Genomic DNA, 142,466 nt, shown 5'->3' with positions numbered 1-142,466 from the left:
AACCTCTCCTCCTTTAAATTGTGGGTATCAGGTATTTTGTCCCACTGATGAGATGAGTGCCTAAGATAGCCCCCCAGCCTGTGGCACTGTTGGGAGGTGGTAGAACCTCCAGGAGGTAGAGCCTAATGAGAGGAAGTTAGATCACTGGGGTCATGTCCTTGGACGGGGTATTGGGACCCTGACCCTTCTTCTCTGCCTTTGCTTCTTGGCCACCATGGAGTAGACAGGCCTCCTTCACCATGCTCCCCACCCTGATGTTCTGTGTCATCACAGGCCCAAAGCAACCATGAGCTGAAGCCATGAATACATATAAACTTGTCTTCCTTTGAAACTGATTCTCTCAGGTATTTCCTTGCAGTGACAGAAAGCTGACCAACAGACCAAGCTGCATGGCTCCAGACCCCTAATGGGTGCCCAGAAATGCATTTCCTTCCATGCTTCTGTGCAGAGTGACCCACCTGTGTACACCAGGCTTCTCAGGGTCCTCAGGCCTGGAAGGGCAGAGTGAAACTCAAAGGGAAGAGCAGATGAGAGAAAGATACACACACACACACACACACACACACACACACACACACACACACACACCACCACCACCACCACCACCACCACCACCACCACCACCCCAAGTGCTGCCTAGAAGGGGCCTACTGTTTGTTACTTCTTGGAATCATGCAGTCACTAGGGAGAGGAGTTGGCTGGGAGTTTGTTTTGCTTTGTTGTTGTAACCTCTTGATGCTGTCCCAATCTAAATGACAAGGAAAATGGAGAAAATGGGACTTTCCAACCAGCTGGATTTCCATGTGGGTTTTTTTTTATCATGAACATGGAAGTGTCTGGGTTTGCCTTTGATAATAAATAAGAAGAATCTCTTCTGCTAGTAGCCAGGGCTGGACATATTGAAACCAGTCACAGCTCAGTGATGCTGGAGAACAGCAATTATGCTCTCTACAGAACCCTGCAGCAGAACCAGAGACCAAACAGGGAGTTAACAAGGAGATCTGAGCCCCATGGAAATCTAATTATGGCCCAAGCATCACCAGTTAGCGGTGATGCTGCTGTGGTGTCATGGCAATGCTTGCCAACCAGATCACAGAGACCTCATTGTGAGTTTGGCCAGGAACTTGCTTTCTAGGAGCTTGAGTGCAGGCAATTTGGGCTTAGGAGAATTTCATTTTCTCCCATCAGAGAGAAATATATATCCTCATTGACACATATTAAATTTCTGTTCAGCAATTCCTGAATCCAATTCATTAGAGTTAAAACACACAAGTATAGATCTCCATGATTATTGCCACTTGGGGATGGGGACACTGGCTTGAATCCAGCCCAGGCCCAGTGGAGACACCTAGCACCCTGTCAAGACATCTGCATTCCCACAGCCTTCTAGTCTCGTTGTTATACCTGGTGCCCAATGCCAGGTCGATCTAGTGATTCTCTCACCAAGCCACGAGAGCTTTCTTGCTCTGTGCAGGACACAGAGCACAGCATTTTCCTGCCCTTACAGCAAAGCAAAAAGCCCCAACATTTTCTGCATAAGCAGCAGTCTTCACCAAAGGCTACAGGAGATGGAACACAGAACAGCAAAAGCCAGGACTTGTCTTTTAGTCAAATCACTGATGAATCACTAAAAAGAATATCCCCTGGAATAAGAAATTATTATTCCCTGTTCCTGAAACAATAGGAAATACAGAAAACTTCTTTTAAAAACTTGCTAAGTGTGTGAATTACACATCAGCCAAAGCTTTGACACTAAGGGGTGAACAGCAAAGTGTTCGAAATCATTTCCAGAATGCAAATGACTTTTTAAAGTTATGTTGGAAGTTGTGCAGAGCTAAATTGATGGTTTTGAAAACAAAAGGCTTGTCCATAAATTCAGGAAGTTGAAGAAAAAGACAGCCCGAATTGTGAGCAGAGGCCCAGTTCATGGCCAAGGGCAGAATGATTCCCACCTGTATCACAGAAGGTCCCTCCTGGCATCACCTGCCCACCTGGATTTTCTCCTCTGACCTTTTTTATGCCAGTGTTTTCTCCTTAGGAAATTTTACCTGGCCAGAAATAAGGATCTGCTTGTGGAAGAACTTACCTGCCTTCATTATCATGTTGTGGGTAAGCAAATATTGTCTGAATTTGAACAGTCTTGCTCACAACATAAAACAAAATGTCCCATTAAAAAATGTGGCAAAATCTTTTTTTTTCCATTAAGTTTATTGGTACATTTCAGGTATAAAATACAGTTGCATTCATCATTGGGATCTTGTACCTTTACAGGAGTATCTTGGTCCTTATTTTTTTCCCCTTCCCCTGCCCTCCCTTCACCCCCTCCACCCTCCCCTTTTGCAAATTCTCTTTTTCCATTTTTTTCCTTTTCTCATATTTTTTCTTTTCCCTTCTTTCCTTTCCCCTACCCCTCCCACTTCCCCTACTCCTTTAGACCTTTTCTTCCTATTACACAATATCAATTCTACAATTTTAACTTACATTATCAAGATCTAGAAGACATTACCATAGATTTTACAGAATTTAAAAGGATTAGAAAGCATAATACAAAAATCTGTTTTGAAATAAATTTGACAACTTCTAAGAAGTACCTTGGAAGACAAATTAATGAAACTAACTCTGGATGAAATATAAAATTTGAATAGCACCTATTAAAGAAAGTATATTCCTAGCTTAAAAAAAACCTACCTATATGACAACAACAGGCTCATATACATTTTAACTGATAAATTATATCAAACAATTAAAGCAGAAAAAAGAAGGAACACTTCTCCCCTCATTTTAGGAAATCAATATTGTGGTAATACTGAAACTGGATAAAGATAATAAAAGAAAAAAGTATGAACATAGAAAAAAATTTGTTTAACAAAACAATCAGAAGTCAGATCTGGCAGTATGTAGAAAGTGGTTTTATTATAGGGATGGCAGTGTTGGTTCAGCATTGGAAGATCCACCCCAAAAGTCATCATTTTAACAGAGGAAAGGAAAAAGCCATATGATCCTGTCACTAGCTGGCAAAAAAGTACTGGACTAAATTCTACAGCTGTTCATGGTGAAAGCTATCAGGAAACTAGAAGTAGAACAGACCCTTCTCAACAGATTAAAGGCATGTACTCTATACTTCCAGGAAAACACCTTATATGAAATGCTTTGTCCTTAAGGTGGGGAACAAGGGCAGATATGCCTACTCTTCATCTGTTCATTAAACTTTGAAATATAGGCCCAAACCAAAATTCTCTGGCAATAAAATGACACGATTAGGATAAGATTGGCAAGGTAGAAGCAAAATCTTTATATGTAGATGAAATTATCATTGACAGAGAAATTACTAAGAAATCTCTAGGAGCCCCTAGAATTTGTATTTGAATTTAGCAGGATTAGAAAACACAAAGTATATATAAAAATTCAGGTCTATGTAATATTCATTTGCTATAAATGAATTGGATACTGAAATTTAAAAGTTATGTAGGAGTACAAAGGACCTAGAAAAGTAAAAAGAAAAAGCAAACAGTGTTGAAAGACATTTATTACCTAATTTTAAGACTTCCTCTAAAGCTACAGTGATAAAGGCAGTGTTGGTGTCAGGAAAGACATATAGATCATTGGAATAAAACAGAGAATCAAGAAATAGAACCACACATATATATGGTCCACTGAGTTTTGAAAGATTATTTAACATTAACATTTTATAGAACATAAACTCAATTTAAGAGCAGAGGAAAAGATAGTGTTTCAGCAAACGGCACTAGAACACCTGGTATCCGTATATAAAAAATTAACCTCAACGCTTTATTTCCATACATAAAAATAATTTGAAAGGATCTATGAACCTAAATATGAAAGACTAAAACTATAAAACTTTAAGAAGAAATTATAAAGGAAAATATTCATGAATTTAGGGCAGGCAAGAATTTCCGAGGATATGAAAAACATGATGTATAAAAGAAAAAAATTGAAAAATGAGATTCCATCAAAATTTAGAACTTTAAATGACATCATTAAGAAAATGAAAAGTAGCCCTTAAACAGATCATATTTATAATGGATATAACCTATGACCAGAATATATAAAGAACTCTTCCAGCTCATTAATAGACAACTCAATTAAAAAGTAGACACAAGAAGATGATAAATAGCCAGTACAGCACAAGGAAAGGTGTGCAATGCTAGAATCAGAAAAATACTAATCAGTACAATAAAAAGATTGAGTTATACACTCATTAGGGAGATTAAATTAAAGGTTTTAAAAGCCTTGTCATGACTTTTTCTTTTTGTTGGATTTTCCCCCTTTGCATTTAATTTGTCACACCCAACAGATTCATTCTTCTGGGCTTCCTGGGGTTTTGATCCTCATTGTCTTTTCCTAGGATATTGTCTAAAATTTTTTGGAGTGCTGGTTTGGTATTCACGAAGTTCCTAAGGTGCTCTTTATCATGAAAGTATCTTATTTCTCCATCAATTTCCTAAGGTGCTCTTTATCATGAAAGTATCTTATTTCTCCATCAATTTTGAAAGATAGTTTTGCAGGGTACATCAGTCTGAGTTGGAAGCTGTTTTCCTTTAGGGCTTGAAATACATCACTCCAAGCTCTGCTTGCCTTGAGGGTTTGCATTGAGAAGTCTGCTGTGATTCTGATGGGCTTTCCTTTGTATGTGATTTGTTTCTTTTCTCTCACTGCTTGTAGAATTTTGTTCTTTAGTTGGTTTTCTGGAATCCTAACTATTATATGCCTATGTATAGATTTTTTTTGATCGAGGCTAGTTGGACTCCTAGATGCCTCACTTATCTATATGTCAAGTTCTTTCCCCCTGCTTGGGAATTTTTCTGCTATCACTTCTGTGAACAGTTTTTTTATGTTATCTGTACTCTCTCCTGTTTCTTCATCGACTCCAATCAGTCTCATGTTATTCTTCGTTGCATCACCTAGCAGCTGCTGGATTGATTTCTTATGGTCCCCTACAATTTTAAAGTAATTTTTCTTTTCCTGGTCACTAATTGCAATCTTATCTTCTATATCTGAAATTCTGTCCTCACATTGGCTTATTCTGCTGCGTAGACTTTCAGTGGAATTTTTAAGCTCCTGGAAATCTGTTTGTATCTGTTTTATGGATTCCATTTGTTTCCTATGTTGGGATTCCATCATGTTCCTCAGCTCCTCGATTTTTTTTTATCTGTGTCCTCTCTAGATTTATTAATCATGTCTTGCACTATGAGCACAATCTCTGCTGTTATGTGAGAAATTATTTCTGATTTCATTTTTTCCAGATCCTCTTTTGTTGCCAGTTCAGGGAATCCAGGTGGTTGAATATCAGATTGTTCCATCTTGTTTCCCTTTGGGGTTGCTGTAGGTGATCTGGAAGTCTGTTTTTGTGGCTTGTTTATGTTTCTTCTCATTTCCATAGGGGTGGGGGGTGCTGCTGTCACCCACGCAGCCCAGGGAGCAGTGGAATGGCAGCTGAGCACAAAATCTTATATTCAGTCCCTTCTCATAGTAGAATCATGTCATTGCTAATGCAGAAATGTTCATTTATAAATAATAGAACTTTCATTGGTTACATCATTCACCCATTCTGGGATTTTTTTTCTAACTCAGCATGGGAGCTTCACTTTGTTGTCACGACAGTGTCCTTAGCCTGACCTAGTCTGGCAGGAAAGGATGGCCAGACACTTGCTGTACACTCAGGGTGAGCCTAACAAATGTATCAATGACCCCCTTTCCTCAGTGCCTGAGTGGACTGGAGCAGTGGCCACGTGGGCCCCTCCAAGGGAGCTCCTGCCTCTGGGGATATCCTGGGCAAGAGAGCGGGGCTAGGGTGCCAATCGCTAGTCCAGCCCAGACATAGGTCTGATTTCTCTAGCACCAAATTTAAAACTCAGATGTCCAGCTTCTCATGAAAGAATCCCAAGTCCTGGACACATGCTGGATAATAGCCAGAGCTGAGCACCTGCTGCATGGGACAGGTGCCTTCCTGCAGATGGGGAAAGGCTCACCTCTCTCAACAGCCCCTACCGGGTCAGACCAGGATGCTTGGGGCTTCTCTGGGCTGCAACACATATGAACATCACATACCTGGTCCATGGCACTTGGGTTTATGCCCCTACAAGGACCTAACACTGTAGACCAGGGAATCTCCTGGGTTCTAGTCCCAAAGAAGGAGCTGAAACTGTAAGCACAGATCTCTAAAGTGACTCAGAAATGCAATCAAGAGAGGGCAGTGAGGCCCAGGGTCCTGATGCCTTGAGCCTGGACCACTAACCACCTGACCCTGAGACTCTGGGCTGCTGCTGCCCAGCTCATAGTGCCACCCAGGGACAACAACATCAGGGCTCATCTAAACCCTCCACCCACACCCTGCTCCCTGCTCACTGCTATTCAGCCCCTAGGCCATCCTGACCTTAGCTCTGGGCTGGCCTGTCACCTAGGACTCTTCCTGCTCTGACTCTGGCTTCTGCAAAGGAATTGGTCCCCAGTCCCAGCTACCTACCTGGACCCAGGTTCTAGTTTTCCCATGGGAGGCCATTTTGGATCAAATTTTACTTTTTTCATTCTCTGACTCCCCACCTCCTCTAACTTTACTAGTATAATCACTAAGCTTTATAAATTTTTAGTAGGTAGTTACCTCAGTCTGTGTTATTACTGTTAATACTGTTCCATTATTAGTAGAGGTACAGTTGTTGCAGTTAGTGGATCTTTACTGTAGGTCAATATTTGGTTTGTCTTAGTGTTTATAGTATAAGTATAGATCTCTTTTCTATGCATAAGGTGGTATTTTACTGATTCTGGTATGCCAATATCCAGTTTGTCTTTGACACTACTGTTATTTCTGACTTTATTGCTACAGTCAAGGAGGCAAAGTTGTTGCTATTGATTGGTTTTCTCTGTATGCCAGTATCTGGATTGTCTTTGAGTCATTAACAATATTGCAGCCTATTTCCAGAGAACTTGGTGCCAAGCCAAATAGGCTACAGCTTCCCCACCTAAATAAACAGAGGTGGTTGGATCTTGAGACAGAGGCAAAAGCCTGTAGTTATCCATGCCCAGAGTGCATCACTGAAAAGTGGACACTGAAAAGCAGGTCTCCATAATAGCAACAAAGTCTTTCACTGTAATCAACCCACAAACCTCAACACACACACACACACACACACACACACACACACAAAACACACACACACACACAGAGAAATAAAAAGACAAGACAACAAAATGCTTTCAAAAACTCCCAAGTCCCCCAAAACTGATTCATGGAGCATTGAGGTGGAGGAAATCAAAAGCCACAAAGCCAAATTATTCAAAAGGATAACAGAGGAGATAAAAAGAAAACAGATCAATAAGGTGCTCAGTGAGCTCAAACAACATATTACTGAACAGATAATGGGCCTAATAAACAAAATGATCAGCAAATTTACAGAAGACACTAATAAAAAGCTAACTCCACTAAACAAAGCTATAAAACATGGATGACCAGTTTAGCATAGAACTAGAGTCCATGGGTACCAAATGGAAATTCAGGAGATTAAAAATTATGTTGAAAGTATGAGCAACAGAAGTGACCAGTGTGAGAACAGAGTGTCAGAACTAGAAGATAAGGCCAGGGTCAGTACCAAGCTAACAATGCCAACAGGCCTAATGGAATGAATTCAGCGGGCAGGGTAAACAGTTAAGTACTAAGAGAAATAAAATTCAACAGTATGCTGTATACAAGGAACACATTTCACCTCCCAAAACTTCATAGACTAAAAATCAAAGGTTGGAAAAACAATATTACATTGAATAGAAATCTGAAAATAACCAGAAGTAGCTATCCTAATATCAGGCAAACTGGACTTCAAGCCAAAACTGATGAGAAGAGGCAAAGAAGGTCACTCTATATGGGCTAACAACTCAACAAGAAGAGATAACAATTACAAACATATATGCACCAAACACTGGAGCACCCAACTTTGTAAAACAAATACTATAGGGCATAAAAGATCAGATAAACATCAACACAATTATAGTGGGAGACCTCAATACTCTATTGTCACAAATAGAGAAACTAAACAAAAAATCAACAAAGAAATATCAGGGTTGAACAAAACATTTAAACAAATGGTCTTAATAGACATCCACAGACTGTTTCACTCAACAATAACAGAATACACATTCTTCTCAGCAGCACATGTAACTTTCTCCAAAATAGACCATGTAGTAGCCAATAAAGCATGCTTAAGTAGAAGATTCACTGCCTCACAAGCACAAGGTCCCAAGTTCCATCCCCAGTACCAAAAAAAAGAATCAAATTTATCCTATGCATCTTGTCAGATTATAGAACAATGAAACTAGAAATTAATGGCAAAGTAACCACAAAAAGTATGCAAATGCATGGAAATTAAACAATACACTTTTGAGTAATCAATGGGTCATGGAATAAATAAGACAGTTTCTAGAATTAAACAATAATGCCAGCACAACAAACCAGAACTTATGGGACACAATGAAAGCATTCCTAAGGGAATTTTTTACCTGTGAATGCCCACATCAGAAAAACAGAGCAAGCTCCAATAAATAACCTAATAATGCACTCCAAGGTTCTAGAAAAACAACAACAATCCAAATCCAAAGCTAAGACAGTGAAGGAAATTATAAAGATCAGAGCAGCAATTAACAACATTGAGACTAAAAAATAAACAAAGAATTAATAAATTAAAAAGCTGGTTCCTTGAAAGAATAAATGAAATAGACAAACAGCCAATCTTACCCCAAAAAAGAAAGAAAAGATCCAAAGCAATGCAATTAGAAATGAAAAAGTAGCAAAACCAATGATGCCACCTGAACGGAGGAGCCGAAAGAAACCGGACAGGAGAGCTGGAGTGAGACCAAGCCTGAAGACCCAAATGAAGCCGGACCAGAGATCCAGAGCAGGGACAGGCGGGCCACCCCGAAAAGCTGCCCCTTCATCCCAGCGGACACCACTGGCCCAGCGGAACATGGCCACCGCTGCGCTCGCAGTGGTGGCGGCGAAGGCAGAGGAGGAGAAATGGCTCTGGCAGCAGCACCGCCTGACGCTGGAGGACAAACCAGCCGTGGAGCGGTATCTGGAGGAGCTGGTCTTCCGCGACGTAGAGACCGACGAGGACGCGCTGCTGCGGCGGCTGCAGGGTGCACGGGTTCAGGTACATGAAGACTCAGATGACTCAGAAATGGAAAATGAAGCAAAAGATAATTTTCCCCCTCAAAAGAAGCCAGTTTGGGTGGATGAGGAAGATGAAGATGAGGAAATGGTTGACATGAAGAACAACCGGTTTCAGAAAGATAAGATGAAAAATGCCAGTGAAAGTAAGCTTTCAAAAGAGAAACTTCAGGGGAGACTTAAAGAAGAATTCCAGCATGTCATGGGGGGAGTACCTGCCTGGACAGAGACGAGTAAGCGAAAAACATCTTCAGATGATAGCACTGAAGAGGATGAAGATGATTTGTTGCAAAGGACTGGGAATTTCTTGTCCACATCAGCTTCTCTTCCACGAGGAATCTTGAAGATGAAGAACTGCCAGCATGCCAATGCTGAGCAGCCGACCACTGCTCAGATCTCGTCGGTCCAGTTCCATCCCTGTGCCCAGGTTGTGATGGTTGCTGGCTTAGATAATGCCTTTTCACTGTTTCAGGTTGATGGCAAAACAAATCCTAAAATCCAGAGCATCTATTTGGAAAAGTTTCCAATCTTTAAGGCTTGTTTTAGTGTTAATGGGGAACAGGTTTTAGCTACAAGCACTCACAGCAAGGTTCTTTACATCTATGATATGCTAGCTGGGAAGTTAATTCCTGGGCATCAAGTGAGAGGTTTGAATGAAAGAATAGTGAGGAGCTTTGAACTCTCCCCAGATGGGTCCTTCTTGCTCATCAACAGCATTGCTGGCTATTCTCATTTGCTGTCAATGAAGACCAAAGAGCTGATTGGAAGCATGAAGAGTAATGGAAGGGTTTCATCATCCACATTCACTTCTGATAGCAAGAAAATATACACCTATTCCGGGGATGGGGAAGTTTGTGTTTGGGACGTGAACTCTAGGAAGTGCCTTAATGGATTTGTTGATGAAGGCAGTTTACATGGATTAAGCATTGCTGCATCAAGGAATGGACAGTATGTGGCATGTGGTTCTTGTTGTGGAGTGGTAAATATATACAATCAAGATTCTTGTTTCCAAGAAACAAACCCAAAGCCAATAAAAGCTATAATGAACTTGGTTACTGGTGTTACATCTCTGGCCTTCAATCCTACTACAGAAATATTGGCAGTGGCTTCAGAAAAAATAAAAGAAGCAGTCAGATTGGTTCATCTTCCATCCTGTACAGTATTTTCTAACTTTCCAGTTGTGAAAAAGAATATTTCTCATGTCCAGTCCATAGATTTTTCAACAGTGTTCAGTTTTAACAGTTTTGCAATCCCCAGTATCAAATAAATAAATAAATAAATAAATAAATAAATAAATGCAATAAAGATACTCACAATAAGCAATATTGAAGTATCAGCCCAGGAATTAAACCAAAAACAACACCAACAACAAAAATAGAAATTGAGAAGACACCTAAACAATGTGCAAACCCAGATTTCCAGCTCACCACAGGCAAATTCTGGTGGAAACGAAGTAGAAAAATCTGATAATCTACCACCTAGACACCCTGAACTGATAGCACGGGAAGTAACAAAACAGATGAACAAGGCTCTAGAAAAATTAAAAACAGAAATAATTTCCCAGATAACTACAGAGATGGTGAGCAGAAGGAAAGATATGATTAGAGACTATAGAACAGAAACAGAAAAAAATAGATGATTTCAGGACCATGATGGAAGCCATGAATCCCCAGCATAGGAAAGAAATGGAAACCATGAATGCCCAATATTGGAAAGAAATGAAATCCATGAAACAGATTCAAACAGATATCCAGGAGATTAAAATTCCATTGAAAGTATACGCAGCAGAATGAGCCAATGTGAAGATAGAATATCAGATATAGAAGATAGGATTGCAGTTAGTGACCATGAAAAAAGAGATTTCTTAAAAATAGTAAGGGACCATGAGACATTGATCCAGCAGCTGCTAGATGATGCAAAGAAGAATAATATAAGACTAATAGGACTCCATAAAAAAGCAGGAGAAAGTACAAATGACACAAATAAAAACTGTCCACAGAAATAATGGCAGAAAACTTCCCAAGCAGAGGAAAACATTTGACATACATATAAGTGGGGCATATAGGACTCCAACTAGCCATAATCAAAAAAAATCTATAGACATATAATAGTCAAGATGCCAGAAACCCAACAGAAGAACAAAATCCTAAAAGCCATTAGAGAAAAGAAACAAATCACATACAAAGGATCACATCAGAATCACAGCAAACTTTTCAGTACAAACCCTCAAGTCAAGGAGAGCCTGGAGTGAAATATTTCAAGCCCTAAAAGAAAATAACCTCCAACCTAGATTGTTGTATACTGCAAAATTATCTTGACATGACAAAGAACACTTGAGAAACTTCATGAATACCAAACCAGCACTCCAAACAATTCTAAATAATATCCTAGAAAAAGACAATGAGGGTTACAACTCCATGAGGCCCAACAGAGCGAAGCAATCAGGCAAGGAAAAAAATTAGAGGGAAAGGGGGAAAAATAAAAATAAAAGAGTCAACAACAGGAAAACATCATGACAAAGGTAAGTCAATATGTAGCAATTATAACAATCAATGTAAATGGCCTCAATTCACCAATCAAAAACAGAGACTGGAAGAATGGATTAAGAAGCAAAATCCAACAATATGCTGTATACAAGAAATACACTTACTTGAAAAAGAAATTCATAGTGTTCCAGAATCACAGAAAGAACTGCACAGAGGCACAGAATTTGGGTAAAATAACAAAGGTCTTTACTTGCTAGCAAGTCGGGATGCCAGAAACTAGTCTGGTCAGAGTTGCTGCCCTGCATTCTTTGTCCATCACCTTTTATACTTTTGTCAGTCATTATCTCATCCCTAGTGGTCTTTGTTAAGTAAATAAAGTTCCAATTCCTGTTCAATGGTTAGACACAAGTGGTTTCTGTCACTGATTGCAGTCTTGAACACATGACAGTTAAGGCACATACATCACAAGTTTGTTCAAGGATTCCCACTTTGTTCTTCAGAGCTAGGATGTTATCTATAGTGGAGCTACAGATCAAAGGAGCTATATAACCTTCACTTTAAACAACAAAAGCAATGGGCTAAGGCAAGCTTTTAAAGGGATACACTATCTATCTTGCTTTTACAACTACTTTAATAGCTAATCTACTAAACTTACTTTAAAACTTTTCCCTATCATTCCTCCCTTTGTCTACTTCATGATAAATCTTCTATCCATAATATGTTCTATCTAACTTATCTGTATTTCTTAATACTAGCATTTGATAGTGTTGAGTGGCAGATCATCTGGGAAAAAAATTAGCAATGAAATTCTAGAACTGAACCAAGCTATTGAACAAATGGACTTAATAGATGTTTATAGAGTGTTCCACCCCACAAAAACAGAATACACATTCTTTTCAGCTGCACATGGGTCATTCTCCAAAATAGATCACATGCTAGCTCATAGGGCAAATCTAAGTAAATGTAAAAGAATTCAAATTATCGCCTGTATATTATCAGACCATAGTGCAATAAAATTGGAGATCAATAACATAAGGAACGGCAAAACACCCACAAGAACATGGAAATTGAATAACACTCTATTGAACAGCCAATGGGTCACAGAGGAAATTAAAGAAGAAATTAGACAGTTTCTACAAGTAAATGATAATGCCAGTACAACATACAGGAATCTGTGGGACACAATGAAAGCAGTTCTTTGCAGGAAATTCATAGCAGTGAATGCCCATATTAGGAAAACAGAGAGAACTCAGTTCAATAACCTAATGCAGAACCTCAAGCTCCTAGAAAAAGAAGAGCATAACAAACCCAAAGCTTGTACAAGAAAGGAAATGATAAAGATCGGAGCAGAAATCAATGCAATGAAGACTAAGAGAATGATACAAAAAATCAATGAATCAAAGAGCTGGATTTTTTCTTTTTTTCTTTTTTTTTTTTTTTTTTTTTGGTACTGGAGATCGAACTTGGGTGCTTGGGCTTGCGAGGCAGGCACCAGAACCACAGAACTAAATCCCAGGCCCGTGAAGAGCTGGTTTTTTGAAAGAATAAATAAAATCAATAAACCTTTAGCCAACCTTGACAGAAAAAAGGAAAGAAAAGGCTCAAATCCATGCAATTAAGAATGAAAAAGGTGAAGCCACAACAGATCCAGCCTACATTCAGAGAATCATCAATACCTACTTTGAGAACCTGTACTCTAATAAAATGGAAAACACAGAAGAAATAGACAGACTCCTAGATACATACAAATTGCCAAAGTTGAAAGAAGAAGATATAGAAATTCTAAACACCCCAAAAACAACGAGTGAAATTGAAAATGTAATAAAAAATGTACCAACAAAGAAAAGCCCAGGTCCTGATGGCTTCACTGCTGAATTCTACAAGACATTTCAAGAAAAACTATTGCCATTACTCTTTAAATTCATCAAGGAAATTGAAAGGGAAGCAAGGCTTACAAATTCTTTCCTGGAAGCAAGTGTTACTCTGATTCCAAAACCAGGGAAAGACCCAGCCCAAAAAGAGAACTACAGACCAATCTCCCTAACAAACATAGGTTCAAAAATCCTCAACAAGGTACTGGCAAACAGAATACAGACGGTCATCAAGAAGATGATACTCCCTGACCAAGTTGGATTTATCCCAGGGATGCAAGGATGGTTCAATATAAGTAAATCAATAAATGTAATACACTATATTAACAGAGTCAAGGACAAAAACCATATCATCATCTCAATAGATGCAGAAAAGGCATTTGACAAAATCTAGCACCCATTCATGATAAAAATGCTACAGAAAATTGGAATAGAAGGTCTTTATCTCAACCTGATTAAGGCTATCAATGAAAAACCAACAGCCAACATCATACTAAATGGTCAAAAACTAAAAACTTTCAAGCTAAAACCAGGAACAAGACAAGGATGCCCACTATCACCACTCCTGTTCAATATTGTTCTGGAAACATTAGCCATAGCAATTAGACAAGAGAAAGAAATAAAAGGAATAAAGATAGGAAAGGAAGAAGTGAAATTGTCATTATTTGCTGATGATATGATACTTTACATAGAAGACCCCAAAAAATCGATCAAAAGCCTTCTAGACCTAATTGACAGATTCAGTAGAGTAGCTGGATATAAGATCAATACTCAAAAAACAATAGCCTTCTTATACACAAATAGCAGACCCATTGAGAGAGAAATTCGGGAAATAATTCCTTTTGCAATAGCATCTAAAAAAAATGAAATATCTAGGAATCAACCTAACAAAGGAAGCAAAAGAACTCTACACTGAAAACTACAGCACTCTGAAGAAGGAGATCGAAGAGGATATAAGAAAATGGATAGATGAGCTGGAGATTTAGCTCAGTGGTTTCGCCGCCTGCTCCGCAAGTACAAGGACCCGAGTTCAATCCCCGGTACCAAAAATAAAATAAAATAAAATAAAATAAAAAATAAAATGGAAAGATATCCCTTGTTCCTGGCTAGGAAGAATCGATATAGTGAAAATGTCCATACTTCCAAAACTACTATATAGATTTAATGCAATACCGATTGAAATTCCAGCAATATACTTCATGGACCTCGAGAAAACAATCCAAAAATTCATTTGGAAACAGAAGAAACCTAGAATAGCAAAAGCAATTCTGGGCAACAGAGACATGGCTGGGGGTATCACAATCCCCAACTTGAAACTATACTACAAAGCTATTGTGATTAAAAACAGCATGATACTGGCAAAGAAACTAACCCAAAGATCAGTGGAGTAGATGAGAAGATGCAGAAACAACTCCAGACATACTCAGCCACCTCATCTTTGACAAAGGAGCCAATCACCCTCATTGGAGAAAAGATAGCCTGTTCAATAAATGGTGTTGGAAAAACTGGATTTCAACCTGTCAAAGATTAAAACTAGACCCATACCTATCACCATGCACTAAACTAAGATCAAAATGGATTAAAAAGCTAAATATCAAGACAGAAACAATGAACTTGCTGGAAGATAAGTTAGGTAGAACTCTCAATGACATTGGCATAGGAAAAGACTTTATGAACAAAACTTCAGTAGCATGGGAGCTAACACAAAGAATCAACAACTGGGATCTCATCTTATTAAAAAGCTTCTGCACTACAAGAGAAACTACCAACAGAGCTAACAGACAACCTACAATATGGGAAGCAATTTTTAGCAGCTGTACCTCAGACAAAGGTCTACTATCTAGAATATACAAAGAACTGAAAAAAATCAAACCCCCCAAATTCAAAGACCCAATTCAAAAATGGGCATCCAAAATGAACAGGCATCTCTCAAAGAAGTAAAAATCACAAATAAATATATGAAAAAATGTTCAATATCACTGGTCATTCAAGAGATGCAGATGAAAACAACACTGAGATTCCACCTCACCCCACAAAGAATGGCTGCTATCAAGAAATCACCCAATAACAAATGCTGGTGGGGGTGTGTAGAGAAAGGAATCCTTCTCCACTGTTGGTGGGAGTGCAGACTGGTGCAACCACTGTGGAAATCCATATGGAGATACTTCAAAGAACTAGGACTAGAGGTCCCATTTGACCCAGCTATTCCCCTACTAGGTATCTTCCCCAAAGAATTAAAAGAATTATACCACAGTAATATATGTGCACCTATGTTTATAGTGGCACAGTTTGTAATACCTAAGGTTTAGAAACAGCCCAAGTGCCCATCAACTGGAAGCTGGATAAAGAAGATTTTTTTTATATAAAATGGAGTAGTACTCAGTCATAAAAAGGAGAAACTAGAGTCATTTATAGCTAAATGGATGCATACGGAGGCCATACTCTTAAGTGAAATAAATAGGACACAGGTGTAAATACAAAATAGCATCTCTAGTGTGAGAAACTGAAAGTGTAAATAAGGATGAAAATGATTAAAATGAATAATTGATAATTTGAAATAGGAAAAGATCCAAAGGTGGAGGGGTGGTGGGAGGTGAGGGGGAGGGGGAAGAAAGGAAAGGAAAAATTATGAGAAAGAAAAAAAATGGAAACAAAGTCCATGTGGATGGGGAGGGGGGTGGGGGTGAAGAGCACATAGGTAATGGGGAAAAAAAGGGAACTAAGATACATCATTTTCAGGTGCAAACACTCAATGGTGAATGTAAACGTATTGTTTACCTAAAATGTACCAATTAATATATAAATTTTTAAAAAGAAAGACATCAACCAATAACAAATGCTGGTGGAGTTGTGGGGAGAAAGGAACCCTTCTCCATTGTTGGTGGGACTGCAGACTGGTGCAACCACTGTGGCAATCAATATGGAGATACCTCAAAGAACTATCATTAGAGGTCCCATTTGACCCAGCTATTCCTCTGCTGAGTATCTTCCCAAAAGAATTTAAAAAATCAGAGAGGTGAACCATATCATCAGTAAGCATGTGCAGATCCTGGGGAGCAGCTGTGTGGACCAGAGCAAGAGTGGTGCAGCTGCAGGTGGATTCCAGCCAGGGCAGAGACATGGGTACACCTGCCCAAGCCAAAGGCCCACCCAGAAAAGAACTGCACAGGCACACAAGCTTTACCCAGAGGCCCACCATACCATCAGCCACACCCAAGGGTCTGCCTGGAAAAGAGCGACACAGCCACACCAGCAACAGCCAGGGGCTCACCCCCATACCATTGAAAAGTGCATGGAGACCCTAGCCAGAAGCTAACACAGACAACAGGAACTGAGGTGCACAGTCCCCAGCCAAAGGCTCTCCCACACAACAGCTACATTGGGGCCCCAGTGAGAGGTATGCCTAGATACCATCCCAAATGTGCACAGGCTCCACCCAGAAGCCCTCCCAGACAACAAGTCGGGTCAGGGATCCAGAAGCCACCACTCTGAACCCAGGAATTGGTGTACCGGTGAGCAGGAGAATAAGGCTGCTTGGTGGCTTGCTGAGAATTGAAGACCACTGAGTGAGCAAAAAGTCACCTCAACAAAGGCACAGTAGGCTGCATCTGTTGAAATAAGAAGACTCATAAATAAGTCTCAAAACCAGACTTCCAGATCATCTAAGGCAACACCAAAGGGCAATGAGATGGAACAATCTGACACTGAATGACCTGGACTCCCTGAACTGGCAACAAAAGAGGATCTGGAAAAAATGAAATCAGAAATAATTTCTCAGATGACAGCAGAGATTGTGCCCATAGTATAAAAAATGTTTAATAAATCCAGAGCAGCCACAGATTAAAAAACAGAGGAGCTGAGGAACATGATGGAATCCCAACATAGGAAACAAATGGAATCCATAAAAAAATGCAAACATATTTCCAGAAGATTAAAGACTCCATTGAAAGTTTACACAGCAGAATGAGCCAATGTGAGAACAGAATTTCAGATATAGAGGATAAGATTACAATTAGTGACCAGGAAAAGACAAATTGCTTTAAAATTGTAAGGGACCACAAGAAATCAATCCAGCAGCTGCTAGACAATGCAAAGAAGAATAACATAAGATTGATCAGAGTCATTGAGGAAACAGGAGACAGTGCAGACAACATTTAAAAAACTGTTCACAGAAGTAATGGCAGAAAACTTCTCAAATAGGGGGAAAGAACTTGACATACAGATAAGTGAGGCATATAGGACTCCAAATAACCATGATGAAAAAAAATCTGCACATGGGCATATAATAGTTAAGATTCCAGAAATCCAATAGCAGAACAAACTTCTACAAGCAATTAGAGAAAAGAAACAAATCACATACAAAGGAAAGACATTCAGAATCACAGCAGACTTCTCAACACAAACCCACAAAGGCAAGAAGACCTTGGACTGATGTATTTCAAATCCTAAAGGAAAACAACCTCCAATCCAGATTGAGGTACCCAGCAAAACTATCTTTCAAAATTTATGGAGAATAAGATACTGTCATGACAAATAGCACCTTAGAAACTTCATGAATACCAAACCAGCACTCCAAAAAAATTTTAAAAACAGTCTAGGAAAAGCCAACAAGGATCAAAACCCCAGGAAGCCCAGCAGAATGAATCCATCAGGCATGACAAGAAATTAATTGCACAGTGGGAGAATCCAACAAAAAGAAAAAGTCATAGCAAGGATAAGTCAATACATATCAGTCATACCATCGATGTTAATGGTCTCAATTCACCAATCAAAAGAAATAGGCTGGCAGAATGGGTCAAGAAGCAAGATCCAACAATATGCTGCATACAAGAAACACAATTCAAAAAGAAACTCATAGACTGAAAGTTAAAGGGTAGGAAACAATACTCCATGTGATAGGAACCAAAAAAAAAAAAAAAAAAGCAAGAGTAGCTATCCTCTTTGCAGATCAAGTGGAATTCAAACCCACACTGATTAAGAGAGACAAAGAAGGACACTACATCCTTGTAAAGGGAACAATCCCAGAGGAAGAGATGACAATCATAAATATCTATGCACCAAACACTAGTGCACTTAACTGTATAAAACAAATACTAATGGACATGAAAACCCATGCAAGCACTAATACAATAATATTGGGGAACCTCAATACCCCCCTGTCACAAATAGATAGATCAACTAGACAAAAAATAAACAACAAAATACTAGAACTCAATCAAACTCTTGAACAAATGAACTTAACAGATGTTTACAGAGTATTCCACCCCACAAAATCAGAATACACATGCGTTTCAGCTGCACATGGGTTGTTCTCCAAAATGGACCACATACTCACTCCTAGAACATGTTTAAGTAACTGCAAAGGAATTGAAGTCATCCCCTATATATAATCAGACCATAGTGCAATAAAATTTGGATCAATAGCAAAGTAAACCACAAGAATTTCATAAACACATGGAAATTGAACAACACACTTCTGAATAACCAATGGGTCCCAGAGGAAACTGAAGAAGAAATCAGAGAATTCCTACATTTAAATGACAATGCTAGTACAACATATCAGAATCTATGCGACACAATGAAAGCAGTCTTACAAGGGAAATTCATAGCAGTGAATACTTACATTAGGAAAACAGAGCAAGCTCAATTACACAATCTGATGCTGAACCTCAAGCTTCTAGAAAAAGAAGCACAGAGAAACCTAAAGCTCATACAAGGGAGGAAATTATAAAGATCAGAGCAGAAATCAATGCAATGGAGACTAAGAGAACAATACAAAAAATCAATGTAGCCAAAGTTGGTTCTTCAAAAGAATCAACAAAATTAAGTTAGCCAACCTTACTACAAAAAGGAAAGAAAAGGCCCAAATCCATGCAATTAGTAATGAAAATGGTGAAATTACAATGGACCCAGCAGAAATCCAGAGGATCATCAATAACTTCTTCGAGAATCTATATGCTAATGAGATGGAAAATACAAGAGAAATGGACAGATTCTAGATATGTGTGAATTACCAAAGTTGAACAAAGATGACCTAAAAATTCTAAATGACCCAATATCAATCAATTAATTGAAAATGTAATTAAAAACTTACCAACTAAGAAAAGCCTGGGTCCTAATGGCTTCACTGCTGAATTCTACAAGACATTTAGAGACGAACTACAGCCACTACTGTTTAAACTCTTCAATGAAATTGAAAGGGAAGCAATACTCCTGAATTCATTCCTGGAAGCAAGCATCACCTTGATCCCAAAAGCAGAGAAAAACCCATCCAAAAAAGAGAACTATAAGAAAATCCCAATAATGAACACAGATGCAAAAATCCTTAATAAATAGAATGTAGAAGATAATCAAGAAGATCATACACCCTGACCAAGTCGGATTCATCCCAGGCATGCAGGGATGGTTCAACATACACAAATCAATAAATGTGATGCAATATATTAATAGAACCAAGGAGAAAAACCATATGATCATGTCAGAAAAAGCATTTGACAAAACCCAACATGGATTTATGATAAAAGTTCTCCAAAAAATTGGAATAGATGATCTCTACCTCAGACTGATAAAAGCCATCTATGAAAACCCAACAGCCAATATCATACTAAATGGTCAAAAACTGAAATCCTTTACACTAAAATCAGGAACAAGACAAGGATGTCCATTATCACCACTCCTCCTCAATATAGTACTGGAAACATTAGCCACAGCAATTAGATAAGAGAAAGAAATAAAAGGAATAAAGATAGGAAATGAAGAAGTCAAATTGTCATTATTTGCAGATGACATGATACTCTATATAGAAGACCCCAAGAACTCCACCAAAAGTCTTCTAGACTTCTTTTTTATTTTTTGGTACGGGGGATCAAACTTGGGTCCTTGCGCTTGTGCAGCAGGCAGCTAAACCACTGAGCTAAATCCCCGGCCCAAGTTTTCTAGACTTAATAACCAAATTCACTAAAGTAGCTGGATACAAAGTCAACATACAAAAATCAATAGCTTTCCTCTACATGAAAAACAGACTCACTGAGACAGAAATAGGGCAATCAATTCCTTTCACAATAGCATTCAGAAAATTAAAATACCTAGGAATCAACCTAACAAAAGAAATCAAAGACCTCTACTCTGAAAACTGTAGCACTCTGAAAAAAGAGACTGAAGAGGATATCAGAAAATGGAAAGACATCCCTTACTCCTGGGTAGGAAGGATCAACATAGTGAAAATGGCCATACTTCCAGGAAAAGAAAGAAAGGAATGGAATTAATATGAGAAAAAGAAAAAAGGAACAAAGTCTTTGTAGATAGGGAGGGGTGGAGGGGTTGAAGGGAGGGCAGGGGAATGGGGAAAAAATAAGAACCAAGATAGATTATGCAAAGATGCAAATTTCCAATGATGAATGTCATTATATTGCATACCTTAAATGTACCAATAAAATTAATTTTTAAAAAAGAATTAAAAGAACCATACCACACCAATATATGTGCACCCATGTTTATAGCAGCACAGTTTGTAATAGCTAAAACTTGGAAACAGCCCAATTGCCCATCAACTGGAGACTGGATAAAGAAGATGTGGGTTTTTTTATTAAATGAAGTACTATTCAGTCAAAAGAATGAGAAACTAGAGACATTTATAGCTAAATGGGTGCACACTGAGGCCATACTCTTTTTTTTTTTTTTTTTTTTTTTTGGTACCGGGGATCAAACTCGGGTCCTTGCACTTGTGGAGCAGGCGGTGAAACCACTGAGCCAGATCCCTGGCCCTGCGGCCATACTCTTAAATGAAATAAATAGGACACACTTGTAAATACCAAATAGTTTCTCTGGTGTGAAAAACTAAAAGTATAAATAAGGATCAAAATGTATAATTGCTAATTTGAAATAGGAAGAAAAGACCTAAAGGAGTAGGGGAAGGAGGGTAGGGGAAAAGAAAGAGGGAAAATAAAAAATATGAGAAAAGGAAAAAAATGGAAACAAAGTCTTTGTAAATAGGGAAGGGTGGAAGGGGTGAAGGGAGGGCAGGGGAAGGGGTAAAAAATAAGAACCACGATACATTATGTAAAGGTACAAGATCCCAATGATGAATGTAACTGTACTGTATACCTAAAGTGTACCAATAAACTTAATGGAAAAAAAAAAGAAGTACAAATGGTCAATAAATACATGAAATAATGTTCATCTCTGGCCATTAGGGAAACTCAAATTAAAACAACATTGAGTTTTCATCTTAGTCCAGAAAGAATGGCCATCATCAAGAATTAAATAATAACAAATGCTGGTGAGGCTGTTGGGAAGAATGACTCCTTCTACACTGTTGGTGGGAATGTAAAATCAGTATGGAGATTCCTCAAAAAACTAAAAATAGATACTCCATTCAACCCAGCTATTCCTCCTCTAGGTATCTTCTGGAACGAGTTAAGAATATCCTATTACAGTGATATATGCATAACCATATTTATAACATAGCAGCAGACCTTAAGTTTATCTTTCTGTATGGCAGAGTAGTGCTCCATTGTGTGTAAATATATTTTCTTTATCCATTCATCTGTTGATGGACATGTAGGCTGCTTCCAGGATTTAGTTATTGTGAATTATAAGCATCCCACCAACAATGCAGAAAGGTTCCCTTTTCCCCACAGCCTCACCAGCATTTGTTACTATTTGATTTCTTGATGATGGTCAAATAAACGATAGATAATAGAAAGGAGACAGATCTTCTCAAATGGGAAGGGAATCAAGAGATAGGGTTATGGGGAGAGAGGAAAAGGGATGAACAAAGGAATTCAGACGTATTATGTACATGTACCAACTTCACACAAGAAATACAGAAACATATACTAATAAAAATAAAAAAGAGGGCCGGGGATTTAGCTCAGTGGTGCTGCTGCCTGCCTTACAAGCTCAAGGTCCTGAGTTTGATACCCGGTACCAAAAGATAAATACATAAATAAATAGATAAATAAGAAGAAATCCCAACAAGCACATGAAATAATACTCAACATCATTAGTGACTGGGGAAATGCAAATTAAAATCATAATGAGCCACAATGACACACCTACAAGGATGTATATAATCAAACAATGTGTCTCAGTTACTTTTCTTGTTGCTGAGACACTATACCCAACACCCAAAGTTAAAGGAGAAAATGTTCATTTTGGGGTCACAGTTTGTAGAGGTTTCAGTCCATAATCAGCTGGCTCCAAGGCAGTGTGGCATGCCAAAGAGGCATCACAGAAGAGAAATAATTCACGGCAGGGAAGGTAGCAAAAGCAGCAAGAGACAAGCCCTGATCACAGCAGCCCTTTCTGTCCCTTAGATTCTATCCGGGCTACATGCCCTTAGGGCAGGTAGCACTCACACCCAGGGTGGGCCTTTCATTATGTACACCCAGAACTGTGCCAAACCAATCAGTGGTCTAATTTAGTAATCACACATCCTTAATCCCAGCATCACACAATTACTCTCAGTCACATACTCAAGATCCAACTATCTCTTAAAAGCCCCATCTCTTACTGCAAGAGCCTTTGGGGGGCCATCTAGACAAAAGCCACAACACAATGGAAAATAACAATGTTGGTAAGTATGTAGAAAATTTAGAACCCACACACTGTGGTGGGGATATAAAATTGTCCCGTTTCTCACAGATGAGAAAAAGGAGCCCTCAAAGCCTCACCACCTCCAAGCAAAGTCCCGAGAAGGAGTAGTTCACTATTGGGGATATGCTCCAGGCCCCGGCAGCAGTACTGAAGCAGGACTTAATGAAAAACAAGTTTTTCTCACCATTGGGCAGTCCCCCCACCTTGGATCCACCCCTCACTGTCCCTGTAACTCCTCGTTCTGGTAATGTCATCCTATTCTCACAAAAATTCACAAGGTTCTCTTTTCTTTCCAGGCTGTTACAAGGCTGTTACCATGTGATATGTGCCTAACTGTCTTTGTCACACTTCTGTAACCTTGCTTCCCCATCACCACCCCCAGTGTCATGTCACTAGAAAGACCACCTCACTCTTTGACCAAATGTATAAAACTAAAACCTTATCTTTGTTCATCACTCTTCCTTTAGACAAGAGTCCCTTAAGCGGGTGTTCACCTTAAATAAATCCTCCTGATTCCCATTGGTCTCTCCTGTCTCTTAGAATTCTGCACCAGTATAAAGGAGGCACTGCAGGAACCAGGGGACACCTAGGCCACTCATCCTCCAGAGGGGACAGGCAGCTTCCCAGAAGAAGGTCCATGTGTGGAAGCAGGGGAGATGGAACAGTTAACATCAGTCCATCACATGAGACTATATCATTTGCCAACAAGCACAGGGGATTATGCTGGGCATAGATAGATCCAAAGCAACCTTCCAAATAAACCCCGGGGAAACAAAACCCTGTCCTGCCCTGTTCTACCACCATAATGGAAAGGACTCAGCCTCCCACACCTCTGCTGAGCTCTCCTCTTCCCACCTGCCTGGGACCCCAGCTCTCCACAGAAGTATTTCTTTTCTCCAGTTCTTCTCTTTTCCAAAACTAGGAAGCATTTTCTCTCCAAATCACAGAAATACAGATGACCCCTAGGATGCCCCATCTGAATTTCAGAATGTCTATTCAGAAACAGTTTGCAGTTCACAGCTGGAGAAGTATTCTTGGAGGGGTTTTAATCACATTGCAGAGTTTCACCCTGGGTGACTTCTCCTGCCTGGCTGTGAGTACTTTGTGGGTGGTATCTCCAGCAGCCAGAACATGGCTCAGTGCCTGGCATACAGAAGGCATGAGATAAATGTGTATGGAATGAGTAATTCACAAATAGACCAACGGTTGATTTTATGAGTGGATGTTTTGGAAACAAGCTGTCACTGACTTCCACATGTTCCACTGCCAAGCGACCTGCCCTCCCAAGCTGTGTCTCGTTTACAGTCTTGCAGCTGCCTGATTCAGACTTTTGCTCTGAGCTGGGGAAGAAGTGCAGACCTCTGGTGGCCCTACCGATCCAGGCAGGAAGACCCATCCAACAATGGGTAGAGCAGTGTCTGCTCATTGTTCCAGTGGTTTCTTTTATTGTCCACTGGTTTTGTTAAAATAGTGAAAAATGCTAACATGGAAACAAGAATGGTGCCATAGAAATGACAGTGTAGGTTGTCCAGTGTGCCCAGAGATACCCTTAAGCTGCCAATGTGCCTATGGGTCTTAAACCACTAGACTACATTCATGTGGGAAGATGGATGCAGGACAAGATAAGAACACTTATGTGACACAGGCAATATAGCCTTGAATGTCTCGTGTGGACTTGGAGAAGGAAGCTGAGGTGGCCCCATCTTTTCCCTGCCTCTCTGGGAAGGGATCTCCACCCCCATCCCAAGTCAATCTGCTTGGGCCCAGGACATGCCTCACTTGAGGCTGCTCCGTGGTGGTGGCACAGAAGTCCTGCTCTGAGTTGGAAACATTGAAAATGCCACTTTCCTAAGAGGCCGCCAAAGGTGACCTGGTGTGTTGTAGACATTCTTCAGCTACTGAATAAACCTTTTGTTTCTGGGGAGCAAAGGTCATTGGCAGCCCAGCCTCTGACATACAAGGAGAAGCAGGGCAAGGTCCAGTCAGGGCAGAGAATCCTGACCAGAGGGTCCAGCTTAGAGCCCTCACTCTGTCTTCTTAGGAACAAAGGGTCCCCAGCCTTTCAGTTCTCCAAAATTAGTTTTGCAGCCTAAAGAATGGGAACAAATATACCATCCCTTCCAGATGCCATAGAGTCAGATAGCACAACAGTTGTGAAAGTGCCTTGGATCCCATAGTCCTGAATCAGTATTGACTTATCATGCTGCTTTTGAGATTACTCTAAAATCACTCATCTCAGATTATGTTTATAGAGAATGAGTTTATGCCTCTATTAGGCCAGCTGCTTTCTACCATGGGAAGCCATAAGGATCTCAAAGGAGAAGGGCTGAGGATGTAGCTCAGTGGCACCACACCTGCCTGGCAAGTGCAAAGACCTGAGTTCAATCCCTACTACCAAAAAAAAAAAAAACCCAAGATCTCAAAGGAGAAAGATCTCATAGAAGAAAGAGATCAATAAAAAAGGCCTCAAGGAGAAAGATCTCACGGAGAAGTATCTCAAGGAGAAGGATCTCAAAGAAGGAAGATCTCAGGGAGAAAGATGTCAAACAGAAAGGTCTCAAGGGCGAAAGATTTCAAAGGAAAAAGACCTCCTTTGCCAGGGTTGATCTTACCCTACATGCCTGGCCTAGAGAACACCTGCTCTCCTACATTCTGGCCCCAGCCAGCTTTGTCCAAGGCTTTTCTCAGACTCATCAATGTGATTCGGATGTCCCTGCACCCCATGAGCATACTGGGACATGCACACCTGGTTTCTCCAAGCACTTGACCCCCTTATCCTTCAGTTATTCAACTGTTTATTGACACATCTGCACTGAGCACCTTCCAGATGCCAAGCACCAGGCTACTGGTGCCAGAGTCAGACTTTAATAACCACAAATATCCCAAGGGCTTCAAAGAAAAGAAGGGGTAATGTTGGGGGCAAGGGACGGGGACAGCATAGTCTTGGGTGTCTGTCAATTTCCTTCTGTTTGTCCTGCTTGGCATCCTGTGCATACCTTTACTCTAAATGTCTTAAACTCTAGAAAATTCTTGTCATTCCACCCCTCCTATTACCTGTCTACCATTCTCTCCATTCTTTTCTCCTCTGAAATACTAATAGTTAAACTCGATCTGTCATTTAAATCCATATTTTCATCATCTCTTTCTGCCTGTGAGTTGCTTTCTGTCTTCCAATTCACAAATAGTCTTTGCAATCTCATCTATTAATTATCACAGATTTTATGCCCATATTTCTAATCAGTTCTTTTCCAGAGCCAATGTGGTCTCGATTTGTATCTTACTGGGTTTCTTTAATCTCATATCATATTTTGTGAATGCTATTCTTTCCTCTTTGTGAGTCTTTAAATGTTTGACGTTTTTTATTTTCTGTTTTTAGTTCTGTTCTGTTTGGTTTTGGAGATGTTTTTATATTCCCACTCCCAGGCCGGAAATTTAACCCAATAGTTCTAGTGTCTGCCTTGCAAGTGCAAGGACCCAAGTTCAATCCCCAGCAATAACAACAACAACCAAATTTTAAATTAAAAATATTTAAAACTATATTTCCACTTCTTTGGCAGGGAATTCATCTCCTTATCATTGGTTTTATGCATTGCTTTCTTAGAATTGGTTTCTTCATATGCTTCACAATTTTTGTTCACAATAGGAATCCTGTTTGCTTTTTTGTTCTCCTGATGGCATCCACCTCCCTCCCCCACCTCACTCTCCTGGGATTCTGTCCTTGCTCCCATCTCTCCACCCATCCAGCCCAGACAGACTCACAGTGACAGCTCAGAGCTTCTGAGATGCCAGCTTGGAGGGTCCGTCAACCCGCCATTGGCTAGGGACTGGCCCAGGAGCTGCCCCTGAGGGATGCAGGTCTGCAAGCCTTAACCCTGGTGGCAGCTCCAGTCTCTCCTAGCGGCCCCTGCACCTGTCCTTTCAGTCCCCAGCACGGATGAGGTGCTGTGCTCCCAGCTCCCTTGCTCTGCCAGAACCAGAGCCAGCGGATCCTCAGCCTTGCTGTGTGATGGGAGCCCGGGACAGAACCACACACTGCCTTGGGGTACCAGGGGGGCTCAGCAAAACAGGTGAGGTACTTTAGAGGCCCTTGTGCTAAGCCAGGGCTAGTGTAAGGGGCCTCTGAGAAGCACAGCTGGGGAGAAGGGGTGCCAACCAGGAATGCTCTCAGGGCCTGGGCAGAGATGCAGCATGAGCTGTTTGTCTGTACAGATTGTGGAGACCGTGCAGGCCAGTAGGTCAGGTCACCTGGCCAAAGACAGCAAGACAAGAGACACCTGGAGCTGGAAAGGCCGGCCAGAGGCAGAGCAGCACCTCCATGAAGTCAAACCATATAACTGCTCGGAGAAGGCAGCCCTTCTGCCTGGACCGCTTCCCTTCATCTCATCACCTGGGCCCATCCAGCACCTCCAGCAGGCCTGAGTTCTGGCTGAGCAGTGGCATCTGGGTTAGTTGTCCAGGTCACTAAGGTCAGCAAATGTATCAGTGGACAAGTGTCATTTATACAAGCACTCTGTAATATTCACGGGCTGGTACTATTCATGATGGTTAAAGTGGGAACAGGGCTCTTGGGGTTTGAGAAGGAGCATTTCACCAGAAGAATGCTTTAAGGGCCGGGGATTTAGCTCAGTGGTTTTGCCACCTGCTGCACAAGCACAAGGACCCGAGTTCAATCCCCGGTACCAAAAAAGAAGAGTGCTTTAATGGAGTAGAAATAAATCATGGTGAAAACTATATTTTTATTAGTGCATGTTTGCGGTACACAATGGTTACATTCCTCATGGGGAACTGGTCCATGTACATAACACATCTTAATCGCTTCTTGGCCTTTTGGCTAAGATCAAGTGCACAACACATCTTAATTCTTATCTCCCTGTCCTCTCCCCTCCCCTCCTGCCTTCCTCCTTCGCTTGGTCTTCTTCCCACTTCCAAAAAACCTACCTCCCTGTTTCCTATTGTCCATCTTTTATTCTGCTGTTTATTTATACTCTGAATTTCTCATATAAGAGAAACTTACTTAAGTTTGTCCATCTGATTTATTTCACTCAATGTTATGGTCTCAAGGTTCATCCATTTTCCTACAAGTGACTCTTTTATCCTTCTTAATAGCAAAGTAGTGCTCCATTGTGTATAAATACTTCATTTTCTTTATTTATTCATCTGTTGATGGAAATATAGGCCACTTCCAAGATGTAGGTACCTCTTATGAGTTGTGCTGCTATAAACATGGGTATGCATGGATCGCTGTAATGCAATGTCTGACTCTTTTGAGATGATAACAAATAGGAGAAGAGCTGGGTTGAAATAAAACTAAGACAACTAGGGGAGGCCCTGGTGAGCCTCCTGCCTCTTCACCACTATTGCCTACCTGCTTCCAGCTCCAGCCCATTCAGTGGGTTCCTGAGTCCACCAAGTCCCCTCTGTGCTCCTCCCTCATAGCCTGAAGGACTCCCAGACACACTGCTCTGTGCTCAGACTCTCATGTGGGGTAGCAGCTGCTGCAGATGTGACCTGCATTCAGAGAGACCAAGGTCACATCCTGGTTCAGCCTCCAAGGAGCTGTGTGATCACAGTGAAGTGGCCACACTCTTCTGGAGCACCTTTTATACCCACAAGAGGTTTCCCATGGCTGCTTTAAGGATGCACACAATTGCTGCTGCAGAGCACTCAGGATTTGCTAAGAATCACTGAGATCTAGAAAATTTGGAGTCACAGCTATGGCATATGGCACAGGTTATGCTTCTCCTGTCCACCTGCGAGTCCCTCTGGGAGAGAAGCCATGTTTGATGCCTTCCAGCCCCTGGTGCAAGGCAAGCCTCAGACTGCAGGTTAACAGAGGTGTACATCATGAAAACATTCTGCTACACCTTCTGTCTGCTGGGCCTACTCCTCGGGGATGCTGGGTGCTAGATAGCGAGGGTGATTGGCCGTATGCCTAATGTCGGTTGCTTCCATCTGAGCTTTGGAGATGCTGGACCGGGAGGAAAGGTGAGCCCAGGCTTGACCATGGCCCTGGCCTTGTGGAGCCCACATTACCCTCAGACAAGGCCACTGCCATGGGTTCCTTTAGCTGGAACTGCTGGGAACCTTGGACATGAGCAGTGTGGGAATGGCCTGAAAGAGACAGCATCCTCACCTTTGAGAAGCTTGCAAGGAAGAACAGGTAAGTACTGGCCCATCTCTTGGAGCAAGGCCGGAGATGTGTACTGTGCATTCTGACAGCTAGAAGTTGAAGTTTTCACTGTAGAGAAATCATAGATGTTTAAGGAGTTAAATATGTTTGCCTGATTTAAATATTACATGCTGTACATATGTACTGGAATATCACACAGTAACACATTGGCATGTACAATTTTTATGTTTTTGTGTTGTATTAATCAGGGCTTTCTACAGGAACAGATTCAGTGTAAAATATATGTATGATTATAAAAAGTATTTATGAGGTGGGATTATAGGATCAAAATCAGAAGAGTCCTGGTGGCCATCTGTAGGATCAGAGGCAGAAAAACCCAAAATGGGGGCCAGGGATTTTGCTCAGTGGTTCCGCCGCCTGCCTCACAAGCAGAAGGACCCGAGTTCAATCCCCGGTACCCCCCCCCCCCAAAAATGGCCATCTATGTGCTGGAGGGCTGGCAAGATGGATGATCCAAGAACAGTCAAAGGTTGAAGGCCTAGAAGCTCATCAGTGTACAGTAGCCTTTGTGAGTCTGAGATGGAAGGCTGAACAGACTGGAGACAAATGTCCAAAGGCAATGGTAAAACCTGGAGCTCCTCCAAAGAAAAGCACAGATTTCCTTCTTCTTTCCCTTTTTATCCCGTCCAGGCTACCAGCCTATTGGTTAGTATCACTCACATTCCCGGTGTGTCTTCCCTTCTCATTTTGCAGCCTACATGGCAATCATCCAGAGGTACACCCAGAACATTACTAATCTGCTAGGTGGCTCTTACTCAACTGGACATATCACAGTTAATGATCACACATGTATCAGCTAGAAATAAATTTAAAAGAAAGAAAGATATGTCTTAAGCATGTGGAACCAAGGACTCAGAAGCCATGGGTTAGGGTTGGGATTAATTTCAGGATTAGAAGAGGGCTTGTCATGCTTCTTGGTTGTGCCCTTGCATCATGACAGCTGCAGGTCCCTGTCCATGACAGGGTGGGGCCCAGGTCTGCTGGTGCCAGGTTCTCACAATGCCAGAGAAGATGGATGGAGACTGTCTTACTGTCTTACCTGGGGACAGTCACACAAGCTCCCCCAGGCCAGACCTCCCCTGAGTTTCCAAGTCTGGAAGATGTGTGGGTAAAGGGCACCCACCATGGCCCCCAAAACATGCCACCACCCAGCAGGGAGGCCCAGGCCCACCTCCTAAGGCTACCACCTTCCAGGCTCCTGGCCAGACTGGAAATGAGGAGCTGGAGAAGCCAAGCTGGGGAGGTGAGGAAACCAGGGCAGCACTGGGGCACAGCAAAGCCATGATTAATCCCCTTTGTCTTTGAGATCAGAGCCTGTGGACCCAGTGATGTAGCCAGACAGAAGGGCCCCCACCCCAAGCCTGGAGACAGTCCCTTCCGTGCCAAAGTTTATCCAGGATTGGCTTTACCAGCATGGGCAGCACCAGCTCCTTGCCTGGCTGTCATGTTTCCCCAGGGCTTTTCCCTGTCCTTCCCATTCTCTACTCTGCCCGATAATACAAATGGTCCCAGAAGCTAGGTGTGGTAGCGCATACCTATAATCTCAGCTACTAGAGAATCTGAGGCAGAAGGATCACAAGGCCAGCCTGGACAACTTAGAAAGACTTGGTCTCAAACTGAAAAATAAAAGGGGCTGGGGATGTAGCTCAGTGGTAGAGCACTTCCCTAGCATGAACAAGGCCCTAGGTTTAATCTTCAGTATGTCAAGATTTTAAAAAGTTAAATGAGGCCATAAGGGCCCTACTGCAGTGAGATTGTGGCTTTACAAGAAGAAGAGGAAAGTCCTGAGCTGGGACAATCTCTTGTCAGGCGATGCCCTGCACTTCCGCAGGACCCAGCAGGAAGGAACTTCTCAGATGTGGCTGCCCAATCCTGAACTTCTCAGCCTTCAGAATTGTGAGCAACATAAACCTCTATTCTTTATAAATCACTCCATCTGTAGTATTCAGAAAACCAACTAATCTACTGCCACCCTGTGCCATTGCTGGGATGATTAAAGGGGATAAGAATAAAAGAACCCAGCATGTAACAAACACTCAATCCATGTTAGCTATGATGACAAAGACAGTCACTGTCACAGATCCTGAGCCACAAGGGGGAACATCTCCATTCAGGCTCTAGAACACCCACAGTCTCCCTACCCTGAGTTCTAGGGACTGCTCTGGGTGCCAGGAGTCCAGAATTGTTGTGTAGATCTAAAATGCACCCCAAAAGTCTTCTGTTCAGAAGCAGGGCTTTTAGAAGGTGACTAGATCAGGGGGACACTATGCTTCTGAGTGCATTTGTTCATTGATAAGTTAATGGTTGAGTGTGCTGTTCAGAGGCATGGCCTGGTTCGAAATGGGTCACTAAAGGTGTGACCTGGAAGGGTGTGTTCTTGTCCCCAGATCCTTCTGTCTTTGCCTCCTGGCCACAATGAGGTGAGCAGCTTTCTGTCCTCCATCAGGCCCTTCTGCCATGGATTTTTGCCTTGGAGCTGACCATGGACTGAACCCCTCAGAAACTGCGATCCAAATAAACCTCTCTTCCTTCAAGTTGCAAAGGGAAAGTAACTAATATAGGTAGGTCAAGTGTGCTCATTGTATTTTCAGTTTATGCTATTTCCACCAAATGATGGGTTTATCAGATCCTAACTCCATGATAAGTTGAGGAGCATTTGTGCTTTCAGACCTGATAAAACAGAAATGGACCAACTGAGACTTCATGTCTCTCAACCCCAAGCACAGAGGGCCAAGTTAAAGGCTCCTTCTAGGCTCAGCCACTGGGGGACCTGATATAAACACACACACACACACACACACACACACACACACACACACACACACACACACAATCCTCCCTGGCCCTGCCAGAACATCTGAGCAGGAGCCTGTCCACTCACACCTAACCTTCTCTTGCCCTCTTCCAGTGCCCATCAGGGGACAATTGACTAAGTTTATTGGAGTAAAGGATTTGGGCTCTTGTGGTTGCCCAAGTGAGGCCACCCATCTGGTGACTCCCCCCCCCCATCCAAGTCCCCCTCCAAAAAGCTGAGGAGGCCAAAGCCAAACCAGAAGCCATGGTCTCAGCCTAAGACCAGCCACAGATGTCCTGGTTTTGCCCATGGATGCCGTGATGTCCTGGGTGTTGCCAGGCAAACTGTGCTCAGCCTGGGCATTTCCTTCTGTACTGCAAAACACACCTACTCAACCTGTAGGGCCACCCTGAGAAGTACGGGACAGACAGGAATGAGCAGCTCTGTATCTCAGCATCACAGCCTCTGTAGTGCCAAGAAGGGTGGCACACTGGTTCAGAGCCAGGGCCTCACAGAGGAGGAGGCACACGAATCCCTGGGGTAAAAAATGCCTGTGACATATACTGAAAGAGCAATGTATTATTGGTGAACAAAGACCTCTAACCAATCAATAAAGAGGGAAGAAACCAGAGAAAATGGGAAGCCAATATAAACAGGCACATCATAAGCCAAGAAATCCAAAGGGTCGTGAACACCTCAAGTAATAATAGGTGTCAACACTGAGCCATTTTTGAGAGCCAAACCTGCTTTCAGTTCACACGTAGAAGCCATTAAGCCCTCAGACCCAACTAAGAAGGCAAAGACCATCCCTATGCTCATTTCCTCACAGATGAGGAAACATAGGCCCAGTGACATTTCAACTACTTAGCCAGCATCATACAGCTCGGTGCCAGAGGAGGGATTCTCTCAGGCCGTCAGGCAAAACACAGCCTTCATCAGAGCACAGCTCTGCAAACCAAAATACCATCTCTTCACCTATCAAACTAGCCAAAGCACAGTATTAAATTCTGATAACACTCAAATGCCGGTGTGGATGTAAGCAAACACACACTTTCGTGTAATGTTGGTGCAATCTTTTGGGGAAGTAGTTTTCCAATATCCGTGGACATCTTGCACGTATCACCTGATGAAAAGCTCACCCCATAGATATTCTCATGGCGCTATTTATTATTACGCAGTTCTTATCACAGCCAGGAAATGTGGGAACAGGGATCTGCCCTTCATTAGGAGGAAGGAAAACTTGTGCAGCTTCTTGGAGAGACAACTTTGAGTTTGGCAGCTTCTTGCAAAGCTAAACCTATCTTATCAAACAATCCAGCACTGCACTCCTAGATTCACCCAACTGAGCTAAACTTAGGTCCACATGAAAACCTGCCCACAAATGTTTACATACAGCTTTATTCTTCATAGCCCAAACTTGGAAGCAACTAAGATGACCTTTAGTAGCTGGATAGATAAACTCTGGTATAGCCATGCAATGAATGTTATTCAACAACAAAAAGAAATGAGTTATCAACCATGAAAAGACATGAGGAAGCTTTACTCCAGTCTGAAAAGACTCCATACTACATGATTCCAACACTACAACATTCTGCAAAGAACAAAGCTGCAGACACGGTAAGGTCATACAACCACTGTGGAAATCAGTATGGAGGTTCCTCAAAAAACCAAAGCTACAAAATCCATTCCACCCAGCTATTCCCCTTCTAGATAGCTTCCCCAAAGAGTTTAAAACATCATATTACAGGAACCCATGCACACCCATGTCTATAGCAGCCCAACTCATAATAGCTAAGTCTTAGAAAGAGCCTACATGTCCATCAACAGATAAATAAAGAAAATGTGGTAAATAAACTATGGAGTACTACTTTGCCATTAAAAAGGGTAAACTTGAGTCATTTGTAGGAAAATGGATGCACCTTGAGACCGTAATGTTAAGTGAAATAGACCAGACACACAGCGTAAATGTCACATAGTTTCTCTTATATGAGAAATCCAAAGTATAAATAAACAGCAAAATAAAAGACAGATAATAGGAAACAAGGACATAGATCTTTCACAAATAAGAAGGGGACCAAGAGATGAAGGGAAGGAAAAGAAAAATGAATTAAGATGTACGATGATGCACATGTACCAATTCCTCACAAGGAATGTAATCATTACACACGGTAAACATGGACTAATAAAAATAAAAATTTGAAAGAAAAAAGAGAAATGGTCAGGGGACCTGAGCTGGTACGGAGGGAGTTGGCAGGAGGTCACAGAAAAGATCGGCCAGCAGTAACCTGTGGAGCTTTTGAGGGAAGAGGGCCAGGCCTGTGCTTCACACAGTCCTCTATTTGCAGGTCTTACTGTGAACATGTACGATGTCTGAAAACAAAAAGTCAGGGCCAGCTGGCTTAAATTCTTATCACAAAATAATTGTGATTTTCACTTTTGAAAGATAAACCAAAAGCTAATCCTGGCATTTGAATTCCATCTCCTTCATCTCCTAGCTGTCCAACCTCAGCCTACAGGTGTGGCAGACCCAAGTGTCCACAGGGGACGAGGGACAAGGAGATGGGGTGGCCTTGGCAGAGGAGGAGGCCAGGTGGCAGCTAGGAACAACATGGAAAGACTTAAGAGAAGACTTAGTCATTAAGAGAAATGACATTTAATGCAATATTTTTAAAATCAAAATTAACAAAAAAATAAATGACAAAATGTCAACATTTCCAATAAAGCCGGGTCCCACTTCCTCCCTTACAGCCCTGCCCTTCTGCAAGTCTGGCAGTTTTCCGGGCCGACCCTATTCCACACCCCCTTGCTGACCCTTTGGCACCTGGGCTTCTATTCATGAGGCATACACGCATGGGTCCCCACAGAGCTCAAAGATCAAAGACTAGGGACATCTGAAGTTGGAACCTCAGCAGTGAGCCCTCTCCCTGCTCTGTGACTCCAGCTGGGTTTATGAGTGCCAGGCAGCTTGCCTAGACAAGGGTAGCATTGGCCACAGTCTTCCAGACCCTTGACTGCTAAAAATGAGAAGAGAAAGAGGGATGAGAGGCAGGAGGCTGCAGGTGAGGGACCAAGGGAGCAGGAGAGTGGAAGAGCCTGGGTGGGGGACAGTGCTACCTGTCCTGGTTTAGCTCTTCCCTGAGCCCTGCTCAGGCCCAGGAGGGAGCTGCATCCACTTGATGTCAGAGTAAGAATTCTCCTCCCTCAGTCCCAACCCAGGTGCACACAGGAGAGACACTCACAGATGGGACTGTGTGGCATGTCCCCAGGGAGGCTCAGGTCATGCCCCAACTCAGTTACAAACCACATGAGATTCTCAACACAAGAAAGAAAGATGGCCCACTGCCCTAGGCCAGCAGGTACACACCACCACCCAGCGAGGCCCCCCAGCAACTCTCCAGCAGCCCCCCAGAGAGGACTTAGGGCTCACAGTTCCCTTGCAGTCCGACCACTGACAACCAATCTCTCTCGACACCATGGATCCCTGGCAGGCGACCCCAGAGAGGTCCCTCCCCCTCTGAGGAGATGCTCAGGAGCCACCTGGGCATTCAGGTGGTTTAGTGTGCGTCCCATGAGAAAAGGGGCAGGTGGAGAGAAAGGTCACGGGCCCCTGAATATCAGGAATGCTGAAAGCCAGCCTGGCAGAGAAAATGTCCCCAACCATAGTAAAAGAGAGATGGATGTCTGGAGTGGCAGGGCTAAGGCAAGACAGGCCCCTGGCATAAGGGCAGAAGAGACAGGAGCAAGGACCTGGGATGGTGAAGAGACAGAGTCCTGGGGGACGAGAGGACCTGAGACAGGAAAGGAGGGAGACTAAAGAGGAGAAGGACAAGATGGGGGCACACAGAGCTGCTCACTGTCCCTGGCTGCACAAGCGATACCCCCAGTGGTCCCGGCGGTGTTCACAGAATGCAGAGAAGGCACCCTGTGTCTTTTTCAGGAAAGATGCTCCGAAATGAGAATTCCAAGGACAGGCAGACCTAGCCAGGCATCCGTGGGCACCTTCAAGTTGGACACATTCTCCAGTTCAAGCTGTGGATGCCAACTTCTATGTTCCCCAGGGGTTCACATCAGGGTAAATTTTAGGCTAACCCTGGCAGAGCTCAGGGTTGGGGCCCCAACCTTCCCTGCAGATTTACCACTCAAGAGAGCAAAGGCAGCGTGAACCTAGCTTTGGGACAGGAGAGTCTGACCGCACAGGTCTGCCCCGGGCCGTGCACCCATACCCCTTGGGAGTGGCTTGGGTTTCCTGGTTTATTATCCCTCTGTAACCACAGCAACAGAACTAGCCCTGTGTTTGAGACCCTCACCCAGCTTTTGGACTCCCACTCCCTGAAAATCTCCATGAGGGAGTTCTAGGGAGGAGCCCGACTCTCCACCCCTGGGTCACCTCCCAGGTAACTGCAGGGAGCCTGTCTGCTGGGTGCCTGAAGAGAGTAGGCAGAGACCGAGCAGGAGGGATTCAAGGGCAACGTGGCCCCAGGCCCCAGAAGGGGAACTAGGCAGTCTGAAGATGTTTGCTTACTGCCAATCTCAAACTTGTAGAAGAGTTTGTTCAACAGAAGTGGTCAAATCTGGAAAAGGAAGCAGCGATCACGCGATAGCTAGACCAATTGCGCAGAGGAGGACTGGAGTTAGGCCACACCTTCTTCCTGCCTTCCCTGGGGGACAGTCCTAGGACTAGGCTTTAGACAAGGACATTAAAGATTTGGATTTTAATAACTTTGCCCATGATGACCATGTAGATTTGGAGAGACCTGGAGACCCAGTGACATACTCTAAGCTTGGTGCAGGGCCTGCCCTCTCAACCAGCTGGAAGAAAGCTGATAAAGGGTTAGTCATAGCTGCAGATGTCAAAACTGGGCCAGGCCAGAATGACAAAGGAGAAGGAATTCAAATGGGTGAACGCCAAGCTCCACTTTTCCCTAACCAAGATCACTTGGCATGAACATGAATGAGACAGATTTGCTTCCGTGCAACGTGTGAAGCAAAGGGCTAGGTGAGGCCACAAGCTCCATATGCCTCCTGGGGATGGGCTGCCTGGGACGTGGGCATACCCTGGCTACCTGGGGCTCCTTCTACCAGCCTCCCTGACCACGTTCCCCTGGGACAAGGCAGACCTACATGGCCCTGCCACTTCCCAGCCTGTACATCAGAGAGCCAGAGTCCCTGGTGTGTCCCCCCTTCCTCGGGTGGCCTTTGCTCTGTGAGGCTGGGTTAGCCCTAATGTCAAGTTCTTGCCCAGCTTGGCTTTTCCCAGCTATTCCTCCCTACTCCTCCCCTGTGGGTCACCATGAGCTTGGGGAAGCCAGCCCCACAGGAGTGGTGAGGGCTGGGGTCTTCTGCCAGGCAGCCCTGGGAACTGTAGCATCCTGAGCAGGGTGCAGGGCTGAGGCGAAGGACCTGGGACAGCCCTGGAGAAGGAATGTTTAACCAAGTGGCCAGATCGCAGCCGAGCTGGCCAGGGAGAACCAGCCCTTCCTGCGGCTGAGGAACACCACCCGCTGCAACCAGCACATGTTCCGAGTGCTTCACATGGGACATCCTAGTCCATTCTCAAGACAGTCAAGGAAGGAGGCATTGTTACTGTCCCCACCTTACAGCTGAGGAAGCTTAGGATCCTTGAGGCTGTTGGTGTGGATCCAGGTTCAAATTCCAGCTGTGGACTCTAAGTGGTAGCCTCAAGTCCAAAGCATCAGGACCCCTTCCATCACTGTTAAGAGAATAAGCTAGCATGACCAGGGGACAGAGACCCATACCAGCAGACCCGGAAGTCACACCACGCAGAAGGGGCCACTTCCTGCTTTCCCACCATCCCCACACTGACACCCAGCCAGCAGGCCCCATGCACAGCTCCTCCCCATTTAGGTTTTGGTTCCTCGTGAGGCAACAGCAGCCTGGGGCCAAACAAGAGATGAATGTCTGTGTCCTGGCCAAGAGGGGAGAAGCCCCAGGAACCCAGGCTTCAGCTGTCAGGGACCCTGGCTATTGAACAGAGGACACTCCAGAGAAGACAGGATTCTTGTGGGGCAGGAGCCCTCGGACTTGGGTTTATGCTCCAGGGAACAGAATTTACCAGAACAAAATTACTAAGATCATCAGGATGCAAGCACCTTTCCTATGGGGTCCTGAGAAAGTGCTGACCTCTCAACTTGCATTTATTTAGGGTTTAAAAACAAACAAATATACGGACAATGAGATTCCACACCTCCCAGAACAGGACCTGAAAGGGACACGGCAAGTCTAGCCAGAAATCCAAAGTCCAAGGGCAGAGATTTGTAAGGACACCCTGAGCACTGCAGCATCAAGCCTGACCCACGAAGTGACAGCAAGGGGCCTTGTCAGTCTTTAGTCCCAATCAGAAATTCAGCTACAGTCACTCCAGGCAGCCCTGATGGCAAAGGCTGGGCAGCTCAATTAGCGGGTCAAGTGTGAGGGTTAACCAAGAAGGTATTTTGGGGACCCCAGCCAGGACCTAGGTTGGGCAGGACCCCAGCACCACCCTGCAGAGGTTTATCTCCATCACTATAGGAGGGTGGGTGTCTTGTCTGGCCTGTCCCACACTGGGCCCAGCCTGGGCGGCCACTCTGCTTCCAAGAACAGCAGGATGTGGCAGATTGGCACACATCTCAGGAGAGCCAAGCGTGACAAAGGGAAAGTCTCTGCACGGAGAGGGTTTCACTGCCACCAGCCACACCCTGTGGCGTGCAGCCCTTCCCTGGCCTCCTGAGCCTCCCACCTACCTCTCCTGTCCCCAGAGCAGCCTCACCCTCACCCCCACACACACCCTGAAGAACTCAGCCTCCCGGAACTCCTCCTCCCCAGATCTCCCACGCAGGAGTGGCCAGTGGTACCTGTCACTTGGGGCTCTCAATTTAATGTAAGAATTCATTCTTTCAGCAATGCTTTAAAATAAAACCACCAAGAGTCCTAGGGGAAATATGACACAGTTCTGAGGGCAGGCTGAACAGCAGGTCAAGTATTTTTACAGAAAATCAAGGATCTTCCTTATGCACGGGTGCAGAAACCCTGCTCAAAGCCCAGAGCCCAGAATACGCAGGTAGCCCTTGGGAATCAAGCCCTTGAAAACCAGCACAGTTATATGGAGCCAGAAGCCACAGGCTGCATTCTGTGGTCTACAGGCTGCCCATGTTCAGGGCAGAGATGCGCCCACCAGCCATGGGTTTGGGTGGTCCAGGGCCCTGCTGTCCCTGGCCCTGGCCTAGGGCCAAGACCACGGGATGGCCAGCTCCAGGGCCACAGCTCCTCATTCAGGGGCTGCACCGGAGCAGCCACAGCAGCTAGGGCACCGCAGGGACTGCATGACAGCGCGCAGGGGGCCCCTGCGTCCGTCGGTGGACAGACTGTCCTTGCTGGCCGGCACCAGATGCAACTGCTCCAACTGCATCTCCAGGTGCTTCTGGATGGCCACACCCAGCACTTCGGGATCCACTGAGGCTCCATACACCTCCCATGTCATGCCCTCAGCGTCCCACCGCACATCCCGCATGGGAGACAATGCTTCCTCCAGGCTGGGCCCCAGCGTAATCTCGGGGAACATGTGCAGGGCAGAGGCTGCCAGGGACGGACTGGTGGCCACTGCCTTGCAAACTGCCACTGGGGCTGCCTGAACGCCAGCATCCTGGGCCGAGGCCAGCGTAGGTGTCAGATCACTGGTGGAAGTCATGGTCCACACGTCCTTGGTCCTGCAGCCAGACTCTGTGGCCGGCCCTGTGGGGCCCCACGGGTGGGCACAGCAGTGAGCATGCCCTGGAAGCAGCCCGGGTGCCGTACAGTGAAACCTCACTCCATGCTGAGCCTGCAGCCCAGACTCACTCACCGATGCCACCAGTTTGGGAAAAGCCAGGATCCCTGTGGCAGGCAGGGCATGGCAGCAGCCACTAGTCACCACCTCCCTCATGCTGCAGAGCAGAGCAGCTGGGGGCAGTGCATGGCAGGAGGCAGTGGCTGGCTGTCCAGTGGCTTTGGGCTCAGCCTGGGGACTGCTGTTAATGGCAGCTGTGTCCCCCTGCTCTGGCGGTGGCTCCCACGCCTGACTGTCCCCCAGCATCCATGCTGAGTTAGAAGTCTCATCTTCTTGAGCCAGGTCCTGTTCCACAGCTGCAGGGGCTGGGCTACCCTGAGTAGAAACATCTCCAGGCTTCAGCTGAGCCTTGTGCACAGGGGAGCTGCCACTGAGGGCTGAGCAGCTGAGGCTGGCCTTCCGGGCACCACCGTACCCCTGTGTCTGGACACTGTGGGCCAGGTCCGAGTGGCTCCTCTGCACTGCAGCTGTGCCGGGGACCCTCAAGTGGCCAAGGTCCCCACTGCCCATCATGGACACGTTGCCCATAGTGCTGCTCCGCCAGCGGCCCGTGGCTCGAGGCCGGGGTTCGGGGGCCTGAGCCTGTGCAGCTGGACTCTTAGGCAGGTGCTCCTCTTCCTCCGGGGCTTGGGGGCCAGTGCTGGCCTCGCCCTGTTGGGCCGGCCACACAGTGCTGCTGGCACTCTTGCGAAGCTCTGCCCTCTGCCTGCGGCCTTCGCACAGCAAGGTGGAGGAGCTCTGGGACAGAGGCTGTGGACAAGGACTCCGGGGCGTCCCAGAATCTGGCTTGACGTGGCTGGAACTCATGGCTGCCTGCAGGAGAAAAAAGGAAGGATAGAAGTTGAGCTGGGAGTCGGATCTTCTGCCAGAGTTGGAGCTCACACAGTGCTGGGCACACTGGAGACACAGCTTCAGTGCCAGCCTGCCTGACTGGTCAGCGCTATTAGCAATCTACACACCCAGTTCAGGGCATCCACATTATACATGGGGACGACACTGTAAATACCCTATCAGCACCCCTGAGGCAGGGTCCTGGAGACCACCCACTGCACTGGCCACTGACTCTACTGTCTAGGTTACGGGAGAGGGGATGGGAGGCCCAGAAGAGAACCCAGGTCTCCCAGGGCTGAGACCGCAGCCCTGGGGCAGGGACTTTGGGACAGTGGCTCAGACAGTCAGCACTGAAGTGCTGCAGGACCTTAACAGTCAGGACAGCTGGGCTGGCCAACAGCAGCCTGGTCCTCCCAGGACTGGCAACATCGGTCTCACCATGCTGGGACCCTTGTGGGGACAGACCGGGGGCTCAGAAGTTTGTGAGATGAGATGGAGCACATGCTGAGAAACACCTCAGGTTGTCCCTAAGCCCCTCCGGCCTGGCCTGGCTACGCTGTCCAGCTCAGAGAGTCTTGGTATCGGTACAAGGGGACAAAGTTCCCTGAGGCCGCCTCTAGCTTCAGGCAGTGAGAGAAGCCCCACCCAACAGCTCTCATTCCTTCCACAGCCATCTTCTGAGCCCCCACCCTGCCCCGGCTGCCTCCTGAGCAGGCTCTGCAGCTGGCCCAGACAGGACCCACTTTCTGGCAGCAGTGAGCTCAGATGCCCACCCAACATTATTAGACATGTCCTCCACGACACTTCAACTCCCTCTTGCCCAGTATGCTATGTTCTCCCTGCCAAAGCCACCCAGAGCTCCCCGGAGGTGTGGTGTGCACTGACCCAGCAGAACCGAGTCAGCACAACATCTCTTCTGCCGCCACCTGTGTCTCCTCCTGGGAGCCTTCCCTGGCCACCCCAGTGAGGCAGCCCCATCCCTGCTGAGCACCCTCGGACCCAGATGGAACAGGCTGCCCTCCAGCCTCCCTGACAGACAAAAGTTGGCAAAGCCCTGGCTTGTGGCCTGTTCCCTACCACCTGACCAGCTCTCTCCACTGACCTGACATCTACTGTGTATCTGATAGAGGGCATGAGCCTGTGCACGGACAGATCACTCAGGAGCAGCCTGAGTGCTCACACAGGCCCATAGTGGGTCCTGCAAGGCAGTGAGCTTCTACCCACCAGAGGCGACCCAAGAGGCTTTCCTGAGGCCAGGGCATGGAACTCAGGGCTAAAGGGAGGGGTAGACACAAGGTGCAGGTAGAAGCAATGGGCAGGTAGAAGACAAGAGGCAGGGGTTCAGAGCATGCAGGGAAGCAGTGGGCCAGGAGAACAGCAGGACCCAGGACCCTGGCTAAAGCTGTGGGTGAGGAACATCCCTCAGGGACACCCGGCCAGGCAGGACAGGCTGGAGAAACAGGGAGGGTACAGGAGGAGCAGCTACAGTTTGGGCAACCCCCTGCCCTGCCCTGCCCTGCCCTCCCACCCTGGGCTGATAAGGTCTGCCAGGAAACCACCCTCTCTAGCCAGGCAAGCAAGGCTGCCGAAAGTGAGCACAGGAGGAGCTCCTGGGCCCAGTTTCATTTCCTTGCAAACATCTCACTATTGTGCACACAGGGGACAGCTAGTGGCTGCTCCGCTGATGGCAAAGCTGGTTCTGGATTATGGGGCCCAACTCTGCACAATGGAAAGGATCTGCCCACGCCCCTCAGTCACATGAGGCTCCTGAGCATGTGACAGGCAGCTACAGTGGCCAAGAAACTGCATTTCTGATTTTACTTGAACTTAAGTCATCTAGATTTAACTGGCCACATGTGAATGGCTGCCGTATCAGACCTTGCAGCTCTGAACACAGCCCAGAGGGGTAGGGAGGATCCCATCCCAGCTTCACACTGGGGCTGAAGCCAGCCTGGTCCCAGGAGAGGCAGGAAAGGGGTGAGTGGCCAGGCACTTCCCTCGAGGCATTTTAAGATGGAGAGATAAATAGAAGAGGCCATTACCAGCTCCAGTGCCAGGCATGTGCCACATCCTTTGCAAACAGAGTCTCATTTAATTGTCAAAGCAACATTATGAGATAAATCGGCATCCCATTCTACAAAGGAGGAGGTCAAAACTCAGAGGTTCAGTGACTTGCCCAAGGGCACACCACTGGCCAGTGGCTGAGATTCTCTGCCCCTCTGAGCACCACACAGACCTCCCTCTTAGCCACTGTTACCCTCTCCTGTCATCACCTGGACTCCCAACACAACATCTAACACTTAAAATGCCAATGAAGCAAGTGAACAAACAGGAAAACTCCTTGGGTGGAGCCCTACACTTTAGACCCTCCTAGGGAGTAGGACCAGAGCCAGGCCAGGCCCTGACCCCGTAAGGACACAGGTGGGACAGGACCTAGTGAGAAGCCATCAGTGCTGGGAGTCTTTTCATGACTACCCCACCAGATTAGCTGTCCCCCAGAGAGTTCAGTGACCCCAGGGACCCCACTGAGAACTATTCATCTATTGGTTCCTTTCCATATCCCACCACCCCATAAGTGGCAGGTGACAAAAGTGAGCAGTTAAAAACAAAAGTGTCAAAGAACCCAAGGCTGAAGTGGCTGATTTAGAACCCAGCAGGGCTTCTCTTGCAACCTGGCCTTCCTACCCCTGGGAGAGACAGGGTTCCAAGGAAGTCCCTTTAGGTTACCCTGGGGAGAGTTCCCATGTGCCCTGTCACAGCTCCCTGCCCCCTTGGGCTAGAACAAGGAGAGGGCTCTGCCCTTAGCCCCACATGCATAGAGAGGAAGGGGCATATAAGGTTCTGCTTTCCCCTCTCCCACAAATGTGCCCTCAGGTGGACACCTCACTTCTTTGAGCCTGTTTCCCCAATCGGAAAAATGGAAGTAAGCCTCCACACTGCAGGGCTGTTGTGAAGACTATAAACTTGACAACATACGGACTGTGAAAATCATTTTCTCTTCTCCTCTATGGTGAGCAGCTGGGGCTCAAGGGATCGCTGGAGCTACGACGGGGCAGGGGCGGGGGGCAGTAAGGTCCTTTTAGGAAGCTCCCACAGTGACCCATAGGTCAGCCTGGTCTTGATGTCCACCCTTGCTACCTTCATCCCATCCTAGGGCCTGGACATCACCAGTGTCCCCACCCCCATGCTGTTTCACGGATCCCACTTTAGGCCACTCTCCAGGAGGATAAACATACTTAGGACTTTGAAGTCTGCTCGCCAAGTGCCCACCTGCCTTCATGACAGTGGGAAAGGTCTGGTTTCCCCCCAAAGAGGCCATAGGACAATGTTTCAGCAGACAAAGCACAGGCACATAGGGCCTCCTAAGAATACTAGTATGCTTCTGGCTCCCACCATGTGATGCCAAAGTTGTGATGGCTGTGGCCAGTGTTCTGTGGCCAAAGCTGGGCAGCAACTACAGGACCAACCAGCCTCACATGCAGCTGTCAATCAAGGTTGTTTTGAGCAAAAGCCCCAGGTCTGTAGAAACTTCTAGACTGCCCAGCCAGACTGCTTTGCTTAGTTGACTTGGTTAGATGTTCCAATTCTCACCCTGGCAGAGGAGCCCAGGGCTTTATAATGCAGCCAGGAGAACTACCAAGGCTCTCATATCAGACCACACTGTGGTGTTCCTGTGAGTCCCTCTTGTTTTGTTTTGTTTTTGTTTTTGTTTTTTTAGTACCAGGGATCGAACTCCGGTCCTTGTGCTTTCAAGACAGGCATCGGAACCACTGAGCTAAATCCCTGGCCCTTGTGAGTCCCCACTTGGTAAGCAGCAGGCATCTGGATGATGTCTTCTGTGTCCAGCAAAACCACAGTGGGAAAATCAAGTCCAAAGGGTCAGGAGGGCAAATTGATCACATGACAAGGTGCGGAACTTACCCCTCTGGGACCAGGTAAGGATCCACATCCCACAAATCCCTCAGTGCGTGGTGGGGGCTTGGCAACCTCCAGCAGGTGGTTTAATCCATCCCAGAGGGAAAGGGGGCCTGGCAGGACCACTCAGGGCCAAAGCTGGGCAATGCAGCAGGAAGAATCTGGGAAAGGTGATGCTCGAAGGGGGCCAGACCTGCCCATCAAAGACAGGACATGGGTGCCTTAGGGCAACACGGTCTGGGTCACAAGCAGTGCCAGGAAAGCGTTGGGGGATCAGTATGCCCAACAGAGATCCAGGCCCGCACAAGCTTCCTCCCAGGGGGAGGCTCTGCCCACACTCCCCGGCTTGACCAGTTGCTCCAGCCTAGAAGCAGCCCAGGTAGCCAGTGCATCCCTCCCGCACACTCACGGACACCGTGACAGGGTGGACACACGCGCTGCTGAGGACACACCAGAAGCTGGGCAACCCTCGTGTGCGGGCAGCCTGCAGAGAGGCGTCCACAAAGCTGCCCTTCTCAGCCAGCGCTGGCCAAGGCCTGGGGGCCCGTGCACGGCCTCGCCCAGGGTGCTCCTGCCCGCCCTCCCGGGCCGAGCCCCCGCCCTGCAGCAGGCCCCCGGCCACCGGGCTGCAGACCTGCGGACAAGGCAGGGGTGGGGAGAGGCGGTCTGGGAGGGCCGGCAGGGGCAGGGGCAGGGGCAGGGGCAGGGGGAGGGGGGGGGTTCCGGCCCTGAAAGGGACATTTGGGGAGAAAGGCGGGGAGGCCGTGGAGCCGGAGGAGGGGCAGCGATGGGAGGGGGTGCGGCCCGGGGCCGCGAGAACCCCGGGAGCCTGGATGCCAAGGTCTGCAGCGATGAGGACGGGGCTCCAGGGCGCGACCAACCCCCTCCCGCCTCGGGCACGCGAGCGCCGGCCTCTCACCCGCTCCCCCACCCCGGGCCGCACAACCGGCCGAAGCGCTCGCTGCTCCTGCGGCCGCTACAGGTGCCCGGCGCGGCGGCCCAAGATGGAGCCGGACCGGACCCGGCTGGGCCACAGACGCCGCCAGCCGCGGTACCGCACGCCGCCGAGCCAGCGCGGGGCGGGTCGGCGCGGGCAAACTGGAGGCAGCGGTGGCCCGGCCGGCTCACCTGGACCTGCGCGCGGCTCCACTCACGGCAGCGTCCGGCCCCGCCCCGGCCCCGCCCCGGCCCCGCCCCCGCGCCCTCGGCCCACCCCCAGGTCTTGGCCCTGCCCCCACGCCACCGAGTCCTGGGCCCCGCCCTCAAGATGCGGTCGGCTCGCGTCCAGGCCCGGACCCCAACGCCAGATCCAGCCAGGCTTCAAGACCCCTCCAGCCTTCAGGGTCCCCACAGACCTGTCTTTTTAGCTCTGTACCCATCATGAGCCTCTGGGTTCCAAGCCTGCCCAGCAAACACCAAGACACCCATCTTCCCACCCCTGCCCTGCTGTTCCCCGCCTTACAAGGCCTGGCCCGCAATGCAATCCTCCAGCCCCACCCCAAGTCCACATACTCAAGGCCCTGCCGCCCGCCCCCCATTCCCCTCCAGCACCACGTTCTGTAACCCGGTGTACAGCCCTTCCCGCCATGTCCTTCATCATCCTCTGGTCTCGGACCTTAGCTTTGGGGCCCTGTTTAGGATGCGCCCACTTGCATGCCAGGCCTGGTCACCCGTGGCCTGTGCCCAAGACTGGGCCTCACAGCCCCATCCTCACCTCTGCCCTCACTGCCAGGGCCTTAGCTGGCCCGCGGAGCTCTGTGCTCCCAACCTGGTCCCCAGAACACCCACCTACCTCCTACCCCAGCTTCACAGTCTCCTTCCCCAAGGTCAAGAGCCAGCGGTCTCCCCAGTCCCCCCAGTATTCCATCACACCTGCGCACCCAGGTCCCTGTCCTGACCCTTGGCCCCAACCCAAGCCAACCCAACTTGGGGCCCTCAGTCTCAGCCCACCAAAGGGAGCCCGCAATGGACATTCATAATGAGCACGGGGGGAGCACACCCCAGGCTGTACCCTTTCCCACCAACTCCCTGCTGCCCTAAATGCTTCTCCTTGGCCCATCCAGCCCCTGGGATTCCCCAGGACCCAGTGGGGACCAGGGATCCCCATTCGCTCTCCTCAGCCTCCCTCAAGCTCAGTCAGGGCAGGCACCTACCCAGCCTAGGCTTGCCTGAGACCATGCTACCCTCTGGGTTCCTGTCACTTGTCCCCATCCAGAGACTTGTGTCTCAGTGTCACCCCTCCTATCGACAGCATCCTGGTGGACTCCTGCTTGCTCGTCCAGGTCCACCTGAGGGGTCGGCATTCCATCCAGGAAGTGACCAGGTGCCCACTCCACCTGTGCTCCTGGGGGACCTCAGTCTCCTTAGGTAGACTCAGTCTGCCCTAGTTACTCTTTTCCTGTGAGGTTGGGCAGAGCCCTGTCTCGGCTTCTAGAAAACAGGAGTCAGAGTGGAGGCCTCAGGCTTTTGCCTCCCCACCACACGGCCTGACTGAGGGACCCTGGGCAGAGGGGCCAATGGGGGATGTATTTGTTCTGTCCCTCTCAGAAACTGGAGCTCCTCTTTCTTTATCTCAGGAATCTTACTCCTCCTCCCTCGGTAGAAAAATGATCTGAGCCCCAAGAAGGGATGAGATATGCGTGGCTGCACTGAGGCTGGTGCCAGACCCAGACCTCGAACCTGGAGCTTCCAGCTCTGGGGCATCCCAAGAGCTCCCCAAGAACCTTACCATGCGTTTCAGGGAAGCCTGCTTGGGCTTGGGTGCCGGCACATGCCCACCATCTTGGATGCCCACAGACACACTCTGCTGGACCACAGCCCCGGGGTCTCCAGGCATCTCCTTGGTCTTGTCATTGGACACACTGTCCCCTTCCATTGGTGGCTTGGTAAGGAGGCTCCACTGCTATGGCACCTGCCCAGGGTGAGCCCAAAATGGGGACTCAGGCATGAGCTCTAGTCCCAACTCCCCAACATGTTTGCTGCAATCTCGTGCCCTAGCAGAAATGTTCATCTCTCACCTGCCAAGTGGCAGTAATTATACCTACCTCCCTAGAGGACTGTGGGAAGATGGGGTTGTGCAAGTGGGATGTGGGATGTTCAAGTATTTCCCAACCCCTCCTGTGTCAGGTCTGGAGGTACAAGCTGGGACTGCGGTGGAGGAGGCACAGGGCTTTGTAGATAGCTTCAGAAGAGAGAAGTGACTCTGGCTGAGGTCTGCTTGGGCCGTGTACCATCGCAGAGGCCCTCACCCTAACAGAAGAGGATCAGGTGTGGGGTGCACTTGGGAGGTCAGTGGGGGCACCACGTGGAGAAGTAAGGTGCACACAGGACTGGATGGACGGTCCCAGGGTTCTGTTTGTCATGGCACCAGGGTGGCCCCAGAAGTCCTGGGGGTGGGTGAGAACTTCAAGGAGCATAGAGTGAGGGGACGGCTTAGGATCCAGCTTTGGGAGACCAGGTGGCAAAGACTGAGAAGGAGCACCCAGAAAGGACAAAGGGAAACGGGGTATTGTGGGGACCCATGATATACAGAGCAGGCGGCTTGAGGGAAGCTCTGGAGGCAGGAGCCGCAGAAGCCCATGGAGGGGTGAACTGGAGGGAAGATGCAGAGGCAGCACAAGCCCAGATAACTCTTAAGCATGGTCACAGAGGGAGGGGACAGAAAGATGTCACTTGGGAAGGGAGGTAGGGGCAAAAGGGGCATGTTGTGGATTTAGTTGGGTTTTCTGTTTTATATTGTTTTCCAATAAGCTACATCTTGCCTTGCTTTCAAACAGCAGAAAGAACTCTGTCATACAGAGCAGGGGCAGGGAGGCTGTAGGAGCTTGGAAGGGAAACAGGCTGGAGGGCCAGCCTTGACTCTGCAAGACAGGACCAGGTGACTGCAGACCCCACAGCAGCACCAGGATCTCACCCCATTACCACCAAGGGAGGAAGGGTTCCAGCCCTCAGTCCACATGCCTCTCTAGGGGTGCCACTGCCACACCATGGCCTTACACAGTGGCATGGTTTTACAGAAGGGATGGAAGCTGGATAGTCAGAAACAGGCATCCCTGCATTGTGCCAAATCAAGTGTATTTGACAGCTGGGGAGACGTACCCAGGAGAGGCATGGATGGGAATTCAGGAATGGAGTCACTGCTGGCACAAGGTCCCCCATGGGCTGAGATCCAGAGTGGATTAAGTAGGGGGAAGGGCGGGTGGCTTTTTATGTAATGGGGGCACAAGGAGAAATGATGAGGCAGCACCGGAGAAGGATCGTCTCTCTCCTCTTAGGCAACCCTAGTCTAAATCCACATCCTCGCCTCTTGGGATCCAAAATGTATACCAGTTTAAAACTTGTTCACCCTGCTTGACAATCCCAGGCCAGAAGGAGAGAGCTTTTCAATTCTCCAGCCCATGTCATCCCCTCTTTCCAGAGGGTGGGGACAAGACACTGTGACCAAAACCTGCACCAGGGTCACTGACAGCAGGGAACAGTTGCTCCCCCCAAAAAAGAGCAAGATGCAGTTGTCAGCCTAAGGGCAAGTAACACTGACCGGGTCAAAGCACAGATGACCCCTGGGGAGAGCGTCTATGGCAAGAGAGGTGCCAAGAGCTGGGATGGGTCAGCGTGTCCGCAGTGGAAAAGGAAGAAAGAGCTTTGACAGAAGTGAACTGTGTGTTTTTCTGACAAAGTTGTGCCTAGAGTACAGGAGCCACCTCCCCTAGCCATGAGCTCCATGAATGAAAAGGCTTTCTATCTGATAAGCAGACATGTGCTTCTCATGACCTGGTATGCAATACATGCTGGAGGGAGGGAGGGAGGGAGGGAAGGATGGACAGGTGCACGGACAGGTGCACGGACAGGTGTATAGATGGATAGATGGGGTATGGATGGATGGATGGGTGGATGGATCAATGGATGGATCAATGGATCAATGGGTGGACAGATGGAGGGACAGATAGATGAGCAGATGGACAGACAGTTGTCTGGACAGGTGGGTGGGTGAGTGGATGGTGGACGGATAAATGGATGGATGGATGGACAGATGGATGGTTATACAGATGGATGGACAGTTGTATGGATAGGCGGGTAGGTGGATGAGTGGATGAATGAATAGTAGCTTCTCCAGGAATACTCATTATCATCCCATTTTAATTCCACATACATCTTCCTGAGTCCCTTACAAGTGCCAGGTCTAGACTGTGATCTGGCAGTATAGATTGAATCAGAGATGCCTTGTGGCCAAGGCCTGTGTGATGAAGGCTTCAGGCAGGATGACGATGCAGTAAAGGATGACTAGGTCACAGTGTTGGAAGGTAATGGGAGGTGCTGGGGCATGCACAGGAGAAGCCCTAGAGTACACACCTGCACCTTTCAGTTCCCCACCATACATCCCTCTATTTCCTTTAGGGATCACCCAAAGACTGCCTGCTAAATATCCCCCAGTACATACTGTCCCCAAGAACAGGACCACCCAGGATATTGGCCACATCCTCAGGCACCTTTCTGTAGGGTTCTGACTGGGGAGAGGTTAGCAAAAGTGATGTATGCAGCATCTTGGTCTAGCCCTTCAGAAGGAACGTGTCTTGCCCCTTTCCCTCTGCCCAGGTGAGAATAAAGTCATGATGTTAAGTCAAGTTTGTGCCATTCAGACAAGAGCAAGACCCTAGAGAAGTCAGAGCACAAGATGGAAGGAGCCTGTGTCTCTACACCTATCAGTAATGGACTGTTATGGCCAGATTTTACATGAAGAGAAATTAATCTACCCTGTTTTTCCTCTACTGGGGATTGTACTCAAAGCCTTTGCGCTGAGCTATATCCCCAGCCTTTTTATTTTTAATTTGAGACAAGGTCTTGCTAAGTTTCCTAGGATGGACTTGAACTTGTGATCCTTCTGCCTCAGCTTGCCAAGTAGCTGGAATTACAGGTATGTTCCACCCTCACTCAGCTTCCTCTACCCACTATTCAAGGTAAGGATTCTCACAGAGAAAGAAACCCTATAGACTAATTAATACAGAATTTTATGCCTTGAAGAGATACAAAAACTCCCACAGATGGCAAAAGTAGAAATATGTCCTAAATACATACATTTGACACGCTGGGGAGCTGGAGACTCTCTTATGCCAGGCCATAGCAGACACCTGGACAGTGAGGGAAATGGCTGGAAACCTCAGTGTGTTGGCTTTTGTTGGGTGCTCCTTGCTGGGCTCCACTAAGTCCTGTATGCGGCAAAAGAATGTGGGCAGAGCTGTCCAGTAACAGGCAGAAATGGAAGAAAGAAGCTGTTGGCTCTGGGATGCAGCCTAAGGCAGACAGCTTTTCAAGGTTGAAAATTCTGTGTTCCTTACTGCAGGCTGAGGCAGGTCCAGGAGAAGTTTCTGGGGAAGTCGTGTTAGCAGGAGACAAGAGTGTGGAGCCAGCCTTTGCAAGCTCCTTTGATTCCAGGTTCCCAGCTTGTCACAGTTTTCCTCAGTGGCAAAGGCCAGACCAAGGTTTTCTTTCCAATCCTGGAGAGTATTTTTCCTGATCCCAAGTTAGCAGAGAGATGAATGCATAAACACACAGGCTGAGAGATGAAAGTCCACAGCTTTGACAAATACTGCTAGTGCCATGAGAATAACTAGAAGCAAGTAGGCAGAAAACCAGCCGAGACTTTGCGGGACACATGTTACCAAAGACCCACACACAAGCCTGTACAACCAACCTCAGCCTCCAAACCTGTGCCACCAGTCAGTGGGCTGCTAAACCTGTACAGCCCCAACAGGGGTACAACTTCCGATCCCCACTTCAGAGAACCAAAATGGAGCCACAGGCCCAAAGAAGTTTACTCCCAGGGACAGCTGGAGAGAGAGGCTGTCATCCAGGAATCCACTCCACTCCCCAGAACTGGAACCGAAAGTTTGTGCCTCTAGGACCTGAGAGCTCCCACTTTTCCCTCTGGTGGAGTTCCCAACACGGCTACCCTAGCCCTGCCAGCACCTGTATCCTAGATACGATGAGGCAGGTCCCTGTGCGCAAGTGGGATGGTCTTCACCTGCGGCACAGACCCCGGGTTCCAGCCCTGGACAGAACCATGGGGTTGTCTCCCCAGGGAGAGGGCAATCTGTGCTCCAGAGGGGCAGGACACACAGAGAGTTGGCCGGCAAAAGGGACATGGGATGAGGTTGCTCATTGCCCCAAACCACTTTCATCTCCTTCTGTGTTTAAAGAAATCTGGTTTATATCTGGGGGTGTGGAAATCAGAAAGGAAGAAAGAGAAATATTAGACTCACATGTCTCCCAGAAGCTGTGCTTGGTGGGGGAGCAGATGTGTTTGGCCCCCACTCTTGCCCTTTTCCACTTCCCTCACTGTGCAGAAGAGATGCTGAAACATCTCACAGCACACGGATAAAACCTAAGGATAGTGAAGCAACAGAACAGGAAGGAACCTGGGCTCCCAGCCTGCTTACCTGCATACAGGAGAGGAAGAGACAAACTTCTGTCTCACTCCAATCTTGTCTGAAGTCTCTCAGCAGCTCAACCTATATTCTGAGGATTACTCACCCCAGCTCTCCTCTCCTGTCCTCTCCACCCTTGGGCTCTAGGGCAGGTCCCCTACAGCATCACATGACTAGGCCTGAGCTTGTTCAGGATAAGCGTGTGTCCCACTTCCAACCAATGATGTGCAAGAGGATTGCCTAGGTTCCAGAGAAAGAAACTCACTCCACTCCCCAAAGTGGATGTGGGGACTGAAGCTGCTGCCCTCATCTCATACAAAACCCCAAACAGGGGCCATCCTGGAGGATGACAAAGTGAGGCTTTGCAGAGAAGCATGGTCCTGTCCTGCCTGCCTGAGCCCATCACAGGGACCTTGAGTCCAGGGAAGAAGAGGCAGACCAGTCTCATCCCTTGATATCTCAGTTAAAGGAAACACTACACTTCATTTCCTTTTGGCTTAGGCTAGTTTGGGCTAGATATCTGTCCCCTGCTGCCCAAAGTGGCCTCATTGTTAAAACTGTCACCAGACCCAGGGGGGACTGTGTAGGAGTGGCAGAAGGGAGTAAATCTGAGACCACCTGAAGCTTGTTTGAGGGAAAATAAGTTTGTCATAAGGATGCATGCAGACCTGAACCAGAACTGGAAAGTTCTCAGGAATGGGCAAGATAGCTCCAGAAATATCCGTGGCACAATCTTCACCTTCCTGAAGCTGCCTGGACCAGCTCCCTCTTGTCTGGCTCTTTTGGCCAACTAGTGTCCTCTACTGACACAGAATTCTGGTTGCTTTGAAACCTTGAATGGCCACAGGCCCAGCTCCTCCTGGTGTCATCTCACAAGGTTCTCAACCTCCAGCTCAAAAGAAGAGGAACTGAGAGGCACAGTCCTCTGTAATGATGGATTCACTCCCTCTTCCAATCCAACAGTCACGTGGTCTCAACATGGCCACCTACTGGCTATGATCTCTAGTGGGGCTGTGGGCATGGCCGCACCACTTCTAACCTGTCCTGTATGCTTACACAGAATATTACATTAGCCAGTCCTCTTTTAGCTTCAAGAGAATGAAACCCAACTCCAATTGGCTTCAGCACCAAAGAGACTTTTCTTGTAAGTCAAGAGTCCAGGGCAGCCTGTCTTGGCTGGAGCCACCCTTAAATGTCACTGGAACCATGCACGTCTCCATGTCTTTTAGCCAGGGTCTCCCTATATAGTGGCTCTCAGCAATTTCTAAATTGTATTCACAGCTCTAAGTTCCTGAAAAAAAACAATAGTTCTCTGAAGAAAGGGCTTGATGAGGACATTAGAAAATGGAAAGATATCCACTGTTCCTGCACAGACAGCATCAGTATCATCAAAGTGGCCAGATTAGAAAAAATGATATATAGAATTAATGCAGTTCCTATCAAAATACCAAGAACAGTCTTCACAGAACTAGAAAAAAATCGTAAAATTTCCATGGAACCAGAAAATATCCAGAATAGCCAATGCAATCCTGAGCAAAAGGAGCAAAGCAGGAGGCATCACAATATCAGATATCAAGTTATACTATGAAGCTATAGTAATAAAATAGCATGGTATTGGCATAGAAATAGACTTGTTGATCGACTTCATAGAATAGAAGACATAGAAACAACCCCATGCAACTGTAGCCATCTGATTTTTGACAAACTCGCCAAAAACAAATGCTGGGGAATAGATACCTTCTTTGATAAGTGGTGCTGGAAAAACTGCTTATCCATGTGCAGAAGAATGAATCTAGACCCATCTGCCACCCTTTATTAAAATCAAATCAAAATGGATCAAAGACCTAGATATAAAAATAGAAACATCAAAACTTCTAGAATATAAAATAGGGAAAACACTTGAAGACATAGTAATGGATAAGAACTCCCTGAACAGAACTCCAACAGCACAAAAAATAATTCCAACGGTCAACAAAGGTTATTATATTAAATCAAAAAGCTTCTGAACAACGAAGGAAACAGAGACAACTTACAAAATGGGAAAAAATTTCCAGCCACTCTTCTGATAGAGGACTAATATTTAAAATATATGAAGAACTCAAAAAATTAAACCGCCCCCAAAATGACCCAATCAAAAAATGGGTAAATAAAATGAATAGGCACTTCTCAAAAGAAGTATAAATGGCCAATAAGTACATGAAAAAAAGCTCAACATCTTTAGCCTTAGAGAAATGCAAATCAAAACTACTCTGAGATTCTATCTTGCCCCAGTCAGAATACATACACACACAAACACACACATGTGTGCACTCTCACTCTGGCAAGAGTGTGGGGAGAAGAGAACCCTTCTACATTGTTAGTGTGAAAGTAAATTAGAACAACTGCTATGGAAATCAGTATGGAGGTTCCCTAAAAAACTAAAAATAGAAATTTCATTTGACTCAGCTATACCCCTCCTGGGTATATCCCCAAAAGAGTTAAAGACATCATACTATAGTAATATATGTACTCGGGTTTATAGCAGCACAATTCACAATAGCTGAACTATGGAAATGACCTAGATCCCCATCAACAGACAAATAGATGGAGAAAATGTGGTACATAATGGAGTAGCATTCTATCACAGAGAAGGATGAATTCAAGTCATTTGTAGGAAAATGGATGGATCTTACAACTATACATTAAGTGAAATAAGTCAGACACAGAAAGTTAAATATTCCATGATTTCTTTTATATGAGAAACCCAAAATATAAGTAAGTTAAGGAGTAAAATAATGGAGAGGTGGTAGGAAACAGGGAGATAGACTTTTTGGAGCTAGAGAAGAGAATCAGAGGAACAGGGAAAGGCAGGGAAGGAAGAAAGGGATCAAAAATGATTATAATATGGGCCAAGGATTTAGCTCAGTGGTGCCACCGCCTGCCTTGCAAGTGCAAGGTCCTGAGTTCAATCCCTGGTACCCAAAAAAAAAAAAGATCATAATATAATATATATGTGGTACTACTTCCCTAAAATGAATTTAATTATTATGTATCACAAACATACACCATTAAAAATTTTTAAAATAAGTCCATAAAAGAGTGTAAGGAGCTGAGAGTAATGCCAGGTTATTATATTAGCTATTATTATTCTAGCTCCCAACAGATGTTCACAAATTCTAGGTCCAAGTCACGCAACTAAGGTGGGCCACTGCCCTGCTCTTAACCAATCACTGCAGCCAAGGGATGTGACGCTCTGGCTGGCCAGGTCTGCATCAAGCTGTGGGGTTGGAGAGACGTGGGCCTATTCAATGACATGCCCTGAAGAGCCAGGAATGGATGGTGGACAGGGAAATCAGCAAATCCTCTGCATGCTGCACCTCTGCTCCTAGACATCCACACACATCATTCTTGCCACAGACACAGGTGGGGAAAGATCGTTAATCAGGATAGTGAAGTTACTCTTTTGCCAGCAAAAGCTCTACACACACCTAGTGTAGCAGAAGATGACACAGAGCTCAAGTCCTCATCCAGATACTGCATTCAGGAACAGGAGCAGGAAGAGAGTCTGGGGGGCTGTGGTCCTTTCACAGAGCCCTGGAAGAGAAACAAGAAGTGAAGATCTGTGGACCTACACAGCAGGACCCAGAGTGTGAGCCTTTATATGCCCCCTTAGATGCATAAGTTCCAGTGAGTCTCCAGTTCATCTGCATTATTCCCTTCTGGTTCCAGTTCCAGAGTGGAAACATCTCCTTGGCCTACCTTGCATCCCGCACCACCCCCCAGCAGGGGGATGAGGTTGCCTCTGAACAGAAGGAAACAGTTTCTGTCACTGCAAGAGGAAAGCAAGGATGCTGCACTGACGTGAGTAATCTCACAGTGTGCATTTCTGGGCCTTGCTAAAGAGACGGAAACGCTGCTGAAGAGCTGGCTGGTGGGGAAGGAGCTGGGCTGCCAGGCAGCTCAAGTGGGAAGGGCTCCCTACCATCCATGCACCTGAGGGCTACCCATTCGTGTGTTGGGGCCACATGCACCATCCTCACTCTAGTCCAATCTTGGCCTTGCCTGAGGGACACATTTAGACAGCAGAGGTAGGGACATGCTTCAGTAGCCAACCTTGCAAAATATTGGTGGATTAACTAAGTTAGCATATACTTCTCCTCCCTTCCTGGTGGCCATCCTAGGTTGACCAGAGGGCTCTGCTTCTCCCAGAGCCTTCTGCACACCTACTTTCCAATCACCCCATCAATGGGAATCAGCTTGGGGGAATCACGCACAGACTCATGAAGTTTCCACTAGAAAGTGATGTGTGTCGCTTCATGGATACAAATAAATCCCACATCCATGCCTAACCCCACCCAGGGCTTTGTACCAAATTCTTGAAAAGAGGAAAGCCAAGTATATTAGCCAAGAACTCACTGCACACTAATGGCACCTACTGCTTGATTTCTCTCTCCCCTTCCTCCTTCCTAACAGTACACTAATCTTATCCAGGATGATAATGTCTCCAGCTGAATATACTCATCTTTCCAGATAGCCTTGTAACTTGGTTTAGTTAGGTTGGACCTTCTTCTGTCCAATGAGATGTCACCAAGTAGGGGCTCCCAAGACTGCTAGATGTGATGTCTTGAGTTGCAACAGTCATGCTGTGAATCTAAGGTGAGTCGGTTTGGATTTGGCCCTGCTGTCTGCATCTCCCATTATTCTGGAGCCAGCACTCCCTGAGCCAGGCTTTTCTTCCTGTGATGGCCAAAGCACAACAGGGCAAGGCCAAGGGCATATGTCCAGCCTCTGCTGGGGCATCTCTGCTAATGTTCCAGTGGCCCAAGTAAGTCCCATAGCCAAGTTTAACGGCCACTAGAGGGGAAGCTCACTTCCCTCCACATTGCAAGGTGCTGAAGTACAATACCAGTACTGGAAAGAGAGGACTTGGGACCAATAATTTCATCTGCCACAAAATGTAACCAAAGAACAAACTTCTGGGTAGGCTCAGCACTTTTCATGGATGTGCTTGTGATCATGTAAGTCCAGCCCAAGCACTAAAACCCAAGAAAACAGCCTCATCTACAAATACATCTAGGACATATTTGGGAAATGATGGAGGATATAGGAGAGCCCTGTTTCCTAAATACTCTCCTCTCCACTTCATCTCCAGTCCCAGGGTCCCCCAACCCAATGGAAAGAGCTAGAAGCCACACACTCTTCCTCAGTCCTAGAGAGTGCATCTCCTACCTCCTTCCATTTCAGTCCTGAGGTAAGAGATTAGGGCTGGGCAAACCGGACAACTGACTGGGCAGAATGTGTTAAAGTCATAAAAACCCAGAGGACAGGGCCGGAGATTTAGCTCAGTGGTTCCGGTGCTGGTCTCACAAGCGCAAGGTCCCGAGTACCAAAAAAAACCCAGAGGACACGCACAGAACACAGGACCCAAAATGACTCCACAGCTCCTCAACACTGTACATAAAACCAATCAGAAGGTGATATTTTCTTTTGATTTTTGGAGGCAAGTTCTCACTGTGTAATCCAGGCTAGTTTCATTTTTAAATTAGAGCTGTTGGACAGTCACAGTAACTTAAAATTCATCATCAGAGGTGCAGAAAACATTAATAAGGTATTAAATACTACAGTAAATAAAATTACTGGACCATGCATTTAGAAAAGCCATGTTTAATAGTAAAAAGTTCTGGTTATACTACTTAATCAAAAGATCTTTCAGCTCTGGACCTAACTGTAGCACATCCTTATTTTGACATAATTTATCCTGTTGTGCAATTACTGCTATGCCCAACCAAATTTGGGGGCTTTACCACTTATGAAGTCTGACTTCCATGTCAACTCTTTAAGAGCTCCTTGAAAGAACAAGTTTTAATTTTCACCTCAAACTGTCTGACCAAAAACTACAGGACATCATTACCACATAAGTTAAAACAAATGGAATAAAAACAAAAGCGTTCCTTATATAATGAGCAAATTACATGATATTTTAACTATTTTGCAGTTGTAGCACAAGAAAAAACTACTTCCAAGGTACTGCAGTGTTTGGCATTTTTACTGCAAGTTTTATTTTTTATTTTATTTTATTTTTTGGTACCGGGGATCAAACTCTGGACCTTGCACTTGCGAGGCAGGTGGTGGAACCACTGAGCTAAATTCCCGGCCTTTTACTACAAGTTTTAAATCATAGTGTTACTCCACAACTCATCGCTAAGAAAGTGGCCGTGTTTCTAGGTATAAAAATCATTACATCTCGTAGGCAATACGGTAAATAGTCAAAATAAGAAAATTCTTTTAAAAATTAGGTTTTTGTTGTTTTTTATTTAATTTGTTTTTTGGTACCAGGGATCAAACTCAGGACCTTGTGCTTGCGAGGCAGGCGCTAGAACCACTAAGCTAAATCCCCTGCCCTAAAAATTAGGTTTTTAAAAATGCACAATGTCTTGATAATTACCAGTTATCTCAAAGGCTAAAATCAGAAAAATACAGAATAGATGTACTTGTTAATATTATTTTACTTTGAAAAAGCCAGAATGATCCCAAGAAATAAGCAATAATGATAAAAGATGTGATTAATATTTTGTATCTCTTTTAAGCCCAAGCAAACTTTCACCTCAAGGAGGACAAGTTTGACTTTAATATTTTTTTTTTGGTACCAGGGATCGAACTTGGGATCTTGCACTTAAGAGGCAAGCAGCAGCTACCGAGGTCCTGAGTCACGCGGAAGACACCGAATCACCCTGCTGCAGACAGGCAGCCACCTGGTTCCACACTACAAAGATGTAGAGGACACCAGACCACCAGACCAAGGTACCGAGTCCCACTGTTCCCGGCCCAGAGGTAGGGGCTTCTGAACCATCGTCCCACTGCTCCTGGTCCAGAGGAAGGGGCTTCCCAGTCACCATCCCTCCTGCTGCTCTCAGCCCAGAGGAAAGGGCTTTTGGGCCACCTTCTGTCCCACTGCTCCTGGCCCAGAGGAAGGGGCTTCTGGGCCACCATCCCTCCCACCACTCCGGCCCAGAGGGAGGGGCTTCTGAGCCACCATCCCACTGCTCCTGGTTCAGAGGAAGGGGTTTCCCGGCCAGCTTCCCTCCGGCTGCTCCCACCCACAGGAAAGGGCTTTTGGGTCACCATCCCTACTGCTGCTCCCGGCCCCTGTCCCACCTCACCCAGCTCAGAGGAGGTAATCCGTGCAGGCGCTAACAGCCCCCCACCCCAGTCAAAATGAGAACACACATAAATAAGTCTCAAAACCAGACTTCCAGATCACCTACAGCAACCCCAAAGGGAAATGAGATGGAACCCTCTGATACTCAACCACCTGGACCCACTGAACTGGCAACAAAAGGGGATCTGGAAAAAATGAAATCAGAAATAATTTCTCAGATAACAGGAGAAATTGTGCCCCTAGTGCAAGATATGATTAATAAATCTAGAGAGGAGCTCAGGAATATGATGGAATCCCAACATAAGAAACAAATGGAATCCATAAAACAGATGCAAAGAGATTTCCAGGACATGAAAAACTCCATTGAAAGTCTACACAGCAGAATGAGCCAATGTGAGGACAGAATTTCAGATACAGAAGATAAGATTGCAATTAGTGACCAGGAAAAGAAAAATTGCTTCAAAATTATAAGGGAGCATGAGAAATCAATCCAGCAGCTGCTAGCTGATGCAAAGAAGAATAACATAAGACTGATTGGGCTCAATGAAGAAACAGGAGAGAGTGGAGATGACATAAAAAATCACTTCACAGAAATAATGGCAGAAAACATCCCAAGCAGGGGAAAAGAGCTTCACATACAGATAAGTGAGGCATATAGGACTCCAAATAGTCTTGATCAAAAAAAATCTACACATAGGCATATAATTGTTAAGATTCCAGAAACACAACAGAAGAACAAAGTTCTCCAAGCAGTCAGAGAAAAGAAACAAATCACATACAAAGGAAAGCCCATCAGAATCACAGCAGACTTCTCAACACAAACCAGCAAGGCAAGAAGAGCTTGGAGTGACATATTCCAAGCCCTGAAAGAAAACAGCCTCCAACCCAGATTGATGTACCCTGCAAAACTATCTTTCAAAATGGATGGAGAAATAAGATACTTTCACGACAAAGAGCACCTTAGGAACTTCCTGAATACCAAACCAGCACTCCAAAGAATTCTACACAATATCTTAGGAACAGACATTGAGGATCACAACCCCAGGAAGCAAAGCAGAATGAACCCATCTGGCATGACACGAAATTAAATGTAAAGGGGGACAACCCAACAAAATGAAAAAGTCATGGCAATGACAAGTCAATACACTTCAGTTATAACCATCAATGTTAATGGTCTCAATTCACCAATCAAAAGAAATAGACTGCCAGAATGGGTCAAGAAGCAAAATCCAACAATATGCTGCATACAAGAAACACACTTAATTCAAAAGGAAACTCATAGACTGAAAGTTAAAGGGTGGAAAACAATACTCCATGTGACACGAACCCGAAAAAAAAGCAGGAGTAGCTATCCTCTTTGCAGATCAAGTAGATTTCAAACCAACACTGATTAAGAGAGACAAAGAAGGACACTACATCCTTGTAAAGGGAAGAATCCAAGAGGAAGAGATGACAATCATAAATATGCACCAAACACTAGTGCACCCAACTATATAAAACAAATACTAATGGACATGAAAAGTCATACATGCACTAATACAATTGTAGTGGAGGACCTCAACACCCCACTGTCACAAATAGATAGATCAACTAGACTAAAAATAAGTAAAGAAATACTAGAACTCAATCAAACTCTTGAACAAATGAACTTAACAGATGTTTACAGAGTCTTCCACCCCACAAAATCAGAATACACATTCTTCTCAGCTGCACATGGGTCATTCTCCAAAATAGACCACATACTCACACATAGAACATGTTTAAGTAAGTGCAAAGGAATTGAAGTTATCCTCTGTATATTATCAGACCATAGTGTGATGAAATTGGAGATCCATAGCAAAAGAAACTCAAAAAAATTCATAAACACGTGGAAATTGAACAACACACTTCTGAATAACCAATGGGTCACAGAGGAAATTAAAGAAGAAATCAGACAGTTCCTTCAATTAAATGACAATGACAATACAACATATCAGAATCTATGGGACACAATGAAAGCAGTCTTATGAGGGAAATTCACAGCAGTGAATATGCATATTAGGAAAACAGAACAAGCCCAATTAAACAACCTGATGCTGAACCTCAAGCTTCTAGAAAAAGAAGAGCAGGACAACCCCAAAGCTCATACAAGGAAGGAAATTATAAAGATCAGAGGAGAAATCAATGCAATGGAGACTAAGAGAATGATACAAAAAATCAATGAAGCCAAGAGTTGGTTCTTCGAAAGAATCAACAAAATTGACAAACCTTTAGCCAACCTTGTCAGAAAAAGGAAAGAAAAGGCCCAAATCCATGCAATTTGGAATGAAAAGGATGAAATGACAACAGACCCAGCAGAAATCCAGAGGATCATCAATACCTACTTCCAGAACCTATACGCCAATAAGATGGACAACACTGAAGAAATGGACAGATTCCTAGATACATATGAATTAACAAAGTTGAATGAAGAAGACCTAAAAATTCTGAACAACCCAATATCAACCAATGAAATGGAAAATGTAATTAAAAACTTATCAACTAAGAAAAGCCTGGGCCCTGATGGCTTCACTGCTGAATTCCACAAGACATTTAGAGAGGAACTGCTGCCACTACTGTTTAAACTCTTCAATGAAATTGAAAGGGAAGCAATCCTCCCAAATTCATTCCTGGAAGCAAGCATCACCTTGATCCCCAAAGCAGAGAAAGACCCAACTGAAAAAGAGAACTATAGGCCAATCTCACTAATGAACATAGATGCAAAAATCCTTAATAAGATAATGGCAAAGAGAATGCAGAAGATCATCAAGAAGATCATACACCCTGATTAGGTGGGATTCATCCCAGGGATGCAGGGATGGTTCAATATATGAAAATCAATTAATGTAATACACTATATCAATAGAGCCAAGGACAAAAACCATAGGATTATCTCCATAGATGCAGAAAAGCATTTGACAAAATCCAGCATGCATTTATGATAAAAACCCTACAAAAAATTGGAATAGATGGTCTCTACCTCAAACTGATAGAAGCCATCTATGAAAAACCAACAGCCAATATCATACTAAGTGGTCAAAAACTGAAATCCTTCACACTCAAATCAGGAACAAGACAAGGATGTTCACCATCACCACTCTTGTTCAATATAGTTCTGAAAACATTAGCCAAGGCAATTAGACAAGAGAAAGAAATAAAAGGAATAAAGATAGGTAATGAAGAAGTCAAATTGTCATTATTTGCAGATGACATGATACTCTATATAGAAGACCCCAAGAACTCCACCAAAAGTCTTCTAGACTTAATAAGCAAATTCAGTCAAGTAGCTGGTTACAAGGTCAACACACAAAAATCAATAGCTTTCCTCTACACCAATGACAGACTCACTGAGAGAGACATAGGGCAAATAATTCCTTTCACAATAGCATCCAAAAAACTGAAATACCTAGGAATCATCCTAACAAAAGAAATCAAAGACCTCTTCTCTGAAAACTATGGCACTCTGAAAAGAGAGATTGAAGATGATATCAGAATATGGACATACATCCCCTGCTCCTGGGTAGGAAGGATTAATATAGTGAAAATGGCCATACTTCCAAAACTGCTATATAGATTCAATGCAATCCCAATTGAGATCCCAGCAGCATACTTCATAGACCTCGAGAAAACAATCCAGAAATTCATTTGGAACAAGAAGAGACCCAGAATAGCAAAAGCAATTCTAGGTAACAGAGACATGGCAGGGGGTATCACAATCCCCAACCTGCAACTCTACTACAAAGCTACTGTGATAAAAACAGCATGGTACTGGCAAAGAAACAGACTTGAGGACCAGTGGAACAGGTTAGAAGATGCAGAAACAATGCCAGACACACTCAGCCATCTTATCTTTGACAAAGGAGCCAAACACCCTCACTGGAGGAAAGATAACCTCTTTAATAAATGGTGCTGGAAAAATTGGGCTTCAACTTGCCAAAGATTAAAACTGGACCTATATCTCTCACCATGCACTAAACTAAAATCAAAATGGATTAAAGATCTAAATATTAAAATAGAAACTCTGAACCAGTTGGAACAGAGGTTAGGTAGAGCCCTTGAAGACATTGGTGTAGGAAAAGATTTTATGAACAAAACCTCAGCTGCCCGTGAACCAGCACAAACAATCAACAAATGGGATCTCTTCTTATTAAGAAGCTTCTGCACAGCAAGAGAAAGCACCAGCAGTGTGAAGAGACAATCCACAATGTGGGAAAAAATCTTCACCTGCTCTTCCTCAGACAAAGGTCTACTATCTCGAATCTATAAAGAACTTAAAAAGATCAGACCTCCCAAATTGAAAGACCCAATCCGAAAATGGGCATCTGAAATGAACAGACATTTCTCACACAAAGAAGTAGAAATAGCAAATAAATACATGAAAAAATGTTCAACATCACTGGTCATTCGAGAGATGCAAATGAAAACAACTCTGAGATTCTACTTCACTCCAGAAAGAATGGCTGCTATCATGAAATCAACCAATAACCAATGCTGGCGGGGCTGTGGGGAAAGAGGAACCCTGATCCACTGCTGGTGGGAATGTAGACTGGTGCAAGCACTGTGGAAATCAGTATGGAGATACCTCAAAGAACTAGGACTGGAAGTCCCATTTGACCCCACTATTCCACTACTGGGGATCTTCCCCAAAGAATTAAAAGAATCATACCACAGTGATATATGTGCACCCATGTTCATAGCAGCACAGTTTGTAATAGCTAAAATTTGCAAACAGCTCAAATGCCCATCAACTGGAGACTGGATAAAGAAAATGTGGTTTTTTATAAAATGGAGTCCTACTCGCCATAAAAAATGAGAAATTAGAAACATTTATAGCTAAGTGGATGCTCATTGAGGCGATCCTCTTAAGTGAAATAAATAGGACACACATGTGTAAATACCAAATAGTTTCTCTGGTGTGAGAAACTGAAAGTGTAAAGAAGGACTAAATGTATAATAGGTAATGCGAAATAGGAAGAAAAGGGGCAAAGGGGAAGGAAGTGGGAGGCCTAGGGGAAAGGATAGAAGGGAATTGGATTAATATGAGAAAATGGAAAAATAGGAACAAAATCTTTGTAAATAGGGAGGAATGGAGGGGTTGAAGGGAGGGCTGGGCAAGGGTGAAAAACAAGAACCAAGAGAGACTATGTAAAGGTGCAAATTTCCCATGATGAATGTCATTATATTGTATACCTAAAATGTACCAATTATTAGAATGAACAATCGATAATGTAAAATAGGAAGAAAAGGTCCAAAAGGGTAGGGGTAGTGAGAAGGGCAGGGGAAGGGAAAGAAGGGAAAGGAAAAATGATGAGAAATGGAAAAAACGGAAATAAAGTCTTTGCAAATAGGGAAGGGTGGAGGGCGTGAAGGGAGGGCTAGGAATGGGGAAAAAATAAGAACCAAGATGCATTATGTAAAGGTACAATTCCCAATGAGAAATGTAATTGTGTTGTATACCTACAATGTACCAATAAAAGAATTTAATACAAAAAAAAAAAGAATTGACAACTAGGACCTCATCTTATTAAAAAGCCTTTGCACAGCATGAGAAACCACCAACAGAGTGAAGAGATAACCTACAGCATGGGGAATAACTTTTACCAGCTATTCATCAGACAAAGGACTACTATCTAGAATATATAAAGAAATCAAAAAACAATTCAGACCCCCCATAATAAGATCCATTCCAAAAATGAGCATGTGAATTGAAAAGATACTTCTGAGATGAAGATTTAGAAACAGCAAATAAGTATATGAAAAAATGTTCAACATGACTAGTCATTCGTGAAAGGCAAATTAAAACAACACTGAGCCTCCATCTCACTCCAGAAAGAATGGCTGCCATCTACAAAAAAAATGGCTACTATGAAGAAATCAACCAAATACAAATGCTGGAGGGGTTGTGGGGGGAAAGGAACCCTTCTCCATTGTCAGTGGGAGTGTGGACTGGTGCAGCCACTGTGGAAGTCAGTGTGGAGATTCCTCAAAAAACTAAAACTAGAGGTTCCATTTGACTCAGCTATTTCCTTTCTTGGTATCTTCCCAAAGGAATTAAGAGCATCACACCACAGCGATATATGTACACACATGTTTATAGTGGCACAGTTTATAATAGCTAAATCTTAGAAACCGCCAATGCCCATCAACCAACAAATAGGTAAAGAAGGTATAGTTGTGGGTGTTTTGGTACCAGGGATTGAACTCAGGACCTTGCACTTGCGAGGCAGGCAGCAAAACCACTGAGCTAAGTCCCCAGCCCCAAGAAGATATAGTTTTTTATACTATGGAGTACTACTCTGCCAGAAAGGATAAGCTTCAGATATTTAGAGCTAAATGGACGGACTCTCACATCATACTCCTAAAGTGAAATAAACGGGGCACATATGTTTGAATACTGCATTGTTTCTTGCATGTGAAAAACCAAAAGTGGAAATGAGGACTAAAACGTATAACAGATATTGGAAAATGGGAAGAAAATGTTCAAATGGGAATGGGAAGAACAGAAGGGTCTGGGAGGGATGAAAGGAAGGAAGAGACAAGAAAAAAATAAAAATAGAAGGAAAAAATGGAAACAAAGCTTTTGTACATAGGAAGGGGAGGGTGTTTGAAGTGAGGAGAATGAGCGAGTGTGAGGACAGAATTTCAGATATAGACGATAGGATTGCAATCAGTGACCAGGAAAAGAAAAATCTCTTTTAAAAAGTAAGGGACCGGAGAATCCTGAACCCGACCCGCGCAGCGCGGCTCCTGGGTCAGAGAGGCAGCGGCTGTCGTGGTCCCAGGGAGGCCAAGGTCCCCAGGGAGGCCCGTTCCACCTCGCCTGGGGTCCGCGGGAAAGTACGCGCCTCTTTCCCCGCGGGCCTGGCGGGAAAACATTCCCAACCCCCAAACAGGTGCCGAGCCCGGGCTGTGCACCCGAGAGCTGCCTTCCGTGGCCGGGTGGCCCTTGCGCCTAATTTATTCGTGCAAACTCCACTGCGCGCCACCTCATCCGGAGGAGCCCAGAACTCTCAGGCCGGACCGCTACCCTCAGACCCCAGGAGGCAAAACACGCCCCAGGGGAAACGGACGCGGCGTGCGCAGTTCTGGACGCCACCATGGACCGCGGCCGCGGGGCAAGCAGTCCACCGAGCGCCAGCGCAGAGCCGGCGCTCCCGGCCTCCAGCATCCGCGACCCGAGCCCAGGGCGCACTGGGCCAGGGCCGGCGGCCCCCGCGGTCGGAGCGCGTTCCGGGAGCGGGCGGCCGGCTGCGGCGAACGCGGCGCGGGAGCGCAGCCGAGTGCAGACTCTGCGGCACGCCTTCCTGGAGTTGCAGCGCACCCTGCCATCTGTGCCGCCGGACACCAAGCTGTCCAAGCTGGATGTGCTGCTGCTGGCCACCACCTACATCGCGCATCTTACCCGCAGCCTGCAAGACGACTCCGAGGCGCCGGCAGACCCTAGTCTGGGCGCTTTGCCTGGTGATGGCTACCTGCACCCGGTCAAGAAATGGCCCATGCGCTCAAGATTATACATCGGTGCTACTGGTCCGTTTCTGAAGCATTCTGTCTCTGGAGAAAAAGCAAATCATGACAGCACTCCAACAGACTCACAGCTTTAGGGCACCTCCTGATGGGAGCTGGTAGAAGTGGTGGTTATTGTTTTTATGCACTATGAAATAATTCTATATTTATTAAATCAGATATTAAAAAACATCACTTCTGAAAGTTTATATTGTAATGTGTTCAGATTTATCTTCCTGAAACATGAAATGAGTCTTGTATAAAACACACTGCTTATCTGTTCATTAGCTCACTGCTAATACAGTGCAAGAGAAACTATTAGAAAAAAGGAAAGACACAAAAGCAAACTATACACACGCACACACACATAATCTCCAGAGAATGCACACATTTTCTGTAGTGTATTATTAGAGATTTAAAAGCCAGTATCTGTCAGTACAGTCTTTCTAGTATGTGTTTATAATATACCAGTGTTCCATTTTTGTGAAAACCAGTTGTCTTTAGTTGGTCTAAGAAGCCATTTCAGTTGGAAGATGCAAGATCATTTATTCAGTTCTTCTATCTATATATGTGTGAATAACTGTTGCAGTAACTTCTATAACAAGTTATTTTTCCTTCCTAGAAAACTCGGAGTATTAGAAATAGTTTGCTCCTAAAGACAAGGCATGTTGCCTTTCTAGAAGTTCAGCCAATATTAAGAGATGACATACAAGCTTCCAGTTTGTTGGAGGTACTAGGAATATATACAGCCAGTATAAATAGTAGTCCAGGAGTCACTGGGCTGCAGGGTTTGTCAGCCTTCCTCCTGGTCAAACCATATCCACCCCATCCTCCTTCAGGTTCCAAGCTAGGTGAACAGATTTAGCTGTAACCACCTTGTAAAGACTGGAATTTGCATGACTATTTGGGTCCTTGAGTAAATTTCCTTGATCATCTTCAGCCAGTGATGATGTCAGGCTCCTTTTTTCCATGTCAGCTGTTCACCAGGGCTACCTCTTTGGTCATTATGAAATGGGGGAAATCCTGTCTAATTTTGAAATTCTGGCACTGATCTGCACCTTGAGGGTGTCTAAAGACCCCTCGGTTTTCCTGAAATACATTCAGAACTGAGCAGACACCCCTGAATCTTCACCAGTAGACCTCGCCCACTGTTCTACACACCATTAAGTGCCCAGGAAGTAACAGTTGTGATTACACCACTGGTTTCAATTTTCAACAGGAGCCTGATGAAAAATCCTGTGAAATAGTAAAGCTTTGCCTTTGGGAATACTTTTAAATTTCTCTTCTTGTCTGGTTGCAAATGTTTTAGTGCCGAAGAAATGTTATTTCTGTCATAGATATTTTAAGCATTTTATTAAATTGCTAAATATGCTAACAGCTTTAGTAAATTGGAAGATCTTAGAGAAATTGCATATGGTCAGAGCCATGAATAAAGATGTTTATCAGGGAACACATGGAACCCCAAAACAATGGAGTACAGCAGAGATACCTGGAAAAATATCAACATCAATTACCTCTTTGCTGACTTAGATTCCCTTTTATCATTTCTTGCTTTTCTTTTCAATCCCTACTATACTTTCCAACATAAAGTTAATTTATTTTTCAACCCAGTTTTAAAGTTGTATTTTCTTTTCACCTCAGTTTTCTTCCAGCTTTTGGCAGGGAAAAGAAGTAAAAGATCATTTGAAATCAAGAACTATCACTCAGTTGATTCAGAGTCCATGACCTTGTTTTGGCTCATCGCCAATAAATTGTAAGTTTTATTATTTTAATGTAAATATTCTTAAAATGTGACCAATAAAAAGATTTCTACACATTAATATGTAACACAAACATGTATATTTAAGTATTTGTGAATATATTTATCTACTCGCTTAACATTAAAAGAAATAAAAATTACAATAAGATAATGTCCATTCATGATAAAAAAAAAAACCCTACAAAATACTGGAATAGATCATCTTCACCTCAATCTGATAAAAGCTATCTATGAAAAAACAACAGCCAATATCATACTAAATGGTCAAAAACTGAAATCCTTCACACTAAAATCAGGAAAAAAAACAAGGATGTCCACTATCACCACCCCTGTTCAATGGTTTTGAAAACATTAGCCAGAGCAATTAGACAAGAGAAAGAAATAAAAAGAATAAAAACAGGAAACAAAGAAATCAAATTGTCATTATTTGCATATGATGACATGATACTCTATATAGAAGACCCCAAGAACTCCACCTAAAGTCTTCTATACTTAATAACCAAATTCATTAAAGTAGCTGGATACTAGGTCAACACACAAAAATCAATAGCTTTCCTGTACACAAAAAACAGGCTCACTGAGAGTGAGCAAACAATGGGGCAAACAATTCCTTTCACAATAGCATCCAAAAAATTGAAATACCTAGGAATCAACCTAACAAAAGAAGTCAAAGACCTCTTCTCTGAAAACTATAGCACTCTGAAAAGAGAGATTGAAGATGATATCAGAAAATGGAAAGACATCCCTTGCTCCTGGGTTGGAAAAACCAACATAGTGAAAATGGCCATACTTCCAAAAGTGAGGTATAGATTCAATGCAATGGCAATTGAAATCCTAGCAGCATACTTCACAGACCTTGAGAAAACAATCCATATATTCATTTGGAACAAGAAGAGATCCAGAATAGCAAAAGCCATTCTAGGCAATAAAGACAAGATAGGGGCTATAACAATCCCCAACTTTAAACTACTGTGATAAAAACAGCATGGTACTGGCAAAGAAATAGACCTGAGGACCAGTGGAACAGATTAGAAGATGCAGAAACAACTCCAGACATACTCAGAGACCTCATCTTCAACAAAGGAGCCAAACACCTTCACTGGAGGAAAGATAGCCTCTTTAATAAATGGTGCTGGAAAAATTGGGTTTCAACGTGCCAAAGATTAAAACTAGACCTATGTACTAAACTGAAATTGAAATGGATTAAATTTCTAAATATTAAAATAGAAACACTGAACCAGCTGGAGCAGAGGCTAGGTAGAACTCTTGAAGACATTGGGGTAGGAAAAGATTTTATGAACAAAACCTCAGTTGCCCATGAACTAGCACAAACAATCAACAAGTGGCATCTCTTCTTATTAAAAAGCTTCTGCACAGCAAGAGAAACCAACAGCAGTGTGAAGAGACAACCCACAATGTGCAAAAAAACTTTCACCTCCTGTTCCTCAGACAAAGGTCTACTATCTAGAATCTATAAAGAACTTAAAAAAATCAGACCTCCCAAATTTAAAGTCTCAATCTGAAAATGGGCATCTGAAATGAACAGACATTTTTAAAGAAGGTGAAATAGCAAAGAAACACATGAAAAAATGTTCAACATCACTGGTCATTCGAGAGGTGCAAATGAAAACAACACTGAGATTCCACCTCACTCCAGAAAGAATGGCTGCTATCACGAAATCAGCCAATAACAAATGCTGGCAGGGCTATGAGGAAAGAGGAACCCTGCTCCACTGCTGGTGGGAGTGTAGATTGGTGTAACCACTGTGGAAAACAGTATGGAGAAAACTCAAAGAACTAGAACTGGAAATCCCATTTGACCCAGCTATTCCCCTGCTGGGTGTCTTCCCAAAAGAATTAAAAGAATCAGGGACCACAGATTTAGCTCAATGGTACTATGCCTGCCTTTCAAGGGCAAGGTCCTTAGTTCGGTCCCTGGTACCAAAAAAAAAGAATCAGGGGCCAGGGATTGAGCTCAGCGGTTCTGCTGCCTGCCTCACAGGTACAAGGACCGGAGTTCAATCCCTGGTACCAAAAAAAAAAAAAAAGAAAAAGAATTACAAGAATCATACGACAGTGAAATATATGCACCCATGTTCATAGCAGCAGTTTGTGATAGCTAAAACTTGGAAACAGCTCAGTTGCCCATCAGCTGGAGACTGGCTAAAGAAAATGTGGTTTTTTTCTATAAAATGTAATACTACTCAGCCATGTAGAACAAGAAATTAGAGACATTTATAGCTAAGTGGATGCACACTGAGGCAATACTCTTAAGTGAAATAAATAGGACACACATGTGTAAATACCGAATCATTTCTCTGGTGTGAGAAACTGAAAGTGTAAATAAGGACTACAAGTTAAAATAGATAATGTGAAATAGGAAGAAAAGGTGCAAAGGGAAAGTGGGAGGGGTAGGGGAAAGGAAAGGAGGGAATGGAAGATGAGAAAATGAAAAGAATGGAAGCAAAGTTTTTGTAAATAGGGAGGGGCAGAGGAGTTGAAGGGAGGTCCAGGGAATGGGGAAAAAAATAAGAACCAAGATAGAGTATGTAAAGGTGCAAATTCCCAATGATGAATGTCATTATATTGTATACCTAAAATGTACCAATAAAATAATTTTTTAAAAAAGAAATAGCCATGAAAAATTTATAAATGTTTTAAATTAACTATGAAAAACTAGAAAGTTTGTGATGTATAACTAATTGTTTATAAATTCTTGAGGAATGTGGTTAAGATAAATGGTATGATTTTTTAATATTACAAGCAATTCAGTGAATTCTCAAAAAAATGAGAAGTCTATTGTATTTTAAAAAAATAATAAAACCATTAACAAATTCTTACAAAGTGTGGGAAGGTTTGAGGGTATAGCTCAGAGAGAGGTAGGGTACTTGTTTAGTATGTCCAAGGCCCTGGGTTCACCTGCAGCACTGCAGAAAGAAAACAGAGGGGAGAAATATAAATGTAAAATAAGATTTTACATGGTGTCTGACATTTTAAAAATGGGATGTTGGCAAACCTAGTATTAAGGCAGGTAAGTGGTTTCTTTATCAGAGAAAATCTCAAAAGAGGGTGTTGAGAATAATGGGGGAAATGGATGGAACTTAAATTAGAAATAGCTTTAGTGCCAGGGATTTAGCTCAGTGATTCTGGCACCTGCCACGCAAGCGCACGGTCCCGAGTTCGTTCCCCTGTACCAAAAAAAAAAAAGAAAAGAAAAGAAATAGCTTTAGTAAACAAGAAGGCTCCTCCCTACATAAACGCTTCCTCTGGTGAGGTTCATGTTTAGGCTCTTCTACCTTTCTCTCTCCTCTTAGAGGACAGGGATCCAAAGTTGGTCATAGCCCTTTGGTTAACAGTTCCTACTGGATTGGCACCAAGCAAGGGATGTCTCCACAAAGTGGCCTAGAAGAGAGAAGAGGAACCCTGGAGATCACATCCTCTTTTTCTCTCTGCCATTTCGTAAGCATGCACACAACCCCCCCACCCCCTATAAAAAAGGATAGGATTACTCACCAGATTAGAGCTATTTTACCAAATTGGGGGGAGGGTCCTCTTCACCCCTTGTATTCTATGGTGAGCTAGCCAGCCTCAAGTTTCCATTTTAGAACCCTGTTCATCATAAACTCTCTCCAAGGAAAGCTGCAGAAAAAAACCTTAGGCCTTCTGTTTTTCTCTACCATCTAATGCTGCTTTAAATCTTTTAACAAGAAGTCCGTAAACTTGCCTTTTCCTGGCATTACCTAAAGCTGCTTGCCTGAGCCAAATGAGGGTTCACAGAGGAGAAAACAATGTAACCATGTGTCAGAGCCGATTGAAGTGAGGGGTGGTTGGAAGTCCGACCCCTGTGGAAATCTCTGGCCTGGAAAATTGCTTAGTTCACACGGAGACGCAAGTGTAGTAGTTTCCCTCTTCTTTTGTGCCCAGAGAGGTAGTAGTGTGACCTGAGTCATGGGCAGCAAACTGGTTACGGAGTGGGGGAAGACGGGGCTTCCACAACCACTGGGTAACCAAAACACACAGGTGGAAGCAGAGTTAAGTACTGGAAAAGAATCGTCAGTTGGAAGTGCCAAGGTGTCAGGTGGTATGCAAGGCGTAGGGTGCTAGGAGGACAGTCGCCAGCCTGTGGAGGAAACAGCCAGGACAGTGCCCTGTGGACCTCAGAAGAGACTTCCAGGACAAAGACTCTGTGGTGGTACATGCCTGTAGCCCCAGAACTCCTGGAGGCAGAGGCAGGAAGATCACAAGTTCGAACCAACTGGGCAATTTAGAGACTTAGTGAGACCTTGTCTCTAAATACAAAGGAATGTAGCTCATGCGAAGGCTCTGAGTTCAAGCCCCAATAGGGGAGACTTTGAGGAAGGCAGGGTCCTCTGCAGAGGACCTGGAGAACAAGCTGTTTTAAGAAAGGTGTGCTTGGGCCTGGGATTTAGCTCAGTGGCACTGCACCTGCCTTGGGAGCACAAGGTCCTGAGTTCGATCCCCGGGAAGGAAGGAAGGAGAGAGGAAGAAGGAAAGAAAAGAAAGAAAGAAAGAGGAAGGAAGGAAGGAAAGAAAAGAAAGAAAAAGGAAAGAAAGAAAGAAGAAGAAAGAAAGGAATGAAAGAAAGAGAAGGAAAGAAAGAAAGAAGGAAGGAAGAGAGGGAGGGAAGGAAGGTAGGTAGGTGTGCTGGCCTTCTCAGTACACCTGGGCAGCCATAGTTTGCAGCCTCTCTGTCGGTGCCCTGTGCATTTATAAAGCAGAATTTAAAAGAATATCAGTTCTCCTAGCTGAAAGCAGTCTAGCAGCTCCCTACTCAGGTTTGGCCCCACCTCCTTTCCCATAACTACTGACCTCCTCCTGGTACTGATAAGGTAAACAGTTATATTACTATAAATGAAGTTTTGTAACCCCTGAGGAACCAAATGCTCTGTATACAACTGTGTTCTGTAAACCCAGTTTATGACACTGTGTTCCCATATGGTTCATAAGACACTTTTTTTTTTTCTGGTACCAGGGATCAAATTCAGTACCTTCACTTGTGAGGTAGGCGTGGTGCCACTGAACAAAATCCCAGCCCTAAGACACTGTCTTCTTACAGGACTAAATTACTAAACTTTCTGACCTTGTCTTGTTCCAGTAAACTCACTGCATCACTAGAAAGATCACCCCCTTCAACCAAATGTTGAAAAACTGGACCTTCTCTTTGTTCAATCGCTCAGCCTTGGGACAAAAGTCTGTTGAGCCTGTGTTCACCTTAATAAAGCCTTCTGATTCCAATTTGGTCTCTCTTGACTCTTCGAATTTTGCAACATTATAACATCCTTCCTATAGGCCTTTCAGGGTCCGCTGCCAAGGTCCAGTCCTAACCCTGGGAGCCTCTACCTCTGTCTCACTGCTTAGTCCTCCCACATAGCAGCTTTTGGCACTGGAAGAATATTCCCCCACACACGAACAGAATTTGCTCTCACGGCTGCCTGATTTATTGTTGTTTCAGGGTTTTGTTTGGTTGGTTTTTGGGGCGGGGGAAGTTTTCTTTTTGCATTGGGGTTTATTTATTTTTATTGGTACCAGGGATCGAACTCAGGTCCTTGAGCTTGCTAGGCAGGTGGCAAAACCACTGAGCTAAATCCCTGGCCCTAGCACTGGGGTTTAAACCAAAGGCTTTCAACACTGCAATACATCCCCAGCTCCACCCCCCACCCCCTTTTTATTTTGAGACAGGATCTCACTCGGTTGCCCCCCCCAGGCTCAAATTTTCGATCCTTCTGCCTCAGCCTCCCAGAATGCAAGGGTGGAGCCACCACACCTGGCTTGCCTGTGTCTACTCCAAACTTCATTAACCTTAGCTTCCTTCCTTTCCCATGGAATGTAGACCGCAAAAAACAAAACAAAATGTTCCCTATCTATTTTTTCTTTTCTTCACAGTTGTATGTCCAAGATCTAAAACAGTCTGGTACTCAACAAGGTACTGCCTAAAGTCTGTAGCATTTACTCTGCTAGGCATTGTTCTTCTGGGAACTTTACCCATTTATTCTTTTAGTTTTTGTTTGTTTGTTTTTTGGTACCAGGGATCGAACTCAGGACCTTGCACTTGCAAGGACCAGGACCAGGCAGACGCAGAACCACTGATACAAATCTCCAGCCCTACTCTTCTAGTTTTTAATATTTAATATTAATACTATTCCCAGTCTCATTTCACAGATGAGAAAATAGGGTTAACACATTACAAACAGGAAAGTAAATATATTAATTACTCCCTTTATTTTGGATAAATATTATTGGCTGGATGCCTCTAATCCCAGCACTCCGGAGGCGGATGCAGGATTACACCGAATTTGAGGGCAGCCTGGCCTGCATAGTGAATTCAAAGCCACGCTGAACTATAAAGTGAGACCTTTTCTCAAAACAAAGGACTGGGAATGTAACTCAGCACCAAAACGCTGGGTACAACCAGAGAACAGTAATAAATAAATTGAGAGGGGATCGGGCGTTGGGGCCGCGCAGGAGGCTGAAGCATGATGATCCCAAATTTGAGTTTGGCCAAGGTTACTGAACGAGATCCCCTCTCAAAATTTAAAAATGGATGCTGGGGAATGAGGTCAGCGGCTCCGCAAGGTCCTGAGTTCAATCCCTGACACAGGAAAAAAAAAATTTTAAATGGCTGGGGGTTGTAGCCCAGGAGCATTGGCATGACTTTCATGAGGTTCTCAGTCTACTCCCCAGTTTGGGGGCCAGGGTGGGGTGTGGGGGTGCTCCCAGCACAATCTCAGTCAAATGTTTCCGACCGCCGCGTTACGTGTTTAAACTGGCTTGGTTGGGCAGAAGGCCTGCATGCAGCCAGGAACTCCTGTTCCACTGTTTCCTAGTCCAGCCTCCTACGCTGTGGCGGTACTCGGGTCCCGCAGGCTTCTTGTAGGGTGGCCAGGCCTATAGAGAACTTTTAACCAGTCCCAAGAAGCTAAAATTGCTTTCACTTCAAGCCTTTACAAAAATTTCTTTTCCACCGGTATCAGAGATCTAACTCAGGACCTTACACTTGCCAGGTACGTACGGTGCCACTGAGCTTTATTCCCAGCCCCTAAGGCAGTTTAAATTCTGAGACACCTCTCTGGTAAACCGGCTAGAAAGAAAATCTTTCAGCTCCAGCCTTAATCCTCCCAGGTCTAAATCCTTTCACACATGGAGTGCCTCTACCAACGCCAACGGAGCGTCTTAGGGTCATGGAAATCTGTTGAGTTTGATAATTCATCTGAGCACGGTTTAAAATTTACTAAAACTGCTTAACACCACATTTCTCAAACTACCCACTGCCGCTGCACTCACGAATTTAAAGTGAAGCTCCTCCCACGTTGCGTTCCCAGAAATCAAAGGGAAGGGTGGTGCTCGCATTACGCCATGTATGGGCGCAAATGCCGCGAAGCTGGGTTACGGGTATGTGCCGTACAGTTCCCCTCTTTCGTTCTTCCATCATTATAAAATTGCCTAAGGAGATTTTTAAACACTTAAAATAGTATTAGTTTTAGAATGTTTTTTTACAGCTCTGAAAAAGTTATGTTGCATGGCGGAAGAGACCATAATATACGATTTCACCTCGCCCTTTTGCGCTATATGCGCCGCCATCTTGACCAACGGTGAATCATGGGGGGCGCCATTTTGCTGGGGCAGACGGGAATTTCCGGTTCCGGTGGGAACTGTTCTTTCTTTTTTAGGCTGCAGGACTCCGTGATCGGCGGTGGTGGCGGTTGTCTCTTTGAAACATCTGTTGCCATCCTCTTCGGTGCAGCGACACCCGCACCTGGCATCATCATGACTGAGCAGATGACCCTTCGTGGCACCCTCAAGGGTCACAATGGCTGGGTAACCCAGATTGCTACCACCCCACAGTTCCCGGACATGATATTGTCTGCCTCTCGAGGTACGGGCTAAGGTGCGGGGCAGAAGGTTGGGTGGCTGGGCATTGCATGTGACGCGTGGCTGGGTCAGTGGCAGGTCCAGGAGACTCCTCCATCGGTATAAGTTCGGTGTGCAGTCCCGAACTAGATCTCAGCCTTGGAGACCCACTTTGCAGATAACCTCGCTGAGATAACCCCTGCCTGCCAGAAAGGTTGAGTATTTCTTTAAATTTCATACCTGCGCTCCAGCAAGTGTTATTAAGTTTGCCCAGAGGGCTACAAAACGGTCGCAGCGATGATGATTTCAACATGCCATCTGAGTCCTCGTGCTGAAATACAGAGGCTGTTTCTGAGCTGTCGCCCGGCCCTCGGCTCGGGAAAGTGCTAAACTCCAGAGCCCCTTCTAAGTCGTATTTGGAAGCTTTCTTGTGCCTCCCATTTGCGCTCATTTCTGCCAAGAGGCCCTCAGATACAGGTTTCATACCCAAACTTCTGTATTTACCCCATTAGACTTAAGGGAAGGTATAGAATAATGTTGAATTTATCTGACTCTCAGGAAAGGGTATCCATAATCTCTGGTTTAAAGTCTAATGGTACAGCTCAGATATACCTGTTTCTGTTCAGGATTAGTGAGTCATTCGCCCGTGGATAGTAACTGCTCCTAACCCTACAGTAACCACCTGAGTTAAGTGACCTTTTCATTTTGTTAACCCACTCATGACCCTGAGACACCTGGGATTCCTTACTGGTTTTCCTTATCTTTTATTTTACCTCCTTTTTTTAGACAAGACTATCATCATGTGGAAGCTGACCAGGGATGAAACCAATTATGGCATCCCTCAGCGTGCTCTGAGGGGTCACTCCCACTTTGTTAGTGATGTTGTCATCTCCTCAGATGGCCAGTTTGCCCTCTCTGGCTCCTGGGATGGGACCCTGCGCCTCTGGGATCTTACAACGCAAGTAGTTCCTCTGGGGTCTTGGGGAAGAAAGCTGGGCAGAAATAAGGTAGATGCCTTTGGGAGGTGGTGTCTTAGAGGAGATCTGGTCCATTTGGGAGGATACAGCTAAGAATACTTACGGAAGACAGTTGGCAGTTGTTTAGCCTTCTTTCTTTGAGCTAGATACTCTGGGTTGCTGAGGACTAGCCTAGTTGAATATATTTTGCCAGATGTAGCAGGAACTTGGCTATAGTTTGAACATACTCTGTCTTAAAAGCTGTCCTGAGTGGTCAACTGTTTGGCAGGTGTAATAGAGGATCCTGGTGATGACAGATGACATTGTCAGCCAATCCCCAGAAGGGAATGAGGACATGTCCTGCAATTCTGAGTGGATTCTCTCCCATAAACTCAACCAGAGGCTTAGTGTGATCCAAGCCACTTCCATGATTGTATGAGCAGTGTCCCATTCTTGGTCAGGGACAGGCCAGGGTAAGGATCTGACTGGAAGGAGAAAGTTTGTCAAGTCTGTCTAGAGAGTAACCAAGTACTGTTCTCCCAGGGGCACCACCACAAGACGATTTGTAGGCCATACCAAGGATGTGCTGAGTGTTGCTTTTTCCTCTGACAACCGACAGATTGTCTCTGGATCCCGAGACAAGACCATAAAGTTATGGAATACTCTGGGTGTATGTAAATACACTGTCCAGGTAAAGTGAAAGCAGGGACAGAGCACATGTTCAGGGTTGTGTCCCATCCTTTTGCCCTTGGGTTGTTTTAAATTAGGCCTGCAATCTAACCTGGGTCTTGAAAGTTTGGGTTCTCAGAAAATGAATGCAATGTTACTTACCCATGGGGCGGGGAAATCTAACGTATCCTGGGATGGAACTGTTTCTTTTCATCCTGTAGGATGAGAGTCACTCGGAGTGGGTGTCTTGTGTCCGCTTCTCACCCAATAGCAGCAACCCTATCATTGTCTCCTGTGGCTGGGACAAGCTGGTCAAGGTGAGCTTCATGCCAGGGTACAGGGCCTTTATGAGCCACAGTGTGGCCATTACCTCCCTTGGTGGTCCTAGGCTTCAACTGTGAACATTCTGTAAGTTATCTCCATTTACTTTTTCTCTCTTGGTGTCTTTTCAGTACATGTCATTAGTTTTTCATGTTTGGTCTGAAATAACTAATTGATGCTTCTCATAGGTTACCTCACAGCTTTTGTTAACCTGTTTTGAGTGACATTGACATGAATAAGCCATGCCCTTTTTTGGTTGAACTTGAACTCACCTCATCCTGGCCATTCTAGAGCTAGACTGTTTAATCTGTGAATGTCTGTCTTTGTAGGTATGGAATTTGGCAAACTGCAAGCTGAAAACCAACCATATTGGCCATACTGGCTATCTGAACACTGTGACAGTCTCTCCGGATGGATCCCTGTGTGCTTCTGGAGGCAAGGTACTTGGAAGCTAGGCATCCTACTCGATGGTATTATAGAATATTGTAGTTTGTGTCTTTGACATAAAGTGGCACTTTAAAATTAGCCAAGTTGTCCAAAAATACGTGTTTGTTTTGTTTTTTGGTTTTTTTGTACCGGGGATCAAACTCAGGTCCTTGTGCTTGCGCAACGGGCAGTGAAACCACTGAGCTAAATCCCTGGCCCCAAAAATACATTTTTTGTAAGATAAGAAAAGCTGTTTTCTATAGTTCCCTGAAGCAATAGGTGAGCCTTTGTTTTCAGAACTTATCATAGTGAGTTATTTGTAAGTTGTTAGAGGCTCTTAATATAGCTAGTAAGGTTTCATGCATTGAATAAAGGGTTTAGAGAAATACTGTACTTGAGTCATTAGCTTTTAGAAACCCAGCGTACTGTGGGGAAAATGAGAATCAGTTTTATATACTCTTCAGATGGTTGGGATTGACATGTGGAAGAGGTTGTTCATCTTTTCCTCTCTGCCCAGGATGGCCAGGCCATGCTGTGGGATCTCAATGAAGGCAAGCATCTTTATACTTTAGATGGAGGTGACATCATTAATGCCTTGTGCTTCAGCCCTAACCGCTATTGGCTCTGTGCTGCTACTGGCCCCAGCATCAAGATCTGGGTGAGTGTGGCTATATGATGGATTTAATACCTGTCTGTATTCTAACCACTACCCCTGCCGTACTAATATTGTGATGGCTATATGTGCCGATTTACTGGGAGTCAAGCTTCCTGAATAAATGCTGACCATTAAACTGTTTAACGGAGACCCAAGAAGGTTAAAATTTCCTAGGATTAAAATTCTGGCAACAGGAGGGAGAGATACTGCCTATTAAAATGGATGACCAGGTAGGTTGACTTACTAAACCTAGGCATAACTATCCTTTTGGTCTAGATAATTCTTTGTTGTGGGTATTCATCGTGTACGTTTTAGGATATTTAACAGTATTATTTTTAGCTAGCAGCTAGATACTTCTAGGCATTGCCACATACTCTTATGGGGAGCAAAAGAGAACTCAGTATTGTAAGTGTTAGGTCTGTCCTTATTCTGGTTTTGACCTGTTCCCAGGACTTGGAGGGTAAGATCATAGTCGATGAACTGAAGCAAGAAGTTATCAGTACCAGCAGCAAGGCAGAACCCCCTCAGTGCACCTCTTTGGCCTGGTCTGCTGATGGCCAAGTAAGTGGATCTGTCCTCAGGTGACTGCCTGTACTTGTCTCCATTTTTTCTGCTGTGTCTAATCAGTCACAAGACTAGTGTCTGACATAAAACGACAAGCTGGCCAGGTTGATTAGGGTAAACTGGTCAGCTGTGCCAGTGAATGCCAAGTATGTATTCTGCATCATAGAAAAGAGTGATCTAGAGGGTAGTGGTTACTTTCAGTAACCTACTTTAGTTTTAAAACGTCTTGAGTCCTTATCACCAGCTTGTTCTTCCGCTAGGAGAATGTGATCAGCTCCTGCAATCTGGTGGTTAAGGGGAGGGGGCTCTTAAAGGAAAGGCCATCTTGGGACTGCAGAGTCCATTGGCTGAGCCTGACATATGATTGTTGTTTCTCCTTTACAGACTCTGTTTGCTGGCTACACAGATAACCTGGTGCGCGTGTGGCAGGTGACTATTGGCACCCGCTAGAAACATGTCAGCTTTAAAAAATAAACTGGCTTTCTAAAACTGCCTTCAGTTCTAACTTTTAGACAGTATTTTTTTCAGCAGCAGCAGTGATACATGCTTGTTGTAATCCCAACTATGTGGTAAGCTCAGGCAGGAAGATCATTTGAGGCCAGCCTGGGCAAGATAGCAAGACCCTGCTTCAAAAAACATAATAAAACAGATACATTTCTCTGCTAAGCAAAAAAGCATCTTACCTATGCTGTTTACAGGTTAAGACAATTCAGATGGCAATGGCAAACGTAAGCATGTTGACCAGGGGCTTTGTGGGGAAAGGGGGCGGATACCAGTCTTAGTTTCCTATAGGATTGGACTGGCGTCAGAAGTGACGTTTATGGGAAGTCATATAGGTTAGTTTCCCAAACATTCCCCTTATCACAGGTTCTGTGTTGTAGGTCATATTTGTGACCTGCTGTAAGCTTAGGGAGATTTTCTTGAGCATAAGTGACTATTTCAAGGTTGTCACAGTCAATTTAGGAATAGATCCCTCAGGTTGAACTCCTCTAACAGCAAATTAAAGAGGTGAATGTACCCATTCCTTCAAAGTTACACTTTCAGGAAACATTTCAGGTTACCGTACTCTCCATCAATTTGCTGCTGAAGACAATTTTTTTTTTTTTTTGTCAGAGTAACTTCTTAGCAGAGGAATTGGTATTTACTCACCCAATTCCTTTCATAAGAGGCTAACAAAGTATTATAAAATATAAATATCACATTGCCTCGACTCAAATCTCCAACCCAGGTTATGAGGTAAAAAAGTTAATACAGAACTATCATTATTTTAAGCAATCCTGATACAGGCATGTAGCAGTAACTAAAACTTTTTTTTTTTTTTTTTTTTTTGGTACCAGGGATTAAACTCAGGACCTTGCACTTGCAAGACAGGCAGTGAAACCACTGAACTAAATCCCCAGCCCAAGTGGTGGTACTTTTAATCACCATTCAGGTTCCTTTGCTGCTAACCAAATGATAAACACCCCACATATTTTGGGGAAAGATTTGTTCAAAGTTAGCTCTGGAGATGTAGGGTCTCTTTGCCTCGAATCTAAAGGTGGGCAAGGGTCTTATAGTAAGAGGAAGGGAGGGACCATGTTGCAGTGCACAGTTGTGCAGTTCTGGGTAAACAGCCACAGCATATTAAAGGCCTGTATGCACCCTTCATGTCTTTAGTCACTTCATAGTGGTAAGGAAACCTGGTGCTTCTGATTCAGTTGTATGTGCTCACACTGGAAATGTGTCCCAAGGTCCTGGTTTTGTCTTTGTGAAGGTTTTTGAGGAAACTTCAGTCTTTCCTAGCATCTCAAAGCAGAAATAGAGTGGCAAATAATCTCAAAATAGATTCTAAGTCATGTGCCATTAAATCAGGTAGTGTTGAGGGGAGGTGGTTATAGTAGCTCAGTCCTTGAGAAAGGATCCTGTAGTATGAACAGGTTCCAGGTGTGACAGACATAACTCATCAGTCCTGCCCCTGCCTAGCAAGTGCAAGGTCCTGAATTCAATCCCCAGTTGGGGGGGGGGGCACACTTAAAGGGAGATCCTCACATTCTGTTGGTCAAAAGAAATGGTCTCCACAGAAGAAGCAAATAAACATTTTATTTCTGCAACACAATTTTCACCTTTCCCTTTTCCCCAGGAACATATAAATTGACCTCAGCCATGAACAAAAACTGATTAAGTGACAGCAAGGAGTTACTAGAAAAATATATTGTGCCCAAGTCTCTCCCAGGCACCCAAATCCTTGTCCCTGGGCTTCCCCTCAGAGCTTGTCAAATGGAATTCAAAGGCTTTGGGAGAGGCTGAAAACTAAAAGCAGCTCCAGTGGACAAACGAAACGGCCCTGGTGATGAAAAGGCCTAGAGGGGTAAGGTAGGGAGTTTTGCTCTTTAGATTGAGTGCTGGGAAAAGGATGGGTGTAGGAATAATTTATTGGTGGATGTAATAGCATGTACTGTAGTTCAAACCATATCAGTCATCTCACTGGGCTAAATTCTGACCAGTCTAAGGAGGTAGAAATTAGGGGTGGAAGGAAAGCTTAGAATCCCTCCTACTTCCCCAAGAAAGCAGACATTTCTTTACCCAGCTTGACCCTTTTGCCCAGCATGGCTCCCCCAAAAGTTTCCAAATCCCATCTAAAGTTTGCACCAGGAAACAAGATGGGGATGTTATGAGTCTTGCCCAAGCCCTCTACCCTTAGAACTGACATAATGGTTGAAGAGCAAGGGTGAGGGAAAGAAGGAATCAAATTACAATCTTTCCTACTCGAAACTCCCAAGGGCTGGACTGGACTAGGCAGACAGGGAAGGAAAACCAAGCAGTTGTTCTCATTATCAGAGACCCATGCAGACCTGTTGGGCAGACACAGTAGGTGAGAAAAGGCAGAGCTGGAGGCCAGGAGGGTTCTTAGGTTCCTAGGGGGAGAAGCAGGGGCCTGGGGTCAAGGGAAAGCAGGAAACAATGCAGTAATGGGCCACCATCCACCACCACCCGCCCCCCTAGTGCTGACCAGAGGGGCCCCTGCGGGTGGCAGGCTAATCAAGGGCAAAGCTTGATGCGGGTTCCCTTTGAGAGCACCCGGAAAAAGGGGAAGACACGCTCGCCCAGGAAGGCAGCTGAGAAGGTGTGCACGTGGGCTAGAGTCTCCGCATTGTAGAAGCCCAGGCGCCCAGCCTCATAGTCCAGGTACACCCCGAAGCGCCGTGGCTTCTCACTTGGGCTCAGCAGTGTCTGCTCTGTCGAGCTCTGGGCCTGGTATCGTTTGCCATTTGTGCCCACACACCACACTTCCCGCTGGAGTAAGGGCTGCTGGGGCAGGTGGAGACGGCGACGGCGATGGTGATGGCGTGAGGAGCTGGCATCCCCACTGCCCACAGCGGGACTCCCGGAGCCCACCTTTTCTTTAGGATGGGTTGACTCACGGGCAGCACCCACCGCCCAACCCCGCCGCCCGCCCACCTCTACCTCCCAGTAGTGCCGGCCAGAGCGGAAGCCCTGGGCCCCCAGTACGCAGCAGTCAGCCGAGAAGCGCTTGGGATGGTCAGCAACCTCCTGCCGCCGCTCTGCCAAGCGGACACCCCGGCGGTCGGGGGACAGCATCAGGGCAGGGTGAGCCGTGTCAGGGTCCAGCGTCAGGTCCACTTGGGAGGAGGGAGGACAAATACGCCAGGGCTGGAACAACTGTTCCCAATCAGCAGCCGACTCCACAGGTTGGGCCTTTCCTGTCCTTGCTCCCCCTGTTCTGTTCATAGACCCCATCCAGCTTTCCTCAGCTCCCCGCACCATCATACATAAAGGCCAGGCTCACTTTCTTTCGGGCTCCACCCCTTTCCCCATTCTTGTTCCCAGGACACCTGACAGGCCTTCCCCTGTCCCTGGCCCTTGCCACCTCACCCAAAACCTACCTGGGCTAGGACAGAAGCTACTCTGGCTTGAAATCCCAGAGTGGTCTACTTGTAACCTGCTCCCTCTCAGCCCCCTACACTTCCACAGGGCCCATCTTCCTCAGAACCCAATCTCAGGTCTGAAAGGAAAGGCAAAGGAAGGTCTTATATGTGACCTCCCTACCTCTCGCAGCCTGACAGAACATCCGGCTCATTTTCCTCACGATGGCATCTGTCAGGAAGTCATGGCTATGGGGTTGGCATGGGTCAGGGGACCAGATCTCTGGGGGCTGCAGCTGTACCTCTTCACACCTAGAGGAAGGGGACCGGGCAGGGGGTGGGACCATGGTAATCCCAGAGGGAAAAGCAGAAGCTGAGGGGAAGGAGAGGAGGGTCCAGGAAACAGAATGTCAGGTCCTAGGGAAGGAAGGAGAGGAGAGGGGTACCCAAGAAAGGCAGGGACGGGGAACCAGATGCTACTGGGTCACAGAGGGTAGCGTGGGAACACACCTATTGAAAGTCTCCTTGATGTCCTGGGAATAATAAAAAGGAGAGGGAGAAAGAGATAAAGAGAGTGTCAGCCATACAGAGACAACTATTTTCTCCTAATCTCCAGCCAGAGAAAGGACTGAACTTGATCTGGAAGGGAGTGGCAGAGCTCTTAATAAACTTGCATCCACCTCAACCTCCACCACCCCCCAGGCCTCACCACACCTAATTTATTTCATCCTGCTGTGAGCTCAGTACAAAGAATTTTCACAATATGATTTGGTCATCTTTTTCAGGATGTCACTGTCAAAAATTATTCTCTTAATGCACTTAAACCCCTCCTAAACTTAATCTTCCTTCCTTTCATTTACATCACATTCAACAGTCTCTAGCTTCAAAAAAGCATTTTTGGTGGGCTGGGGATTTAGCTCAGTGGCACCGTGCCTGCCTTGCAAGTGCAAGGTCCTGAGTTCGATACCCAGTACCAAAAAAAGAAAATGGTAGTAATTTCTTGGTTAAATCACTGGGTACTTCACAGTGAGAAAAGAGGCAGCTCTGAGTAGGAAATACAGGGAGCTAGGGGAATGGGGGAGGACTGCTCACCTGGAGTAGCCGAAGGCCCCCCTGCTGACTCCTCTCCTGGGCCTCAGCCAGCAGGCGGCTCAGCTGGGCAGCCTGCTCTGTGAGGCGGCTGGCCACTGCGCCAGCATGCCCCAGCTGAGCTTCATGCATCTCTCGGAGGCGCCTCTCCAGCCCTGCCTGCTCTTCAGCCAGAAACCGTGTTAGCCGCCCAAACTCTGAGGCCACAGCTGCCAGCTCTGACTTCATCTGGCTCTGGAATGATGCAAAGGATATGTAGATACCACCTAAACATATGAGAAGGTAAACCTCCAGTTTTCTAACTGCTGCCTCTCAATCCAAGCCAAAGGAGCCCTTATTCCCCATGTCTATTTCTGGCACACTGGTCCTAAACTCACCAACTTGGTACACTTATCTACACCTAACTTGCCTCTCTGAGTTTAAATTTACATGTTCCAAAACTAACTTTTCCCCTCCAGATCTTAATCAGCACTACCTCCATAAATATCAGTTTTCCCTCCATGCTGTATGTATGTTTATAATGAGCTAGTTTTTAAAATTCTCCCTTACTGTACCTTAAGCATTCAGTGGCAGGGAGTAGGTATGTCTTTTTTCAACAGTGTTGTCAGACTCTGGTATAGTGCCAACTGCGACAAAAGCAAGTACTTTTTAAATCAAGAGAATTCAGGAATCAAGAAATGATGTTAGAGTTCTCACTATACAGTTAAGTATAATAACTTTTCTGTTTTTGTTTATTTTTGTTTTGTTTGAGACATGGTCTCACTATTAGTCTAGGATGGCCTTGAACTCATTATGTATCCCAGGCTGGCCTACCTGGAGTGATCCTTCTGCCTCAGCCTCCCTAGTGCTGGGATTATAGGCCTGTGCCACCACACCCAGCTAGTTACTGTGACTTTAGGAGAGTCACTCAAGCCCTTTAGATCAGGAATCAGCAAACTCTTCTGTAAAGGTCAGACAGAGAATATTTTACATTTTGAGGGCGAAGAGACAAAATCAAGGATATTATGTAGGTATGGGGTCCCCAGGTATTCAAGGGGGCTTAGTTCCAGAATAACAAAATCTAGAGCCGGGGATTTAGCTCAGTGGTTCTGCCACCTGCCTTGCAAGCCCTACATACATGAAACACACTTACATTACTTATAATACCAAAGACAATGTAGATGCTATGCAAACAGTTGTTCTAGTGTATTATTTAGGGACTAATGACAAGGGAAAAAGGTCCATACATGTTAAGTACAGATGCAGTTGTTTTTCCCAAATACTTTCAATCTAAAGTTGGGTGAATGCATGGATGTGGAACTCATGGATACAAAGGACCAACTCTATATTGTATAAAGAAACAAACCTGTCTAATCTCACCCAATTTGCTTGGACCAACCTGGGATGTAGGAACATTTTCCACCCATTACTATCAGCTGGAGACATTCTCTGGACAAAGAGTAGCCAGAGTAGGAAGGAGATCCTGGTAGGCCAAGTGGGTGAGAAATGAAGCTATCACACCAGTTTCACTCTGTGACTGAATGGTACTCAGATCTGGCACATCTATTCATCCCAGAGAGCCCAAAAGTATCAATTTGGGTAGTTTGTCAGAGGGAGAATGACTCCCAGACTCACATTCTACTATTCAGTGCTATGTATTTGCCAATGGCAGAGTTCCTAATGTGTAGGTGACAATGAGAAGTGGCAATGCCAGATTCTGACCACAGGCAGGTGCTGGAAGGGAGAGGAAGAGACAGAAAGAAATGTCCTGGTTTGGTCTCTGAAGTTCACAGTCCCAGTCCATTCCAGCAGGCCTACTGGACTTATATACAAAGACAGGCAGAGAGGGAGAGGAGGGAGGAATTAATGGGAGAATATTTTAAAAGACTCCATGAGGAGGGGTGAGTAATAATGAAAAAGGGCTAAGAAACACTGAACTATGAAACGGTAGGTCCCTGCAATGCTAATGTTCACTAATTCCTTCCTTCCTCTACATACCTTGGGCCCCTCTTGGAACATCAAAAGCCTCTCAGGACCACATCTCTCTCATGCTCACAGTGACTCTGCCAGCCACTTCTATTTATCCTGAGACCTGGGGCTTCTCTGATGGCTGCTGTGTAGGTTTTGCCCCCTTCTGCTCACTGTCCTAGCCACTGTCGGGTTAGGTGTCTGGACAGAAGGCCTTGCTCTGCAGCCTTGGGCCAGCCACCCAACCTTGCCAGGCCAGTAACATGTTTCCCAACCCTTGAAGCTTCATTTCCTCAGGTCCATGGGAAAGCATCTATCCCTCTCCCAGGCCTTGCTGTACCCTCCTGAGAATCTAGTCATCACTTGTGAGTGGGCAGCCCCATTTTCTTTGCCCTGATCACAAAATCAGCCTGTGGAAGGACATTCACCCACCTTTAGCTCTGTCACTCGCCTTTCCTCCTTGGCCTTCATCTTCTGCACAGCCTCCAGGTGCTTCCTAAGGGGTTCCACATGTCCCTGCAGCTTGGCCTGAGGGAACATGCAAGAGCAGGTTAGAGGGGCAGGCCAGGAGAGGTCCTGTCCTTCAGAGCCTACCTCTCCAATTCTCCCTGGTGGGGTGGGTCTCAGAGCTGGATGACCCAGCATAGAGGTCAAGCTTTTCCTCCTCCCCACTCTTTTCTCAGATGACACCAAAAGCCTCCAATCCTCCCCTATTCTCACACAGAGAAGCCCTTTGTGCATTCTCTAAAGGTGAGATCCTTATGGCTACAAAGCTCTACAATCAATAGGTGAGGTGAACATGGCTTAAAGCCCCTTACCACATGAAGTCCTTATTGATCTTCCTTACAACCTTCATCTCTAAATACTTTTCTGATGATCTTGTGCCCATGCTAAAAATCTTTGAGTGGTTCTCAATCACTTCCAAATTATTGACCCTTACATTTTTTGGCTCCACCTCCTATACCATCCCTCTAATTTCAGTCAAGTAAAACAACACTTTGAGACAGGGTCTTTCTATGTAGTTCAACTTGAAGTCACTAGGAGCCCTGGCTGGCCTTGAACTTGTGGCAATCTTCCTGCCTCAGCCTCCCACGTGCTGGGATTATAGGCACACATCACCACATTGGGCAACAATCTGTATTTTTTTTACCTATAATTGCATCCAAAGCAGTCTTCCTTTAAAAACCATCTCCATGACCACAGGCCTGATTCTCCGGGTCCCCAAGTTTCTCTGTGATCTCAAGGAAATGGGAATAAAACTTTCACACTACTTCCCACAGCACTAATTTTAAAAAGTGTGCTTCTCCCAGGGCACTGTACTGGGTCCCTGCTTCCACTTAATATTTGTTTCTGTTTTCTCTTCTACTTAATTATTTGCTAAATGGAAAATATAAACAAAAAACTTTTTTCTTTGGTACTGGTTAATGGACTCAGTGCCTTCACACGGAGTTATATCCCCAGCCCTTTTATTTGAGACAGGCTCTCACTTAGTCCCTAAATTGCCCAAGCTACCCACCTATTCCCTCAGGCCTAAATTTGCATCCTCCTGCCTCAGTCTCTCAGACTGTGGGATTATAGGCATGTGCCACCAGGCCCAGCTCCTTTTTTCTAAATTTACAACTAAAGCAATTAGGCACATGCGCTTTGTTTTCCAACAATTTGTAGCTGAGTCTTTCTTTAAAAGCCTGTTAAAGCTGGGCATGGTGGTACATACCTACAATCCCAGCAATCAGAAGGCTGATGTAGGAAAATCATTGAGAGTTTTTGTTTTTGTTTTTTGAGACAGGGTTTCACTGTGTATTTCAAGCTGGGCTTGAACTCACTGTGTAGCCCAAGGTGATCCTCCGGCCTCCTCCCAAGTTCTAGGATTACAGGCATGTGCCACCACACCCATCCATCATTGAGAATCTGAGGCCATTCTGGGCTACATAGTGAGTTCAGGGCCAGCCTGAACTGCATAGTGAGACCATGTCTCAAAAACCAAAAAAATAAAAATAAAGACCTGTTTAGACTAAAATGTATGAAATAAGCCTCACCTAGTTCTTTCCTTTTTTTATGTCTTCTACTTCTGCCTTGTACCCCTTCTTTTCCTTGGTGGAAAACAGCAGAGTAGAACTCAAACCTAGACTCCAATCAGGACAGGAATGCGGCTAGATGATCTGAAACAAGTCATGCTTCCAGTTTCCTCAGCTTAAAATGGAAATAGAATATACTTTATGGAGCAGTTTTAAACTATAAAGATTTTTGTCAGTGTTTTCTGGAGTTTTGTCACAACATACTGGCTTTGTATTTTATTTATCTTCCTTTCCAGTTATTGGTTTCAGACTCTTGTAAAGTCCCCCTAGGCCCTTAGGAAAATAAAACTCCTTTGAAGTCTTAAAAAAAAAAATTACCTCATGGATAGTGTACTTAGCATAGTGTCTTGGCAAAAAATCCGAAAATGTTACCTAGCAGATGCTACCTAAGTACAAAGCTGCTAGTGACAAAAGGCAGTTGTTGCACAAGTGGCTATGGAAAAAAATTACAATAATAAATTTACCATTATTCTATTAGAATAACTTCACAAATTTTGCCTTTTAATATTACTATTTCTTCACAGTAGTCAATAATCTATATTCAAAATTCATAACAAAATAATATTTTTATTGAATTACTAACAAAGAATTCATAAGCACAAATCTAAGAGTACTATTTAAGCGAAATTTTCAGACATTTAACTTTTTAGGAGCTTTGTTTATGTGCAATTTGTGCAACTACCCACTCAATAAGAAAATATTTCTACAAAACAACACTGTATCAAGTTAGTGCTGGTGTATAAGAAGGATAAATCACCTACCTATATACAACAGCCTATAAATCTGAAAGGGACTCACTCAAATTATATCTGCATAACCAAGTGCATTCGACATTTTCATTTGCTGATCAGTTTATGTCAGATTAAGTGTTTCGTTTTGTTTTTTGAGACAGAGTTCCACCATGCTGTTCAGGCTGGCCTTGAATTCACTGTGTAGCCCAGGCTGGCCTCAAACAGAGGCAATTCTCCTTTCTCAGCCTCCCAAGTGCTGGGATTACAGGCATATGCCACCATGCTCACCTTTTTTTTTTTTTAAATCTGAGGATTGAACCCAGGCCTTTGTACAAGCTAGGCTAGTGTTCTATCACTGAGCTACATCCCCAGCCTGAGATTAACTGTTAATCTGGCTTCAAATAGAATCCAAGCTAGGGATTATAACTTCTTTTAATTTCTCATCAACTTTGGCACCGAGTCCAGGGTTTTCAGACATCAGGCATTCAAAAAATGTGGCTAATACAAATTAAAATCTAGTTTCAGAAGTACTGTAGTCCTACAGATGAAAAAAAAGGATAGAACACCCATGGATAATCAGCCCTGCATTCCAATTAACAAACTGACCATACATTTTATGATGGGTTCAGCTACTTAGCTGAGGGAATATAAAAAGGACAAAAGTTCCTGACAACCTCGCCTAAAAAGGTAGATCTTATCAAGTAGACAATGTGAAATGCAACAATTACCATGACTGAATCCAGGGCCTTCACACTGAGCTACATCCCCAGCTCTGTTTTTATTTTTTATTTTATTTTGAGACAGGGTGTTATGAAGAATCCCTATGTGGCCTATGCTGGGCTCAAACATGCATTCCTCCTGCCTCTGCCTCCCAGAGTGCTGGGATTACAAGTGTGCACCACTACACTCAGGCTGGGCTTTCTAAACATATACTCTTCACCGATTCAGAATCTCTAGGGTAGGGGCAACTGTACTTTGAAAACCTCCCCTAGTAACTCTGACAATCAGCCAGGCTTGACAATCACTGTGTGCAGTGAGATGAAGTAATGATAGTTGGTCTTAGTTTGCCACTCAGAGCTAAGAAACCTCAAACACATTACTCTAAAATTGTAATGATGCTGGGTGTGGTGGCACATACCTATAATCACAGCACTTAGGAGGCTGAGGCAGGAATACTGCCATGAGTTCAAGGTCAGCCTTACTACATAGCAAGAGCCTGTTTAAAAAAAAAAACAAAAAAACTGTAGTAATAATACTGTAGTTTATGAAGGAATATAAATTAATGAAGGAATTAGAAAAGGTGAAAACACCAGTCAAAATAAAAGAGCTCTGTGCAGACCAAACAGAGGCTACATTATCTTCCTGCTGGTCCTACTGCTTCAAACCTACTCAGGCCATTGCAGAGTAGTCCTATTTGAGCTAGTGACTCAAACAAATCTCCTTTACTTATGTCCAAAGAGTTAGGCTCACAGGTAGAAAGCAAGACATTAACCAAATTAGAATCAGACTCCAAGAAGAAAAATCACATGTCAGAAAACTCAAAGTAAAAGCAAACATACAAATCATGGTGTCATTATTAACAGTATATCCCAGGGGCAAAAACAGTCATAACAAAGTCCATCACTTACTAGCATTTCGTGGCCCTGTGTACAGTATTTAAACCTCGGTTTCCCAATCTGGAAAATGGGAATAGAAAACATCAAACTCACAGGATGGTTGACTCTTACATGATGAACCATGAAAAGTGCCCACTGTATAAAAAAAAAAAGTGCCCACTGTATGTATTAAGTGCCCAGTAAATACCATATTAACTCTCAATCCTGGGGAAATTAAAGTTCAAAGATACTCAGAGATGTGACCAAGATTTGAGAGTGGGGCAGAGGCCCTACCTTAAAGCCTTTTTCTAGGAGCGAGGTGTGGTGGCAAAAGCCTGTAAGACCAGCACTTGGGAGGCTGAGGCAGGAGGATCACCTGAGTTCCAGACCAGCCTGAACTATGTAACAGGACTCTGTCTCAAAAACCCCGAAACAAAAGCTTCTTTCCCTCTTTTCTGGTCAGTATATCTAACTGGTGCAGTGCCAACCACAGTTCTCCAGCGGGGAGCCAAGCCATATCATGGGATGGGTGCAAGTGCAGGGCATTTGGGCCTAACACTACCCATTTCTACACGCTGGTTTCAGATCCCTTTCTTGTTGAGGCCCCCATTTCTTTCCATCTTTAAAAACCCCAATGGAAGGCTTAAAATTCACCCAGAAAAAATTCAAACTGGTAGTGAAGCCTTAAGAACCTGTCACTCACACCCCCACTCTCCGCAACAGTGCAAGCGTGAAACTGCAGTGTCCCCTCCCAAGAAGACAGCCCAGTGACCTGGCGTGGGCCCACTTGCTTCTTTCCTCAGTCTTCTTCACTGTGTCTGATTTGTGTGTGTACAGGATCCTTCTCATTGCAACCCACCCTGGTGCCATTAAGTGCTTGTACAGAATCAGCCCACCAGCACAGGAAGCTCTTCAAGGGGAACTGATGTCTCCTCTTCCTAGTTCCCCTTACTTCCTCTCCACCCCCACACAACTCGATCTGCTCTCTTTACTTCTCTCACCTTGTACTCCTGCACCACCTCTTCCAATGGCACCACACTGTGCTGTTTGTGGCTCCTGGATTCTCGGCACACTACACAGATGGCCTCTTCATCCACTTCGCAGAATAGCTTCAGGGCTTCTTGGTGTTTCGGACAGATACCCTGCTCGTTCACGCGGCTCCCTCGCCCCGGGGTTGGGTGCATCTGCCGAATCACCTGGACCATGTTGGCCAGCTGCAGGTTGGGGCGGAAGCTCCGCCGAGGAAAGCTCTTCCGGCACTGGGGACAAGTGAAGCACCTCCGAGGGGCTGGAGGTGGGGACAGTGGGGTGACGGGGTCTAGCTCCTCTTCCTCATCCTCCTCCAGCACTTCTTCCTCGTCCTCCTCATCCTCCCCTCTCAGGTCCTCCATGTCCCCCAAATAGTAGTCCAGGTCTTCCTCTTCGTCCTCCTCCTCCCACACGTAGTCCATGTTGTCCCAGTTGGACCCACCCATGCCAGTGGTCCAGAACACACCCTCCTCTTCCTCTTCTACCTCCTCCTCCATGTCGCCTTCAAAATCTTCCTCCCGCATGGGAGTGTCCCAGCCCCCGCTGGCCCCCACTGCCTCCACTTCCTCCTCCTCTCCGTCCTCCTCTTCCTCCTCCTCCTCCTCCTCCTCCTCCTCCCGCTCCAACTCATCCCTGTCCTCCTCATCTTCCCCGCCCCACAACTGGGTTACACACACTCGGCAGAAGTTGTGCCCGCATCCGATGGACACCGGGTCCGTGAAGTAATCGAGGCAGATGGCGCACACCGCCTCCTCCTGAAGGGTCTGCACAGGGTTGGGTGTCATGGCAACGGCAGCCATCTTAGTATCCAGTCAGCCAGTGGAGAGGTGCGGTGGGGGGTGCGGGGGGAGGGGGGGGGTCTGCCCTCTTAGACTCCCGGGCAACCAGGCCCCACCCCCAGTCCAGCTTCAGCACACCCTGCCTGAAGCGCAGCCAGAAAAATATTCCCCCAACCATACACCCCTCCACAGTTCCCTACTCCCATACGACAACCGTGTCTCTGCGAGGGGAGGGGACAGAGCTGAGCCCCCACGGACAAGTCCCTCAGGTGGCCCTGAGTGCAAATTTGCTCCAATGCTCCCCCGGCCTCCTCATAAACCCCCCCGCCCCTCCTCACTTCCTGGCCACGCCCCCTCCCTTCCGCCTCCCTCCCAACACTTCCGGTATCTGTGCATCGCGAGGTCCTTCTGCTGTCCGGCTACGCCCCCTTCTTCCCCTCCCCCGGGCCCCACGGTGACAGGAAACGGCGAGAAGACGCTCTAGCCGAAACTCAGGAGCTGTTGGGAAGGCTAGGACGGAGGAGGCCCACGTCTCTGTGATGCGGAGGGAGGAACTTGGACCGAATAAAACTACCCATCCCCATCCTCCGCCACGGTTCCAAAACTACGAAGGAAGGTGGTGGCGTTTGGCAGCTGTCCGCCGTCGGTGTTAGGACTGCACTGGCCAGGTGCCATTCTCCCGACCGAGAACTGAGGACTGCACCAGGGATTCCCCACAGCTGGTACCGGAAGTGAAGAGGCGGAGACCGGCAAACGCCCTGAAGCACTTCCGGCTCTTCTAGGCGGAGGACTTTGTAGTTAGAGAGTCAGAGGGACCCTCCAGCTCCGGTCAGGAGGCGGAGCCAGAGCTGAGCGGTCCTCCCCAGCTATGTTGTAGTTGGCATTCCCACACCCATTTTAGAAACTTCCAGTTGGTCACCGTGTCGTCGTTTTAATAAACCTCCCTAGTAAGGAAAGGAGGACAAGTCATTACACCCACATCCACACAGTGAAACACTAGCTGTAAAAAAGAGACTCCGCTTCAAGGATGGGGTAAATGTGCAAGCTGCTGAACAGTGAAGTATACTACCACTTTTTTAAAAAGGAGAGAGAATGTTAATGCATTTGATATCTTTATATCCCTGCACTTACCACAGTTCCCACCTCACAAGATGTGAAAATTTCAAAGGGATGGAAGTGCTGCTTAGCATGTGACAAAAGCGATATAAGGGTGGGCCAGCCTTTGTCGTCATCGTCATCTGTGCAAAAATACCAGTACAGTTTGTGTGGGAAGTTTGAGAGGAAGGGATAGGAAAGACATTTATTTCCCTACATAGAGTTCCGTATCCTTTGCGTTGTGAACCACACCGATGTCTTTGTTTTAAAGAAAAAATAGTTTTTCGTAGCGTCATCTATTCATCCAACAAATACCTTTTGAGGTGTGCACCATATGTATTCCAGGTCTGAGAACTACAGTAAAGATGTTGCTGTGTTCCCCAGAACGTGCCTGCCAGTTGACTCTGTTCAATAGAAATAGTGCTTGGTGGTTCATTGAAATATCTCATTTAAATTTTTAAACGGGGCGGGGGGATTACCGGAGCACGATTTAGGTGGAGAATTTCCACTGGGTGTTAGGCATTGCGCGATGCCAGGGCTCCGTAGGTACAAGTTGCCGGGTGGAAATCTTCAGGTGGACGCTGTGCTTCTGAGGGGGATGCTCTGGCTCCTGCGAACGCCGAACTGAACGCTGCCAAACCGCGAAACTCCGCGGGTGAGATCTGGCGATCCCCGAAGCTTCTGGGGCTGCTGGCGCGAAGTCTGTCACAGGAGGCACACACAGCTCGCCGGCCGGCGATGCAGAAACGCCCCCGACCCGCTGGCATTCTGGTAGCTCACAGCAGTTAGTTGTCAACATCTGAAGGTTCAGGCAAGAGAGAGCCTTTCCGGCGCTGGTTTCCGTAGTGTAGTGGTTATCACGTTCGCCTCACACGCGAAAGGTCCCCGGTTCGAAACCGGGCGGAAACAGGTTTTTTTGTTTATTTGTTTCTTTTCTAACCTGCCTTTCACCACCTCCCCATCCCTTTCTCGAGTTGCAAAGAGTTGTCCCATAGAAGCACAGATGTATGTGTTTATCTGTTCCTCGATTTGAGGGGAGACAGGCGGGACTGAAGCAGAGCAAAGTTCAAGATTCGCAACGTAAATTTAGAGGTCTCACCTCATCTCATGTCTTGCTCTTCGGCTGAAAAGTTGATGCGGCAACCTTTCTCAAGGGGAGGGATCCGTAGGCTTTAAATCCTCGAGGTGGGGTGCCTAGGACCAAGCTGGACACAGTAAGCGACAGGTAATACAATACTCGAGCGTTTACTTCTCAAAGCCTTTCGGCCCCTCCGAATGTAAATCTTGATCTCCTGACATAGGACTTGTGATCCTGTAGATGTTCCGTGGGTAGCTCAGTTAGTGGAGCCTGAGACTTTTTTTTGTTTTTTTTAAACTGGATCTCGCTATGTAGTCCAGGCTGGCCTCAAATTTATGGCAATCCTCCTGCTTCAGCCTCCCCCAGTGCTAGGATTACAGGTATGCACCACCATGCCCCAAGCCTAAGACCCTTAACCTTACAATATTGTGTTCAAAATCTAATAGGTCTCCCTTTGGAAAGGACAATGATAGAAACACTTTTGTTGCAAAGACCACACGGTGCTCTCCTTACCAAGAGGTTGGTCAGGGCTGGTACTTTCTAGTAGTGGGGCATAAAACGTTTAGTTTAACCTACAGCCCTAGGCATTTTGCTGGCTCTAGGGCAAAGAGTGAGAAATTGGTTCCAGTTGACAAATTCCTGGAAGCCTGCAATCCACCCACAGTCAATACATACATATTTCTTTTTACCAATCGACCTGCCCAAATGTTGTGGGCTCCCTGCGCTGAAGGGGGTGGTATAGCTTACTGAAGCAAGCGAGGCCCCAAGACCCCTCCCCCAGGCTTTGGTGACCTTCCTAACTGTTGGTTAGGATTCTGTGCTTGCTCTGAAGCAGGCTGGTTTCCATTTTGGTTAAAATATGTGCTTTCTCCATTCACAATAGCTTCAAATAGAATAAAATGCCTAGGGATCAGTCTAATCAAGGAAGTGAAAACTCTCTTCAGTGAAAATTTGAAAACACTGATGAAAGAAATTGAAGACACCAGAAGATAGAAAGATTTCCCACGTTCATGAATTGACAGAATCAATATAGTGGGCCCCCGATATTCGTGGGGGTTACCTGCGAATTGTGGGAAACCTCGAATTTTGGATATGGTCAGAAAAATGCCTAATTTTATAGTTTAAACCCTAAATATGCTATGTGCCCTGCAGTTATGTAATTTAATAAAATAGTGTATTAATAAAACCATAGAAAGTGCAAGACGTTTAGGCAGCATCTTAGGGCTTTTAGGGCTTTAAGAAATACAAAACCGAGAACAGTGAAGATAGCTACAGGCGGTACAGCAACCTGTTATGATGCAGGAACGCTGGTGCCTCTGCAGAGATGAGTTACAGGCAGTAGCCAATCAGCAGCAAAGAGAATTGAATAGCACTCTCGGATTGGCTACTTGCAAACCTCCCACCAAAAAAAAAAAGATTGTGGAAGGTATTTGTGGTTTCTGCAAAATTTCGAGTTTCCCCAAACAATTACTAAGGTTCTAAGGAAAAATCCGGGAACGACTGAGTTGGTGAACCCTGAACTGCGACTTTGCAGGGGTATACTGTACTGCCAAAATGGCTGTATTACCAAAAAGAAATTTATAGATTCAATGCTATCTCCATCAAAATACCAACGACATTCTTTACAGACCTAGAATGTCCTAAAATTCACATGGAGCCCGGCATGGTGGCACACGCCTGTGATCCCAGCTCTGTGAGGCTGAATCAGGAGGACCGCCTAAATGGGAGGCCAGCCTGGGATATATAGTGAGTTCAAGGCTAGCCTGAGCTACATAGTGAGACCCTGTGTCAAAAAGCCAAAAGTAAGTAAATAAATAAATAAATAAATAATTTGAAAAGAATTGAAACTGCTAAAATAAAAACAAAACAAACAAAAAACACCATGGGGGATACACTTGAGGCCATAGGCACAAAGACTTCCTGAATAGGACTTTAGTAACAGGATTATTTTATAATACCAAGAGTCAACAAATAGGACTACATCAAATTAAAAAGTTTCTGCACAGCAAGTGAAACAACTAACAGAGTGAAGACATAGCCCACAGAGTGGGAGAAAATCTCTACCAGTTACTCTTCTGATAAAGGATTATTATCAAGAATGTATAAAGAAGCCAGGTGTGGTGACACATACCTGTAATCTCAGCACTTGGGAAGCTGAGGCAGGAGGACTGCCACAAGTTCAAGGCCAGCCTGCGCTAGATAGTCAAGTCATAGCCAGCCTAAGCTACATAGCAAGACCCTGTCTCAAAAAAAAAAAACAAACAACAACAAAAGAATATATTAAGAACTCAAAAAACTTAGCACTGAAAATGTCAAATAGCCCAATCAATAAATAGGCAAATGAATTAGACACTTCTCAAAAGAAGTACAAATGGTCAATAAGTATGTGAAAGAATGTTCAAAAAACAAAATGAATGTTCAACATGCATTAGGGAAACACAAATCAGAACTACACTGAGCATCTCAGCATGGTGGCACATGCCTGGAATCCCAGAACTTGGGATTCTTCCTGAGGCAGGAAGATTGCTAGGAGTTCAAGCCCAGCCTGGGCTGCATAGAGTTCAAGGCCAGCCTGAATTCATAGTGAGACCCCATCTCAAAAAAAAAAAATTAAATTAAAAAAGAACTACATTGAGATTTCATCTCACCCCAGGCAGACTAACTGTCATCAAGGATAGAAAATAGGGCCGAGGATTTAGCTCAGTGGTTTCGCTGCCTAATGCGTAAGTGCAAGGACTTGAGTTCGATCCTGGGTACCAAAAAGAAAAGAAAAGAAAAGAAATGTTTGCCAGGACTAGATGGAGAGGAACACTTCTACACTATGGAAATCAGACTGGAGGCTCCTCAAAATAGAGCTACTATTTAACCTAGAAGCCATACCATTCCTAGGTATATAACTGAAGCAATTAAAATCAGCGTATCTGTGGTAGTACACACCATACACATTGAACCCCCCCCCAAAAAAAACGAAGTGAAACTAGGGGAGAGGGTGGACATAGGGAGTGACAGGGGAGTAAAAATGCACAAATATGTATATATGAATCTCTATATATTAATGTGCCAAAATAAAACCCATTAACCTGTATAACCAATAAATTAAACATAGTTTGAAAAAGGAAAATATGCTTTGTGTAAAGAAACCCTCATCGTCAAGTTATTTTCCTTTTGAATCAGGAGTCCATCTTTTGTCAAATGTTGCCTCACATTCCAGCCTCCACTTTACCATCACTCATAAAAGAATATAAAAATGTCCTCTGTTCTGAAGCACCCTGACATGAGCATTCTCAATTTAATGGCCATGACATTCTTTCTTAACTTCAGTTGCAATTCATTTGTTTACACTGACTGTTTCCTTAGCCCTGCACATACAGCCCATTTCTATTTCTGGCTCTTGGGGTCTCCCCCAGAAACATACCAGATCACAAGAAAAGTCGATGGGTCACATAAGCTAGTTTATTAAACTTGCTAGGCAAAGGATAGCATCACCTTCAGGCTGAGAAGTATGTCAAAGACCAAAGTTAGGGAAGATTGAATATATTATCCTCTGAGGGAGATCTGGGTAGGAATTGGTCAGGATTTGTAAAATACGCAGAGTTCCTAGTATAGCCCTAGCACATACGGCTGAAGCAGGATTAAAAGAAAAACAAGTTCTTCCCAACCTTAGGAAGTCCCCCCACCCCCGAATCACCCCCCTCTCCCTTGTAGCTGTAACTCTTTGTTCTGGTCCAGATACGACTATGTCCTGTAAACAAAGTTTATGACACCCTTTTCTCATATGATTCAAAAAACACTGTTTTCTTACAAGGCTAAATTATAAAGCTGTCTGCCCTTGTGCTGTTCCAGTAAACTCATTTGCTACATCACTAAGAAAGACTACCCCAGGGGCTGGGGATTTAGCTCAGTGGTTCTGGAGCCTGCCTTTTGCAAGTGCAAGGTCCAGAGTTCGATTCCTGGTACCAGAAAAAAAAAAGACAAGCAAAGAAAGACCACCCCGCACTTCAATCCAATGTATAAAAGGGAGAACTTTACATTGCTCAAAGCTCAGTCTTTCTGGATAGGAGTCCAACTAAGTGAAGATGCACCTAATAAAATCCTCCTCATTCTCAGTGGTCTCTCCTGTACCTTTTATCCCACAACAAGGCCAGAACTCCAGGCCATGAGGAAGGAAGTATAGAGACACAGCATGTGGACCCCCAGCCCAGGCAGCTCTCACACCTAGAAAACACCCCCGATTGGAGAGACTTACACATGTGACAAGCAACTTCCTTCCCAATATTTCCATCGAACTTGTAAGTCAAATAAGAAAAACATAAGACTAGTAAGTCAAGTTCTCTTTGAAGCATCATACATCTGAAATGCAGACAAAGCATTACCAAAATAGCCCAGTGGTGGCAAAATGGTATTATATCACCCTGCATTAGCAAATGTGTTAGTCAACTATCTGTCCTTGTAATACAATACTCAAGGAAAAAAAATAGGTTTTAGAGTTTTCAGTGCATGCTCAGCTGGCTCCATTGCTTTTAAGCCTATGGGTGATACAGAAGCATTATGGCAGAAGGGCATAGTAGATGAGAGCTGTAAGAGGGAGGAGGGAGGAAGAAGGGAAGAGAGGAAGAGGGAAAGAAAGAGAGAGATGCTAAGGTCCAGCTCCTCAGGATCCCTTCCCTTCAATTAAGCTCCTCCTCTTAAATTTCCATCACCTCCAAATAATGCCACCAAATCATGAATTCATCAGCGGATTAATCCTCTGATAAAATTAGGACCTTCATGATCCAATCACCTGCCAAAAGCCCAACATGAGCAACCAACCTGAGTTTTGGGGGACATTTCAAATCTAAATCCAAAACCCAAAACAACGTTTGCAAAAAATGCCAATGTTGTGCTCACTTTTTAATCATTACTTTTTCTTTCTCCTGTTTTTCATTGAATTTTTGTTTTTTGTTGCTTTTGTTTGTTTGTTTTTGTTTTTGTTTTTGTTTTTTGGTACCAGGGATCGAACTCCCATCCTTATGCTTGCAGGGCAGGTGGTGGAACCACTGAGCTAAACCCCCAGCTCTTTTTTTTTTTTCATTGAACTTTTGAGACAGGGTCTCGCTATGTAGCTCAGGCTGGCCTTGATCTCACAGTGATCCTCCTGCCTCAGCCTTCTAAGCGCTGAGATTAAAGACATGCATCACCATGCTTGGCTATAATCATTGCTTTTTCATGCTTTTGTATACCACCCCAGAATTTACCGCAGAATGTTTAGACCAGCAAGTCCAGGAGCCAACCATGGAATTTAGAGACCCAGAGAGGTGAAGAGTAAAGGATTCTGGACAATTCTGAATTAGGAGAATTGTCCCAGAGCTCTCCTGCTGACAAAATTTTCCTTTCCTTTCCTTCCTTCTTTCCTTCCCTTCCTCCCTCCTTCCTTCCTTTCCTCCTTCCTATTTTACTGACTTGAGGTGAGTCACTACATGCTTCCTACTCATGTTCTGAACTGCCAGAATATCCTCAGCACCTCCCAGCAAGCTTACTTCCTCGCCCCTGGCCCTCAGGATCCTGAGAGTCCAGGACCAACACTCAGTCTTTTATTATTTATTTATTTATTTTTAACACTCAGTCTTTTATCACTCTTGTTCAAGTGAATTTTGATTTGTGCTTCTGCTAACGTAAGAATTTTTATTGGTCTTCCTTGTGGAGACAGAAAACAAATCCAAAGCAAAGCAATTAACACCAAATAATTAGCTCAGCTGGGCAACAAGATGTACAGGAAGCAGTCTTTTTGAGTCATATTTCTTCGGATAACACTTAATGCTAACTTGTCATAACTTCAGAAGTTTCTCAGAGTTATCTCTTTTTTTTTTAAATTCTTTTATTGGTACATTTTAGGTATACAATTCGTTTACATTTATCATTGGGTGTTTGTACCTGTACATGATATATCTTGATTCTTATTTTTTTCCCCCCATTACCTGTGCACCCTTCACCCGCTCCGCTCTTCCCTATTTACATACATTATTTGAAATAGGAAAAAGGGTCCAAAGATGAAGGAGTGAAGGGAGGGGAAGGGGAAAGGAAAAGAGGGAAAGGAAAAACTATGAGAAAAGAAAAAAAAATGGAAATGAAATCTCAGAGTTATCTTATTTCAATTAAATAACTCCTCTCTCTCTCTCTCTCTCTCTCTCTCTCTCTCTCTCTCTCTCTCTCTCTCTCTCTCTCTCTCTCCTCCCTCTCTCTCACTGTAGATTGAACCCAGGGCCTTAACATTGAGTTAGAGCCACAGCATTTAAAAAAAATTTTTTTTTTAAAGCAGTGTCTCCAAATTGCTAAATTGCCCAGATTGGACTCCAATTTGTAATGCCCCTGGCTCAGCTTCCCAGAGTGCTGGAATTAAAGGTAAGCACCATCACACTGAGCTAGCACTTTTTGATGCTTAAATTGTCATTCTATCCATGGACCTCTGTTATACAGACCTGTTATGGTTTGGGTTTAGATGTCTCCTGAAAGCCTCATGTGGTAATAAGCTTGATCTAGAGTGTGAGAAGCTGGAAATGATTCATGACACAATGCTAGGCTCAAGGGCACTAAGACTAAGGGAGTGAGTGCCACCCACCCTAAGTGGTCTGGATAAGACAAAAAGGGTAGAAAGATGCTGTTAAACTCCCTTGTTACCTTTGCTGCCTTGTGTGCACCATGTTGTTTCTGCTCTGCCATACCTGTTGGTCATCCCTACCTTGGAGTTGGCTGATTATGGACTGAAACTTCTTCAAACTGTAAGCCTAATAAACTCTTTCCCCTCAGACTTTGGGTGTTGGGTATTTTGTCTCAACAACAAGAGAAAAGTAACTAACACAAGAGCCCTTTGTCCTTTCAACATTGCCCAGATAGTCTGAAAGCACCCTTTTTCCTTGGCAGCTACTCATGCTATGGCCCATCTGTAATTTCACCCCTTCAATACCTTTATAAGCCTAATTCCTTTCCAAGTTAGCTTCTAATATCTTTCTCCTGGTGTTAGCCCATCCACTCACAGATGAAATCTCCCAGCTGGCTGCTGCTATTTCTCTCCCAACGTCAGCCCATCCACACATGGATATAATAAACTTGACTTTTCCCAGCTAGCTGCTAGAATCTCCCTGTTTTTAGTCTCCAATTTTAGTCTCTGTTCACTGGAATAAACTTTTCTTTCAAAAGCCCACTTTAATCTCTCTCTTTTTTTTTTGGTACCAGGATTGAACTAGGGACCTTGCACTTGCAAGGCAGGCGGCGGCACTACTGAGCTAAATCTCTGGCCGTAAAGGCCCATTTTAAACAAGTGGTTTAACATACACCTTCTATAACAATTAGAAAATTTATAGTAGAGGGCTAGTGATGTAGCTCAGCAGTACAGCCACCTGCCTGGCAAGTGTGAGGCCCTGAGTTTGATTCCCCATATGAAAAAAAATTTTAAGTATAGAGAATAGTGTAACAAAATCCCAATTATTCCTTAACCAGCTTTAACAACATTCACTCTTCCACCATTCTTTTTTTTATTAGTAGTAGTACATTTTAGGTATCCAATATAATGACATTCATCATTAGAAATTTGTGCCTTTACGTAATCTCTCTTGGTTCTTATTTTTCACCCTTGCCCAGACCTCCCTTCAACCTCTCCATCCCTCCCTATTTACAAAGACTTTGTTTCCATTTTTTCATTTTCTTATATTAATTCCATTCCCTTCTTTCCTTTCCCCTACCTCTCACTTTCCCTTCCCCTTTGCCCCTTTTCTTCCTATTTCACATTATCTATTTTACCTCTTAGTCCTTATTTACACTTTCAGTTTCTCACACCAGAGAAACTATTTGGCATTTATATATGTGTGTCCTATTAATTTCATTTAAGAGTATCACTTCAATGTGCATCCATTTAGCTATAAATATCTCCAATTTCTCATTTTTTATGGCTGAGTAGTACTACATTTTATTTAAAAACCCCACATTTTCTTGATCCAGTCTCCAGTTGATGGGCAACTGGGCTGCTTCCAAGTTTTAGCTATTACAAACTGTGCTGCTAAGAACATGGGTGCACATACATCACTGTAGTATGATTCTTTTAATTCTTTGGGGAAGATCCCCAGCAGGGGAATAGCTGGGTTAAATGGGACTTTCAGTCCTAGTTCTTTGAGGTATCTCCATACTGATTTCCACAGTGCTTGCACCAGTCTGCACTCCCATCAGCAGTGGAGCAGGGTTCCTCTTTCCCCACAGCCCCGCCAGCATTTGTTACTGGTTGATTTTATGATAGCAGCCATTCTTTCTGGAGTGAGGACTTCCACCATTCTTTTATCTCAACCTCTCTCCACCTGTTTTCTTTTTTGTTCTTTTTTTTTTTTGTTTGGTACTGGGGACTGAACTCAGGACCTTGCACTTTCCAGGCAGGCGCCGGAACCACTGAGCTAAATCCCTGGCCCTCCACCTGTTTTCTTTGTAATATAAATGGCTCATGACTTAGCCCTTTGTAAGTCACTTTATTGACTATCTCCCTTTGAGTCTGGTTGTTCTGTTATTCTGAAGCCTTTTATAGTGTAGAAAGTAATTTTATTTCATTTTATTTATTTATTTATTTTTGGTACCAGGGATCAAACTCAGGACCTTGCACATTCGAGGCAGGCAGTGGAACCACTGAGCTAAATCCCCCGCCTTAAAAAGTAATTTTAATAGTTATAAATCCTGTGAATGGAGGCCTTACCATGGAATTTATACTGTGCTAGATATTGGGCATTGATTCATTGCATCCTTTCGACAAACCTATGATGTGCCATCATTAAAATGATTTCATTAGTGATTTGTTATGTTTTAGATCTAAAATGTGCCCCCAAAGTCTCATATATTCAGAATATGGAATTCTTGGAAGGCGATTGGATCAGGGAGATGCTATAATCATCAGAGGATTAATCCAATATTGAGCTTACATAATGTCCAGAGGTAAAGTCTAGTTGGAGGAGGTGGATCACTGGGGGCATGACCTGGAAGGGTGCATTCTTTCTTTTTAAAAATTTTTTAAATTTTAATTTTTTCATTAAGTTTATTGGTACATTTTAGGTATACAATACAGTTACATTCATCATCATTACCTTTACATGACGTATCTTGGTTCTTATTTTTTCCCCATTCTCCTGCCCTCCCTTCAACCCCTCCACCCCTCCCTATGTACAAGACTTTGTTTCCATTTTAGGAAGGGTGTAATCTTTCTTTTAAGGGGCTCTTCTTCTTCTTCTTCTTCTTCTTCTTCTTCTTCTTCTTCTTCTTCTTCTTCTTCTTCTTCTTCCCCTCCCCCTCCCCCTCCCCCCCCCTCCTCCTTCTTTTCATTTGGTATCAGGAATTGAACTCAGGGCCTCTTGCTTGCTAGGCAGGTGCTGCACTGCTGAGCTAAATTCCCAGCTCTGGAAGGGTGTATTCTTGTTTCCTGTTCTTCCTTTTCTCTCTGTTTCCTGGCTGCCATGCATTTGGTGACTAGCTTTCCTCTGCCATGACCTTCCACCATGCCCTTTCTGCCTTGGATCCAAATGATTATGGAATGAAACTCCAACACCAAATTAAAGCTCTCCTTCTATAAATTGTGGGCATTGGATATTTTGTTGCAGCAATAGGAAAGCTGAACCTAATATAGAAGTGGGGCCATTGCTGTGACTATACCTCACCATGGGGTTGAGAAGTCTTCAGAACTGTTTTCAGGAGGAGTGTGGAAAGATTTGGAGATGGGGGCTGAAGAAGCACCAGAATGTTGTAAATGAAATTTGATGGGTGATACTAGTCAGAGCTGAGAAGACCAGAATGCTGATAGGAATGTGGACAGAAAGCCCAGGAGTCTACTGGAAACTGGACTAGAGGCCATGCATTATAGCAGACACCTCTGCCCAGTATTAGCAGGCTATAAGTGGCACAAGCTTCTTGCCCCTCCATAATTTGGCTGTGTTACATTGGAAGTAGCAGAGCTTGGCTGAGTTCACTCCCAGTCCAGGTCAACTAACTGGAACTAAATTCCTCCCCTCTGAATTGACTATTTGTTCTCTTCAGCAAAGATATGCTCGTGCCCTCATTCTACAGTCCTGCCTGCCTGACACTTGTTATCAGCAGGTGTCCAAGGCCTGCCAAGTTTCCCCCCTTCCCACACTTGTAATAAATAAACACTGTTATGTCCTGGGAGTTCTTTGTTTTTGCTGCCCAGAGCAGCCAGCTTAGATCAGCCCAAGACTCACTTTCCCTCAAGTCTGTGTGTGTGTGCTTTTTAAAATTTCCACTTTCCTATCTCTCGGACATCGTACTTGCTTGCAGCAGACCAGGACCACTGCAGGGGTCTCTGGTAACATCCCCTTGCCCTTTCCCTACAAGGCATGCTACATTCTGGCAAGGAACTGGTCTACATTTTGCCATGTCCTGAAGTTTTGCAGGAGACTGAGATGAAGGGTACTGGACCAATTAATGTAGAAGAAAAAAATTCAAGACAGTCCAACATTCAGGCTGTGGCATTAGAATTATCAGTTACTTCTAGCCAGATTTATAGTGTTAACCCAGGGAAAAAGGCAGAGCAGAAAATCTTGAAAAATTTGCACCTTGGCCAGAAAGGAAGTGGCTCTAAAGTTGGGGCCAAGAACAGAGTGAGTGGTTGCTGAAAAGATTAGCATTAAAAAGAAGCCAAATAAGCCGAGGATTTAGCTCAGTGGCATCGCGCCTGCCTGGCAAATGCAAGGTCCTGAGTTCAAACCCCCGAACCAAAACAAAAAAACAAAAAAAACAAAGTCAAATACTTTGCACTAGGGCAATAGGAAAGATCACTTGAGGGCATCTGAGGAAATGTCCAAAGCAGGCTGTGGGGTATAAAAGGGTAAACTCCTTTAAACACCTTTCCTTTGAGAAGAGAGTGCCAGGGTGCCCTACTCACTTAAGGCCCCTAGGGAAGTATTTCTCCAAGGTTAGCCATCCAGGTACTCAGAGGTCACTGCAGCCTTGGTCAAAGGGGACCAGGCTTGAGCTGGAGGGACACCTTGGCATCATTCACATGGTACTATTATAAACAGCCAAGTTATTTAAACTATTACAGGCAGTCAGACAGGGCTGGGCCCTTGAGAGTCAATGCAAAAGATAAAAACGTATTACAACTGTGCTAGAGGTGCATTCTTCTCCACTCCCCCCCCCACCCCCAACCCAGTACTGGGTAACTTGGGACTTTGCTCTTGCAGCAGGAAACTTTTTTTTTTTTGGGTACCAGAGATCGAACTTGGGTCCTTGTGCTTGTGCAGCAGGCGGTGAAACCACTGAGCTAAATCCCTGGCCCATAATTATAATTTTGTTTTGTTTGTTTTTTGGTACTGGAGACCGAACTCGGGACCTTACACTTGCGAGGCAAGCGGCAGAACCACTGAGCCAAATCCCCAGCCCAGACCTTGCTCTTGCAAAGCAGGTGTAGTGCCACTGAACTATATCCCCAGCCCCTAGAGGTGCATTCTTGAAGGTCAGGCTTCAAGGAAAGAAAACTGACTACACCCACATACTTCTTGGGATGAACAACAATGATTGATATTCTAAATAGGCAACAATCACTTTGGGTGGGGGACCAAAACCTCCCTACCCCAGTCCTTCCCCCCAAAATCCTTCTTCATTCCATATATGCTTGCTACATGACTTACTTCCCTATTGGATGCCCATTTAATCAATATTACCTAAGGGACTGTACCTGTAATCTTTTTCATCTTTATTTTTTATTTTCTGTGGTACTGGGGATCGAACTCAGGATCTTGCGCTTTTGAGGCAGGCATGGCACCACTGAGCCTAATCTCAGGCCCTTATAATTTTATTACTTGACCATAGTATTTTTACCACCTCATATCTACTTTGTGATTTTCCACTGCATCAGTATTACCGAAGCTACCATACCTATAATCCTATTGGTAGACTATAGTTTTGTCCTGCCATATACCCACCTCACCTCGTGGCTTTCGTCTATAAAATTCCCTTGAGAAGTGGGGGCTACGGACAACTCACTTTCTGGGCCCTCTACTGTCTCTCTTAGATAGAAGCTATGTTTGTCTCAATAAGTATTTCCTACTTTTTTTTTTTTTTTTGGTACTGGGGATTGACCTTGGACCCATGCACTTGTGAAGCAGGCACTGGAACCACTGAGCTAAATCCCAGGCCCAATATTTCCTACTCTTGACCTCTGTTGTTTCTCAAATTCACCCTTTGATTTTAGAGAACACAAACTCAGCATATTGGACATCTGGCAGGTTGGGAGTTATAATAGTTCCCATATATACGTGTGTGCGTGTGTGTACCAGAGGTCAAACTCGGGACCTTTTGTTTGCAAGGCAGGAGGCAGGACCACTGAGCTAAATCCCCAGCTCCCTTACATTACTTAGAGGTCCATGTATCATCCCTCTATCATATACCCTATGTTAGTACTAATTTCATGGCATGCAGAATACAAGAGTTATAGGATCATGGAGGCTTCCACCCAGATTTCAGAAGGTCTTGGAGACGAAGCAATGTACCCCTGAGAAGGCAGCTGTGAGAATGAAGGCAAGGGTGCAGTGGAGACCCCAGGAAATTGGGGAATCCAAGATTATAGAAGTCTGCTTAGGAAAGCTGTGGTTAGCAAATAGAGCCAGCCCAAGAGAAAGGCCATATGGGATACATCCACAGCAAGGGCAAAGCCTATAGGAATGGGCTGCCCAAACCCTTTGAAGTTCACATCTCACCACAACTTGCTCTAGGTTCTGGACACGGAACTACAGGACTTAAAGTTTGCCCTGCTGGTTTTCAATTTTGCTTTAGTCTGATTCCTTTCATCTTCCTATTCCTCCCTTTTGGAGTGGAAGTGTTTACCTTTACCATTGTATGTTAAAAGTATTTAATTTGTTTATTAATTTTTACAGGGGCTCACATCTAAGAATTTGCTTTGAGTCTCAGAGGAGACTTTGAACTTAAACTTTTCAGTAGTGAACTTAGACTTCTCAACAGTTAAGACTTTGGTGACTCTTAGAGATGGACTAAATGCATAATGACCCTTTGGGATCCAGGGCCCCAAAAGTCTCATGTATTCAAAGGTGGGTTTTTTGGAAGATGATTGAATCATAGAGGTGCTATTTCCAACTCATTGATGAGTACATGAATGTTAGGAGGTAGGGCCTGGTTGAAGATGGGTCACTGGGGACATCACCTGGAAGGGTGTATTTTGTACCTTTCTACTCCCTTCTCTCTCCGCTTTCTAGCTGCCATGAAGTAAACAGTTTTTATCTGCCATGTCATTTCTGCCTTGGAGCTAGCTGTGGACTAAAACTCCAAAACTATGAGTCAAGCTAAACCTCTAGATCTTTAAATTGTGGGTATCACGTATTTTGTCTCAAAAGCTAACTGATACATAATTCATTTACACTGCAGTGAAAAAGATAAGCCAGATCTCTGCCCTCCTAATGATAGGTTAATTAAATAACAAACAAGTAAACATATAGAAATAAACATATAGAAATAATCTCAGTGAGTGGTAAAGACTGCAAGAAAATTAATGGGGATGATCTTATAGTTAGTAAACAATACAGTATCAGAGAAAGGGACTGGGAAAGGTATACCAGAAGAGATGAAGGCCAGGGATTTAGCTCAGTGGCACAGCACCTGCCTCGCAAGTGTGAGGTCCTGAGTTCGATCCCCAGTACCAAACACAAACACATACACACACACACACACACACACACACACACACACAACATGACAAGGGGCAGAGTCAAGACCAGAAAAAACTTCCCGGTGATATTGGAGCAAGAAGCTCTCACAAGAGGAAATAGAGGATTCAGAGGCCCTAAAGAAGGACAAATTTGGTGGATTCAAAACCCAAGGGAGGGCCAGGGATTTAGCTCAGTGGTTCTGGCGCTTGCCTCGAAACCGCAAGGTCCCAAGTTCGATCCCTGGTACCACACACACACACACAAAAAAACCAAGGGAAGCCAGGCATGGTAGCACATACCTGTTATTCCAGCACTCCAGAGGCTGAGGTAGGAGCATCAGTGCAAATTTGAGGCCAGCCTGGACTACATAGAGAGACCCTGTCATAAATAAATAAATACATACATACATACAAACAAAGATACAATCAAAGGAAGACCAGGGAGATCAGGAGAGTATTGTAGATAGATAAGTTAATTAGATGTCTGTGGAGAGCGAAGGGTTGAAACAACCCTGAAAGACTCCTAAGCCTCTTGAGATTCTTGAGGCAGATAAGAATATAATGAGCCAGGATATGAAACTGGTACAAAAACAAAGATGTTGACTGTCTGCTAGACAAGAAAGTAACATTCCAGGAATTGTAAAGATATACTTGACCTTTTCTCTGTAAAAATAATTAGTCACGAGATCATGAGCGGAGGAAGGGAAGGAGGCTGTGGGTGTTAAAGGAGGATATATAAAAGGCTCAATAAAGAGGGAAGGAAAAGGCCCTCGCTCTCTCCTCCTTTTCTTTTCTCTCGAGTTTGTGTTGTTTTTCTTAATCCTCACCCCTCTCCTCAGGTACTGTTCATCTAGTGACGGCTGGCTCCGTCAGATGTCTTGTAAGCAGCTATACAGGGGCTGGAGGAGCCAATAGGGAGAAAAATGAAGACACATTCACTGAAGGCCATCATTGTGAAAGAAGAGAAACACCACACCCGCATGCTTCCCCCTAAGGATGAATAGCAGTGATTGATATTCTAAATAGGTATCAATCACCTGGGTGGGGGAACCAAGATCTCACCCACTCACCCCTTCCAAGAAAGATCCCTGATACAACTCATACTGGAAATCCTTGTTCGTTCCTTCTACACTTGCTATGTGACTTGCTTCCCCATTTGATCCCCATTTAATCAGTATTACCTAAGCAGCTATACTTGTCATAATCTTATTGGTTGATCATTGTTTTTGTCCACCTTGTGATTTCCCATTGGATCAATATTACCTAAGAGACTGTACTTGTAAAGTTGACTACAGTTTTGTCCCACCTTGAACCCACCTCGAACCCACCTCACCTCACCCACCTGTGTCCCATAAAATACCTTTGAGAAGCAGGGTGGGCGAGCAACCCATTTTCCAGTCCCTCTTCTGTCTCTCTTAGACAGAAGAAGAAGAGAGAATTTATCTCTCAATAAATTTTTTCTACTCTTAACCTCTGTTGTTCCTAGAATTCATTCTTCAGTTTTAGAGAACATGAACTCACGTTTCGGATATCCAGCAGGTTTGGGAGTTCCATCTATTCCCTCTGTATCAAGAGTAAGGAGTTGGGGCTGGGGATTTAGCTCAGTGGTTCTGGCGCCTGCCTCGAAAGCGCAAGGTCCCAAGTTCAATCCCAGGTACCAAAAAAAAAAAGAGTAAGGAGCTATAGCTATATTTCATTGAATCTACTTTCTGATCATTCCATCCACTCTATTGTCTTTGCTGTATACAGTGGATAGAAAAATGAATGGAGAACATTGGATTTGCAGTCTTGTGAAACTCCTAGGCTGACAAGGCACAGAGTAAGATTTCAGGGAAGAATTTGGAAACGGCTAAATGACTAAAAGACCTTATTAATAAAATTACAAATAAACAATATACCCAGGATTTCTAAAAGAATGACATTCATACATGGCTCTCCATTTCCAGATGAATAATGTGCATGCTTGTAATCCCCGCCCCTGGGAGGCTGACACAGGAGTATCACCATGAGTTCAAGGCTAGGCTGGGCTACATAGTGAATTTAAGCCCCTCCTGGAATACATATTGAGACCCTGTCTAAACAAACAAACAAACAAATAAGCAAATAAAAAACAGATGTGTGATTTAATTTCTCAGTGCCTCCATCTCCTTGTCCAATAAATGAAGGTTCAGAAATATAAAGTTTGTAATTTTAATTTGAAATATTTATGAGACTATCACCAATTGCTTAGACTTTCAGAATGACTGCATTTTTTTTTTTTGTTTTGATACTGGGGATCAAACTCAGGACCTTGGGTGGCAGGAGGTAGAACCACTGAGCTAAATCCCCAGCCCCAATACACTTAATAACTTGAATACATGAAAGAATCAGTGAGATTGTTTTTCTTTCAAAAACTGCTTTACAGAAAAACAATATTAGTAAGTTGAAGTTAGTCTTAAGAAAATTAGGCTTTAACATTACAACCACAGTAAATTGAATGTCAGTCATAATGAAAGTATGTATTCTTTTCCATATTCAAAAACTTCCTCCTTCTCAGACACTAAACATGTCAAGTGATGGTGATAAACTGGGAGAGTTTCCCAAAATATTTTGTAATTTCAATCCAATTGGTCCTGACATAAAAGGGGTTATTCTGGGTCATCATTTTGGCCACTATGGCTGTTGTAGAGATTCCTCCAGAATTACGTTGTTCTGGTTGACATGTTGGCTCTCCCTTGCCCAAAATTCACATTCCACAGCTGCATGTGACTGATAATTGGCCTTTATGTAGGTGACTTGTACCTTTAAACCAACGTGTTACATACCACCAATAACAGAATAATGAAATGAGCATTTGATGATGGTTGAGTCATTTGTCCTGATCTTACACAAACCATAGGAAAATGGTTTTTTCAAGATTAGTAAAAGGAAAGCAGTAACTACTAGCCTAATATTTTTAGATTAGTTAGAAAACAGCCATAAATATGTTAAACCTGGAGAAAATTTTGTTTCAAACATTTTAAAGTGAAAACATTCACCTACTGTAGATTATTAATAATTTACATAAAATTATATAGAAAACCATTCTTGTACACCAGTTCATGAAACATAACTGTGGTCCAATAATTTATATATGCCCCATATAACACCAAGGCCAGAGAAAAAAATGCCATGAATTTAATTTTTTTATATGTGGTCTGAACTTTTTCCTGTCCAAGGCAGAAAATGTGCAGAGTAACAAATAGCTGACTAGTTTGAGCTTGATAGCACATACAGAATCCTAGCATTCTGGGGGGCTGAGGCAGGAAATTGAAAATTCAGTTCCAGCCCAGCTCAGGAAAGTTAACGATTTAGGGAGACCTTATCTCCAACTAAAAAATAAAAGGCTGGGGATATAGCTCAGTGTGGAGGTCCTGGGTTCAATCCCCAGTACTACAAAGGGAAGAGGTGGGGAGGGGAGAGGAGGGGAAGGGAAGAGAGGGTAGGGAAAATAGCTGAATAGGCCCCTTTGATGTTCTGGCTTTGCAAGTGAACAGAACTTGGTAACTGCCAAAAAACTAGGCCTGAAGAGAGAAAGCAATGTTGTCATACAGAATTGGGTTAGAAACGATAAATAAAAGCAACATTATAACTTTCAAAGGCTTTTATCAGAATATGGCCCTGTTAGGGGCAAAAAGAGGGGGGTTGCCACTACTGAAGGTCTTCCAATTGGTGTTTCCCTATAGGACAGGAGGTAAGAAGCACTGGAAATGTTAAGGGAGGGAGTCATATGTTTACATGTGTGCATGCCTGAAATCCCAGCACTTGGGAAGCTGAGGTAAGAGGATCACTAGGAGTTTGAGGCCAGTCTGGGCTGAGCTACATAGTGAGTTCAAGACTAGCCTGAACTGCATAGTGAGACATTGTCTCAACAAAACAAAACAAAACAACAACAACAACAAAAGTGATAAATTTGTTGACAAAGCAGCCTTTTGTCCCAGGGTGGGGAATGGGGATGGGGTGGGTATGGGAGGGAGTGGAGAGACAGAGAACCGGGCAATCTCATTCATGACTGATGGGAAGAATGCACAGCTGGGTGATTTATGTGTTTCTTTAAAATTACAATAGCATATAAATTTTAACCTGGCAAATCGCACTTCTGGGGATTAACCACACAGATATATAAATGCAAATGTGTAAAATAATACTTGCTATAACCCTGCTAACTGCAGCATTACTTGGACTAACAAAAGACTGGAAACAATATAAATGTCCATCAGTAATTAATTTGTTAAATAAATATGATTCATCTATAGTAGGATATTGTGCAGTTGCAAAAAGAGGTTGAGGTGCTGGGGATTTAGCTCAGTGGTTTTGGTTCCTGTTGCACAAGTGCAAGGACCTGAGTTCGATCCCTGGTACCAAAAAACAACATTGAGGTAGGGCCATGGATTTAGCTCAGTGGTTCTGGCGCTTGCCTCATAAGTGCAAGGTCCTGAGTTTGATCCCTGGTACCAAAAAAAAGATTGAGGTAATTTTGTGTCTTGAAATGGAAAGACCTTCAAAATATAACAGAGGTATAACTACTTTTTTGAGTAAAATAGAAAATAAAACCGTATTTGTGGACCGGGGATTTAGCTCAGTGGTTTCGCCGCCTGCTGGGCAAGCGCAAGGACCCGAGTTCGATCCCCGGTACCAAAAACAAAACAAAACAAAACTGTATTTGCATCAGAAACTCTGGAAGAATAGATATACAGATACAAAATTGTTGCCTAACGTGGTAGGATGGGAGGAAATCTATGGTTACTGATAATAGATGTTCAAATTTTAAGTCTTGTAATATATTATCTACTGAAAAGATGTTTAGAAAATTCCATTTGGTGGGTGCAGTGCCTGTGGAAAACTATATAGTTTTTTAAAAAATTAAAAAGAAATACCATATAATCCAGCAATTCCACATCTGGATGTATACACACAAGAGGTGAGAGCATAAACTGAAACACATTTGTACATCCATGTTCATAGCATCATTCACGATAGACAAAAGGTGGTAGGAACCCAACTCTCCATAGGCAAGTGAATGGATAAAAATATAGTATGTGCATATAGTGGAATTTTTTTTTTTTTTTTTCTGTTTTTGGGACCGGGAATCAAACTCAGGTCCTTGCGCTTGCACAGCAGGCAGTGAAACCACTGAGCTAAATCCCTGGCCCAGTGGAATATTTTTTAACATTAAAAGGAAAGAAATTTTGACACTTGCTACAATATTCATTAACCTTGAAGATGTGTTTGCTAAGTGAAATAAGACAGTTGGCAAGAGGGTGGGGCTTGTTGGCACAAACCTGTAATTCCATCACTCAGGAGGCTGAAGCAGGAAGATAGCCACAAGTTTGAGGCCAACCAGGGCTACTATTGAGTTCAAGACCAGCCTGATCTACACGGTGATACCCTGTCTCAAAAAGAAAGAGGGAGAGGAGAGTTAAAAAGAATAAATACAGTATTAGCTGGGCATGGGGGCCCAGGCCTGTAATCCCAGGACTGTGGGAGGTTGAGGAAGAAGAATCCAGAGTTGGACAATGGCCTGAGCAATTTAGCAGGTCTTGTCTCAAAAAAGGGCTAGAAATGTAGCTCAGTGCGAAGGCCCTAAGCTCAATCTCCAGTACCACAAAAAACATAAAATGAAGACAAAGAAGAGTATTACTCTTTCTAGGGAAATCAGAACATAGAAAGAATGGTGGTTGCTGAGGCCTAGGGAAAGTGGGGAATGGGAAATACTTACAAATTCTGCTGAAAAAGATGAAGAAGATCTGGATACCGATGATGGTGGTGGCTGCATAGCAATACTAATATGTTTAATGCCACGAAACTGTACAATTAAAAATAATAAAAATTGGGGCTGGGGATTTAGCTCAGTGGTTCCACTGCTTGCCTTGCAGACACAAGGACCCAAGTTTGATCCCCAGTACCCCCCCCAAAAAAAGAAAAAAATTAAAATAAGAGCTGAGGGAGTAGGGAATGGTAGATAGACTGCTTACTTAGCATGTACAAGGCTTTGATTTGTCAAAAACAAAAACAAAGGAGAAGGGGAGTTAAAATAGTCGATTTTTGATCCATATTTTACTACAACAAAACAGTCATCTTTCCATCATAGTACGCTCAGGAAATGGCCACGTGATTATTGCTTATCTCAGCTTTCACAGGTAGTTCGTTTTCCCATCAGTGTGTGACTAATTTTACAGTTTGAAGTTAAAAAAAATTATCTTGCCCAACATAGGGCTCAAACCCACAACCCTGAGGTTAAGAGTCTCATGCTCTACCAACTGAGCTAGCCAGGCAACTATTAAGTTCTGTTTGCTAAAATTTCCCTCAAGATTTCTTTTGGGCTGTTAGCCAGATTTGAAATTCTACTTGATTGAAATTTAGCAGATTAAAGTGCCTTAATAACCTAGAAAACTCTAGCTCTGCTAGACAGCACCTCGCACTTTCTCCTTTTTCTGTTTATTCTTTTCTACCAGCGACCTGGTCTTTTTCCCGGCAGTGAAGCTTCTGCAGCTGAGAAGCAAACACACATGCATCAAGATGTCAGTGGAGCCCTTGAGCTGTTTGGATCTTTGATCAGGAGAAAAAAACAATACCTGGGGCTTAGAGGTAGGATGGGAGCTCCTGTGCATTCTTTCTAACCTGCGCAGATTCCACTTTCCGGTGTTTTCTCAAGCACTCGGCTAATACAGTAGATTTCCAAACATGGAAGGCAACGTAACAAAAGTGAAATGCTCAAAAAGCAACTGGAGATGCCGGGGATCGAACCCGGGGCCTCATACATGCAAAGCATGCGCTCTACCACTGAGCTACATCCCCACGTGCTACAAATACCCCTCTCATTATCTTCTTAGGCATTACTGGGTGCAAGGTTCCTTCAGGGAGGGAGGATCGGGTTAACAGGAGATGAGTCTGCAAATCTTCGAGCTGTTCCAGGCTCCTCTTACTCTATAAGGAAATCTTGACCTAGGTGACCTGGAATTCAGAAGGAACCTGAATAAGAACCCAGAAACTGCTGTGGCAGAAGGATAGGAAATGTTCAGGCACCATGCCCAAAATGAACTGAATCCCGTGAAAGGGAAGTAATAAAGACTGTGTATAGTATTCTACGTTTAATTTTTTTAAAGGATTCTAAAATGTAGAATATTTAAATAAAGTAACACAGAATAGTAAAAATAATTACTTGAGATGGAGAGAGAATGAAGGGCACAGGTGTGAAAATGTTCCGCTATTTAGCTTCTAAATTTTGAACCACGTTTAATCTGTTCACTGCTCTGGAAACTGAGCTGTGAACAAACAATACAGTCTATCCTCTTTAGACTCACATTCTACAGGAGATAAAGTACTAGAAAAGAAAACAACGACGAGGAAGGAAGCTTGCAGGGTTATTAAATTTTGTTCTGTTTGTTGATCTTTTTTTTTTTTTTTTTTTGGCACCAGGGATCAAACTCAGGACCTTGTGCTTGCAAGGTAGGTGGCAGCACCACTGAGCTAAATCCCCAGCCCTGCTTGTTGATTTTTTGAAACAGGGTCTCACTATGTAGTTCAGGCTGTCTTTGAACTCATTATGTAGTCCAGGCTGGCCTCCAATTTGCAGTAATCCTCCTGCCTCAGCTTCCCAAGTGGTGGGATTACAGGAGTGTGTCATCATGTGTGGCAGGGAACTTGTTAAATGATACTTTTTTCTTTAATTTTAATTTTTATTAGTACATGTTTGCAGACAATGATTACATTCATTGTGCGGAGTTGGTACATAAGCAATGTGTGGTCAAGGTAGGCTTCACAGACGAGGTGACAACTGAAACAAAATTGGAGACAGGTGGAAAGTGAGCTGCACAGGTACCTGGGAGAAAATAGGACAAAGGGAACAACCAGTGTTCCATGAGGTAGAAATCTTTCTGATGTAGTGTAGGCATATCAAGGAGGTCCAGATGACTGGGAAGTAATTAACAGCAGAGAGAAAGAAGAGTGAAAACAGCGATGTGCAGACATGAGAGTTAGGGACGAAGAATGGAGACTATGACTTTTACTGAACGTTGTGGAGTCATCAGCCAGGGGAGGGTCTTTTAAGCCAGGAAAGTGGAAGATGTCACAAACGAGTAAGTGTAGACAGAGGCCCAAGTACCGAATAAGCACCGGGAGAAGAAAAGGAAAGCACATTGAGGCCAAGAAGAAAGTAGGCGGCCACAGACACGGGAGAAAAGTCAGAGGAAAGTAGTGGTCTAGAAAGTGCTGAGAAGCTGTCAGGAAAGAGGGAGCATCGGAAGACAAGCCAGGTGAGGTCTGCACCACCAAGGAAGGAAGGAGAGAAGGCTGGACTCCAAAGCCGTTTAGCAGGAGTAAGTACCGGAGGGTACGGACAGGAACTGCGGAGACTAGCTAGAGGCAAAGGAAGGGGCTGGGCTTGAGAGCAGAGGCATACTACTGAAGAGTGAGGAAGCTGATTGAATGTCATACTTCTTCAAAAATTAAATGAAGCGAAAAGGGGAGAACAGCTGCAGGGAAATAGTTACAGAGGTGGATACAAGGGCATACTTGGGGCCAGGGCTGGGTTCCAGACCCTAAGTTTAGCTCCGCACAGGGCCAGAATGAACTAGAGCTCAGGAACCTGACGCCGCGGCCGGGGCGCCAGGCCCTTGCCCTACGGTGCCAGGGCGGCCTTGGTAGGCAGTTGGGAGTGGCGCCCTGCTGGGCCTCAGCGCCCACCTGTCGCGGCCCGTTTTCCGCTGCTGACCAGGTCAGGCTGGGGCGCCCTGCCGGGGCTAAGGGAGAGGGGCTACAGCAGGGAGCCCGCCAGCCTAGGTGCGGGCTGAGGGAGCTCGAAGCGTAGGCGTGGGGGCGCTGTCCGGAATTGGGACGGCCGGGGTAGTTAAGCCAGCCCTCCCCGCCAGCCCTTTGCTCCCGGCACCTCCCAGCCGGGGCTCCTCAGCCCACTTCAGGGTCAGCCCCGCCCTTCCTCTCCCTGTGGCGTTCGGATCCCTGCCCGGGCCGTCCGGCTGCGAGCCGTGTGCTGCAGAGTCCAAGGTCTCCCCGGAGCCGCTCGGAGAGCGCCGAGGGCGCCCATGGCGGCAGTAGGGCCGCGGACTGGCCCGGGTGCGGCGGCTGAGGCCCTGGCGCTGGCCGCAGAGCTGCAGGGCGAGGCGACGTGCTCCATCTGCTTAGAGCTCTTCCGGGAGCCGGTGTCCGTCGAGTGTGGCCACAGCTTCTGCCGCAGCTGCATAGCGCGCTGCTGGGAGCATCCGGGAGCAGGGCCCACGGCCGGAACCCGGGCGCCGCCCTGCCCACTGCCCTGCCCTCAGTGCCGCGAGCCCTCACGCCCCAGCCAGCTGCGCCCCAACCGGCAGCTGGCCGCAGTCGCCACGCTGCTCCGGCGCTTCAGCCTGCCGGCGGCCGCCTTCAACAAGCGAGCCCCTCCGGAGGCTGCGGCCTCGGCCTTGGCTGTCCGATGTACACAGCACGGGGAGCCTCTCAAGCTCTACTGCCAGGACGATGGACGTGCCATTTGCGTGGTGTGCGACCGTGCCCGCGAGCACCGTGCACATGCAGTGCTGCCCCTTGACGAGGCGGTGCAAGAGGCCAAGGTGAGCGCAAGGCTTCTCCCACGGCGCTGGTGTAGCCTGCCTTCCCTCGCGGTTTAGAAGACAAACAATCAGGCAAGAGTCCCAGGGAGCCTTTGCCTCCTTGCCCCGCTCCCATGTTGCCCAGCACTGGTTCTCAGCCTTCGAGGTTCCCTTGTCATCCCTCATTCCCAACCCCCATGCGCTGCTTTTCCCTCCGAACCCTAACCCAAGCGACCTGCGTGATGACCCCAGGGACTTGGCCACTTTCTTCGTCTGTCCCCAGCCTCTAAGACAAATGTAATTGTCTGTCCACCCCACCCCACCCCCACCCCACCCCCGCACACGTCTGCATTCCCCACCCTCCTCCTTTTCAGAGAGCTTTAGGAGACAGGTGCGTCGTTCCTGGGTTAAGTGGGGTGTCTGCAGAAGCCCGGCCCTGTCAAACCGGTGGATTCTGGGAATCCCCCTCCGCCACGGTTTCCTCGCTGTGGGCGAAATCACCGGAGGTTCAGACACCTCTGGCGCACAGCCTTTCTTTCCTTCCCTGCCCTAATCCTTCCACCTAGGGGATTTCTGCTGGAGACGGTGGGGCTGTAGAGGCCCTGTTTGAGCCCAGATCTGCTGGCAGATGGTTTGGGGGAATTGAGACTCTGAGGCCTTTGGATTAGCCTGCAGTTGCCTTGTTCCCCTAAGTGTATCCCAGACAGACTATGTTCATTCCGACATCCAGAGATAACTTCTATCCAGCCTCCTGCAGGAGCAATGCCTCCCTTCTCCTGACTGGCTCTTTGTGCACGGGAAGGCCCATAGGGGGGAATTCCAGTCTCTCCCTTCTCACCTGCAGGAGCTCTTGGATTCCAGATTGAGGGTCTTGAAGAAGGATCTGGAGGACTATGAGGTGTTTCGGTCTGCAGAAGAGAAGGAGAGCAAGGAGTTACTGGTGAGCTGTGTATGGGCTGCCCACCACCAGGGCTAGCTGTGTGTGAGGCGTCGGAGTACCTGCGTCCTGAAAAGCAGAATGGGTTTCAGAAAGACAGAGTAATAGGGTGCATATTATATAGAATACTATATGATTTACCATGCAAATTAGAGCTTCTGAAAGTGAAAGGGAGTACTGAAATCATCATTGTAGAACGTCTGGGTTAAACTGGCACTATCCCAGTGAATGAGGATGTATTGTCCTTTTGATATTACCTAGCATACCAATTAGGGCCTGTGGAAGCATTCTGTAATTGAACACATTAATAGCTTTTCAGAGAAACATATATGCATTCATGTTAAGCAGAAACACAGGCAGGTGGTGTGGCACATGCCCGTAATGCCAAGCACTTGGGAGGCTGAGGCAGGAGAATCACCGTGAGTTCAAGGCCAGCCTGAACGACATGGTGAGACCCTGTCTCAAAAAAAGTAAACATGAATATAATAAGGAGCCACACATCAGTTCAAGACATGTTTGCCACAAAAAGTGTCGTGAAAAGTGTCTCCATTCTCAGAGGTTGTGTATTTTGGAAGTGAAGTAAGGGAGAAGGGGCTCGGTGTTATCAGAGATGTTTTTGGCTCCTGCAGAGGGTAGGAGCTTTGGAGACTAGGATACTGTACAGCCCAGGATGCCCAGCACTTCACCTTCTGCCATTTGGGATGGGATGATATTAGGGTTTTGGTTTTGTTTTTGTGTTTGGTACTGGGGATCGAACTCAGGTCCTTGCGCTTGCAAGGCAGGTGGCAGAACCACTGAGGTAAATCCCCAGCCTGATATTATGTTTTTCATAAAGTCACAGTAAAGTGAAATGGGGCTCATTATTGTGAAGGGAGGCAAACATGAGTCACTGTCTAACCTAACTCAATAAATAGGTGTTGAAAGAATAAAAGCATCTAGTAGGGCCCACTAGAGTAGACATTTGGCTATAGCATTGGAAACTGGAGGGAGAAGAATTTAAGGCCTTTCCTAGCCTCAAGGTTGGGAGGGGACAGAGGTGGACTCTTGAGTTCACATACTTTAGGGTTGTCCCCTAACCCTCAAGCACATCTGTTACTCTTCCATCTATTGTTCATCCTAGACCTTTACATCTGATCATTCACTCCCCTCTACAAGGAAGAGCTCACCTTTCCAGACTTTCCTCTTACCTCTGCTGGAAAAAGGATAAAGCATGTAGCTCTTCAGATCTCATTTTACATCTGTAATGCAGAGGATGTCCCCAATATGGTCAGCTTCTCAGTATCTGATCCAACTCCCGTGACATTGTTTAACACATTCCACCTCTATTTCTCCCAACACCAACCCAACCCATCTACTCCCCTCCTTCTGGTCCACACAATTTTTTTTTTTTGGTACTGGGGATTGAACTCGGGACCTTGCACTTGTGAGGCAGGCAACGGAACCACTGAGCTAAACTCCCAGCCCACACAGTCTTTATGATTATAAAATATTTGCTTAATGGAACAATAGAGGTGGTATACAGTTATTGCTGTGTGATGATAAGAATGAATATTTTTTTCTAATTCTAGGGATAGAATACAGGGCCTTGTACACACTAAGCAAGTTCTCTACCACTGAGTTATACCCCTTAAGAAGAAATAGTTCTACTGAAAATGTCCTTTCAGGAGACATTTGGTAATCCGGAAACATTTTTGATTGTCAGCACTGAGAGAAGAGCACTACTGGAATTTAGTGATAGAGGTCAGAGGTGCTACTAAATATCCTACAATGCAATAACAATCCCACAACAGAGCCAATCCCATAACAAAGACTTATCTGGCCACAAATGTTAGTAGGATCTATGTTGGGAAACCAGCATAGTCTGTTTTCTGTTGCTATAACCCACAGACTGGACAGTTTGTAAAGAACAGAGGCTCAGTTGGCTCCCAGTTCCGGAGACTGGAAAGTCCCAAAGCCCCGCACTTTGTAAGAGCCTAAGGGCCTTCTTGCTGCACCACAGTACAGAAGAGAGTATCACATGATGAGACAGAACATGAGTAACATGAGTGCTGGCTCAGGTCATCTTTTTTTTTTTTTTGTGGTACTGGGAACTAAACACAGTGCCTTCTTACCGAGCTACATCCCTGGCCTTTAAAAAAAAATACTTTTTATTTTAAGACAAGCTTGAGCTAAACTGATAAAGTGCCCAGGTGGGGCTTGAATTCCTAATCCTCTTGCCTCACCCTCACAGAGTTCGGGGATTACAGGCATGTACTGCTACTGTACCAACACACCTGGCTTACTTCCCCACCTTCATCTAGTCCTCATTACATCCCAAAGGAAGGTTCCACTTCCAAATACCACTTACATATGTATTTGTCCATGAAGTTTTCCAACACATGAACCCTTAGGGGTCATATTCAAACCCAAGAGATTTTTGGTAAAATCTCACTTGTGTTTTTCCTATGGGAGCCAACACAATGTGATTAGCAAAAGTTCAGCATCTGGGGTTAGATTCTGGGTTGGAATCCTTGCTTTTCACTTCCTACAGATAGGTCCTTCTGCCTCTGTTCCCTCACCTGTAAAGCAGGATGAGAAGTATACTCCCTTCATTGAGTTCTCAGGTTGAGGGAGTTAATACCTATAAAGCGCTCTGTGCAGCTGCTGTCTGCCCAGTGTCTGATGATGCAGATAAGGTAAGACACTGTGGGAGGTATGGGGGACCAAGATCTGTAACCAGTCTCCTGACCTCAACACCATGCCCTCCTTACCCCACTATCTACTCCTCAAGCCACCTCTTTCTCTTCCCTAGAGTTTTCAGGGGAAAGCAGCTTTGACAGTTGAGTTGTCTTGGTGGGATGGAATTCTTGTCATTGTCATTGACCATGAGAGGCCACGATCATTATCAGGAAGAGTGCCAAATGTTTGTCCACATAAAAAATCAGGAGATCAGGAGGGGGTCTGTATCTAGCAAAACAGGAGTGAAAATTCCGTGTGTTAAGTCAATGGAAAGAGCAGACTGTGAAGCCTGCACACAGCATGTTCTCATTTAGGTCTTCACGAGTAGTCTATTACCTCTGGTGCTGGTGTCATGTTTTAATTCTTTCATTCCTGCATTTCCCAAGTTTTGTATTTTGAAAATGTATTACCATTATAATTGCTAAATGTGCTCTTTAAAAAGAAGTAAAATGAACAGTGAAGTTTAAGGGTGACAAAATAAATGTTTTGGGAAAGACAAAATGCAACTTAACTTTAATGCTTATGGTGGCCCCAAGAGCCATTAATTTATCCTGGTCATTTTTCAAGTCAGACAACTACAATTTGAGGTAGTTCTGGGGGGAGTTTAAAGTTGCCCTAGTTTAAGTGGTATAGCTCAAACCAAAAGAGACAACCAGGCATGTCTGTAGCAGAGGAAGACAAGGTTGATGAGCCTCTGGTCCCTGAAGCAGTGAGGGGGATGGAACCCTGTCATGTGGAACAACTCAGAGGCTCCTGTCCAAATTATATGGATTTTTTTTTTTTTTTGGTACGGGGGATGGGGGGTGTGGGGGGGATCAAACTTGGGACCTTGCGCTTGCAAGGCAGGTGGTGGCACCACTGAGCTAAATCCCTGGCCCAGATTTTATGTCTTGATTTTATGTCAGTTCTCCTCACCTCTCCAACTTCTCCTCCTCTTGGGACAGAAGCAGATGGCAGCAGAGAGAGAGAAGGTAGGGGCAGAGTTCCAGGCACTGAGGGCCTTCCTGGTGGAACAGGAGGGTCGGCTCCTGGGCCGGCTGGAGGAGCTGTCCTGGGAAGTGACACAGAAGCAAAATGAGAACATGGCCCAGCTGGGAGGTGAGATCACTCAGCTTTCCAAACTCAGCAGCCAGATCCAGGAGACAGCTCAAAAGCCTGACCTTGACTTCCTCCAGGTGAGTCTAGCTGAGTCAGGGTTTTGGTTGAGTCATTCATCCTAACATTGATTATTCTAAAGCACAGGAATGGCAGCTAGAGAATGATAAGATCCTGAGAGTTAGTACAATCACATCTGGAGCCAAGAAGGACTGGAGAGAGGTGCCAATTCTCCTGGAGTTGGAGGTCTAAAGGGATATGATAAAATGCTCTTTCATTCTTTTTATGTGGTGCTAGGGATCAAACCTAGGGTCATGTACATGTTACACAATTGCTATACCACTAAGCTACATTCCCAGCTCCTTAAAACTCTCTCGTCTGAGCTACAATAATATGTCTTACATTGTATTCCATATACTTGAGACAAAAGCCTCAGAAAATATTACTGCTGCCAACTGTAATACACTTTGATTTAAAATTGATACACTTTGTTTTAAAATTCTTCTTTTTTAAAGATATAACCCACTAGATAAACTTCATAAAGCACAAATAGATCAAGGACAGGCATTTAGCTGGGTATGGTGGTGGCATACACTTGTAATCTCAGATATTGGGTGGTACACTGAGGGGTGGGGATAAGGGTTTAAAGCAGAATGGTGGAGAGAGTTTCAGGATAGCTGGGGCAATTTAGTAAGACCCTATATCAAAATAAAAACTAAAGGGGAATAGGGTATGTGCGTGGTAACAGGTTCAGTCCTCAGTACTGGGGGAAGAGAAAGACACTGGTCCAGGTGACCCATCATGGCGTAAGATCTATGACTTGTTTTGGGTTATTTCAATAGCAGAGGCAAACATTGGGTACCACCAGAGGGCTCCAAATATGATTCTGTAAGAAATACAGATGTCTCAGAGCTGTGATAGGGATTTGAGGGATCAGCCAGCAGGCAGCCATATTGGAAGCCATTGTCCCTTGATAGGCCCTTCACACAGGCAGTGGGCACAGTATACTTGCTTTTTGCTCACTTATTGGCTATTTTCTTGAAGACAGGGTAAGGGGTGAGTTTTCTTTTCTCAGAGATGAATGAAGGTCACCTGATGCTGACTCCGTTTTCTCCCATTGTTTTTCCCCAGGAATTCAAGAATGCACTAAGCAAGTGAGTGAACCTAACAGTTCCTTGGGTCTTTCTACTCTGGCTCTTTTAAACTAAGTTCTCTCTTTTTATCCCCTTCTGTATCTCTCACCTCCTGATCTTCCAACCCACACATATTTATCTGGGTAATTTCAGAGGCAAATGCCCACTTGCCAGGCTGTATTTTCTGCATAAGGTATGGCTCTCCCTGTCCTGTTCTTTTTTTTTTTTTTAACACTTTCTGCCAAGAGGACCTCACCATCTGTGTTACATAGCTTTGCATTACTGTGACAAAATAAACTAAGATAATTAATTTAAAAGAAAGTTTTATTTGGCTCACGGTTTTGGAGGTTTTAGTTCATGATTGCTTGGCCCTATTGTTTTTGAGCCAGTGGCCAGGTAACATATTGTGAGAGCTTGTGGTGGAGGAAGCAGTTGGGAAACAAAAAAGAAAAGAAAGGAGGGACCAGAGCTCGAATATCCCCTTCGAGGACACACTGCTGATGATTTAACTTCTTCCCAGTAGGCCCTATCTCCTAAAGGTTCCACCTACTCCCCACAGTACCACGGGCTGACAGCCAAGCCAGTAATACATGGACCTGTAGGGGCCACTTACTCAAACAATAGCACTGTTGTAATTGTCATGGCCCAGTAGTAGGGGAATGATGTTCTTATGTCTTTCTAAGAGTCTCTGTTGTGCAGATGCAGCAATGTTCCTGCCCCTAAACCAACTACAGTCTCCTCTGAGATGAAGAATAAAGTCTGGAATGTTTCTCTCAAGACCTTCATCTTAAAAGGGCTGCTGAAGAAGTTCAAAGGTAAGGGCCTGGGTATGAGCTGATTCATGCAGTGTGTGCGATGGCCGTGTGTTTCTGGAAGTTCAGGGGTCCTGGGGGTGTGCCTTCCCAGAGCCTATGTGAAGAAATAGGAGCTGGTGGATGCCAAGGCCAGGTTGGTGTAGAAAGGCAGTAGTAGCAAATCTATTTGTGGGTTCCCCCAGGGCATGTGGCTTTCCATGGGAACGTACAAGGTGGAGGCGTACTGGGGACCGAGGAAGAGCGGAGGAGGGAGAGTTTACCTCAGACTAGCTCCGGGCAAAGGAGAGGGAAGTAAGAAAAGGGAGAGCTAAAATTCTCAGGAGTCTGGGCCCTGTGCTTCTACACCAACTCTTGGCCTTCAGAGTCTCGATGGAATGAGTGAGTCAGATGGGCTATAAATGTTGGAAGAGTGAGTATTTTTGCCAGACAGTCTCCCATGTTGTTCATGCATGCTCTGCTTTGTTTCTCCTTCTCAGAGGACCTTCAAGGGGAGATGGAGAAAGAGGAGAAAGGTATGGATGATGGTTGTGATAGTGAGTACAGTGGAGAACTCAGCCCCTGGTGTTGACTAGTTTTGGGTTTTGCACACAGTTGGTTCCTGCCAACCTGCCTGCATGGATTTGCCACTTGTGGTCCTCACCTTGCAGTTTTGACACTCTCAGGTGTTAGTGATGCCTGTTGACCCCTAAGCTGTGGGTTGGTCAGGAGCATATGAGAGGTATTGTGGCCTCAGGTTACTTAGATGAGGGAAGGCTTGTCTGTCATCTACATGAGCCTTTCTCTTCTGTCTCCACATTAAGACAGAACCCTCTCCTGGATATAGGGTTTATGTAGAGGGGGACAGAGGAAGCAGGCAAGGTGGTAGGCAGGAAGGAAGATGGGTATTATAACGGAGAGCTCTAGAGTGTGTGGTATCTAACACCAAAGGGGAGAGAGGACATGTAGTATTTATGTGAAAGACGGAGCTAAATCACAGTACACATAGGTAAGATCTAACCCAATTTAGTGAAACTCTGTTTCTCCTCTGCTCAGCACCCTGTGATGACCCCTTTCCATTTATTCAGTAAACCTCACAATGGCCTTTAAGCCCTCAGAGGATTTGGCCTCCCTGCACACACTGTCCTCCAGTTCACTCTGCAGCCACTCACTCTCCTTGCTGCTGCTAGACTGCATCAAGCATGCATCCAGGGTCTTTGCATTGCATTCTACCCCTCAGTCTGGAACATGTTTCCCTAAACAGCTGACTGACTGGATTCCTCATCTTCTTTGTGTCTTTGCTTAAACCCACCTTTCTAGTGAGGCTTTCCTTGGCCACGGTAGTTGAAATTACAGTCTGCTTTTTTGATCTTACTTATTTCCTGTTTATCATTTATTGGCTCTCTCTCTCTCTCTGCTAGAAAGGTGGCGTCAAGAGATTAGGGATACTCAACTGTTTTGTTCTCTACGGTATTTCCAAGGCCCAGAACAGTGTCTGGAAAATAGTCTTGCTCACAAGGGTATATATTTTAACTTTATTGTGGAGATTGTGAAACATACTCCAGGGTAGAGAAAAGAATGTAACAAATGTGTAGTTATCATATACAGCAATTATTAATTGGTGGCTAATATTTTTCATAGACATTGTACCAATTTCTTGCCACTGAATTATTTTAAAGCAAATCACAGGTATTTCCATACAAATTTCAGTATGTTATCTCTAAAGAGGTAAGACTTTTATAAAACATAACCGCAATACACCTGGAAAATACCTCTTTCCAATATTTAGGGTTCACATTTTCCTAATTGTTTTTGAAATTGGATATGTTGATCACCTCGTGTTAGGGTCTAATTCAGACTCACACATGGCATTTGTTTGATTTCAGAAAGCACTTTTTGAGTGGGGGTATGGGGCAGTAAAATACTTGGCACTGGAAAGATTCTTCAAGGAAGGGAAGACAGGTTTGCCGTGAAGGGAGAGGTGTGGCCCTGAGAGCAGAGGGGCTTTGGAAAGAGCTGCTGTGAGGACATCTTTTCTTTGTTCTGCCCTACAGCGGAGCTCACCTTGGACCCTGACACAGCCAACCCTCGCCTCATCCTGTCTTTGGATCTTAAAAGCGTGCGCCTTGGACTGCGGGCTCTGGATCTGCCCAGTCACCCTCGCCGCTTTGATACCAACACTCGCGTCCTGGGATCTTGTGGTTTCTCCTCTGGGCGTCACCACTGGGAGGTGGAAGTGGGCTCGAAGGATGGCTGGGCCTTCGGGGTGGCCCGTGAGAGTGTGCACCGCAAGGGTCTCACACCTTTCACCCCCGAAGAAGGTGTCTGGGCACTGCAGCTCAACAACGGACAGTACTGGGCTGTCACCAGCCCTGAGCGGACGGCCCTTAGCTGTGGGCATCTGTCACGAGTGCGGGTGGCCCTGGACCTGGAGGTGGGGGCCGTGTCTTTCTATGCTGTGGAGGACATGCGCCACCTCTACACCTTCCGAGTCAACTTCCAGGAGCGTGTGTTCCCTCTTTTTTCTGTGTGCTCCACTGGCACCTACTTGCGAATCTGGCCTTGAGGGAGGACAGCCTCCCAAGAGGAGAGTGAATGCCTCTCCTACCAATATTCTTGGACGTCTAATCTCAGTTTCGGGCGTGCATCCACACTCCTGCTCCAGGCTGCCCTGCGGAGCACAGCATGGGAAGCATGAAGAGTTGATTGACTGAGAAAAAAGGCCTCTGTGATCACATGAATAGGGTTCTTTTTTTTTCTTTTTCTTTTTTGTACCGGGGATCGAACTCGGGACCTTATGCTTACAAGGAAGGTGGTGGAACCACTGAGCTAAATCCCCAGCCTCATCAAATGAATAGGGAGAGAGATGCCTTGGACCCTTGGGGCCTGTTCCCTCCTTTTGATGGTCATGTAAATTTGGCCTTAATTGTGAAGATGTGTATGTCCATGAGGACAAAATCCTGGTTGTTGGCATGGGTGCTTCCTATCATGTAAAACTTACTGTCATGATTTAGAAAGGCCTCTCGTTCCATGGAACAGTGCCACACAGTGGTACTGATCCAAGGGGCAGGTTTGGCCCTGGGACACCCATGTTCATTATCAATTTATCTTCTTGCCAGCTCTGCCTCGAGAGGTCATGAGACCTCTGGCTCTAGCTGGCCTTATACCTAACCATCTACTGAGGAAAGAGCATTGTCTTCCCAGCTCAGAATTCAGTCTGATTAGAACTAGGAGGAGACTCTTGACCCAAACATGAAGGAAAAGGTGAGGACAACAGGCTATGGGCATTACTACTCTCCAACACCCCATCGCCTGATAATGCAGAGGGATTTGTGCATTCCTGACCACAGTGCAACCAACATGTGTTCTCACAGATACCAACCTATTATACAGCATCAGGCTACAGTCTTCTTTGGGTGAGGAGATCAAAGGTCCTAGAATGTTGAAACACATGTTGACACAGATAATTTTACACATGTAACTAGCACAAGCATAGAAATGCACAGAACCGAAACATGCTCCCAACAGACTTTTTGGAACTTGCCAAATGAATGCTGACAGTAGAGTATTATGTGCCAAGGCCTGCTCAGCCTGTGCCCAGGAGGGTATTCAGCAAGCCAACCTCATTATCCTCCTGGCTGATTGTTTCCCAGCTTTTGGATGCCTGGGCTTCTTTCTGGGAAGAAGATGGTGGGCTGTATCCTGCTTATTGCTCCCCTGGGAAGGGCTATGGGGAGATGGAAATACAGATTGTGGGCTCATTTCTACAGATGGCTTGACTTGTTCTCATCTCCTCTGGTCTGGTTACAGAGGGACAAGTCTGAGCAAGTGTTTCTACTAATAATAACTAAGCATTGGTGTTTGTGTATATGGGAAATATGGGTGCATATATTTATACCTGACATTTGGGGTGAGAAGCATGTGGATTTTTAGACAAGGCATTTAGGAGTAGGTGCTTAGAGTTTAATTGTTGCAAATAGATCTAAGTCAACTGGTCATATCCTATTATTGATTTGTTGTTAAATATTAGCCACAACTTAAAGGAGAAGCTTATTTCGGCCTACAGTTTCAATGGGTTCAGTCCATATTTGGCTGGCTCCAAGACAGAAACTATATGGTGGAAATGCCTGATGAAGAAAACTTGCTCAGGTCATGGTAGACAGGAAGCAGAGAGAGAAGGGAGGAACAAAGGATGGGAACTGATCACCCTTCCAGGTCATGCCCCTAGGCCCTACCTCCAATCAGTTTCCACCTCATAACATTACATTCAGCCATGAATCCATTGGTGAATATAGCACCCCACGATCTAACCACTTTCCAAAAGCTCTACCTTTGAATAGATGACTTTTGGGAGACATTTTAGATTTTTTTTGTTTTTTTGTGACAGGGTCTTGCTATGTAGTTCAGGCTGCCCTTGAACTCAAGCTTGAACTCACAGCAATCCTCCTGCCTCAGCCTCCCAAGTTCTGGGATTGGCCATCACATCTGGTTTTGGGAGACATTTTATTTTTTTTGTTTATTTGACCTTGAGCTTGCAAAGCAGGCGTTGAAACCACTGTGCTAAATTCCCGGCCCTGGGAGACATTTCAGATGGAAATCATAATATCAAGTCGGCTGGGCATGGCAGTATATACCTATAATCCCAGCATTTGGGGGGCTGAGGCACAGTTCCCTTTGTGCCATTTAACAACTAACTGTGCTGCGTATCACAGAACATTACAGGTCTCAGAGGGCTGGATGTCTGATAGAGGTATCAATATATGCTTGTGAGGCAAAGAATGGGGATTGTGGCAGTAGCTCTCTACACATGTATTTTCAGATTTTGCGTTTGTGCGTTCATCAGAGAACATGTGCTTGCAGAGTAACTACAGACATCTATATACAGCAAGAAATGTCACCACAGTTGCTGTAACAATTACATATAGAAGGGAAGAAATGTTCTTTCTTGGACACAAGGGCAACTAGGTCACAGTACTTGAATGACACAGTGCTAGTGTGATAATGTGTGCATTTCCCCCTTCCATCCTGTGGGTATCATAAGATCTGAGGATACTAACTGGCCTAACGGGTCCTGCTAACCCCACCCATTAGTCTCAGATCTGGGAGAACCCAGGACTCTGTCACTAGGTCCTCAAAGGCTCCTCAGCATCCAGATAAAGGGCACTCAGAGGCCTACCCCAGGCCTGGCCGCTCAGTGACTCAAGTCACCTAACCTTTAGGGACCACAGGGCATGTTGGGCCACCAGGCTGTCTATGACCTACCGCCTCTATCACAGGATCCTTTGGCTTTACCAGACCATACCGCCTGTCCCTCATCTGTGCCCCCACTTCTTTCCTTGACCTCTCTACCTGGTGATCCCCTTTGGGGCCCTGACAGACCAGCTCCCCGAGGGTCAAAGATGTGCCCTAAGGATTGTCTTTGCCTAATTGTGCTGCAGGTCATGCAGGGACCGGGGGACTCTGAACCTTGGCCAAGCTTCTGCAAACACCTCGACCTTCTGTCCACCCCCCACCCCTGCCACTGTCTTCACTTCTCAGCCTGGTCACATCCCTCAGCTGGGGCTTGGCGCTGGCCAGTTACCTAATTCAGCAATCTGCAGCTGTGCTTTGACGGTGGTAGCAACTATTTGTCTGGTGAGGGTTTTGCTATGCTTGGCTCCATAGCTCAGGGGTTAGAGCACTGGTCTTGTAAACCAGGGGTCGTGAGTTCAAATCTCGCTGGGGCCTTATTATACTCTTTTGCTATCTTTGCCTGGAGAAAGAGGCACCGCGCTGTTCCCTGGCTCACTGATGTCTGAGGAGCTCTGGGAGAGTTCCTTGAGGTTCTTTCCATTTTCCTTCCGGTGCCTTCAGCGCCCCTTCTCCCCGCTCGGGCATGACGGCGGGTGTTTCAGCCTCCGCCCTGCTACCTCCAAGCTGTAACATCTGCTTTTCCTCACTGAGAACTTGCACATTTATGAAAAAAAAAAAAAAGTGCAAGCAAAAGTTCACATTCCTGACACCCGGGGCCCAAAGACCACAACTTTGTCATATTTGCTTTCAGTCCTTTAAACAAAAGTAAGTGAGCAAAACTGTTTCTTTGCTGAGAGGCAAGTCTCTTGAGCAGTTCCTTCTTTGTGTTTACGTATCTATAGCCTTTGTTTACCTGTTGCAGCTGCCGGAGGTAGTGGGTGTGCAGGAGGAGCCTAGACTCTCAGTGAACACCGGAAAGGCGGTCTGAGCCTAACCCTCCGCGCCGGGTCAAGGGGTCCGCCCCCGGAGGAGGGCCAGCCGAATGGGGCGGAGCCCGTCGGCCTGTAGCTCCGGGTTCGGAACACAGTATCCAGGCCAGTGCGCCTGGACTGCTGGACCTTCACGGGTGCAGGTGGAAGAAGCTGGCTGTAGGGCGCGTCTCCCCTTTCCTGGAGCCCCAGCTCGCTCAAAAGGCCAAGACTTCGGGTCGAGATGGATATGACTCGCCCCCGGGGCAGGCCACGAGCAGGCAGACACGTACTGGAGCTTGTGTGCCTCGGACTCTTCGACCACGCAGTACCTGTCCCAAAAGGAAGGTGACCTTATTGTAGAAGCAGGATGCCAGGACCAACCTCTAGCTGCGTGTGTGTGCGCGTGTATGTGTGTGTGTGTTTGTGTGATAGAGACACAGAGAGAGAGAGAGAGAGAGAGAGAGACAGACAGACAGACAGACACATACAGGCAGGCAGGCAGTCCCCCGTAAAAGTTGAACTAGTGAATGAACCTCAGGCCTTCCATTCCGGAGGATTCAGGTCTGGGCGGGACAGCTGTACCCAAGAAATGACAGCTGAGTATAAAAGTCTCCTAGGGCTGGTCTGGTGAGGCTCTAGGAGGAAGGTTCAAAGGCTTACATCCCTGTCCGGGTGAGGCTTAGTGGGAGGAAGGGGTAGCTGGTGTGTGTGTCACTTGGTGGGTTGGTTTGAAGTCAGGAGATAGAGGAAGTTAGGCAGATAGGACACAGGTCCTGAATAGTTAACTCGAGTAAACTAAAAGTCAGGGCTTAAGTATGTTGACAAACAAGGGGCCCAAATAATTAATTCAAATAAACGATCAGGGCATAATGGAATGCAAGGGAAAAAAACAGATCCGTAAACAAATTTGAGAAGCCCTGGAGGAAGTGAAACTCAAACAAAACAGCTTGCTTGTGGGACAGCAAAGGCCTACCAGTAACCAGGAGCATCCTCGCATCTTTTCATAGTCACCTATACCAAAAACTGTGTAAAAGGCCAATGGACTTCAATATCTACATTGTTTGCCTTATGGAAACCCTTCTGGAGAAGCTAGGAGCTTTTCCTTTTTATTCTTTCGAATAAACATACATTTGGTTATTCCCCTACTGCTTGCTGCTTGGTGTTTTGTTGGCTTCAAACTTTGTTGCTCCCAAACAAGGACCCAGATCACAGCACAGGAGGAAACTGGTTACAGGTTCACTTAGGATGTTGGTGGAAAGAGTGGAAGGCTAAGAACTGAAGCCAGAGGGACAAAGTAGATGGAAAGCTAGACTTTGAAGAATCATAGAGAAGGAGCAAATTCAGAGGTCAACACAGCGCAGCTGAGTAAGCTCTGCAAAAGTGGGAAGAGAAAAATTACCTAACAGTCACTCTACCATAATGTCTTATTTATTATTTTTCTATTGATACATAATAACTGTACGTACTCTTTTTTTCTTTTTTTGTGGTACTGGAAATTGACCCCAGGACTGTCACACTTTTTACTTTTTATTTTGAGACAAGGTCTTGCTAAATTGCCCAGGTTGGGCTCAAACTTTCAATCCTTGTGCTTCAGCTTCCTAGAGTGCTTTGATTATAGGTGAGCACCATTATGCCTGGCAATAATTACACATTTTTATGGGATACAATGTGATAACTCAAAATGTGTTGCATTAGTCACTTTCCCTTTGCTGGAACAAAACACTGGTACCAGAATTTAAAGGAGAAAAGGTTTATTTTGGCTCAATTTCAGTGAATTAAGTCCATGGTCAGCTCCCAGGCAGAAGCAGCACAGTGGAAGGGCCTGGTGGAGGGAAGCTGCTCAACCCATGGCAGCCAGGAAGCAGAGAAAGAAGGAGCTACGGACAAGAATACACCCTCCCAAGTCATGACCCCAGTGACCCACCTCCTCCCACCCACCCGCACCTCTGAACACATGAGACTTTGGGAGGACATCGTGGTTTTAATTTGCATTTCCCTGATGATATTTGTTATTTTGCTTCTTTGTAATTGGATTTTTTTTTTAATTTTTTTTTTGCTACTGAGATGTTTGAGTTTCTTATATATTCTGGACATTAATCCATTGTCAGATGCATAGTTTGAAAATATTTTCCCATTCTGTATTCCATCTCTATTGATGGTTTCCTTTGCTGTGCAGATTTTTGGTTTGATGTAATCCCAAGAGTTTATTTTTGTTTTTGTTGCTTGTGCTTCTGAGGTCCTTGCCCAGACCAATGTCAGGAAGCATTTCCCCTGTGCTTTCTTCTAGTAGTTTCCTAATTTCAGGCACTATATTTAAGTCTCCAATCCTTTTGGAGTTGATTTTTTAACTAGTGAGATAGGAGTCTAGTTTTATTCTTTTGCATATGACTATCCAGTTTCCCTATCATCATTTATTGAAAAGACTGTCCTTACTCCAGGGTATGTTCTTGGTGCCTTCTGTCAGAATCACTTTGTTGTAAATGTGATCCACACAGCTTTGTAACAGTGATAGGTGTAAGAAATTGCTGTGCTGGTGACACAGAAATAAACCGGCTGCACACCTCTGAATGAATGATTGCGAATTTAATCCCTAGGGATCTGAATTACTATCTTCTACTACTAAGTAATCCAGTGCAACTAAACTCTTTTGGGCGAAACCAGATCCTGAACAAGGAGGGCGGGGGGGGGGTCAGAGGGGCTCGGCCCTCAGTGAGGCTGCTCTAGGACTGGGCTCCGATCTTTACCTACACTTTCTGAACATTTTGCAAGTAAGTGTGTATTGCTTCTTATATTTGCATGAAATGATAAAGATCTTCCCTTTACCGGGCACCCCGGCCGGAGAGACACTTCGCGCGGCTCACCGCCCAGCTCGCCTGCGTCCCCTCTTCGTGCCGCTCCCTCCTCTGAGCCCTCCGGCTCTCCCAGCCTCTGTGCCCCGCCCGAACCTCAGATCCACCCCTCGAACACGACCGCGCTCTGCAGAGGGACCACGGTCGCCCTGTCCGCTGCTCCGTAGTCCCCCAGAGCTCGGAGGGACCGAGGAACACTGAGCATTTCGCTGCGCCAAAATCGGTTGCTTAGTGAACGAAGACATGAGGTTGCGCAGAAGTAGGTTGGGGCGAGACTTCGAGCCCCTAAAGGTAGCGCTAAATTGCCAGAAATGAAATGCGTTTGTTCGGTGAATGAAAGATTCATTTTCCAATCAGATGACAGATGAACAGCCTCTAAGATTAGCTGGCTCGTTGGTCTAGGGGTATGATTCTCGCTTTGGGTGCGAGAGGTCCCGGGTTCAAATCCCGGACGAGCCCGTGCTTTTTTTTCCCGTTGCTTTGATAGTTTTGTCCTGAACAATGACCAAGGCGCATCGGGATTGGAGGGAGAGAAGCGCGGGTAGAAGAGTGGAGACGCCGCCTTGTCCCCTGTAAGAGGCCGAGTGCAGAGCTGCAGGCAGCCGCCATTTCTGTCTGTGCCCCGCTAGGGCCTCCATTCACACTCACCGGCCTTGCGGCCAGCCCGGCTCTGGCTCCTAACAGTCATTAACGAGCGCCTCCCTTGTGTGCAGATCTGTGGTGTAGTGGTTACTATGTTTGCCTAGGAATCGACAGGTGCAAGGTTCAAAGCCACTTACGCCTTGACATTTAGTGCACTGAGGGGGGAAAAACTAAAAGTTGCTCAGAATTTGTCAACACCATCTTCATCTGATTGTAGTAAGACAAAAAGAGAAGGGTTTTCGTGGATATTTTCACGCCTAAGCCTTCCAGCGCTTTTACTATTGATACCGGCGTGCAGTCTTCCCAGGGCGATCACTGTCCATCTCCTGCCGAACAGATTTTCAGTCTCCTAAGTGCCGAACCTACAGCAATTTCCACCAAGTCCAAAAGTAAACCCTTGGGAAGAACGGAAAGAGAATAACTCCATGGGGAGGACCGTGTTTCAAACACATGGCCCCAGGCCAAGCGCACTGGGACACATCACTTACAAGACGTTTGCTTTACTTGTTTTCCTTACACACAATGGCGAGTCTGGGCGCGTTGGCGCACAGCTGCAGTCCCTGCACTCCGGAGGCTCAGCCAGGCGGGTCGAGTCGCTGGCTCAGTCGCAGGAAGGGCGGACTGGAACTGGAGACGCGTTTTCCTGGGGGAGCCCCACATTCTCCGCCTGCGCTCCCTTGGGGGATGAGAAAGGGAAGCCTTCTGCGCGCTCACTTTGTAGAAAGACTGTGGGCTGTACTGTTTTTATAAATTAGGAAAGGAAGAGAAAAACCCTCACAAGTGCACATCCACTTACCTTTTTAAATAGTAACGTATTCTTTGTCAGTGGCGCCGATCCATTTCCTGGTGCCTCTTCAGTGACCACCTCGATCAGGGTCTCCAAGGTTTCAGCTCTGTGTTATGTTTGATTCCCACCTTTAAGCAAGGTTTCCAGTTTGAGCTATCCAGTCTTGAAAAAACCTTTGTCAAAACACGTTTGACAACACAATAAAAGGATTATTCTTTTCCTGAATAGAAAAACCCACTTTTCGCTGGGCCTAGTGGCGCAGGCCTGTATTCCAGGCACTCCAGAGGCTGAGGCAGGAGGATTGCTGCAATTTTGAGGCAAGCCTGGGCAACACAATGAGTTCAAGATCAGCCTACAGGTTAGACTTTGTCGGGGGGTGGGGGTGGGGGGCTTTTAAAACATTACAAAATCCAAGAAAACCTAAAGAAAAAAATTTACCTGATCCACAGACTTAGAGATAACCATTACTATTTGTTGATTGAACTCCAGTTTGTTTTTCTGTTGATTTTCCCCATTCACTAGTATGTCTATATATACCCCTACTTGTGGTTTTGGTGTAGATACAGATTTGAAGTACGATTTTCGAACTTAGATTTTGCATCATCAAATCTTTCCAAACTTCATTTGAATGGCCGGCACAAATTGCAGAAAATGAAAGGAGACCGATTTCCATTTCTAGGGTCCTGCCTGGCTTTGAGTGGAAGATTTGAAGAGGGAAGGGTAACCAGTGCTGCAGTAAAATAACCTGGGATACTGTGACAACCCTGTGCAGATTACTCCTTGCTATGTGGTTCCTTAATGTAGAGACTGTGGTGTAATTCTTTTTATTTTTTAAATTTTATTTTTATTATACATGTTTGTGTTATGTGGTGTGATTCTTTATAATTGTACATCACTGTCTGTCTACTCTTAAGCCCTATATGTCCTACAACCCTCATTGGTATGCAGAAATATTCTCAGCTGAGTATTTCATGTTTTAACAACTTGACTTTTCACACAATCCAGACCATTTTAGTCCCAAAGTAAAGTCCCCATTGTGGACTAGGAAATACATCTGTAACATCATGGTAAATTGTAAGTGACCACAGACCCTGCCATTAGCATGAACTTTTTACAAGAGAAGGCAGATACGGAGTCTGGGAGCTTTAAACCTTAAGGAAGAAACAAACAGCAACTAAATTCCAGGACTTTTTATTTTGAAATTAATATAACATTACAGAAAATTGCAAAGAAATTTACAGAGAGGTCCCGTGAACTCTTCACTTGTTGTCCCTAATGATGGCATCTTGTACAGCCAACTGTAGTGTGTGACGGACCGGCCGTCACCAGTCGAAAGGTTTCTGAATGGGGGAAAAGAGGACTGAGAAAATAAGCCAAAGAGACAGAGTAGGGAGGGCTCCCAAGACCGAGCAAGCAAGTTTATTTACACCTCTCTTTTATACACTCAGTGAATTAGGTCATTAATCATGACCTTTACACAAAAAACACCTGTTTCCTTGTTTACTAGTTTTGTGAACATTCCCCGCCCTCAAGGGCTACTTTGTTTCTTGAGGTTACAGAACATTCATCTTGTTTCTAAGGCAACCTCTGAAGGTAAGCATCGGAGTTGGCAAGGACACGTTTCCCCATAACATAATCTCCTAACTATTTACAACAGAGGGTAAATTTAAAATGGAGTTTCTTTGGCTGACACCGCTCCCCACAGTAGTGCAATAAACAGAGCAAGCAAATCAAACGTTGGTACAACTCACAAAATTTATTCAGATTTCTCCCACTAGGCATACACTCATTCATGTGTGTATTTGGTTCTTTATACAGTAATTACATCACATCTGTGGCTTCTTATAACCACAGTCATGACACAAAACTGTTCCCTTGGTACAGGCCTCCCTTGGGCTTTTTCTTTTTCTAGTGCTGAGGATGAACCCAGAATCTTGACCAAGGTAGACAAGTGCTCACCACTGTGCCGCACTCCAGCCTGGGGCTACTCCTTTGTACTCTTTAGTGCTCTTCCAATCTCTTCTGTTCCCCAGTCCCATCACAGACTACCAACAATCTGTTCTCTGTCTTCATAATTTTGTTACCTTAAGAATTCAATATAAATAGAATAGTAAAGCATGTGGGCTTTGAAAACTGGCTTTTCTTTCATTCAGCATAATTCCCTTTGAATTCACACCAGTCATATCAACATTTTTTTTCTTTTGCTGCTAAGTACTACTCCACACCTCAAATGTACCAGTTTGTTTAACTGTCTTCAGTGAGAAAATATGTGGCTTATTTTCAGTTTTAGCTCTGAAAAACGAAATTGCTATGAATATCTGTGTACAAATTTTTGCATTAGCATAATTTTGCATTTCTTGGAGATAAGTGCTTGAGAGCAATTTGTATGTCATATGTTAAGTAAACTTTTAGTCTTAGAAGAAACTGTGTTCCCTATTGGCTATGTCATTTTACATTTTCATCAGTATTGTATAAAAAATTCATTTCCTTTGCATCTTTGCTAGCATTGGTATATCATTATTTTTTATTTTAGCTGCTAGAATATGTACGTAATGATATCTTTCCTCAGTATTATTGTATTTCCTGAATTGCTAGTGCTATTGAACATCTTTTTATATACTTATATGCTTCTTCTATTTCCCCTTCCATTAAGTATTTTTCCTTAAAATGTGTGTGTGTGTGTGTGTGTGTGTGTGCGCGCGTGTATGTGTCTGCCTCTCTGTCTGTGTGTGTGTCTGTCTGGTACCTACGATTCAACACAGGACTTTCACACTGAGGTCCATCCCCAACCCTTCTTAAATTTTTTATTTTGAGACAAGGTCTCACTAAGATTCTATGTAGCCAAGGCTGGGCTTGAACTTTCAATACTCCTGCCTCAGCCTCACAAAGGTCTGGGATTATAGGCATGTGCCATCAGGACTGGCTGGATTTTTTTTCCCTTTTAAAACAATTGTGATAAAATACATAAAATAATATTTTAGCAATTTTAGAGGACACACTTCAGAAATATTAAGTACATTCACCTTGTTTGCCAACCATCATTATTCACTTTTTCATCATCTTATACTGAAACTCTACTAATTAAACTATCACTCCCTTTTCCTTCCCTTTCCCAGTCCTGGTAAGTTCTGTTTTACCTTTTGTCTCTATGAATTCAATTATTCTAACACACTCATATGTGGAATCATGCAATACTTATTGTTTTGTGTCTCATTCACTTAGGTCATGCATTCGAGGTTCAACTACATTTATCAGGCGTGGTAGGCACAGTTATTGTTTCAGCTACTGGGAAAGCTGAGGCAGGAGAGTCACTTGAGGCCAGGAATTGAGGCCAACCTTGGCAACATAGCAAGACCTATTTTCTTAAAAAAAAAGTTCATCCATGTTGTAGTATGTGTCAGAATTTCATTCCTTTTTTTTTTTTTTTTTTGAGGCAGGGTCTTATTATATTGCTCAGGTTGTCCTCAAATGCGCCATCCCCCTGCTTCAGCCTCCCAAGTGCTGGTATTACAGGTGTGTGCCACCATGCTGTGCCTAATGTTGTTTTAATAATTCTTTATATATTCCAGCTGCAAGCCCTCATCAAACATGTCATTGAAAATATTTTCTTCTTTAGTTTTTGACAAAGATGCAACAGCAATTCAATGTAGAAAGGCTACCCTTTTCAAAAAATGCTCCTAAAACATCCAAAGATGAAAAGATGGACATCTCTAGGCAAAAGAATGAACCTCAACTATGTTTTCTCCACATTGGAAGGTTTAGTTCATGGTTGTTTGGTCTCATTGCTTTGAGATGTGTGGAAAGACAGTATATTATGGTGTGGATGCCTGGCAGAGGAAACCTGTTCTTGTCAAAGCTGGATGCAAAAGGGAAAGAGACCAAGGTTCCAGATTCCCTTTCAAGGACCCTCACAATGACTAACCCCCCCCACCAGGTCCTCTCCTTAAATGTTCCACCACTTCCCAATAGCAACATACAGTTAAGGTCACTGTTGGGAGCCCTTATGAGGCCTCAATGGTCCCATGATGTTGTGATGCTCAAGGGAAAGGTTAGATCTGCATAAAATCCTCATGAACTCAGGATTATTGCTGCCCTATGCGTCATCTGATACTCCCTGTGAACCAACCCAATAGATAGTGGCAAGGTCGGAGTGTCTTGGTCTTTGCCCTCATACATGGAATTATGAAAGTCTCTATTGTCTTTTTTTACCCTCACTGTCCACCTTTCTAGGCAGTCGGAGGATTGATTGTCCTCTGATAGATCACAACGACAGCATCAACCAAACCTCAAATATCAACTCAAAAGAGATAACAGACACACGTAAAATTTTAAACTATAAAACTTATAGGAAAAGAATAGGAGAAAATTTTCAGGATAGAGCTAAGTGAAGAGTCCTTAATAGCAAAAAGAAATAAATTGATAACTTGGGTTTCATCACAATTTAAAAAACGTCCCTTATGTGAGTGACTCTGTTAAAAGAATGAAAAGATACTCATTTGAGGCCAGCGTGGGCTACACAGTGAGTTCAAGGGCAGCCTGAACTACATATGGAGACTCTGTATAAAGAAAAAAAAGGTCAGGGCTGGGGATTTAGCTCAGTGGCACCGCACCCGCCTCGCAAGCACAAGGTCCAGAGTTCAATCTCCAGTACCAAAAAAAAAATTGTTTTTAAATTAAAAAAGGAAAAATAAAAGGCCTGGAAAATCACGGATAATTTTGCAAAATTAATGATCTTCAGCTTGGTCCTCTGGAAGCCTAAAGGAATAACCTGCCTATGTTTGTGTCACAGCTTAAAAGAATGCATCTCCAACTGTCTCCTCTGATACTCTCCTCCATATAAACACTCATGTTTATATGCAAGGGCAAGACAGATGTTAGGTGCACCAAATCTTAGACTGTATGAAATTATATCCTGTCCTGTGACAGAACAATTCCACAGTAACAAGTTCAGAAATGACAAGTTATGTGTAGAAATGCTTCCGGCAGCATTACTTACAATAACACACTTGAAAACTATCCAAATTTCCATCATCTTCATACTAGGTAAGTAAAATCACATAAAGCCATATTTAGAAAAACTATAACAATGATACTGAGTTCATAAACAGTGTGCATGCACATTACTGACATTAATTTTGAACTAACATCCAGACACAAAAGAGTCTGTATTCTGTTGATTCCATAATTATGCCATTAAAGCATGAGCAAAACTAATCTAGTATGACAGAATTAAAAATCTTGTTACCATTCCAAGTGCAGATACTGAGTTGGAAAGAACATGAAGAAATTTTTGGGGGTGCTGAACGTATTCCATTTGAGTGTGTGTTCACTTAACTATGCACCTAACATTTGTGCACACACACCTAAAACTCTTTACACAATAAAAATATCTTTGAGTGAAAAGATGTAAATGAGTTCATTAATTGGACAGTCTATCATATTAACTTTACATTACTGTAGATCAAATTAACACAAATCTATTTATTTATTTTCCTACCAGGGATCGAACTCTGGACCTTGCTCTTTCAAGGTAGGTGGCAGAACCACTGAGCTAAATCCCCAGCAAATTAATACAAATTTAGCTAGGTGTAGTAGCACATTATCCCTATAATCCTAGCACTCAGAGGCTGAGGCAGAAGGGTTACAAGATCGAGTCCCACCTGGGTGATTTAGTGAGACCCTGCATCAAAATAAAATTTACAACAAACAAACAAACAAACAAAAAAACAAAGAAAGAAAAAGAAAAGCCCTGGGTTTAATCCCCATACCTCAAACAAAAACAAACACCCACAAACAAACAAATACCCTCCCCCACCACACACACAGAAAAAGTTTGACTTCTTAAAAGAGCCCAAATTGAGCCAGGCACAGTGGCTCAGTGACATTGAGGCAGACTGGTGGTAAATTTGAGCCCAGCCTGAGAGACGTAGCAAGACCCTGTCTCAAAATGAGAAGGGCTGGCGATGCAGCCCAGGGACAGAGTATTTGCCTAATGTGTCCAAATAGATAAGTAAATAGTAGTTTTTATATAAAATAAATAGATACAAATTTAAAAACACAGAAAAAAGGGGCCGGGGATTTAGCTCAGTGGCACTGTGCCTACCTTGCAAGCTCAAGGTCCTCCGTTTGATCCTAGGTACCAAAAAAAAAAAAAAAAAGAGAGAGAGAAAATAAACAACAACAAAAAATAGATTTTTGTCACATTCTTACTTTGTGCCTACCAGGATAATCAGATAATTTTTCCTTTTTAGTTTACTGAAAGGCGGAATTATATTGATTGATTTTTCTTTTTTAAAGTACTGGGAATCAAACCCAGGGCCTTCACATCCCCAGGTGCCCTAAATCCTCAGCCTTTTTAAAAAATTCTGATTTGTTTTTTAAAAAATTCTGAGACAGGGTCTTGCTAAGTCTCAAAGCCACCCAGGCTGTGGATGAGTTTGCAACCCTCTTGCCTCAGCCTTCCAAAGTGCTGGGATTACAGGCAGATTGACTTCTCCTATGTTGAAGTGATCTTGATCAGTTGCTAAAATTATTTGGGTATTTCATTAATTTCATTTTTATTGACACCTTCCCTAATCCCCTGTAAGCACCATAAGGGCAAGAAGGCTTGTTTGATTTAACTGTGTGTATCCCTAGCAACAAATCAGAGTGCTGCTGTGACCAGGCTTCTGGAGCCCCAGGCAGCTGTGGCTCTGTTGGATGCTGAGTGACTGCTGCAGCCCAGCTCCTTCCAGTCACAGATGACCTCCACGCTTCTAACCCTGAAACGAGCACTGCTTATTTCATGTTTGTCAACCCTCTGAAGGCAGCCTGGACTGGAA

The 142,466-nt window shown here is 44.9% G+C and overlaps 4 protein-coding genes, 7 non-coding genes and 2 pseudogenes across 15 annotated transcripts; 9 read left to right on the top strand and 4 right to left on the bottom strand.

Annotated features, from left to right (window-relative positions):
- Positions 1 to 8,765: 8,765 nt before the first annotated feature.
- LOC101718366 (U3 small nucleolar RNA-associated protein 18 homolog pseudogene) lies at positions 8,766 to 10,439 on the top strand (annotated as a pseudogene).
- A 15,173-nt stretch (positions 10,440 to 25,612) lies between these two features.
- On the bottom strand, positions 25,613 to 52,249 carry Gprin2 (G protein regulated inducer of neurite outgrowth 2). Of its 4 annotated transcripts, XM_021252415.2 has the most exons (3): positions 45,598 to 45,777; positions 44,685 to 44,871; positions 25,613 to 40,745 (listed from the first exon to the last, which is right to left on the bottom strand). In XM_021252415.2, the coding sequence occupies exon 3, from the start codon at positions 40,737 to 40,739 to the stop codon at positions 39,375 to 39,377; it is 1,365 nt and encodes a 454-aa protein (XP_021108074.2). In that variant the 5' UTR covers positions 40,740 to 40,745; positions 44,685 to 44,871; positions 45,598 to 45,777; the 3' UTR covers positions 25,613 to 39,374. The 4 variants fall into 4 exon arrangements, with proteins under 4 accessions (XP_021108074.2, XP_087067095.1, XP_087067094.1 ...); XM_087210969.1 differs by lacking the exons at positions 44,685 to 44,871; positions 45,598 to 45,777 and adding an exon at positions 52,112 to 52,249; XM_087210968.1 differs by lacking the exons at positions 44,685 to 44,871; positions 45,598 to 45,777 and adding an exon at positions 47,407 to 47,720.
- A 14,103-nt stretch (positions 52,250 to 66,352) lies between these two features.
- On the top strand, positions 66,353 to 66,923 carry LOC147828188 (transcription factor 24 pseudogene; annotated as a pseudogene).
- Positions 66,924 to 76,182: 9,259 nt separating this feature from the next.
- Positions 76,183 to 80,470, top strand: Rack1 (receptor for activated C kinase 1). The gene is made up of 8 exons (XM_004875125.4): positions 76,183 to 76,411; positions 77,173 to 77,344; positions 77,886 to 78,033; positions 78,233 to 78,328; positions 78,662 to 78,772; positions 79,276 to 79,416; positions 79,864 to 79,974; positions 80,362 to 80,470. Exons 1-8 carry the CDS (start codon positions 76,303 to 76,305, stop codon positions 80,425 to 80,427), a joined length of 954 nt encoding a protein of 317 aa, XP_004875182.1. The 5' UTR covers positions 76,183 to 76,302; the 3' UTR covers positions 80,428 to 80,470.
- LOC147828187 (small nucleolar RNA SNORD95) lies at positions 76,678 to 76,745 on the top strand. The gene has a single exon (XR_015451202.1). It is a non-coding gene; the product is annotated as a small nucleolar RNA SNORD95 (small nucleolar RNA).
- On the top strand, positions 77,643 to 77,721 carry LOC147828186 (small nucleolar RNA SNORD96 family). Its single transcript, XR_015451201.1, has one exon. It is a non-coding gene; the product is annotated as a small nucleolar RNA SNORD96 family (small nucleolar RNA).
- Positions 80,471 to 82,036: 1,566 nt separating the features above from the next.
- Positions 82,037 to 93,419, bottom strand: Trim41 (tripartite motif containing 41). The gene is made up of 6 exons (XM_004875126.4): positions 92,279 to 93,419; positions 87,309 to 87,404; positions 84,933 to 85,163; positions 84,351 to 84,373; positions 84,025 to 84,152; positions 82,037 to 83,597 (listed from the first exon to the last, which is right to left on the bottom strand). The coding sequence occupies exons 1-6, from the start codon at positions 93,104 to 93,106 to the stop codon at positions 82,996 to 82,998; spliced, it is 1,908 nt and encodes a 635-aa protein (XP_004875183.1). The 5' UTR covers positions 93,107 to 93,419; the 3' UTR covers positions 82,037 to 82,995.
- A 1,597-nt stretch (positions 93,420 to 95,016) lies between these two features.
- On the top strand, positions 95,017 to 95,089 carry Trnav-cac (transfer RNA valine (anticodon CAC)). The gene has a single exon. It is a non-coding gene; the product is annotated as a tRNA-Val (tRNA).
- Positions 95,090 to 115,153: 20,064 nt separating this feature from the next.
- Positions 115,154 to 115,226, bottom strand: Trnak-cuu (transfer RNA lysine (anticodon CUU)). Its single transcript has one exon. It is a non-coding gene; the product is annotated as a tRNA-Lys (tRNA).
- A 451-nt stretch (positions 115,227 to 115,677) lies between these two features.
- Positions 115,678 to 115,749, bottom strand: Trnaa-ugc (transfer RNA alanine (anticodon UGC)). The gene has a single exon. It is a non-coding gene; the product is annotated as a tRNA-Ala (tRNA).
- A 1,363-nt stretch (positions 115,750 to 117,112) lies between these two features.
- Trim7 (tripartite motif containing 7) lies at positions 117,113 to 128,931 on the top strand. 2 transcript variants are annotated; one of them, XM_021252412.2, is made up of 7 exons: positions 117,113 to 117,269; positions 119,335 to 119,430; positions 123,090 to 123,320; positions 124,372 to 124,394; positions 125,073 to 125,188; positions 125,665 to 125,700; positions 127,219 to 128,931. In XM_021252412.2, the coding sequence occupies exons 3-7, from the start codon at positions 123,096 to 123,098 to the stop codon at positions 127,728 to 127,730; spliced, it is 912 nt and encodes a 303-aa protein (XP_021108071.1). In that variant the 5' UTR covers positions 117,113 to 117,269; positions 119,335 to 119,430; positions 123,090 to 123,095; the 3' UTR covers positions 127,731 to 128,931. The 2 variants fall into 2 exon arrangements, with proteins under 2 accessions (XP_021108071.1, XP_004875185.1); XM_004875128.3 differs by lacking the exon at positions 117,113 to 117,269 and adding an exon at positions 117,547 to 118,511.
- A 1,887-nt stretch (positions 128,932 to 130,818) lies between these two features.
- Trnat-ugu (transfer RNA threonine (anticodon UGU)) lies at positions 130,819 to 130,891 on the top strand. The gene has a single exon. It is a non-coding gene; the product is annotated as a tRNA-Thr (tRNA).
- A 3,712-nt stretch (positions 130,892 to 134,603) lies between these two features.
- Positions 134,604 to 134,675, top strand: Trnap-ugg (transfer RNA proline (anticodon UGG)). The gene has a single exon. It is a non-coding gene; the product is annotated as a tRNA-Pro (tRNA).
- The last annotated feature ends 7,791 nt before the right edge of the window (positions 134,676 to 142,466 follow it).

Source organism: Heterocephalus glaber, unplaced genomic scaffold, assembly GCF_053883595.1.
Source record: "Heterocephalus glaber isolate CG9 unplaced genomic scaffold, H.glaber_assembly_v1.0 deba00001236, whole genome shotgun sequence".
Lineage (NCBI taxonomy): Eukaryota > Metazoa > Chordata > Mammalia > Rodentia > Bathyergidae > Heterocephalus > Heterocephalus glaber.
The sequence above is the reverse complement of the archived record's forward strand: the minus strand, read 5'-3'. Positions and strand labels throughout refer to the sequence as shown.

Excerpts from the sequence above, each read along its gene's own strand:
- Gprin2 (XM_087210968.1), bottom strand. The coding sequence starts at position 47,553 with ATGGAAGGGGACAGTGTGTCCAATGACAAGACCAAGGAGATGCCTGGA. Across the intron at positions 40,746-47,406 it reads AGGCTTCCCTGAAACGCATG|GCAGCCATGAGTTCCAGCCA; the intron begins GTAAGGTTCTTG and ends TTTCTCCTGCAG.
- Rack1 (XM_004875125.4), top strand. The coding sequence starts at position 76,303 with ATGACTGAGCAGATGACCCTTCGTGGCACCCTCAAGGGTCACAATGGC. Across the intron at positions 76,412-77,172 it reads GATATTGTCTGCCTCTCGAG|ACAAGACTATCATCATGTGG; the intron begins GTACGGGCTAAG and ends TCCTTTTTTTAG. Across the intron at positions 79,417-79,863 it reads GCCCCAGCATCAAGATCTGG|GACTTGGAGGGTAAGATCAT; the intron begins GTGAGTGTGGCT and ends ACCTGTTCCCAG.
- Trim41 (XM_004875126.4), bottom strand. The coding sequence starts at position 93,106 with ATGGCTGCCGTTGCCATGACACCCAACCCTGTGCAGACCCTTCAGGAG. Across the intron at positions 87,405-92,278 it reads AGGTGGTGCAGGAGTACAAG|GCCAAGCTGCAGGGACATGT; the intron begins GTGAGAGAAGTA and ends ATGTTCCCTCAG. Across the intron at positions 84,153-84,350 it reads ATCAAGGAGACTTTCAATAG|GTGTGAAGAGGTACAGCTGC; the intron begins GTGTGTTCCCAC and ends CCCTTCCTCTAG.
- Trim7 (XM_004875128.3), top strand. The coding sequence starts at position 117,993 with ATGGCGGCAGTAGGGCCGCGGACTGGCCCGGGTGCGGCGGCTGAGGCC. Across the intron at positions 124,395-125,072 it reads TTCAAGAATGCACTAAGCAA|ATGCAGCAATGTTCCTGCCC; the intron begins GTGAGTGAACCT and ends TCTGTTGTGCAG. Across the intron at positions 125,189-125,664 it reads GCTGCTGAAGAAGTTCAAAG|AGGACCTTCAAGGGGAGATG; the intron begins GTAAGGGCCTGG and ends TCTCCTTCTCAG.